Source organism: Sinohyriopsis cumingii, chromosome 19 (assembly GCF_028554795.1).
Source record: "Sinohyriopsis cumingii isolate HCF-2022 chromosome 19, ASM2855479v2, whole genome shotgun sequence".
NCBI classification, from domain to species: domain Eukaryota; kingdom Metazoa; phylum Mollusca; class Bivalvia; order Unionida; family Unionidae; genus Sinohyriopsis; species Sinohyriopsis cumingii.
In genome coordinates, this window is record NC_142979.1 from 71,647,838 (window position 1) to 71,789,749 (window position 141,912).

At 35.6% G+C, this 141,912-nt stretch overlaps 2 protein-coding genes and 1 long non-coding RNA gene across 3 annotated transcripts; 1 reads left to right on the top strand and 2 right to left on the bottom strand.

Annotated features, from left to right (window-relative positions):
• Positions 1–10,563: 10,563 nt before the first annotated feature.
• On the bottom strand, positions 10,564–104,909 carry LOC149775937 (unconventional myosin-XIX-like). The gene is made up of 24 exons (XM_089942985.1): positions 104,853–104,909; positions 103,171–103,319; positions 98,283–98,382; positions 95,528–95,670; positions 94,131–94,241; positions 86,988–87,049; positions 83,396–83,466; positions 80,080–80,149; positions 71,382–71,484; positions 68,220–68,310; positions 63,705–63,796; positions 59,213–59,294; positions 52,478–52,525; positions 49,034–49,220; positions 47,272–47,339; positions 45,488–45,609; positions 42,108–42,218; positions 35,276–35,593; positions 32,932–33,110; positions 31,438–31,646; positions 28,216–28,346; positions 23,893–24,082; positions 18,501–18,958; positions 10,564–18,091 (listed from the first exon to the last, which is right to left on the bottom strand). Exons 2-24 carry the CDS (start codon positions 103,282–103,284, stop codon positions 17,981–17,983), a joined length of 3,171 nt encoding a protein of 1,056 aa, XP_089799111.1. The 5' UTR covers positions 103,285–103,319; positions 104,853–104,909; the 3' UTR covers positions 10,564–17,980.
• A 155-nt stretch (positions 104,910–105,064) lies between these two features.
• LOC149775938 (glutathione S-transferase theta-1-like) lies at positions 105,065–119,910 on the top strand. Its single transcript, XM_089944328.1, has 4 exons — positions 105,065–105,220; positions 110,356–110,443; positions 111,822–111,975; positions 115,900–119,910. The coding sequence occupies exons 1-4, from the start codon at positions 105,109–105,111 to the stop codon at positions 116,245–116,247; spliced, it is 702 nt and encodes a 233-aa protein (XP_089800454.1). The 5' UTR covers positions 105,065–105,108; the 3' UTR covers positions 116,248–119,910.
• Positions 119,911–122,733: 2,823 nt separating this feature from the next.
• On the bottom strand, positions 122,734–127,381 carry LOC149775939 (uncharacterized). Its single transcript, XR_016416616.1, has 2 exons — positions 127,237–127,381; positions 122,734–125,653 (listed from the first exon to the last, which is right to left on the bottom strand). It is a non-coding gene; the product is annotated as an uncharacterized LOC149775939 (long non-coding RNA).
• Between the last annotated feature and the right edge of the window lie 14,531 nt (positions 127,382–141,912).

The following is a 141,912-nucleotide window of genomic DNA, read 5'->3' on the forward strand; positions in this document are numbered from 1 at the left end:
TCTATTTATTTACCACCAAACACTAACCTAATACCAAACGAACTCGACAATCTTGTTCAACAGCTTCCCGCACCCTTTGTTTTACTCGGGGATTTTAATGCCCATAACATTTTATGGGGATCAAATCATATAAGTGACAGAGGTCACAAAGTTGAAGACTTTATTTCTAGACACGATCTGTGTCTATATAATACCAAAACACCTACATATTTACACCCAGGCACGGGTACATACACAAGCATCGATTTGACAATTTGTTCTCCTTCTCTGCTTTTGGACTATGAATGGAAGGTCGCTGATGACCTTCACAGCAGCGATCACTTCCCAATCTTTCTTGTAAATCTTAACTCTACAGGCGATGAAGTAATTCCACATTGGAATTTAAAGAAGGCCGACTGGGCCAAGTTTGAAACACTCTGTAAAACTAGGCTGAATGAGGATACAGTTTTCAATGTTGACGACACCATTCAGCATTTTACATCTATTTTAATAGAGATTGCAGAAGAATCCGTTCCCAAGTCCTCGCCATATTGTAAAAGAACCCAAAAACCTTGGGTCACTAAGGAATGTAAGGAAGCCATTAAACTACGCCGAGAAGCATTAAGGAAATTTAATAATCAACCGACGCCCGAAAACTTAAATATATATCGCATTACCCGGGCCAAAGCTCGCCGCATAATCAAAGAAAGTAAAAGAGCATCATGGAAGAAGTATGTTTCTTCTTTAAACTCTCGTTCCTCTGTTAAAAAAGTTTGGGACACTATACGCAAAATAAACGGAAAGAGAAAGCAAAACCCTCTCCGACATCTGACACTGAACAATAAGAACTTTAGTTCGAAACGTGACATTGCAAATATTCTTGCTGACAGTTTCTCGAAAAATTCCTCATCATCTAATTATTCAGAAGCCTTCCAAAAACTTAAAACTCAAAAAGAAAAGTCACGTTTAAAATTCACATCCAACAACTCGGAAAGTTATAATCAATTGTTCTCACTATCGGAGCTTAGGGAGGCTTTAGATAAGGCCCATGATACATCCGCTGGGCCTGACGAGATACATTACCAGTTTCTGAAACACCTTCCAGAATCATCATTAACATCTCTTTTGAAACTCTTCAATGATTTATGGATTACTGGTAATGTACCAAAAATCTGGAAAGAAGCAACTGTAATACCAGTCCCCAAACCCGGTAAAGATAGCCAAGACCCCAACAGCTATCGACCAATTGCACTCACAAGCTGTGTGTGCAAAACAATGGAACGAATGATCAATTCTCGGCTTGTCTGGTATTTGGAAACTAACAATTTAATATCTCCTTTCCAAAGTGGCTTTCGATATGGCCGGAGCACCAATGATCATCTGGTTAGACTAGAAACATTCATTCGCGATGCATTTATTAAGAAAGAACATTTAGTAGCGGTTTTCTTTGATTTAGAAAAGGCCTATGACACGACATGGAAGTACGGGATACTAAATGACCTGAACGATCTAGGTCTAAAAGGCCGTCTGCCCTCTTTCATATCCAACTTTCTCTCCGACAGAGAATTCAAAGTACGAGTGGGCTCTACCCTCTCAGATCTGCACGAGCAAGAGATGGGTGTGCCCCAGGGCAGTATTTTATCTGTGACGCTCTTTAACATCAAAATTAATAGCATCACCAAGTGTTTGACTCCTGGTGTGGATTGTTCGTTATACGTTGATGATTTTCTAATATGTTATCGGTCAAAGCACATGCATACAATTGAAAGACAACTGCAGCAAAATATAAACAAAATTCAAAATTGGGCCAATGCAAACGGTTTCAAATTCTCGAAATCAAAAACGGTATGCATGCATTTCTGTCAGTTACGAAAACATCACGATGAACCGAACCTCACACTGGATGGAACACCTATTCCAGTTGTTGAGGAAACCAAATTTTTAGGTATAATCTTTGACAGAAAACTGACCTTTATTCCACACCTAAAGAACTTAAAAGCTAAATGCTTAAAAGCACTTAACCTACTTAAAGTAGTAGCGCACACTGACTGGGGTGCTGATAGAAAAGTCATCCTAAATTTATACAGAACGTTTATTCGCTCCAAACTAGACTATGGTTGCGTTGTGTATGGTTCTGCCAGAAAATCGTATCTTAAAATGCTTGATCCAATTCATCATCAGGGAATAAGACTGGCTCTGGGAGCATTTAAAACATCCCCCTGTGAAAGCCTTCTAACTGAGGCGAATGAACCACCGTTATTGCATCGTAGAGAAATGCTTTCCGCACAGTATGCTCTCAAATTAAAATCAAACCCTCTGAATCCTGCTTTTTCGGCTGTTTTTCAACCCAAATACAAAACTTTATACGAAAATAAACCAAACGCCATACCTTCCTTTGGCATTAGAATATCATCCAGCCTTGACACTGCAAATATAGATCTTTCAAAAATTCAGAAAACATCCATCTCCGAAACACCACCCTGGCTAATTAAACAACCAAGAGTACGTTTTACGCTACACGATGGAAAAAAATCCGAAACAAACCCTTCTATCTTCCACAACTCTTACCATGAACTCCTCACCGAATTTAAAAACTACACCAGAATTTACACTGATGGATCAAAGGATGAGGAAAAGGCTGCTGCAGCCTTTGTTTGTGGAAATCACACAACGCAAGTTCGCTTACCAAATGGAGCATCAATTTTTACAGCCGAAATCAGAGCAATAGACCTTGCTCTGCAACATATAGAAAAGAACCGTATTTTAAACTGTATCATCTTCTCCGACTCGCTATCAGTACTCCAGTCACTACACAATAGAAAACTGGGGAACCCATTATTGAAAAACATACTCGTAAAAAATACCGAGCTGAGTGTCTCCCACAATATAATATACTGTTGGTTACCTAGCCACATTGGTATTAAAGGTAACGAAAAAGCAGATCGCGCTGCTAAAATGGCCCTTTCTCAAGAACCAACTGATTTTAAAATACCATATACTGATTTTAAACCTTGTATCAGAAAGTTCTTACGTCAGAAGTGGCAGGCATCATGGAATGATGCTGTAAAGAACAAACTTCACGCAATCAAACCGACTCTAGGAGAATGGACTCCTTCCTACAGAACCATTCGTAGGGAGGAGGTAGTCATTGCAAGAATCCGAATTGGTCATACTTTTATCACCCACACCCATATACTAAAAGGTGACGACCCACCAGAGTGCGTTTCTTGCAATGAACCATTCACTGTCAAGCACTTTATGATAGAGTGCTTTGACCTACAACCAACGCGCGATCGTTACTACATTGTGCATGACATGAAAGAACTTTTTGATAATATAAACATCACTCGTATTATAGAGTTCTTGAAAGCCGTAAATATTTACTGTAAACTCTGACTTTTATGCTATCACCTTGTGCAGTTTTATGCAATATATATACCGCCCCATTTTAATACCTATTGATCATTTTTACATCTCCCGTTGAGCGGGAACCTTTATTTTGCACCGTTATCATCTTACCGTTTTTTAATTTCAACCATTTGTTCTTTTATATCGCTGGTCGATATAGGACCTTTTATAAGTTTTAAAAGATTATAGAAATAACACTTTGTTTGGCGCTAAATAGCCTAAAAGTGCTGATGCGCCGTTAAAAATCAATCAATCAATCAATCAACCAAACTTGCATTGTTAGGCTAGACCTTAAGTCTCAGACCAAACTGGTCACATGAATCTTGAATAAAAATGAACATTACTTTTCTTGTATTAACTTGATTAAAGCTCTTACTTCGGTCTCATATCAAATAGAATCTATATAGAATCAATCCTGATTGATCCCAGTTTGTCTTCAAATACAAGAAAATCACATTTGATTGAAATTTCAAGATGATTAAATTAATAGCATAAATTGATAATGGTTAAGAGAGTAAACGGGCCATCCTGAACATAACTAATTATACCATATGGTACCGAAACTTATTCAAGACTAATAGTAGATTAAAGTACATTACCATACTTATAAATTCATAGCAATATATTACACACATGAAACATGGATGTCGATTGTGTTGGGTCATTTACTTTTAAAGTATGTTGTTGTTCAATAAAAGTAGGTATATACGTAAATGGATGCACGTGTTAAACAATACTTTAGAGTGCAAGAGACTGACTTTTACACTTTAGTCTTTTATTAAAGGGTGACATGTGTAATTAATGTTGTATGATTTATATGTTATTTCAGACGAGTATTGTAGTTTTAAAATGGTATTCTTTATACAAGTATCAACTACACAGTAAATAGTAATACATGGTTCTGCTACGTTTTTGCAATTGTATTAATTCATATGACTTTACTAGGCTATCTCCAATGATAAACACAAGATGCCTCCACTTTCAGACTGTCTGTTTGGTCTTATCATTTAAGACCACGCAGGCATTCAACTCAAAAAAAAAAAAAAAAAAAAAAAGGACTGACGCCTTTGGTATAGAGCCGAATATAATTTAACCGGTGTAAATCATAACGTGATACAGACTTTTTTTTTGCAAATGGCTTATATCCGCACTTAAACATGACTGCATTTCCTAAAATAGCAAAAGGTTCAAAGTATGTCTCATCAAATACCGTTGTGCCGACTTTTAACAAATTTGACATCATAATGGCTTAGTCGACTTTAAAGCTTTTAGAAATATTGCCAATCTGGGGTCACTTATGGCCGCCGTTTCAAGGAGAAAAACTATTTAAACCGCTTGTTCTCAACAACTTCTCAAAACAAGGTTTTACTACTTTGAAAGAAAACATTATGACATTAGAGGCTTTAAAATGTGTAAAAGTGATGCCAAGGTGCTATCGAATAAATAAAACTAAACTTTAAATACTTCTTTTCAAAGCGAACAATGATCGAGACTTTATCCGAGGTACGTAGAATGTAATATATTATAAAGGGCTTTCGTGTTTTACAAACGATGCCTATCCGCCATCACTTACAATAATCGTTAGTGGAAATAAAATAAAACATCCAAAATGACTTCGTATCTGCTAAACCAAATATGAACAAAATCCGAAAGAAAACTCTTTACGCAAACCGTTTGCAGAATTCGACAAATGGTATAATTCTGCTTTCAAACATGGCTGGTGTTACTAAAAATATAAAACTCATTCGAATGGCAATTTCTCCATAGCTGTTCAAAATAATTTGATCAGTCTGAAAGGCAACATTTTAATAGTACGTTTTTGCGCTGTTAAATGTGGTTCACGTTGCAAACAAGGAAAGAAAGAAAGATTTGAACAACTTTTTCAAAACAGCTGATTAGAACTTGGCAAAAGTAGACAGAACATGTCGTAGCTTTGAGTGATTTAAAACTGATATAACATATAGATATATGTAATCATGTATGTCGGCAGTTTTGTTATCATTTTTTTTTTGTATTTATGTAAAACTAGAAAATCATTTTAAAAATAATTTTAAACTTCTTAAGAGAGAAAAAACAAAACGTCAAAAGTGAATTTAACCAAGTTTGCAGTACCATCATGGCGTAAAGTGCTTTTAAATTAGTACCAATGATCCTCGTCCGCTTTCAGAAAAATTCACTATTACCAATATTAAAAGTATTGATCAACTTCTATGAAAAACAATTTGTCTTAATAGGGCTGAAGATATAATGAAAAACAATTGGTCTTAATAGGGCTGAAGATATAATGACTTCAAGAACCTTAACTTTTGTACAAATAAAGTTAATTATCAATCAATCAAAAGTGTTGTTACAAAAGTAAATTGTGAGTGTGACTGGTTGATAACAGATCGCCAGGTTCAAGATTCGTATTTTGTGCAGCCAATTAAATACAGTTTGGTTCCCTTTACGATAAATACAGTTATACATATCACACAATATTTGACTTGAACAACAAAAGACGTGGAATTTAGAGCGCTTTTCAATTTATCTGTTTTTATTCGCAATTATTTATCTCCTGTTTGTCATTTAAAACATGTAATAATCCAAGGTTTCTATAGGCTTGTGTTTTTTCCTCGTGTAAGTTGTTTGTTTCTCTCATGAAGTGCCTGCGTGCATATAATATGGAGACCATGGAAAACTGTATTGTAACTAAACCGTTACACAGTTACCCGTTTGTTTAAAAATGCAATTTCATTATTCCTAACATTTTAATACGTCCGTTGATAGGAGCAGCCAAAATACGTGTTTCCTAAATAAATTTAATTCTCTCTCCTTCTACTGAACAACACAAATTATCAACCAAAGCTGTTGGAAACGTAAGAGATAACACCATGTGTACATTTGACTGTTTAGTGTTTTTTTTTATTTTTATTTTTTTTTTTTTAAAGTTTATATAATCAATGAATTTTGACTTGCTGCTTTTTGTTTCTGTTTTTATTTCTTTTCAGGATCAGCTAATATGTCAAAACGTTTTCAATAAATTCGTGTTAATCAGCTTGTGGATAGTCTTTTAAGCATTTCTATATTTGAACATAACATCAAATTTAAACTAACTTAGGATAAATGTTTGGCATTATTTGGTTGGAATGGCTCAATTCGGACACATGTCTGCAAAGACAAATTAAAGTTCTCTGTGAACGTTTTAGTACAAACTATAGTTATGATTCATGATTGACATTGAATCTAACACATATGCTGGTCAAATGAGCATAGAAGAAAACGAGAAAAACTTGAATTTACATTTCAGGGGTGTGAAGTATCGAAGTTTGAATTACAGAGAATTTTATAGTTGAATGCATTGAGCATTAAAATGTTATCGCATTTAAGCCTGAAAAGTCTTTGTGAAGGGTCACTTCGACCTTTCTTCGCTCATCCCCCCCCCCATGTCAGTGTAAACTTCAAAGGGACAACATTCCGACCCAGTGAAATTGACCGGGGTATCTTATCACGCACTGTCGTTCACAGATTCTGAGTGGTCTAAACCCGATGAAAGGAAATATTTCTTTAGGAAAAAATAGGGACCGCTGCCTACGATTGGGCAGAATACATTAGGGCGTACACTATAAAGCAATCAGACTTTAAAGTGAAGACCCAGTCTACATTCTTTAGTCTGAAAATATCCTAACAGAGGTAACTTAGTCTCGACTCCGTGGAAGCATACAGATATTGGTGCTTTCCTCGTGATACAAGAAATGGACCAGAGGGTCGTCTTGCAAAAGACATGTTTAGCGTTAGGACGCACAAGTTCTGAAAGAGAACAGCAATAAGGAAGTTCTGAAAGAGAACAGCCACAAGGTTCACAATTTTAGTTTCACGTAATATTCTATTATTCGATTGTTTGTTTATGCAAATGTGTTTACTATGAGTAGGTTTCCATAGTGTGTATCATTTATTCAATTTATGGAAATGTGTTGATGCTAGAGTTATTATGCAATTTATTTTGTTCAATTTCATGGAAAGTGTTGATGCTAGAACTGTTGTGCGATTTATCTTTTTAATTATAGTTATTAGTTCATTGGTAGAGTTGATCGCATGCAATCCAAATGTTCATATGTGTAGGATTTCATAGGATTATTTGAAATAACTTCCTTTGCTTGTAGGATGATACAGATATGTAGTAGCGTATGTAAAATAATATGGTAATTTAAGACTTGCCGCTGGAAATCAAGGTCAATGTCCTACCGTACCAAGTCAGAATTTACGCAATGTGTGGATAGCAACATGCTCTGAATAACGTAAGCGAATTGTATGTACCTCTAAAGAGTTGGGTATACATACTTATGGGGTATACATACTTATGGGGTGATTTTGTGCTTTAAGGAACAGCTTTCTGAGAGAAAGACGAGACAGTCTGGAGACAGGAGTCTGGGGAATGAAAGAAGGAAGAGGTGAGAATAAAAGGACCAGGAAGTCCATGAAGGGGCAAAACAGAGAGCTTAGGAAGGATGAATTAGGAGATGTTGATAAACGGTCCAGACAAGTAGGTGATGCAAATCGGTCGCGGACATTGCGCTCTTTTCACCTCTCGTTATGATGATGAAATAAATCCAATTAAGATACCTGTTAAATTATATTGGTATAATCTAACTTGAATTGGAATTGCCGTTATTAATTTGTTCTGATTAAATTTGTTATTTTCTTGCCAAAGGGGGCTCGTATTGTTTTATTTCTTCCCAGTATTCTCGCTCAGTTCTCTGTTGAAATTCCATTCTTTATTCACTCACGCCGGGCTCGAGGGAGGTCATCCTCAAGATAATCAAGGCCAAACCCAATTAACCACCCCTCTTACTAATAAGGCAATATTACCAGGGACTAAAATTATTTTCAAACTCTATAGTGCTGTACTATTTCATAGTTTTTTTTCTTCTTCTTTGAAATCATATTACTTTAGCACTGAATATGACACGATACCGTGAAGACAGGTTCAATCGCATCTATTTAAGCAGTAAATGAATATATCTGTAAAATACATATGATCTATGCGATGGATCATATAAAGTATATTTCACTAACATGTTACAAGAAAATGGTACATGAAAAGCTACAAACATCGAACGGAAGAATTAATCAAACACAGTATATACTGAATGTTTTCAAAATAAAGACATGTTCATGTTAGCCAAAACATAGAGATAATCGCAAGCACAAGTGCAGCGCAGAGAATATTAAAAATCGCCTGCTATTATCTTAGCGCACATAACAAACATCTGAAAAATCTGCAGTTCGATTCCTACATGGGGATACATCTTGCAATATATATTGAGCATTCTCTCTCTCTCTCTGGTCATGAATAGGTGTCATCAAAGTTCTGAATAATTAATCCTGTTTTTCTGAGAGTTTGTTGTCCGAACTGTATGCAATATAGGAGTAGTTATTTGTACAGAAGACGGTTATTCATTACTAGGCTAGTGACTTAAATTTGAAGCATTGTTATTCTTAGAGCTGTTTAGTTTTAGCACAAAATGTAATGAGCTCGCAAATAAAACTGAATAGACCATTCACCTTAATTTAATAATTGTGTGGTCCTGGTTAAAAACTAGTCCTATCAAATTGATGAAAACCTTAAAGTCTTTTAGTTCGAGGAGAGGTTGTAATCTCTCAATCATTAAGTCAGTCTTTCAACTGAACAGAAAACACTGAACGATATAATCATGTGTAAGTTTTTTTATCTGGTCCACGTGTAGTATGAATAGTCATGGATTTATATTTATAGTGGGAATGTATTATTTGGGATTTTCTTTCGTTGAAGGCGCAATGAGTATTGAAATGTAATCCAACAGTTCAAAAATATTTTATAGTTCACTCCAAATTTTTGGGATGAGTTACCATTAACATTCAGTATCATCTATTATTTATGGTCTTAACTTTATCAATGGCAAAATTAAATGCTTTGCAAATATACTTGCTTCTTGACTATTATTAGTTACGTTTTCTCATTCTTCAGATGTTGGCATAGTAGTTCCACCTGTTCCCGGAGGTGATCCACACTCTCCAAGAAACTTATGGATTCTCTCACAATTTCCAACTTTACAGTGGTCTGATATTCTTTACTTTTAACCCCAATCAGTGATGATTGGCAAGGATGGTGAACAAACCACAGTATAATCTAGGAAACACGGACGTGAAGGAAAACATATTTCACACAGAATACAAATGGATCAGATCTGTAAGAAACCCATTACTCTAATTTTCTTATATCGGTTTAGACAAGGGTAAAATAGTATTTACCGACACATTCTGAACCCACACAAACTATATATAACAACACAAATACACATACAAATACAAGCATAAAACAAAAAATTGGAAATGACATTTTGCTTTGAGACACTCATGCTTGTTTATAGCCCATTCAGGCAAATCTTTTCTTCTTGGCTGGTGATATATATCGACATGTGTTGTTACACCTCAAGTTTTATGAACCATCCATACTGTGCTTGTGTTGCTAAAATTTTATTCATCACATATCGAATAAACAGTGAATGATATTAATTTCATCTCTTCAAGGGCTTGTTATATGGCAAAATTCTCCGTACTCAATTTTCTATAAATGCTGGTCTTAGTTTAAATGTGATTTTGAAGTCTAAATTGTCAATTTTCCAACAAATAACTTTCTTCAAGTATATACTGTGTCATTGAAAAATATTTTAACTGTTGCAAGCATAAAATGTGTACTCCTCTACACTTGTCTTATGAAGATAATTAAATCATCTGGATTTGTTTACACTTTTCAGATTCATATGATTCATTTATATATATATATATATATATATATATATATATATATATATATATATATATATAATCTTGGGTTTGGAATGGAGAAATTCAAGGGCACTATGAAAGGAAGGTGCAAACCTGGATATAGAATGCACAGGAATCTATCTATTGTTATATAAACAAATTCTTTGTTCATATTGACAGACCATGTTAAAGGTGCATTATGATATAATACGTTTATGCTAAATCTAGTCAGGATAATGTATGCTGTGATATTCTAAACTAGTCATGCTACCAGAAAAACTACAATCGACCAGCCTCTGAAGGCAGGAACAGGAATGGCTACAACTGAGCAAACAATGGCTAAAATTTTTAATGTATCTAGAAACAGATTTGATGGAACTTCACAGAAAGCCAATTAACTTTGAAGCACTGATCATTCTGTATAAATTCTAAGAAAATTTAGCACAATTCAGTCTCAATATTCTGGAATTATTTGATGTCATCACAATAACAAAAAGGCATTTGCTTAGTCCTTCAAAATTGTCCTTTCGAAGTGACTTCAGTAAAACATGCGACCTTCATCAAAGCAAGCCAACTACAATCTTCAATAAAAACAAAGCACTTTTCATCTAGTTAGTCAGTATAAAACTTGTATAAAAGCAATGGAATTCGATGGATTGTTACAGTTTCCAAAATCACTAGAACACAATTATGTGCTGTGGAACCTTTCTGCAGCAAAAAGTTTATGCTTACAATCGCTACCAACAGTGGCATAAACGCAAATTAAATTTCCAATGTTTTGAAATGATAGATATTTGGCTGTCAAGTTAATTGAAGGTGGAGCATCTTGCAAAGATGTTTGTCAAACTTTAATTTGTTCACATTTTCATTTCACAATGAATAGCATTATTTCCTGATCAGCCTCTTCAAGATGACAGCTGTGTCCAGCTGAGTAAACTCAATGCCAACTTAAGTACATGTACATGTAGCATGTAAACGATAGCCAGGTGCGTAACTGATGACAATGAATATCATAGTGAATTGTTTATTGATAAGTGTTTGCTGACAAAGGGATATAGACCAAATGAGGACTACCATTTTTAAATGCATATGTTTATATGCATGTTATTTGTACTCGAAATAATGGATTTTCGTATAAAAGTACAGTACTTAATGCATCATGGCTTGTTCTACACAAATGCTAAGTTATCAATACATAAATGTATTTCAGTCTAGTCATGTTCTATGGACCCATCCTGTTACAGCAAGGTCACAATGTGTATGTGTGTGTGTGTGTGTGTATACATATATACTATAAACTTTAGCAAATGGCCAGCCTAGAACATCATCCTTGGCCCTGCTAAGTATTTTCTTTTCTCAGAAAATAATGGACAAGACAGAATAACTACCATCAGTTTCCCACTCAGTTACAAATGTGAAAGGTTTTGGGTCACCCACAACCTTTTCAGCTAAAATGTGACCATTTAAGCCATGCCTACAACGGACGCTATGCTAATCATCTTAACTGCTTGTGTATTCTTGGGAATTCAAGCCTTGCAAATAGACAAGTGGCTAACCCACCTGACCAACAGATGTTTCCGTGGCTGTTAATGCATACATCACTAATGTCTATATAAACCATTCACATACATTTAAAAATGTGTTTCACATTTGAACAATATTAATCACAAAAAATAAACTTGCTAAAATGGGTAAAAACATTGATCCATCTGGTCTTCCTAACTACATAATATCCTAAATTTAAATGTTGGCCTTCTTTGACATTACAACTTTATATTTCCCTATTAAGGGGTGATGTTTGACTGACAAATTTACTTCACAGATGAAATTATTTTGTGTAGTAACTCATTTTACATAGCATTTAATATATTTTTTTAATATACAAAGTATTAAAATGGGTCCTTTCCTCAAAAAGACCCAGTACGTTTTTACTAATAATATTGATTTAAAAAATATTTTACAAATTATTTTGTGTAATAACTCATTTTAGCATCTAATATATCTTTTTTTAGATAGTGTTAAAAACAGTTCCTTTTCGTGAAAAGGACCAAGTACATTTTTACTAACATTATCAATCAATATTTCTGTTTCATGAAAGAAATGAATTTCTGCAAGTAACTTAATCAGAATTGTATACAGATTTTATTTTAAATTCAATATTACAATGACCACAAAAATTGTAGGTCACGAAACTGACATGAACTCTGGGTTCAGCTGTTTGCAGATGTTATATTATAAATTATTTAGATAATACTAAAAACGAATATTCATCAGTCAAACCAAATATTCTGGTTGGAGATGGTGGTGGATATAAATTTACCACAATGGACTTTAATGTCTACTAAAAATCTCCTTTTTTCCGAATTTAAAATTCACCTGGTCATTTTTCAGGTTTACTGTAACCTATATCTAAATACTCTTTTTTGTCATATTAAAAAGTAACATTTTTCATTGGAAAGAAATTACCTTTATCATTAATTACCCCCATCAAAAATTCAGCTGCAGGCCCTGTATTCTAATTCTACACTGTATTATTATATTATTTATTTATTGCAATTAATATCATACAAATGTATTGTATTTATAAAACCTCAGGATAATATATCTGATATTCCAATGAACAGCAAGTATTAACATGTTAAGTATTTTTAGATAAGATATCTTCACTTGGGTATATTGATGTGTTTGGGGTTCTTTCCAGCTCGACCGCTCTGGTGGGCTAAATGGTTAAAGCATCTGCCTCGGATGCTGGAGGTCGAGGGTTTGAACCACGGCCGAGTCGTACCAAAAGACTTATAAAAGTGGTACTAACAGCTGCCTTGCTTGGCACTCAGCATTAAAAGGTTAGTGTTCAGACTGGTCTGTCTGGTATCAGGATAATGTGACTAGGTGGGACATGAAGCTTCATGTCTGCAGCAAGATGTCCCAGTGCTAGACACCACTATAACTGCCTCAATGTGTTTAATTATTATACTTTCTTTGATCAGTTGTTTGAGACTTCTGTCAACCTGTCGTTGTACTAGTTGATTATATAAATCATTAGCGTACCAGTCCCCAAGCATATATAAATTAAAGTTAAAGACTGTAAAGTTGGAGGACTTTGAGTTCAGTGTTCTCAATGTTTCAAGAAAACAATATTACGATATGCTAATTTTTTCCTCCGTTAACTTTACATTGTCAGAATCATTCAGTATTTTATGATACTGCACTCACATGTACTTCATATTGCACTCACATGTGGCCAGAAGTGTATTAGAAACTACTTTGTAAACAAACCATGTACACAAACATAGTAGATGTTTTACGTTTTGGTTGACTAAATTTGTTTCTGAATGAACTAAAACCAATGCTATTATATGCTCAGTTTTTTCTCTGTTAACTTTACATTGTTAGAATTATTCAGTATTTTATGATTTTGCACTCGCGCTGACTTCATACTGAACTCACGTCAATAAAGGAACTACTTTCTATTTGTAAACAAACAATGGATACAGACGCCAGCACTTCTGATTTATTTTATTTGTCTGTGGATGAAGTAAACCAACTATATTAACTAAAGCAGATGTTTCGTGGACTGTTACATATGAGCTGTTTTACCACACTTCACGTTAACCTTTTCGATACAATGTTTCGGATTTAGGCTAGCTATAGATGCCAAAGAGGGTCTTTACAAAAAACATGCAAATGACTATGCATAAACTGTCTTCTTTAGCTCATAATAAGAATGGCAAAAATATATACTTAAAGTTTTACATCCTGAATTTCCTCAAGATGCACTTTCTTAGTTCTGCAAATCCGAATTACATGAGCCACATTATGGGTTCTCAAACTTGATTACAAATTTCAAAACTGTACTGTAATTTCGACTACGTTCCAAGTGCAATTATATCCTCCTTACTGCAGTCAAAATAAGATGACCAATATATTCCATAGCGTCTCTTTGATAACTGCAATTGAAAGACTTCATATTTTCCCCACATTATGATTTCAAACACTGAATGACAGAATAGAAACACACTTGCAGATGTCAACATGCTGCTGAAATCAGATGTACTTCATGTAGAACTGGCACAGATAAATCAAGTCCTCCATAATCATGAAAGTTCGTAGAATCGACAAAAAATACCAAAATCTATTCATTCCAGATCAAATGGAAAAGTTGTTGCAATGTGCATTCATTCACAATATGACTCCAAATTTAAATGTTAAGTAGACAAAACATCATTTTATATCGAAAGTTATGACTAGTGCACGACTAAGTTCAAATTTATCTGGGCGGACTTACGAGCACATTAATAATGTTGTTGTTGTGCAATGGTGAATCTGCGCTTGTGTATTTAATTTGGAATATGGCATACATTCGATTACTTTGTTACTCGTAGTCTATCTGTTTATATAATTAAGCTTTAGGTAGAATAAGAAAATGAGCATATAATAAAAAAGTTACTGCATTTGTAAGAGGGAAATATGAACTCGTTTTGTCGGATGTATATACTGCACTCCCAAGGTCGTCCAGTATTTCCATTCGAAAAACTCTTTCATATTTTCACCTACAAAAGCAGTAACCTATAAATCTGTCTAATATCAAGTGCAGACTGTATCTGCAAAATGTTACTTATATCACACAACATTATGGCTATTAATGTTCTAGTCCAGAGCCCAAGAAAGGGTACACGAATCAGGATCATTGTGCAAGTCAGGAGTACTTGGAGAAGACAAAGACTTAAATGACCTTTGACACAAGATTTATCAGCCAACGAGCTTCCTAATCTATTTCCTAATTTAAAGGACAGGTGAGCACATGTGCGTGTGCATGTGTGTTGTGGAATTTGCAAATTGAAACATGATGGGTTTCCCTACCCAACCACCTGTCCCTTTCACTAATCTAAATGTGTCGTTAAAAAAAAAAAAAAAAAAAAAAAAATACAAGCTGAGAAATATGAATTTAAGAACTTACTGTCCTCTTTAGCATAGCAATATTCTGATAGTGGGTATCCTGGCGAGGGATGGAGACTTTTCATGTTACAAGTCACAAAAGAATAATAGCATAATTGATGCATTACATTACAGTAAGTTTAGGTGTTCAATGCTTAGCAATATCTTATAGAAAGTATGATAACATCTGTATGTGCATTTAAAGGATTGTACACTGTATGATAACATATGTATGTGCATTTAAAGTATTGTACACTGTAGCAATTGCTTCTGACAGAATCTAAAAATAAAATAACTTTATACATACTGATATAAAAATTACTGAACATGGTGGAAGAATGAAAGAAACAAATATTAATACATATGTATATTCTAATTATCATAATTATATATTATATATAAACAAGTAACAAAATTAATCACAAAAGTCAATACATTTTATTATATATTGTCAATCTTTAGAATTTATAAGTAGGTATTATATTTATGTTGCCATATATGAAAGTTACTTTAAAGATTGTTTAAGAACACAAATCTGCTGAAAATGGGCGAAGAGTGGAGTACCGAATTATGAAACTGCTTTTAACAATTTAGAAGAAAAAAATTGTCAATGAATATAACAGTTCTAACATTTAATGAAATTTATTAACAAATTCTATAGTTTTTATTAATTTTTAACTTTGAGCAAAACTTGAAAGTATTCAACCAGTTTAAGAAAGTAAAAGTAGTTCAGTCTGTCAAGTGGAATCCATTACCTCTTTAAGTATGATCAGGGACAATCTTAGAAACTTGGTGAAGTTAAGAGCAATTCAATCCGTCATGTGGAATCTGTTTTCCTACTTTGTATGATCAGGAACAATCTTAAAAACTTGTGAAGTTAGAAGCATCTCAAATTCTCACATGAAATCTGTTTCCCTTCTCTGATTAACAAAGACTGTGATCTCAAATTGTTAAACTTCAAACTTTCAGCTGAATGGCAACATGTCTTTGAGGTCTGATCAAGTTATATACAGGAGAATTAAATTCTCAAGCCGAAAACTGTTGTCCCTAAATCTGAATTTGTTATGCATTAACTGGCAACTTATCTATGAGGTTAGGTGATAGTAAAATTAGAAGAATGTTATCCAGAAACTGTTTTCTTTTTTTATAGGGCCACAGTGACCTTGACCTTCCATCTAAATACTCAAAAGTGGATAGATTTATATAAATCCTCTACTACCAACATATCTGTGAGGCTTATAGAGGTATATTTATAAGAACTCAAGAATAATAAAAATCATTTAGTTTTGGCAGGTCAGTGACCTTGACATTTGATCTTTACACCAGAACAAACCCAGCTTGGTAAAAACACAAAGTTACTCATTCTCACAAAGGCCATTCTAATGTATTTTGGAACACCATAAACCCTTTCAGTGTGAGGTCCATACATTCTTTTACTTTTGTCTGAGATAAGTCAGAACAATGGAAGCAAAGCAAAGGATCTTAGATATACCAGTGTCCAAATAGATTTCATCAGCAATCAGATCTTGCCAGTGTTCTCAAAAAGCATCAAATTTTACAATTAAAATTATATTACTTTTGTCCTCATAGCTTTATATGCAATCAATACACATTGTTTATGCTGTTTGCAGGAATATGTAAGCACTCATTTTAGCATGGGTGCACAAGACCAATAAGGGAAAATAATTTAAAGACATATCCGTGTTCTGGGCAGCTAAATATGTAAGTGTACTTAAGAACTAATTGAACAGTAAATTTATATATAAGAGATGTATTTATCCCAAGGATAACATCAACATAAACTTGAATTCAACCAGTTAAATGTCAAATATAGACAAAATCTTCAATTAGTGAACTTTTTTTCACTTTCAGTAAAATATATGAAAAATTGGCTGCTAAAGTGAAATTTGCTCCCAATGAATTCAAGAAATTATGTGCTAAAATTACTGACTGCATTACCTCCCCTGACTTAAGGCTTGGTTTGGTGTTATGTGTGACATTTTTCTAGAATGAAGAAAACAGGCATTGTGGCAGAAAGGTATTGATGGAAAAGGCATTTCAAGTGAAAACAAATGGTGTTTGTGATCACAACCTGTAACAAAAAACTGAAAAGAGGCAATTGCTTTCTTTTTGAAAAGTTTTATGGAAGAAAGGTATAAAATATATTAAATGGTTTAAAACCTGTGTCCAGCTTGGATGTATCATTAAGAACTGCTTGTTCTACATTTAATTCCAAGCATATTTAAAGCAATCAAGCCATCACTAATCCTTCTAAACATTTTATGAAACTGATTTTGGTGACAAATCTGATGCCAATGTTATTTCAAGATCAAATCAGGTAAAATCGAGAAAGAGAGATTGAGAAATAATCAGTCTCCTTTCAAAGGGTACAGGAATTAAAATTGAAAGCATTTTTATATTTTGCCCATGTTTTCTTTACTGATTAACTAGATAGAAATCAATGCAGCAATTATCAATGCAAGAAGGATTATGTTGTAAAAATCCCTAAATTATGCAAATAACATTAAAACTAATTAAATCATTAATATCTGAATATAAAAAGTCAAAGAAACTTCCTTTTCTTTTAATCATTTGCCTGATCGGGCAATTTTTGTACACTCCTAATCATGCTAAAAAGGCTGGCACTGGGAAAGTAAAAGTCCCACCCACACCCCCAGACCCCCTCCCTCCCAATTCATTCAAACAACATTAAAATCTAATATCACATCAGGTCACCTACACAGGAATGTGGTTATTTGTTTTCTGTCACTACATATGCAATCATCTTCATGTTATGATGTGCCACCTCATATTGGTGGCACCGAGTTGACAGTGGCTGTTGAATATCATGGAATGGTTTCTCTGCATCACGGAATCAAGGTGATGAGTCTGACAAACAGTCATTTAAACCACAGCGTGTCTCCTTTTGGTGAACAACATGGGCATTTTTCAGCACACTGCTTCTAGTATGGAAGCGCAGCGGCACCTGAAATAAAAATTCAGATTCATAACAAAAGGTTATTTTCAATTCAAAATATAAAGCATACAGACATCATGACTCATAAAGTTAAAAGCAAAATTGGTTCAGTGAATGTACCTATTATGCTACATAGAGCTCTTTAATATTTTCCTTCTCGTGTGTATTATCAGCAGGCTTTAGTGCTATCCCCAGGCTTTAGTGCTATCCCCCACCCCCACCCAACTTCTTTTACCATCTGTCCCTTGTGGGTAAGGATTTCCTGAATAAGGTTAACATTGTTAGGGTCAGGTCAGACTATTGGACATATGAAAGCTGTAGAGCACTTAGCCCACCCTATGTTTTCAGCTGTAACCATCCAAGTCATAATGACATCTTTAAAGTCACCCCCTTCACTTCTTCTTATCAGGTTCCTTACCTTGGGCAACCTTCTGTGGGTAAGGATACCCTCTGCAATATTAATATTGTTCAGGTGAGAATACTGGGAACATGCTAATCGTAGCCGCTTGAGTGAAGGTTCATTAGGATCTGTCTTCCAGTAACCTTTCCTTTTGTCTGACCTCTTGTCTCTAATTGTCTGTCTGCTCAACCTCTCTTGCAGGTGTTGGATTGCCCCTGTGTCATTTATTCTGCATTGAGGAAGATGATTTTCTTTCTTTTCAACAAGCTTGTCATCGTGACAGATCTGTTCCCTTACCATAACCTGGTCATCAGGGCCAGCAATGACTACCAAGTTGGTGATCTCACGGAAAGCTTCAGCAGGGGTAATCCATGCCATCTCATCTCGGTTCTTCTCTTTCAGTTCGGATGATTTATGCCTAGCAGTTTCCACTTGCTTCATCAAAAACATTCTCCTTGTTAAGAACATTCTCACAGCTGTAAATAATGTATTGTAGAAACTTTATTAGACATATAAGGAGTCCTAATGTCCATGGAACTACAATACTTTCTGGTTGGTTAAATATATATGGACAGTACAAACCAACTGATTTTCACACAACTTGCAAAAAATAAGAATTTTGTAATACACACTTTCATGCATTTTGAAGCATAGTATGAAATCTTTTGTATTGCCACATGTGTAATATATTCTGGATTGTAATGGTGAATGCACTGAAAATTTATCACGGCCAACCAAAAGTTTATCAATTATCTGATTGGAAGAGAGCCCATGTATTTGCAGTGAGATAATCAATCTACCAGCCATATACACTCAAATCATGCTCAAATTTCTATGCATCACCATAGATGCCAGAAGTTTGTTCATCAAGGATTACAAAATTCCCAATAGTGATCCGTTTTCTCACACCAACAATTTAATAACTTCAAAAGTTTGCTAATTTCTAAAAGAGGATCACTGAGACTTAAAGGGATTCATCTGAGTCTCAATTAAAATATCGTGTTCCAAATGCAAGAGCAAAAAGAGCAATTTAAAAAAGAACTTAAAGTGCTAGATAAGCCAAGGAAGCAAACTTCCAGACTGTCTTAGCCTGACCCTCAGCAAGATCATTGCTCCAACAATGACTGCATATGACTGCAGGTATTGATATTCTTTCCCACTGGGAGAAAATGGTTGTGAGTCAATTCCTTGGAGCTTTGATGGTGGGTCATATAAGAATATGATGTGTACTAATTATTGGATGATAAAAAAGAGAATGTACCAAACTCAAGCATGCAGTGAATAATATTAAAGAAGCAGAATTGCAACAGCTCTAAAATGTTGATACAGTACCCATCATCAACTGATCCTACAAAAGCATCCAATGCACACATATAAACAGTCAAATGTGTGTGTGTGTGTGTGTGTGTGTGTGAGAAATTTGGATTTTTAATGTAGCTTTAACAAGTTTTCAATCATACTGCAATGATATCTGCAGTGTGGCAGTTTATATTGATGTCTATCACTGGGGCATCATGCCGCATACATGTAGCATCATGTCCCTTCTAAACACATTATCCTGACACCAGGCATTTTTATAAGTTTTTGGTATGACCTCCCATATCTGAGGCGGACGCTCCAAACGCTAGGCCACCGGAGCAGTCTAGTAGACAGGTTGAACTGATGAATAAATTTTTGTCGTTATGTATTTAGCAGTAGGAAACAGTATCACAATTATACCACAGATGTTTGATCAAAATTGTCAGACATATTCAAGGAAGATGCCTCTCACTGCATCCTAATAAGATAGGAGGTTAAAGAAGTAAAGAAAGCAAAAAAGTCACAATTTGATCAACGAATGGCATGTACATTATAATGGCATTCAGATATTCAGTATGTCTGATGTTAGATGGGGGAAGGTTGAGTTTTTCATCATTTCAATTAATCAGCATCATTTCAGTTGTTGTAAACCTTGTACATGTTTATAAATGTTGGTAAATATTTCAGCTTCTGCAGACCTAGTAATTTGAGGAGACCAGCAGGAAGCAAGCAGAAATAAAAATTAGTACCATCAGATGCATGCCTATGTCGTTTGTCTTCTATACAGTAAGTGTAAGCTCTCAACAAACTTTGGTGAAGAAATATGCTTTAGAAATAAAATTATGCAAAGTCAGTTTTTCTTGACTTGTGATATTTTGACCCCAAACTCGATAGCTTCTTTCATATGAAACGCATAAATTATGAACTAACTTTGGTGAATTACATTGTTGATACTGACTTGTTTTTTGAAAAATAATATTTCTTTATTAGTCAGTGACCTTGCCTCTGATCTTTTGAACCCAAAACTATTTGACCTCCTTGTGACTCTAAGTGCATGCCATCCATATAGTTGGTCTGGAAGTGTCCTGTAAAACCAATGTTATTATATGCTCCTTTGTTTCTCTGCTAAATTTACATTCTTAGAATCATTCAGTATTTTATGACATTGCACTTGTGTGCACTTCATACTGAACTCACATGAATAAAGAACTACTTTATTTGTAAACAAACAATGGATGCAGATGCCAGCACTTTTGATTTTTTTTTTTAATCTGTGGATGAAGTAAACCAACTGAACGAACTAATGCAGATGTTTCGTGGACTGCTACGTATGAGCTGCTTTGCCACATTTTGCATTAACCTTTTTGATACAGTGTTTTGGATTTAGGCTAGCTATAGATGCCAAACAGGGTCCTTATAAATAACATGCAAGTGACAAGGCATAAACTGTCTTCTTTCGCTTGTAATAAGAATGGCAAAAAATATACTTAGTTTTACATCCTGAATTTCCTCACAATGCACTTTCTTAGTTCTGCAAATCCGAATTATATGAGCCATGTTATGGGTTCTCAAACTTGATTACACATTCAAAATTGTACTATAATTTCGACTACATTCCAAGTGCAATTACATCCTCCTTACTGCACTCAAAATGAAATAACCATTATATTCCATAGCATCTTTTTGATAACTGCAATTGAAAGACTTCATATTTTTTCCCACATTATGATTTCAAACATTTAATGACAGAACAGAAACACACTTGCAGATGCTGCTGAAATCTGACGTACTTCATGTAGAATTGGCACAGATAAATCCAGTTCATAATCATGAAATTTCATAGAATCGACAAAAATACCAAAATCTATTCATTCCAGATCAAATGGAAAAGTTGTTGCAATGTACATTCATTCACAATATGACTTCAAATTTCAATTTTAAGTAGACCAAAAATTCCATTTTCTTTAGAAAGTTATGTCTGGTGTGTGACTAAGTTCAAATTTATCTGGGTGGAGTTCTGTGCGCATTAGTAATGTTGTTGTTGTGTAATGACAAATCTGTGCTTGTGTATTTAGTTTGGAATACGGCATACATTCAGTTACCTTGTTTCTTGTAGTGTATTTTTGGTTGTATAATTAAGCATTAGGTAGAATAAGAAAATGAGCATGTAATAAAAAGGTTACTACAGTTGTATGGGAAAATATGAACTTGTTTTGTTGAATGAATATACTGCACTCCCATTGTTGTGCAGTATTTCCATCCGAAAAAATCACTCATATTTTCCCATACAAATGGAGTAACATATAATTACTGCATGGAAACCATTTGTACAGTGACCTTAAGGTTTTGACCATAAAAATTTATAGAAATCTTCATTACCCCAAGTTCAAATCATCCCCAAAAGTTAAACTCAAATTATTGTGCAGAAAAGTATTTGTTAGTAAATTTTATTTATCATTTAGTTTTGTTCAAATAAAAATTGGACAGGTATGACCACTGGTCATATTGCCATCAAACAAATGACAATTTTTATGTCAGCCTAAAAAAGAATGGCTCTTGAGTTTTCAAGTTTGAAAATTATCATTGTAAAAGAATCTCAAATGGATTATCATGTGAAAGGGTTTTCAGACACCTAAATTTAGCAGAAGCATGGAATCAGCCAATTTTCAAATTGTTCCATTTTGTATGAATATTATTCATTCTAAATTCTGTGTTTTGCATCTGCATTATGTTTTCTTCAACATGCATTAATCACTCAGTTTGAATTGATTCTGCATTGAATTTTCTGTGTTTCTTCTTATTTTGATTCTATTTATTATGCATTTTATATATATTCATTCAGCATTATTATGATTATGTTATTGTTTCCCCTGTAAAAGGAAAAACTTCTTGTTCAGAGTAAAAAAATGATCTGACTGAGAAAGAATGCTCTGTACATATTTTCTTCAGCTATATGTGCAGTTATGTGGACAGTCCCTTCATAATCTATAGGAGAAAAGTTTGTTTTGTTTGAGGCTGCCAAAAGAAGCTTATGCAAGCATGTACCCAAAAAGGGCCTGCAACACCGACTTGACTTCAACATGTTGCAAACATTTACTTTCTATTAATTATGAGAGATTGGTACATGATCATAACCAGTTTAATAATGTTGCAGACATTTACACTCTGTTAGGGCTGTTCCATTAAAAAATACACAGGACCCAGGGAAGGCACTTTTAAAGTGGGGTACCCACACATAGATGCAATTTAAAATTTCTTATCATTTTAATATGAACACTGTGAAATCGAAGTACCCTGGCATATATTTTTTAAAAACTGCTTTCCCTGCGTATGCTTACATGAAACAGCCCTTAGTTATAAGAGACAACTGAATGATCATAACCAGTTTAATCATGTTGCATACATTTACATTCTATTAGCTAATAGAAACTGGTGTGTGATCTTAACCAGCCATCCTATGATTTAATGAGCTCAGGTCCTTGAGGTATTTTAGTATTTCATTTTGTAAATACTACTTGTCTTGGAAGAATACGAAAGTATGGAGCATGTGGAAATGGGGATGAAACTGTCATGAGCAAAGGTTCTATGCTTGCATGACCGAATAATATGCCACTGAGATATTTGGAAATATCTATGCCAAATTTACATTGTTAAGTTACATAATATATGAAATAAATCAAGTTGTATCTTCAATAATAGAAACTAGCAGATACTATCTGAGGTACCATCATAAAAAGTGTTATGTGTGAATGAATGATTTAGATTTTTAACGTAGCTTTAAAAAATTCAGTCATATCAATACGATGTCTACCATGTGACAGTTTATAGAGATATCTAACAGTGGGGAATCATGTCGATCACATTATGTCCCACCCAGTCACATTATCCTGACACCAAGCCAACCAGTCCTAAAACTAACCTCTTAATGCTGAGAACCTATAAGAATGAAAAAAATATACGGTCTCCTTTGCTGAAGAAGACTCGCTCAAGCGTATTAGCTAAATATCACTTTTACACAATCTCAGTTTAATAGTAGTAATATATTTATGTCAGTCTTGACATACTGTAACCATGCAGTCATTCAAAATGATGAAATTACGGGTGAACTTACATTTCTGTATCAACACAACTGCAGCCTGTTTTCGTCCATTTGTCCATCTGCGCCAGAACACCTGGATCTTGCCTGCTGCCAAATCCCTTCGAAGCCTCTCCTTCCATTGCCTATATCGCCTCCATGCCCCCTGAATCTTGATGACTTGGTCGACCATGATCTTGGCTCTAGCTGAATCCAGGTTTTCAAGCTGCAATCAAAGGAATAAAGGACCATTAAGACTTAACATTCTCCACATGCAACACTACTACCTTGAGGATACTTGAGCATTTTACAAAATTTTCCTATTTTTGATATTTTGGCTGAACCAAACCAGGACTGCTCCAGCATTATATATGATCTAAACCGTACCATCAAATAGTTATCAACCAGCCAGACCCATTTTGTATCCATTCTCCAAATAATTGGTTCTAATTTCAAAAGGGATACATTACAACTGTTACAACTCCAGGCCTTAAATTAACAGAATTGAACAAACAAGTTAGGTAAAGTCAACAAACAATTTATTTCGCAAAGTTACAAAGTGAAAATTTAAGAGACACCTAAAGTATTGTGAATTAAATCCCATATAATCCTAATTTTTCTTTCACAAGACCACAAATATAAATTGTTCCAAATGAATTCTGATAGTCTTGAATGTCCTGATGTACCACAATGATGCAATCCAGAATGTCTTTGAATGAGTTTTTAATAATTCCAAAATAATTTGTTATTCCAATGTCAATGATCACTTAGTATTCCAATAAATAATTTAAACAAATAATTCCTCTCAAATTATATTTGTACACAACTGTAAACTCAGATAACAAATGGATTCCAGAGATTGATCTAAGATAGGCATAATTGTTTGCTTATCAAGTCCCTATTTTTTCACATTTTCAGATCTAGATGCTAGTCATTCCAATGGAAAATTCCAATAAAACTGTAAATAAGTATGTTTCTAGAACATTCTAAAGTCAAAAAACTTTCTGAATATTGTTTTACAACTTACAACCAAGGACAAATAGTAGCTACATAAACATGTTTACAAAAGAACATTATATTAAAGTACAATCTACAATCATGGACAAAAGTTAAGCACACAATACATAACAACAGCATACCTCGACTTCCAATTCAATAAATGGGTGATAATTAAAATTCAAATAAAATTTATCATTACTGTTGCAAATTTAATGTCACTGACCATGTGTTTCCATGTGTCTGGGCATTAGTTGGCCCCAATTCTAACTTGAATTACACATATTTGTATTGTGATAGGGTAATCATATTTGGTATGATGTTCTGATGATAAGAGGTTTTTGATTCTTGATGCAGTCCCATTTGGGGGTGGAGAGGAGTTTAAAAGTAACAGAATATCTGGAAAGTTTGAAAAACTGAAGGTAATCAGTAATTCTTAAATCTGGCAGAGACACTTATGTTGGTGCAAATTTCTGTATAATTTACTATAACAAGCTGGCCACTGGACCACCAATTTTTTTTTATCAATATACCATATATACCAATAGCAAAAAACATAAACCCTGATCTGCTCATGCATCATGTAATGGCAGATCTGGATCTATGTTGTTTATTGTCCTGATTACTCCAAGCAAACTGCACTGAACCAGATCTGTTTGGGCATTAAGAGCCAGCAGTTACGGGTCTATTTATTTTATATTTTGATTCAGCTTATATCTGAGTATATAGAGTACAATGAACACATGAAAGATAACAAGTTTCCCAATTAGGACATGTGTAACAAATAAGAGTCTCCCTTGGCAAATGGAATGCAAGTGCCAGATGATTTTATCAACATAGATGAATATAAATTTGATTAGTCCCAGCATTCTACCACCATGATCCTCAAAACTGTCTTTATTAAACGGGCTGATCCTAACAAGAGGATCTAGGTGACAGATGATGACATATGAAGTGTGTGTTTGTGGTGTCAGTGGCCAGGTCAGGAATGCATGTAAGTGTATTCCAGATACAAGATAATAACACACCAATAAACTTCCTGCATATTGGTATGTGTATTGTGTCATGTGAAATAAACCAAGTAATGCACAAATCAAGGTTGGATGACTAGGACATGATGGTTGCCATCATTAATAAGGCACATGTTCTGGTACAATCCAGAGGGACTTTACTACATCAGTTTGTTTTTACATGAAGCTACAGCTTGTAAATCCTGAATGCTAATAATGTCATTGATGTCTTTCTTAATTTTGGCTGAAAATAGTGAAACATTTTGTGTATAGACAAATGGGTATCCAATGCTATGATGTGACAAGACTTTCACTGAGTTGAAAATCATATCTTCTAAGATATTCAACCTGATCATTATAACTGTGAAGTCCTCATGGATATCTTGATATGAAGAAGATCACAAAAGTCTTTTCTTTCAAATCAGAGGTTAGCATCAACACCCAACCTGATCACTTTTCTGATCAAGTTTAGGTCGATACCAATGACTAGTCAAGCAGTGCTTAGTACCCAATAGTAGATCTAATAGTATTAGTAGTGTAGTAGATCCAATAGTATTAGTAGTGTAGAAGTAGCAACAGGAAGTAGGGCATCATCAGCATCATCAATGAAGTACCATTTATGAAAAGTGTCAAAAACCTGTTGCCTGAAACAACTACTCTGGATTATCATCACCAGTAGTGTTGGTTTCAACAGCGGTCTAATTGTTTGAAAAAATGCAATATTGTCCTTGTGATGGCTAAAAACCCAATATATTAAATCCATCTGGGAATGTTTGGTGGGATAAATATTATTATTATTATTATTATTGCAATAAAGTGTCAGATTGTTCAAATATGTTTGGTCAGTAAATCAGAATTTTGTGTTTGCATAACAATGTCATCCCTCCAACAAATCCAGCATAGGTCATGAAGCTGTGTTTTAATAAAGCTGTCAAATGATCCAGGAAGGTAACCTGTTGTACAACGCCTATAAGTCCTACCAGGTTGAGCTGAGATAAAAGCTGCAGAATGGATGAGTCAGTAAGGTAACAATTGGGCTCAAATTTAATGCTTGTGGTGACTACCCTAACTTCATGAGCTGAAATGCATAACAGATTCATTCAATCTGAGATTATTTCCTGATATACAGAAACAAAAACCATTTTACCAAGGACACAAATATCAGCACTGATATTTCTTCCCATTCCCTATTTAAGGGGTAAAAAAAGTTATGATCTCCCTGGACACACTGGCTCACTTGTTTTTAAGTACCACTTCAGAGTAGACAGGTGAACACTACAAAAGTCTGATTCCCCATGAACAGGAGCCTGTTCTTGGCAAAGAAAGCAGGGGCCACCATGAGTTACACTGTTCCATCCTGTTTGTAGTGCAAGTAGTTCAGATCAACTTATAAAGCATGCATCTCACTAATTCAGCTTGCCAACACCAGTGCAGTCATCATTAGCTGACACCACAGAGAACAGATTCAATGAAAAGTGCATGGATGGACTGATCATTTGGTATGAATCAGATGCCTCTTTTAGATAATGAGAAGGTCTGAGCATTAAGCCTGCCTGCAATATGTTGGATTTGTATGTTTATGTGGTACTGGGTACACCAACAATGGTATTCCCAAACCATCACACACAAAACTGTTGACTCTGTTCCCCTCCCCAGCCCTGGTGATTCACCATGATCAAGCTGTCCATACATTCAACGCATGAATGGGAGGTACTGACAATGGCCTTCCTCTCCAGAATGTTCATGTGAAGAGTCTTCTCTTGCCATGTCCACTTGCTACTGATGGTCACAATGTTTAGCAGCAAGTTTGTCCTCCAAGCTGACAAACTGTGATATCCAATTGTGGGAATTCAAAGGTATTCTTGTCACATGCCACTTCCTTCCTTGCTCTGAAGCAGGAATGTTTGATTTCCACTGCTACACTGATAAGGTTGTCAAGTTGCAGTAACTCCAACACATAAATTGATGTAAAGAAAATATCCAAGTGTGAATGATATTGTTGATGTATTTGGAAGGGAGACAAATGAGGAAGATGTAAAAGTACCATTTTTTAAAAGTCTTCGGTATGACTTGGCCAGGGTTCAATCCTGCAACCTCCCACATCTGAGGTGGATGCACTATCCACTAAGCCACTTGAGTAGTCTAAATAATATTTAATTTTTTAATTTTTATTTTTAATATTTTATTAATGTAGAGAAATTCTGAGCTGATATTGTATATGGCTGCCAATCTGTGTCGTTAATGTCCAACATGGTAACAATGCTAGCTATATCTTTGGATGAGTGAAGTGGATAAGCGCCATTATTACTTAGCAGTGTTACAGATGTATTTCTTTATTAAAAAAGACAGGTACCTGATATTGATGAAGAAAAAGTGTGGTTTTCCCAAACTGCTTCCTGACAGTGTCTGCCTCTATGACCTCATCTAGCACAATCCTCAATACTGCAGCACAGCATTTTCGTGTGTGATCTGCACTGGTTAAACCTAGGATGAGATATATAACAATAAGTACAGCTAATAGTAAATAATGCAGTGGATATCATACACAATCGCAGATTAGTCAAGTCCAACTGGAAATAATGTACACCTTGATCACATAATGTGCCAGCAGTTCAGGTCTATTTTTGTTTGTCCTAGTAATTACTTCTATCAAACTGTCGACACCCAGACCTGCATTATGCAATGGCAGATATAGATATGCATCTGTGTATATTGTAGCTGGGTTCAACTTTTAAGTGAGTATAATCAATAATAGCAAGGTCTGAACTTACTGAATAAATGTGGAACTAAACAGATTACATTAACATATATATCAAACAAAGTGAGGTAGTGGGGAAAAATATCTAGCAATAGACATGACAAATATGTATATTGCACTATAAATTGTGCTAATCTAAAGAAATGAAATAAGAAAGTGGGGAATCACCAAACCCATTTTAAAATTGTACATATATATTTAAAGGCATCAACTATTTAGGCAAAACAAAGAATTTACTTTTACATTCCTATCGTAGTTTTAAAAAAAGTATGCCACTTATTACTGCAACCATATTTTCTTTGTACTCTTTACGGGAATCTACATGCATGATTTATCGCTAGACCATGAAAAAATGAAGGGCATTTGAAACAAATCTAAGAGCACATAATAATGTTACCCCCATTCTTGCAATGCATTTAACAAACATGCACACAGAAATTTCATTATCAGGTTTGGCACTAGAGCAAGAAAGGTGGGAGAATGTGACCTACATTTTCCCAAGAGGAATATACCAATCAAGTTTTATTATAGGACCGAGAATAGTTTCCAAGAAACAGTTAGATTCAAAAACTTAATCACTGGAAAAGGAACAGTGAGTCACAATGACCTGGTTTTGCCAATCCTCTAAGACCAATATACCAATTAAGCTTCATGACATTACCTACAACAGCATCTGAGAAACTGAGCTAAATAAAAAACAATATAATCATTGCAGCAAGAAAAATTGGTAATTGTCAGAAACTGAACTGAACAAAACACTGTAAGAGAACCTGAGCTAAATTAAAAAACTTTTTTTTAAAAACTTATAAAAGACTGATGATACCTTTGCTAAATACTATAACTCCAGCTTATATGTGATCCATATCACCCTGCCATTGCTTTGCAAGTGAAACAAAAAAAAATACCTTTACATGTGAAGGGCAATTATGCATTCAAAGAAGTTTAGGTTCCAAAGTTACACAATGTATTATGATTCTATGTACATATAATGTCAATGTATAAGCCCAATATTCCCACCCAATTTACATCACCCAAAATTTTGGTTATCTAATGTTTGCCCTGACTCTACTGTCAGCTTTTCACAGGTATAATCTTTGAGCCTGTCGGGAGATCAACTTCCAAAATGTGAATATTCTTTTGTAGAAACAGAGGCAAAATTCAACCATCATCAACTATTCCAAAGTTTTGATTTTTAAAAGGATGAAATCAGAGATCATACATTCAACATTGTTACTGCTTCTGTACCCCAGGCCTCTACCCCAAACCAAGATAAATATTCATAAGATCCAGCATGCAAGTTATCAAGCATTTACCAATCTAAAAATGATGGAGAAAGATTACAATTGTACCTCTACTCTATCAACATTCAGTTACATATTGCCACTTCTCTCTCTCTCTCCAAAACAAACTGATTTGCAAGGGATACACAACATAAGAGACAACACTATTATCAGCAGCAACATTAGCAATACAACCCAATACAAAAAGAACTGGAAAAATCAGGCATGCACCTAGAATGATCATTAAAGAAAGTCTGAAACTGAAACCTAAGTTGGGATTTTATCCCCACCCACCCAATCAGGCATCTGATTGGGCAGTACTCTGGTCTTAAGAAAGCAAAAATCATTTTCTAGAAATAGAGACCATTTAAAATAGCTCTTGATAATTCTTCAGCTCTTCTTACTATTGATTTATTTTACCAATAGTTAATACCCTGTTCTCATTTTCTTAAATAACCGTTGATAAAAACGGGGGAAAAATTGGAAATAAGATATGGGCATAGTAACCACAACAGGATGAGACTGTTATTTAATTCCACCCTCAAAAAGAGAAAGAACTGAAATTCCTTCATAAAAATAATAGTAAACGCATGCATTATTCCTAAGTTTATAAATGGCAGATTATAATTTGCTTAACATGGGTTTAACTCTTGAATATTTATTTCCACACAGCCCTATTGCACTTCTTAAAACTGAATCACTGCACTTTTTAAAACTGAATCATAATTCATATCATTCTGAAAAGATACAGTATGTTTTTCCAGAAATGATGACTTCTCGGAAAACCTGTCTGATCATTTGGCCATCAGTATCCTGCCTCATCCATTCTCATTTTGATACATTTTTAAGACCCTGGTTGACATCATATTCTTTTTCCTTTTTAAGAATGCAGTTTATTGCTATACTGATGTTGTTTCTTGTGTAAAAAGGTGGAAGAAAAGAGACTAATTCCAACTACCCGCAAGTGCAGACTTGTTCCACATTATATTTGGTTTACATACTCAGTCTTTACAAGCTGCACTCTATTAGTGTCCCAACAGTACACAAAAACTGAAATAGGATATAGTATGCCCCAACCCAGCCATTTTATCATAAAAATCTAAAGACCCACTCTTGATCAGAAAAAAATCACAAATCTAAAAATAAAACAAAAAATGGAAATGTCCTTTCCCTGTAATATGAATAGTTTGGACTATAATATTACACACCCAGTCTGGTCTTGTCTTTGACAATATTCCCCCAAAATGAATGGATTGCGTTGTCTACTGATAATGATGATGTTTATTTTCTTCAGTACTCTTGATTAACTTGAAGAAAATGATTTTGAATGCTACAGATAAAGCGGTTAAAGCAGTTATAAAAAATTACACAAAGAGAATGGTCAAAAGGCTTAGCACTGAGACTGGTAAACAAAATATAAAAATGTTACTTGGTACCTTTCTGCACTAATGATATAATGTTAGACTGAACATTGGAGGAGACCCACAATGGGTTCATTTAGACTTAAGTTTCACACAACTTGTCTATAAAAGCATACCTGTACGTCGCCGTCTTCGTTTACGTGGTGTGGGTGTACGATGTGGTGCACTGGGCATGTCCAGTTGTTTCTTGTACAGCATGTCCAAGGGGTCAAACAACATTGCCTCATCTTGATCATATTCACCCTCATGTTTTTCAGCCAACTTGGGGTCCTGGTGATGACGGATAATCAAACCATACCTCTTTAGGAAATCTGTGTATAGCAGTCTAAAATGAGAGCGAAATTCAACCTGAATCTGCAAATGGGTTATAGGAAACTTTCTGCAAATCAGTTATTCTAGTTGACTGCCTAATCTGAAGAAAAATTCATATTTGTCTCTCAATCAATCTACTTCATGGCTGAAATCCTGAAAAGCATGGGTCAATTAAAAGTTAGTATTTTAACAAGATTTAGATAAAATATAATAATAAGAACTAATCTGAGTGTTCAATTCAGCATGTCAAATATGCTATATACAGGTGGTACACCTATTTCAATGGATGTCATGTACTTCAGAATCACTAACGTTAATATGATGCTTGCAGTATGTGCAAAGAATTAAATGCTGCCCCCTTGCTGCTGTACTTGACAAAGAAACACTTTGTCCACCTGGAATTTTGAACTTTATTTTTTGCTGGACTTTGCTTGCTTTGCTTCCTGAATCACAGTGTTCAAATTTTGAATCACACTTGAACACTATTTCGACAACTGAAGCAATCACATTTTGCATTTTATATATGGAGGAAAAATCTGACTTCAAAGAAACATTGCTGCCGATCAAAAACTTTATTAAAGTTAGCTTTAGCATCCTCATTTAATGCAGTGATGTGTAATAACATCTGTTCTTCAGCAGATCTCTTTGATGTACAAAATTTCAATCAAATTGGGCTGTTCAACTTTGTGAACTTTATCTAAAGCAAATTAGTTAAATGGTCTCTCCCAGAGCAGAATTTGACAAGACACATCACCCTAGCTATGCCCCCTGAGGGTAGGTTTTGCTGAGCTTTGAGCAGAACTGTTTACTGTTCATACATACTACAGATTAATGGAATATATCATGGTGGTAAAAAAATATATTTTGTTTTCTTGAAACAATTCAGGGTTAGGATTCCTGATGACTTTGTTTTTCAAAGAAACAATTGTGGCAGTGGGTTTGGGAGTCCAAAATCATGCATTTTGTGTGAAACAGCATGTTAGAGCACATGTAGATACTCTATTGTCATTATATCAAGTTTTCAAACATTATCCAAAAGAAATGTCAACTTACATTTTTAGGGTTGTTTTAGAAATAAAAATAAGCAGATACTGCAAAACTTTCCTTATCTGAACATTGATTATCCAGATGTTTAACTGACTGGCCCAGACAATGCCAATACTTAATGTACATAAATAAATACTCAATTATTAAATGTGTGTATTATTTGAACCATTCTACCATCCTTTACAAGATTATGTATTATTTGAACCATTCTACCATCCATTTACAAGATTATGTAAGGTTTTGCAACCAACCTGACTGGAAAACTATGTTTACTAATCTCCACAGCTTCTGTGATTCCATTGGCAACCAACTGTCTCATGACATATTGTCTGTCAAACACTGCTGCCTGTTTCAGTGGGTTGGGCTTGATACAGCGAATGTAGTGGACATCAGATGTGTTCAGTGATGCTAGTAGGTAGTCTAGAGAACTCTGAAATAAATCTTTGAATGTAAACTTAGTCTTACAGAACAGTTACATTCAAAACAATGTAATGGGAATACAAATTTGCATAATGTTGTACCTGTAACATCTGTCAACTCCATATAATGATCACCCACTCATAACAGTATAATTCAATCAATCCGTTCACTTTTTGTTACAAAAATGTCATGGCATATATAATGGGTCTCATATATTCAATGTCTCTACATTCCAGAGGTTAAAGTACAAGTATATATATTTGTTGGCAAAAATTCATGCATAAGTTTTAACTTTAAATGCTGACAGTTCAGAAGTTATTTTATAAAGGTAAAATAAGAAACAAACATATTGTTATGTTCAATTTTCTATACTCAGAATTCAAAATGCTGCTTCTGATTTTTCTTGTTTATCCATGCTTCCTTTCCTTCCATGTCTCATGTTGACCAATTTGAAGAAATTCTACATAAAGGCCATCTGTATAGAGGCAAATTTTGACAAGTCTTGAGGGTTACCATTATACAAATGATAGACTGTTTACACACATGTCTACTTGAGCAGTAAATTTATTATGACACACTGCACATTATTATCTGTAGACTGTGCAGACATAACAAGTAAACAACTAGGAAAATAATACTTAAAAGTCTGAATCTCTACTAACAAATTAACTAGTTAATTAATTAATTATCAGAATTTCTACCAACAGATTTATTAATTAATTATTTCATTAATTATTAATTTACAAAGGTCATATTGGGTTAGGTTTATAATCATGTTAACAAGCAAAATGCTAACCTTTACTCTAATAACCACTACAATAAGTTTGTAACATCCACACTGCAAATCGACAGACTCAGTTTTTCAACTTTACTTTGCTAACCACTAGGCCAAGTTGTTAACTTTCACTGTACTAACTATTAGGATGAGTTGTGAACTACAGGGTGCTAACCACTTAATGGATTTCTTAATTTTGACAGTGCTAACAACTAGGCTGAGTAGTTGACTTTCACTGTGCTAACAACTAGGCTGAGTTGTTAACTTTCACTGTGCTAACCACTAGGCCAAGTTGTTAACTTTCACTGTGCTAACTATTAGGATGAGTTGTGAACTACAGGGTGCTAACCACTTAATGGATTTCTTAATTTTGACAGTGCTAACAACTAGGCTGAGTAGTTAACTTTCACTGTGCTAACCATTAGCATGAGTTTTTAACTTTAACTCTAATAACTGCTACATAGTTTTCCTGGAATAGAAAGAAAACCTAACTGAAAAGTAAAGCAATTGTACCACCAGGAAAATTTTCTTGATAGTACTGCTCATAGTTTTTTTCAACAAATGCATATTTGTTTAAAAACAAAGAAGTCTATCACAATGACATAACTGTTTGCATAGAGTAGATGTCAACTTTGGAAACAGTCAGCACTTGAAGATGCTAACAATTTGTGAAGCTATTTGTACCTACACAGCATTGGTATAAACGTTTATTACTAATATTTGTATATAATTGGAAAGCCTCAAAATAAAAGAAAAGGTAACATCAAAATTTTGCTAACAATGACATCAATTCCAATAAAGAAACATAAACCAGAAACAACACAAATCTTTGATGTCTGATGGTGGCAACTAACCTTTGCAAATCATATTCTAACTTTTGTATTCATGAGAAATCTTTACCTTGCATTACAAATGTATTTTAATTGACTATTTAAAACACATATTCAAAATAGCTGGTGGAACTGATTGCTCAATAATAACACTAACATTAAGAAAAACTACAACTTCCCAAGTTTACACATGGCAATAACAATTCCCATGTTTACACACATGGCAATAACAAGTCCCATGTTTACACATATGGCAACAACAATTAACATATTTACACATATGGCAATAACAAATCCCATGTTTACATATATGGCAAAAACAATTCCCATGTTTACACATACTACAGTAATAATTCCCATGTTTACACATATGGCAATAACAATTCCCAAGTTTACACATATGGCAATAATAATTCCCAAGTTTACACATATTGCAATAATAATTCCCAAGCTTACACATATGGCAATAATAATTCCAAAGCTTACATATATGGCAATAATAATTCTGTTCAAATGACAATTTGATAATTATTATAACTATTAAACAGATGAAAAACTCAGAACTACCACCTTAAATTTAGAAAGCACAGTTTTCTTCTTCTTGGTCATGCCACTGTTATCCTCAGTCTGGTAGTCCTTGAATAAACCAGAGACAAATGGATTTGTGCTGTTCTGAAGCATAGCTACCAACTCTACTGGAATGTTGTCCTTGTTCTTTGTGACAAGCCCATCCACACTGTAAGTCACATCCCCTGCATAGTGTCGCACTGTGAAACTTGGCTCAGATATATTCTGTCGACACTTGGTTAGACATTTGTGAGTGGCAGCCAGGGAGAGAATTCTCTCTCCCAAACGTTCACTGTCAGACTTTCTGTTCAAGTAGACCTCCTGAAAGAAATATTTTATTTTACAAAGAATTAAGTTCACATGTTTTCATATTCTACGTGAAAGAAAAAGCTTTAGCTGTCAAACAACCTGATCAGAAATTTCACCACTGACATACTTGTTGCTCTATATATCGACTGATTAGAAAATAACTCTTGCGATGAGCTGCACATGCTGGCTCATGCAATGGCCTACAGATCCAACTACTCAACTGTCTCAGTATGAATAGCTCAGAAATGTGTATCACTATATTACAGACATACCATCACCGTGATAATGGGAATGTTCTTACAATAGAGTTCACACCTTTTGACTAAGTGAAATTCAAAGAATATTCTGGGAATTCTAGGGTCCAAAATAAAATTTCTCGGATCTCAAAATACAGACAGTAAAAATTAAAATTATATTCCGAAAGCAAATTTTTAGTAAATTGTGTTTCTCCGGGAATACTTACCCGATCACATTAACATTAGGGATATAAGCCTGCTACCTCTTGAATCCAGCCCTACTAAAAGACGAAAATTCGTCTTTTCAGTCTATCTCATATATACCAAAGGGCAATAACTCTTGCTCCTCACCTCCACTTGCCACCGCCAGGTGTCACTAGTTTTTTAAGCTGAGCGATATATGTTATACGAGGATGCTCGCATAGCGGGGTGGTTGGGAGGGTTTTTAAGTAATGTGATTGGGTAAGTATTCTCGGAGAAACACAATTTACTAAAAATTTGCTTTCTCCTTCAAATACGTTCCTCGATCACATTAACATTAGGAGAATAAGTAATAGGAGGAGGGAATGCTGAGCATCCTACCTCCACTCCGGGTACCTTCTATGGAATGATGGCTGGATTCCCCATTTGAACGATAACCCGTTCTCCTAATTTCATCAGCAACACAGCCTAGGGTCCCGTTATATGTGACCCCTATATAGGTTAAGAAGATAGTTATTGAAATCTTCTTACCTATGAAATTTCACTGGCGAATCCAGTGAAGCTGATAGGCTGTGCTGATTGTTTTAAATGGGTCTGGTGGTCATCTGGGCTGCCGACACCGGACCTACCAGATTCAAGGTTTGCCTCTGCGAAGCCAAATCTCTGAGACAAAAACTGAAGAAGGTTGACTCTGCATGCCAGCCAACAGCTTCTATTATATCTCGGATCGAAACATTGCGTTCGAATGCCAGGCTCGCCGAGATTGCTCTAATCTCATGAGCCGTAATCTTCATGAGGCGACTCTGATCTTGTGAGACCTCAGAGTACGCTGAGCATACAACCCACTTCAGCCATGAAGCAAGGGCTTGAGGGGTGATATCCCGTTTACTAGCTTTGACCGGAAGAAAGAGGCGCTTATGTGTGTCCTGACATGCCTCTGTGCATTTTAAATAGTGCTTGAATGCACGAACAGGATCTTGCATGGCTGCTGAATTTGTCTGAATTGAGCCATGTTAAAACCCAGGACAGATTCCATTTTGGAAACAGGGTGAGGGATTTTGGTCGATTGAAATCAAAATTGATTAAAAGATCTAATAGATCTTTGTTATGCCCAATATCGCATCTACCATGATGGCGGAATGTGTCTGATATCATGGAGTGGTAGCCTTTGATAGTAATTGGGGCCAACTGTTTCTCCTCGAAAAACCAGAGAAAAAAGTCGGCCAGTTGAGGGATTGAGACACTCAAAGGGACGACGTTATTGATATGACACCAGTCCCTGAAAACACGCTACTTTCCCTCGTAAGCCTTCAGAGTGGAGGGCCTTCTTGCTCTTGAGATTCTCTCCACAATCGAAGGTTTAAATTGTTTGTCTCGCAAGGCTGTCCAGACAAGAGCCAAGAATGAAGAAAAAGGTCTGGGCAGGGGTGGAACACCCGTGACCGCGGTTGTTTGAGAAGATTTGGGCTGGTTGGAATCTTCCTAGGTAGATTTATCGCTAGATCAAGTAGATTGGTGACCCAGGACTTGTTCCATCTGAGGGGTAATCAGAATCATCCAACAGTTCTGACCCCTTAACCTCTGGATTATTTTCGGTACCAAAACCATGGGAGGGTAGGCAAATGCCCACAACCCCTCCCAGCTGATTGACAGAGCGTCCACAGCCCAAGCCTCTGGGTCTGGAACCGGAGAGATGAAGGTGGGCAACTTGCGATTCCACCTTGTCGCAAAAAGATCGATCATCGGACCCCCCCAAAGTGTGCAAATCCGAAGAAAGACTGATTGATGGAGTGACCATTCCGTGTGAATGACTTGACCTTTCCTTGATAGAGTGTCGGCCAAGACATTCAGTCTGCTGGGAATGTGTCTGATTTGTACATTGAGGTGGAGGTTGTCACACCAACGTAGAAACTGCCAGATCAGAATGCACAGGTCTGGTGATTTGGTGCCCCCTTGTTTGAGGAGGTAAGTCACCACCACAGAGTTGTCTGACATAATGAAGACAGTTTTTCCTGAGAGTTGATCCTTCCAGAAATGAAAGGCATTGTTAACAGCCTTCATTTCTAAAAGGTTGATGTGGAGAGGCCTCTCCCCTTGCTCCCACATGCCGCTGACTGTAGTGAAGTCCGGCAACAAGTGGGCACCCCAACCGTAGGTACTGGCGTCGGTACCTGCTGTTATCTCCGCTTGGGGCATCTCCAGAGGAATCCCGGTGGACAGCCAACTGGGGTTGTGCCACTAACGCAGGAACGATCATATCTCGGGCGTGATCATTATTGTTTGATTGAGTAGACTTGAAAAGGGGCGCCATTGTGCCAGTAATGTCATTTGTAAGGGACACATAAAAAGACGGCCAAGCGGGATCAAGTCCGCCGCCACATTTAATAATCTGAGGAGTTGCAAGAATTCTCTCACTGAAATCCACGTCCTGTTGGAAACAGACTCGACGAGTTCGACGATCTGCATTACGTGAGCGCGAGGAAGCCATACCAGATTCAGATCGGTGAGAAACTCCATACCCAGATGGACAAAACGCTGGGATGGACGGAGATCGGACTTTTCCCAGTTCACGAGAAAGCCTAGATAATCTAAAAGTGCTAAAAGATCGTTTCTGCCTTTGAGCAGAATAGAACTTACCATATGTTTCTGGAGGATGTCGTCCAAGTACACTGCCATCCCTGTAGATGAAGTCGAGCGGAACAGGGTGACGACACAATCCATAACCTTGGTAAAAGCCCAAGGGCTGATGTTGAGGCCAAAGGGTAGGACCTGGAACTGATAAACCGCGTCGCGGTAAGCGAATTGGAGAAATTTCCGTGACGCAGGGTGGATATGGACATGAAAATATGCGTCGGTCATATCTAGACTGACGGCATACTCATCCCACCGGATGGAAAGACGGATTGATCTCGCTGTTTCCATCTTGAATTTCGGTGGTAAAATGTATTGGTTGAGGCAACTCAGGTCGATGATCGGCCTCAACTTGCCTTTTGTCTTCTGGATAAGAAACAGCCTGGAATAAAACCGCGCCGATTGCGCTTTTTTTTTCACAATCTCCACCGCCCGTTTTTCTATGATCGACCGTATCTCCTGTTGTAGAAAGGTATCCTTCTCCCGATCAGACAGTATGTCCGTGAAGAGGGGACAGGAGGACAGGGGAAGGGTTGGATAAATGAAATCCGAAGTCCCTCTGAAATGACCTGGAACACCCAATCGTTCTGAGGAAAAAAGGTGGTCCAATGGTCCTGAAATTGCAGGAGGCGGCCGCCCACAGGTAGGCTGTCCGCGGGTGGTGGAGAGGGTATGTCAATTTTTAGAGTTAGGAGGCTTGAAGACGGAGAAACTTTGTTTCTTACCGCCTCTGTATGGTTGCCTCCTAGCTTGATTAGACTGTTGTCTCCTGGCATTGGGTTGGGATCTATACTGCACATTTGATTGTAAGGATCCCTTGTCCCTGGTCCGTCAATCATCCTTCTGCTGTGGCAGGGGCTGATTTTTTCTAAAAGCCTGCGAGGGTTGGGCGGCGAGTTGGAGGGGCAGTTCCTGAGTTGCCTGCTTCCGAACTTCTTCAATTTTTCCTCCAAAGAGTAAAGGCGACCCAAACGGAGTCATCCGTAAAGCCAGAGTATGATGGAGCTTGAGCGACGTGGACCACAGACATGCGTCACATCGTATCAGGTCTAAGTTGGCAGAAGCAGTCAACGCATTAGCCATGGAATGGTGAGTTGTCCTGTTAATAACTCTAGCAATCTGGGCCATCGCTTCCCAAGCGTGGTCATTGTCGGATTTTGCTGCGAGTTGGAAAAATGGCTAATGAAGCCAAGTCTAACATTGAAGACGTATCGACTATGTTCCGGACTAGCTTTGACATGGCATGGAACACATTTTTGTCCACTTTGTAAAACAGTGGAGTGGACATGTGAACTGCTGCCATATTTTTGTCCAGGGCCGGAAGATCCGTACTGAAGGCGTCTGAATGAGTTTTGTACCAGCGACACGAAAACGTCGCTGGTACTTGGCTTTCTGAAAAGAACGCCTTAGCATTCCCCGGATCACCTATTCGTCATGATAGACGATCACTGATCTCCTTAATTTTTGCCAACTGGGGAAGGAGCCAGAAGGATGGCATCTCTTCCTCCCCATCAAGATCTACAGACATCTTAACTTTGTAGTCTTGAGTGGCGGTAGGAGGTGGAGAGCATTCTGAAGTTACCAACACCCTATAAATTTCTTCCACTGCTGCCTTGAACCCAAACTCAGTCCGTTCCATGGTTGGATCTGTGTACGACTGATTTACAGGAGTTTCGTCACCCTCACTGTGTGCAGAGTCATGTTCTGTAATAGCTTGCATTTCTGGATAGAGCATACCAGGTGGCATAGATGACGCGATTCCGTCATCCTTAACACTGTCACTAACTCTCCCTTGTGGATAAGCCGTGAACATATGGACAGCCGGCCCTGCTGGCTGGTTTGTCCGGCTTGTGGTCGGTCTGAATGTTGGCGACGGTCCTGCTATCACCGGTACTGGCTGCTCCAATGGCCTGGCTGGACGGACAGATTTCTCACTAAAATCTCTGCCATAGTACTAGTATGTTGCCGGCGGTACAGCTTGACTGACGGATTTATCACTAAAATCCCCGTAAGTCATGTTTGGTCGGACCGTTTTAGCAATAGGGTCCCCATGCTGGGACAGCCGGATGGCCGGTGACGTAGAGGTTGTATAAACAAATGGATCCGATGGATCTGGTAAGAACCCCATGCGTCCTGACTTACAGGCCCGAAGACCATGCCCGGACATGCGGGGGGACTTACGCCCACTGGGCAGCCTAAAATTGGGGGAACATTCCCCCAAAGAGTCAGAAAAAACTGTGGAAGCGAGTGAGGGAAATAAGGGTAATATCTGGCCTGATGTCAATAGCTTCGTCGTTTCCTGGACCAAACAACGCATCTGTTCAAAGTTGGACTGTTGTACCCTGTCAACATTATTTTCCTCCATTGCCGCTGATGTTACTGTGGCTGACGGTTGCAAACAACAAACTTTAGGTGGAGGGGGGGGACCCAATGTCCCCCACAAGGCTCGCAATGGAGGCTGTTTTCGGATGTATACCGAGGACATCAATGCTATCTTTCTTCGACTTATTCTGCCTATCCCTCCCTTTTGCTGCCTTCTGGACTACATCAGCCCACGTTTGCTCTGTCCAAGTATTACACACGTTGCATGGTATAGATGATGTACACTTGGTACATACAATACAAGAGTCATGGTTGTCTTCTTTTGCTTTGAACTATTTGCATTTCATGCATTTGGTTGACATTTCTACTGAAACGACACAAGAAAAGAAAACAAAGCACAAATTAGCAATTCAGCATGTTATTAATTCGCTAATACCACAACCGTTACTAACAGAGTAAGCGAAATTAGTCAGTGTCGCGTTAACTCTTAATTGACAACACGAGTTCCGCGATAGCGTGTGTAACATGGTCTTCAGTAAACGAAATCCGTAAGGGTGACAAAGTCACTCAATTTTGAAAAAAATTGTTAAAATAATGTATACAACCTGTAGAAGAATGATTGTCCAACACAATAAATCCAAATTTAACTTCGGATGGTCCAATTTAACGCTAAGATGGCTTGGATTGTTTGGAGGTATAATGTACGTGTTATCAGTACAAGCGCAGCTTACAAACTAGTGACACCTGGCAGTGGCAAGGGGAGGTAAGGGGCAAGAGTTATTGCCCTTTGGTCTATATGAGATAGACCGAAAAGACGCATTTTTGTCTTTTAGTAGGGCTGGATTCGAGAGGTAGCAGGCTTATATCCCTAACGCTAATGTGATCGGGGAACGTATTTGAGGGAGAAACTTAGACAACTTAAAAACAAGAAACACCAAAAATCAGCAACACAACCGAGGAAAACCCCTGATATCGTGCCAATATTCCAGGAATAGTATAACAAAAAAATGATCCAAAACAATTTCAGCAGGGAAAAAAAACAATGATTTTCAATGACTTTTCAAGACCATTAATTTAAAAAGTAAAAACTGAATCTTTCAAGAATTTCAAGAAAGCATAAAAACCCTGCAACATACCTCATTGAGCAGACCAAACACACTCGCCTGTCCCTCCAGAAGATCCAGACATGGCTGGTTGTCAGTATATTTTATGTGGCTCCATTCAACACACTCCTCTTCATACTCCCTCTGCAATACAATGTGACTTTATCATTTGAAACATTAAAATTTATTTACTGCATTTTCTGTATGTACTGACACAATTTGTTTTTGGACAGGAAAATTGTTCTGCCAAAAATGTTTTCTCATGCCTTGTAATATTTGGACATCATTAAAGCATTTTATTTATTCACAAATGTTTCTGAACATAAATGCAGTTATACAATAAGACAAGACTGAATCTTACTGAAAAGGAATGGCTTGCTTATTGTCTGAAATAGCCTAGACAAGTTATATGTATGAATCAAATTGTCAAAACTAAGTAGAACCATTTGTCACTATTGATTGGATTGTTGACACTTATATAAAGAATAACATTTGTTTAGAACCAATTGTTTCTAGTCAAATATGTTTCTTCAAAAATACTTAACTGCTCACAATACCTTAGCAGAACTATCTCTACCTTGCAAATCCAGCCTACCCAGCACAATACCTTAGCAGAACCACCTCTACCTTGCAAATCCAGCCTACCCAGACCGAGAGAGTGTATGTATATTATGACTGGATAAGTAATGTTGAAGAAACATATTTTACTAGAAAAAAATGGTTTCTTCTTAAAAATGTTAACTGATCATAATATCTTAGGAGAACAGTGAAAGGGTGGAGGGAGGTACATCCCTTTACCTGGGGAGACAATCTCCAGTCCCCTAAGGTCTGTGAGACAGCTTTCAGATAATCCAACTGGCAAACAGATTCCATAAGTTGGGGAGTGGTTTCAAAAGGGAAAATTTTCCTTCCTGCAAATCCAGCAGAAGTTCTTAAGTTTCATCCTTATGAAGCTGTAGTACAATCCAGGAAGGTAAACTCCTGTGCTATGGCTGTAAGTCCCACCAGAACATCACGAGACTTTTAGGATGATAGATCTCTGAGAAAAAAACTGGAGGACTTGGAACTCCATCCCAAGTCACAGATAATGACGGAAAGATAGTTTCAAATGCAATATTTGTGGCAGGTGTCCTTACTTCATGAGCTGAGATGCGAAGAAAAATTCATTTGGTCTGAGGTTATTTTCTGATAAGCAGAAAGAATAACAAACTTTTTCCGGGACAAAAGTATCTGTGCAGAATTGTCATCCTTTCCCTCTGTATAGAACAAGAAGAGCCTTGATCTGCCTCTATGCAATGGCTCAGTATTTTTTTGTACAACTTTGGAGTTTGTACCAGATCTTGTAGATGACCTTAAGAAGAAGTGTCTAAAGTAGACTGGAATTTAATTATAAAAGTCTGGTTCCCCAGGAATGGGAGCCTGTTCAATGAAAGCAAGGGCCACCATGAATGATAGTGATCCACTTTTCTGGAACTGCAAGTAGTTCGGGTCCACGTTCTGAACTTGTATTTCGCTGACTCTACCTGCTGTTTGTTAATGCAGTGAGGAAGAAGGTCTTATATGACAGGTGAACCAATGAGGCTCCTGAGAAAGGTTCAAATGGTGTATTGTTCAGCCAGATTGGTACCCGTGATAGGTTCCACTTGGGTTCAACATCTCTGGATGTTTGTAATCAAAATTGGACAGATCTGATAGGTCTCTGTATTGTCCAATATTCCATGATGACATTGGATGTCAGTGATTGTGGAACAGTAGCCTTTGATTGTGATTGGTACTAATTTTTGTCTCATCAAAGAACCATTGTAGTAAGTTAGCTATTTTGAGGTATTGATGCCTGCAATAGTACAATGTGTTCATGGGCACATGATGGTGTGAAGATTTTCCATTTGCTTTTGTACGCTTTCAAAGTGGAGGGCCATCTCGCTTGAGTGATTTCTCTGCCAGTAGTTGTGAGATTGTTTGTTCCTCAGAGCTTGTTTATTAAGACAGAAATGTACATGTTCAGTAACTCGGGGCTGGGATGAAATACTTTCCATAATGGTTGCTTGAGCTGTTATGCATATTTAAATTTATTGTTTGTCTGTTAGTTTTAAAATATTTGTTTTTATTCTATTACATGTTATTGTATTGTAATATTGTTTACTGGACTTCATTTTGTCCAGAATTGAGTTCAGTTCTGTTTGAATTGATGTAAATAATTAGTAATATAATCATTGTATCTCGTTTCTGACCTTAAAATCAGTGACAGTTTTGGTAAACAACTTTTGTTATTTTTTTTTATTCTTTCTCAGAGTAAGAGTAGAGTCAAGGTCTTACCTTGAGTTTGTGATTTGAATCACATGTCAACTCGTAAACAAAGTTCTATTTTTTCCTGAAGGACGAACTTTTAACACTCATCTGGGAATCTGTTTTGCATCTTAAGTAGTCATATAACTGATGTCATGATAAAAATTCTATCAGTTGTGATTTAACATCTGACACGTTAAGTTGCATTATGTTGTGACCAGTTTGGGCTGAATTTTTATTTTCTTTTAATGCTTGAACTCAAGTGATTATTTTCCCTGGAAATACAATAGTGCTCTCAGACTGATAAATTTCTTGGACAATGATATTTACTAGATTTTATACGGAATTCAACACTGGAATATTTTCTGTGATTCAACAAGAGACTGTTGAAACATCAGTACAACACTATTACAGACATCATCACCTTCCATCTTGAATTTCATTGGGATTTGAACTGAGATTCACTTAGAAATTTTCATTGATAGGACTTGTGTTTATTAATTCTTGGATTACTTTTGGATTTAATTCATATTACCGTAAATTCTTTTTCCTAATTTTTTTCACTTTGTATTCTAGGGAAATAAATTATTTGTTAAATTTTACAAAGCTTGTTGTCTTCACTATTTTCTATTGCTTATTTTAAGAGCATAGACTCGTTACAGAGCAAATGAGAGACAATCTTGATTTCTGAAGATTTTGCTGTAAGATTGACGATTTTTCCATTTGAGTGGAGCAACTGGATGAGGTGACACTCCAATTCTCTTGCTTTCTCTTTCACCTTCAGAATCTGAGGTACTGGAAGGTAAGAGTGTCCCTCTCTTCTACAGCAATGTTTCTTTTCTTTGCTTACAAGAAAATCTAATCAACATAATTAATATTATGAATTTACTTATTATTTTATTGAAAATAAAATTCTTACATTAAGACAAAAATCAATTTAATTCAATATTATTGACTAAAGCATTAACAATGTTTTTGTGGTCATACATTAATGCAGTTGTGAAATAACATTGATACCTTTACACTATAAAAACGAAGATCAGTAAAAACCTATTCCCAACAGGCATGAATAAGAAAAAAATACATAAATAATAAGCTTATCAATACAAGCAGGTATTCCCAGATACCTGTAGATCCTTAAGGAAATGGCGGACAAAGTGCTGCTGTAGCTTTTCATTGGCATAGTTGATACACAGTTGTTCTAAACTATTGATATGGAAAGACTCAAATCCATAAATATCTAGAAGACCTGAAAATACAGAGAAAACATCGTGGTTAAGAAAAATGTGAGATCTATCACACTACCCACAAGCCTCCAAAATTCAAGACTGATCCCCTAGTCGCCTGACCATGAAAAAGATTTCCTAGGTTAAATAGATTTATCCATGATACTGTTTTCCTCTTGTTTCCAGCAAATATTATTTCTTTTTATGAAATGTAGAAGAAAAAAAATTAAACAATTATTATATCACAAGTCTATGGTCTTCTATTGTTAGAGCCAGAAAGCCAGGGCCTACAAGACAAGCCCACATTGATGTAAAAGGCGTGACCCTGATCCCAAGATCAAAAGGTTGAGAAAGTGAGCAAGCAATGGCCGAGTGAAACGTCTTAGCTACAGAATAATGAATCCAAAGTATCAAGAAATTCATCATGGAAATTATTATATATAAGCAAATTTTAAAAAAATGTCAACATCAAACTTAACACAAATATTATGATTGTGACCCAGCATGCATATTCAAGAAAGAATTACCTTAACTTCACAATGATTCATCCCAATCATGAAAAAAATTCAGTGAGAAGTTTAGAAATATAAGAAACTGAAAATATGTTAACCAAAACTTCAATGGCTATTTTCTATGTTGTAACCTTGACCCAAAGATCAAGTGGGTGAGTAAGAAGTTGTAGAATGAACTGTCCTCAGCTTCATCAGGATTCAAGCCAAATATGATGCCAATCTATAAAGGAACTTAGAAAATATATGCAAATATAAAACTCTAAAACCAAGTCAAAGGATTTAGACAATATATGCTATGCCTAGTGTCTCTCTAAAGTGATTTTAACACTGAATTTATGAACATGATTGCATGGGGGGGGGGAATCTTTTTTTATACTTTCTTTAACGGTTCTTCCTGAGATGCTGTTAATGTAAGCAGTGTATTAAAAGGATAGCAACCAATAATGGTTCAGGATGTTGATAGCAAATCTCCTGTATTGGTCCACAAATATCCTGCAGCATTGAATACTTGATTATCACATTCATATTACACCCTTCACTGTAGAAAAGTGTCTTAGCCTACTTTTAGGATGAAGGCTGTAGGTAAATATTGTTATGGAGGGTGGGGGGTGGACTATAAATAAGAGTCCTTTAACCAAATATTTTTTTATAACCATAGGTCCAAAATAGAGAAATATCCTTTAACATGGAATGCCCATTACAACCGTATCCTTTATAACCAAGTGTTCCTTTTTAGTGTATCACCTGGGGGGTGCAAGACTGAGTTGAAAATCTCCTTGGTGTCAAAACTGTGGGTCACACTGAATAAAAAACAAACTTTGTTATCAAAACTGGGGGTCAAATTAAAAATGTGGGGGTCTCTGAAGTGCAAATGAGGGTAAAGGGAAACACTGTATCAACATGTCCTTTATAATCACATCTTCTTTATAGTGAATTGTACTTAATAATCAAGTGTCATTTATACTGAGGTATCCATTAATCAAGTTTTACAATATCTGCTGACATACATAATACAGTCAAACAGTTACTGAAATGTATTCCAATTACCCATGTGACAATAATCATGAGATTGTAAAGTTGTCCTCACAAATTCATAATATACTAAATCCGATTTCAAGAGAAAATGAACTGAATTATACTAAAGATAATAATAACTAAATGAACAATACATACCTATTGTGTGATCATATGAGTTGGCTTGTATCTGGGTGTTTATGAAGCTGACAAGCCAGTCAAATAGCCTGCAAAAGTAATTGTGCAGTCATTTGAAACAGAGTCCACACAATGTACAGATCAAAGTACTTACAATACTGCTTTGGTGAAGTAATTTAATAGTGTATTATCCAGGATCTGATGAAGATCATAACATGTAACATAATGGTAATCATGTTCTTCTGTGCCATGATTTTATTGCAAATTGATACTGCTGTGATTAATCTGAATTAAAAATGTTTGACACCTTTTCTTTTCTATTATATTAAAATATAAAATTTACAGTATTCATAGATATTTTTAGACAATATATTTGAGGAATGGAGATTCAAATATAAAAATAAATTGGAAGACAAACTGACACCATCATGGAATGAAATGGCTATGATGGACAGGCAATTTAAACCTTACAAACAATTTATTAATAACAAGAAAAATATTAAGAAAAACAAATCGGTGATATATGTGTCAGTAAGGAGTAGTAATGATGCCTTAGGCAGCCATATGCATGGCTTGTAATTGTGTAAGCTATGCTTTTTCTTTAAAAAGAATCATGTCTTGAGCAAGGCTTGTCAGTATCCATTAATTTTGCTTATTAGTTTGTGTTTTTAAAGAAATCTATAAAAGATACAATGCCACTTTGCTTAAAATGGGAACCAGAAATGTGTCCATATGACATGAATACCTCTGCCTATATGAGATATTTATAGGGCAAAGTTCAGCTTGAACAGGGGCCATAACTCAATATAACTGTAACTGAAGAAAGGCCAAATTCAAATCTAACCTACATCTACCTAGTAACTGAAATGCATTGTGCCAATTTTAATTAAATCAATGAAGTCCTACAAAGTCATTTTTGAGAGGAAACAAAATTGATTCCCTTTCTGATGTGCTGCATTTAAGGGGAGAAAAAAAAAAAACAACAACAAGGGCTAAAACTCTGTAAAATTTTCCAAGAAAAGGGTAACAGTCAGACCTGTCCTAGGTCTTCCTAAACTGAAATTTGTACCAAATTTTGATTTCAATCTATGAAGTTCTTCAAAAGCTATTGAGCAGAAATAAAATTGAAGGGCAAATTTCTAAATGAAACTGTGATCTTACTCCATATAATTTTGCTGAAAAACTCTAAGAAGTGAACCTAACTGACGTCTTCTCTATACAAAACCTCATAGTAGATTTTATTTCAATACATGAAGTCCTTTAAAAGTTCAGAATGGAAAAAAATTAATGGCAAAGATCTAAGTAAAACTGGCCACAAAGCTGTTCAGTTTTACCAGAAAGCAATGAAAATCAAACTTGACCTAGGTCTTCTAAGTATAAACTTATATCCAATCTGATTTCAGTGCATCAAGGAAAGAAACACCAATTGCAAAGTTTCGAATCAAACTGGGACCATAACTCCATTCAATCTTGCTGGAAAATGTGAAAATTGACAATTTAAATATCTAAGCAAATATATGATTTCAATCCAAGATGTCCTTCAGAAGTTACTGGGTGGAAATTCAACTAATGAACATTACATCATTGGATTGGATGGACAGATGGACAAGAGTGTGAAGAGTGTCTGCAGCCTCCACAGATATGATGGGGAAATTTTAAAAAGTTAATGCTCTAGTGCTCAACCCAGTGGTGCATTGCATTAATACCTTTCTATGCACTATGAATTGCACAGCATAACCAATAACATGTAAGAATTTGTCAATTGTCTGAAGAAATAAATTACCTGGTGTACAATAGAGTTGCCAGGCAATCTCGACGGCTTTGGGCCTCGGACTGTGGTACAGGTTTGACAAAGACACTGTGCCGTGCATGTCCCCCAGGCTGAATGCTACGGTACAGAAACATCTGCTCCAGGTTACAGGTCTCAATGCTCAGCAGGTCTGCTGCAACTCTCATAGCCATCTCTGTTACTAGTCACATATGCAAAACGAATAATAAACTTGCATTACTTCTTAACTTATTGTGCTAGTTTAATTTAAATTACATATCTTTCATGCATAAAAAATTTCCTTTGCCTACATCAAGTTGTTTATGTATATTTGTACTGAGAGAGTTTTCATCCAAAAGTCAAAGAAAGAAAACAATGAAAAAAGGAAGACATGTGAAATCTAACCAGTTTATCCATATGTGCATGCAAATATGTCCTTCTTTAACATGTACATTCAAACATGTCAAACAAATTTCTTTTGTTAATATCAAGTATTTTTGGCATAATCATGCCAACAAGGTTTTCACCAAAAAAATAAATTAAAATGCGTTTGATAAATTAACAAATTTGCAAAAATTGGAAAATTGCCTGAACAGCAAGAAAATTTAATAAGACCATCAGCAAATGCATGCAAAACATGCCTACAAAATTGTACCTGTTTTTGTCAAATGTTTATACCATAAATATGCTGATCATCTGGGCAGTATGGATGAAGAGAAATAAGATATTCTCCCTCTACAGGTATACAATGCAATAAATAAATGCAAAAAGTGTTTTGCTCCTAACTTTAAATGGATAGAATTGTAACCACTTAAAAAGATGTCAAACTTAAGTTTTTATTTCCTCATCCTATAAAATAGGTAAGAAACTTCTACAATAACTGAATCAAAACTAACAAGAACTGCATGGGCTTAACTATCTTCCTCTTAATTCACTGCCAGAGACAACAACCCACCATAATGTTTATCAGGAATCCAAGCATACATTTTCAGGAAACTAGTGTGAAGATCTGACAGAGTCACCATTATTTCAATAAAAAGAACTGCCACAATGAATTTACAGTCTGTGGGAAGTCAGTGAATGGCTGCTAAATAACCTCCACTTTGAAGGCCATAATATTGATAATAACTTTGAATTCTCCTAAATAGTATTCTGCAGTGTTTTCTCTTCTTTATTTCAAATGCCAGTTTTTCATCAGGTTCACTGAAGAGTGCATCTGCTTGTCATGTTGATATAATTAAATCTGTGTACCAGTCTATTATTTCGATAACATACTAAAGTTTGAATTATGCTGTGCTACTTTTATACTCTTGTACCTATGTCATTATAAAAGGACTCCTACTCAAAACTGTATCTTACAAAATGAAGATTTTGTGCAATTTAGTTAATTAAATTCAGATGCAAAATTTTCACTGAAATTAAAGGTTACATAAATACAACTGTGATTCTTTATTTGGCAGTTCTTTAAATCATGGTGTCCAATATAATGTTCTCTATACACACTTAGGAAAAAATTTGGAAGGTGGTCTCAAAAGGAATTTTGAGCAAACAGATGCTTTTTGACCCCATAACCATGAAGAATTTACATGTCCATTACCTGTTTAATGTATATGAACAACTATTAAAGCCTTTCAAATGAATAATTCACTGGTGTCCATGAAAGTAGTTATACCTGGCATGCTTGATTTCATTCATTGGTTTCCTGGTTGATTAGCAGTTCTGACAACTGATTTCACATAATATAACTGTGATAAAGCAAATAAACAAATATTCACTGATCAATGCCTACAAATGTGATCAAGAAAATGTAGTGAAGAAACCTGAACTTGAATTACAAGACACTATTAATGGCCACTTCCTTTATGACTGCCATTTCGACATTGGAAATTTCTTATTGTCTTTAATAGGGATCGTGGCATTTTTAATTTTTTTGTTGGCAGGATCCTTTACTCTAGGTCCATTGTAAAGACAGGGTGTCACATGTGGTGCAAGTTGTACAGAAGCATGCACACAGCATTCTCTTTAAGTAATATTTAGTGTTACCTGAAGTTACATCTATGCAATATTAGTGTTGTTTAATTACCATGGATATATGAACACACCCAAGGATTAATCTTGATTACCATTTCTGGCACATACCGATGGCATCTGAGTCCCGTGTGTATCACACTCCAATGAGATCTTGACCACTTTTCTCTCCTTATTGTCACTTATGAATTTCTGATGTGCATCTTATTTTAAATGCTAAATCTCATAACAGGTCTGTACAGTAATCACAGTTGTTATTTAGCAGCAGCTCAACCAGACCCCTCTCCATCAAGTTTGTGTCAATGTTTAATAAACCTTTGAGCACAGGTGACAATGAGCAAGTTCAGGTAATATGTTTCTTAGGGTTAGGGTTTAGGGTTTAGTGTTTAGGGTTAGGGTTTATTTATACAAGGGAGTAATTTTACATTACTCCAAGCATTCGCCTCAGGATAATTACTCTTAAGACAATATACTTATATATATATACATTATATAAGGATATTTATTTAAATCCCTATGGCTGACAAATCTAGGGACCTTGATTACTACAAATATTGACAAACTAGCAGTAAATAAGCAATTCAATAATTCACTCCATACTGGGTTTCTGCTTGGTATCAAACCTAAGACCTCTTTATGTGAAGTGTGACAACTATCGCCTGCCTGCATGTTTCAGTGCCATACTACCATAGCTACTGCCACATCACCAAGAATGATGTTTGGGCAGCCGTCCATATACGGTACTAGAACATACAGGGTTAGGGTTAAAAGGGTTAGGATTTAGGGTTAGGATAAGGGTTTAGGGTTAGGGTTTTGGTTTTATTTATATAGGGAGTAATGTAACATTACTTCAAGCACTGGCCTAAGAATAATTATATATATTGGGTTTAGGGTTAGAGTTAGGATTTGTGTTTAGGGTTAGTGTTAGTGTTAGTGCTAGGGTTAGGGTTTAGGAGAAAAATGTAAAAATAAAAAGTATTGGAATTAGAACACAGATGCATTTTTTAAACTGACCAATAATCTCTATACATCCCAGCACTGGGAATTCAGACTGGGACAACAGAGATGCTAACTTAGAAACTCTTTAATCCATGTCTGTTAACTCATTTACAAAATACAAAAAATACAATATTTTGTTCCTTCACAAATTCATTAATTAAGTAATATAATTATTTCATTTCTCCCCACATTTCAAGTAAATTTCAGTAGTCATGTTCCCCAAACATGAACTATTCAGAACTGGACAACAGGTTCAAAAGACCCTTCAAGCCCTAAATAATCAGCAAATATTTGTGCACAAGAACGGGAAATCTTAAACAACATATTTGTTCACAAAAAACATGAAAAACATGAACAACATATAATAAATAATATTAAAAAGCAATGAACATTTTGAACATAGAAAATAAATGCTTGATAAAGAAATACTACCCTCTAGTTCTACATAGGTGGTATCAAGGTACTTCATGGTATCATCCTCTGGAAAAGCATCGTATGTGAGCAATCAATGTAAAAAAAACAGTTAACCTGTTTCCATAAACAACAAATGAAGCTGACTTGGTCTCTTAGTTTTGCATACCTGTGGTTAAAATGGTGTTACCCTTGTGACAAAGTACTCATTCAAGTTACATATCCGATTAACCACCTATACTGTTAAAATTTGCATGCATCTAACCCAGTGGTCTAAGTAGCAACTAAAATAGTAACATTTGAGACTAACAAGCAAATTCGGTGATTGTTTTTATTTTTTGTCATCTGGCATCTGCCTACCATAGCGTGGTCACAAAAGTTTACAATATGAAATCTAAGTATGACATTTAAGAAGTTAGTGGACAGATAATGAAAGAAACCAAGTTGTACCGTCCAATCTAAACATTAGAGGACCATAAGCTTGAAGATAAAATCTGGACTGTGATACAGGAAATGCCATAAAATGGAAAAGCAAAAGCATACCATGGTTTATCTCTGCATGAAACAACTTCTATTATATCAACAGAAAGAAAGGTAAATTAAAATAATGAGTGGCGACCTTGACTGTGGTAACAAGATGTTAAAAATGCATTGCAACACATCCTCCACTGACAATATACAATATTCTAAGCTTCACCAATTTATCTTACGTGTCTGTTAAGTTTGAAAGTAGAAGGGCAAATATGAATGAAAAATGAAATATTAACCTGTGACCTTGACCTTAAAGACAGGACTCCCAATATGGCATGTTGTATATGATATGTCCTTTACTGATGATAGTTATACCAAGTATCATCCCATTATATCACACTGCTCTAAAACAATAGTGGAAGGAAACCATAATAGAATAATTCAAGATATAATGTCCCAATAACATTGATCTTGAAGATAAGTCCCAAAATGTGGTACACAAAATACCAGCTATTGATAATATACAAGTATATCAAGTTGCATCTCTTAGTCTCAAAAAGCTCTTATGTTATAGACGAAAAGAAAGTGCTATAGGCACAAAAAAAAATACTTTGCTGTGACTTGGCCTTTAAGAGAGGATCCCCAATATATAACACAACAAACCTTCTAATAACGATGTAGAAATACACCAAGTTTCATCCCTTAGAAACAAACAACTTTAAAGTTACAAAGAGCAGTGACCTTGACCTGAAGATAGCACCTCAAATGTGGTTTTCTACATATCTTCTAGTCATGATGTATAAGTATACACAGTTTAATTGCTTAGTCTCAAATGGATTCAAAATTATTGAGTGGAATGCAAATTTTGATGACAAAAGAAAATGTAGAGTCCCAAGCCATGGTCTTGACCTTGAAGATAAGACCACCAACATGTTAAGTGACACACCCATGTTTCCAAGGTAATAGAAAATGTAAGCATCAAAACATACATCTACAAAAGTTGCTTGTGCCACATTTGGTGGAGATACCTTTAATAATTTGAGAGTTATGCTTCTGAAATAAACAATTGTCAGTTTGATTTGTCTATTAACATGTGATTGTCACTCATAAATACATTTGAAGCCCTCAGAAGAACATAGTAAAATGTTGAATTTTGAAGGTAACATAGATTGTCATTAAACAAACGTTAACATACAGTATCTGCTTCAACACCTGTTTGCAACTAATAGCTGCATACCACATGGCGATGAAGACATAGCTAAGACTGCTATTTGGTTCAACTCAGTTTAGGACTCGAGAATACACAAAACTTATATATACCCAAGTGGAATTTATTACAAGTACAATCCAAACAAATCTCCTATCAGATGTAAAAATGATTCTCATTAACGTCCTGCAGTGTAATCATTTGTGACACAAATAAGTGATAGAAATAGTGATGAGTTTTGCATGAATATTAACCATAAAGGTCATTCAGAACTAGATTAAACATAGACTGACATATTTATTACAAAAAAACAAGTAACCCCATTTCTTAATGATCAGTTACGAAATATGGACCCAGCAACTGCAGATGTATGGAAACTGAGAAAACACCTAATTTTTTCAAAGGATATCTATATTTCCATCGAGGTAAATATTTAATAAGTTGAAAACTTGATTAATATGACGTGAAAAGCTTTCATATTAGTTTGATATATAATGCAGCTGGTAGTTCTGGAACTCAGTATGTTAACATAAAATCTTCTTCAGAGACCACCGCTTTAAGTTCTGCCAACAAAAAGCAGTCTCTTAAGACAGGTGATTTTGCAAAGAATTAATTTCCAATGTCACAATTCACAGTTTGAAAAGGACAAAATCATCCAAATCATTGTATATGTTCTGCATCTTTTATAGATATGTATTGTTAAAGTATCGCATGAATTTATCTGAAAATATTTATATATAGTAGTAAAGTAAAGATTTACATCATGAAACATTAATATTTATATCTGAAGATCACATGTAAATGTATCAGCATACAAACTGCAAAATTAATTGAGGTAATATTTACTTATCCTGTCTGTAAGTTAACTTTACTTCTTTCAATTACTTGAGATCTTTCTTCCAGTGTTAGATCTTTTGGTGGAGGTTCTGCCACTGTTGTCAAGGTATTAAATTTATCAGAGATCTACTGTCACAAAAACTGTAGTGGTTTTGATCAGGCCTTGGGTATGGGTGTGTGTATGAACCTTGTTATAATCAGCCAGGTCAGTTAGCTGAAGAAAATTATGCATGAACCCCAATACATCTGTGGGGTGGGTGGTGGTGGTGGTAGGTAATAAATGTGGGTGGTAAAATAAGTGTTTCATTGGCACAGTTACCATCTTAAATTAATGCATAATAAATTGGAAATACACCTGTAGTGAAAACAGAGATGGCATATATATTATTTTACTTTATGTAGAGAACCACGGATTGGTACACATATGTGTACACTGTTTATATTTATATGTCTTATGCACAGCATGAATAGAGTATCAACACCTGCAAATCTCATCACATACAATGAATCCACAATACAATTCCATCAAACAATGCAAACACACAGATTTAAAATATTCAATAATTTTGTAACAGGTCTGAATTCAGTGGATAAACATAGCACAATCACATAACAAATGATGAAGCACATTTACTTTTCAGTATGTCCCAAGTCAGTAAAAGTTAGTTTGTGTTTTAAGCCGCCATTAGTAGCATTAGTAAGCACAAACTTTCTCCCTGCAAAAAAGAAACTTTCACGGCACAGAAAATGTGTTCCAGTCATATTGGAAAATGAAAAAATCCATCAGATTCCATTGCTTCTATTTATGTTTGAAACTGACTTGTTATTGAAACATTGTAGTCGGCTTTCTTTGATTAAAGGTGCATGCATTATTGAAGTCACTAAAGGCCAGCTTTGGAGAACCAAACAAATACCTGTTTCTTATTGTGGCAGCAACATCAAATAACTGTATTGCATGATTGAGACTGATTTTTTTCCATTTGCTTAGTATGTTTTCATAACAGTCCATTCATCAAAGGTAATGTTTTCTTTGAAATTTCAGCAAACTATTTTATCTGGGTACACTTTTAAAAAAGGAATTAGCCGTCATTTGATTGATTGTAGTTACAGTTCCTCCCGGCCTACTGAATAGACCAACAAGTAAGATGGGGTTTTTTGTTGTTGTTTTTTTACATCTGTGGTAGCAGAATGGTGCTGCCTTTCACTCATGAGTCATAAATTTAACAAAGGGTCAAAGGACGATAGAGACACAGGTGTTCTGGTCTGATGACAGGGATTTCAACAGAAAATATGAGCATTCTCAAGGATTTAATTCTGTGTGAAAAGAAGAGGAATTTTACTTACCATCCACACACAAATGTCAGTCTATGTAAATATATTAATTAGCAAGCAGCTGAAAATCTGACCAGAGATAGATTACAAAATAATGCCTCATCCGATTGATCTTTGCTTCCAGAATGTCAACAACAAAAAAGCGGATATCTCACAACATAAAGTACTCATGCTCAATGTGAATATAAGTGGATTATGATACAACAATGCACTGTTAAGACGGTTTGTCATTATGGACAAAGAAACTAGTTTATGTAACAATAGATACATTTCAGTGCCTTTTATCTCAAGTTTGCAGCTTCCTTTCATGGGGCCTTTGAATTTCCCCACTCTAAACCAATGGTTGTATATACAAGTTTAAACAACCAACAATGTTGCCAATAAAAAAATTGCCACATGGTATATTTTGCCTCCAATAAGGATGACTTTGGCATTATGATGGCAGTAAGGATATGTAATTCAATATGATTTACAGTCTATATCAAATGACACCACTTGCATGACCTGTTGTTGTTGTTGTTGTGGGGTTTAACGCCATTTTTCAGCACGATAGGCTATACATGGCGGCCAGTATTAATGGTGGAGGAAGAACCCGGAAAACCCCGGAAAGAACCACCGACCCACGAGAAGCTACTGGCAAGCTTTCTCACATGCCCACATTGGTGCATGACCTGTAAAATCTGGGAAGATAGTAGCCAGCCTCATTTCTTTTTCTTGTTAAAACAATCTTTCTTGTGCTAGAATCATTTATAGCAGTTAAGAAAAGTCTACACTTAGCCTGTGGAACCTCCAAAGTGGTCATGTTTACAAAGGATTAAATCACAGTCAATGGTGTCAACATCTGTTTTTGTGACATAATTGTTCAAAGTAGTGTCAAAATGAATATTTTGCCTAAAAATCTTGGTTGCTTGCTACGTTCTGTGGGTGGTTAGTCACCAAAGCATGTTTATATAATAAAATCATTCTGTCAAAGGTATGATTGTGATCATATGTGACAGGAGGATGCTCATAGCAGAGGTTGCCCAAGAGAGGTTTTACTGTATAACAAACAACTAAAGTTGTCAAAAGTTTAGGAAAAGTCTATCGGGTACCCATCGATCCTAATGATCGGTTACCTGGGTACCCCATCTATGGGAAATTATATTAAATGTGAACCTGAACTGCTTTGTTGTAGGTTCATAAATGCCAACCCCCAGAGAGGCATAAGTATAATTCTTACTAATGTCAGTAGCAAAAAAGTGCAATATGAGCATAAAAACAGGAATCTATATATTAAATGCCACAATTATGGACAACTGTATGAAAAACGTACATTTATTTTTGCTACTTACCTGGACCTGCAGTTGCTTTCTTGTCACAAGTTAAATCGATGTGGATTAGTACAAGAATATTGAGAGAAAATAAAATGATAAATTATTAAATACATAACACTCACTTTAACTTGTGTACATGTCTAACTTTTGTTGAATGGTTGTATTACATTGCCGGGTTCCTCTTTCAAAATTTGTAAAGTGCTATTGATTTGTCCCTTTCCTGATGCATGTTTCTTCAGTTTAACAAAATCCCTCTCCTGTAACATTTTTCAGTCATATAACACCCATGAGTCACATCAATAAAGCCAGCTTCGCTTAATATTTGGCACCATTTTTATTAAATATATTCTGGTACCTAAGTGTGTATCAGAGTATAATGAATTCGTGTCATGTGGTTTCAAATTCAAGAAGCCCATCTGTTTTCGTGGAAATATGTCATGTACAGTTAATATAAATAGAAAATATGGAAACTATTCTATGTATATGGCCAAATGGTCGCACCCATTGAAAATATAAGATTAGTAGACAGAGGTCGATTATGGATAAATGCGCAGTCACATAACACAAGCCTTAAACTGTATTCATTATTCTGTGCCTTACTCACTCCTATGTTGTCAGGTATAATCTCTGATCTGAACTTTGAAACATTTTTCTTACAAACAGGTAGCCTATGATTCATTATATTACCTGTGTAATTTTGAATGGGTGGGTATCCAAATAACTGGGTACCCTTAGCAACCTTTTACAACAACACAGTGCTGTATCAAGCTTAAAAACAAAGGAAGGAAGAAAACCGTTTAATTTGTAACACTTATCCAAAAGAGTAACAGTGTTACTGGAATAAAAATAAGAAGGCCACAGTGACCTATACTTTGACAGAACAATAGTGTCCCTAATGACGTAGGTTTTATGATGGCACACAAACGTTTTTGAAGCAGAGACAGATATAAATAAGTACCGATATTACCCATAATTTTAACCATTCAAGATCTTGATCATATAAGATGGCCCCAAAAGTTTTACTGAAAACAATATAGAAATACTGTTGTTCCTTGGAAACAGGTTCCTCTGAAGATGATAAGCATATGATTTTCATGCCAAGCGTTTTGAGGCAAAGCATCATAATAGTTTAAATACATAAAATAATTATGAATATGTTTTACTGGCAAGTAAAGTGAACAAAGACATATGGACTACCTATTTCCCAAGCAATGATGTGGTATGGACTCTGTAACATGAAAATCGTCCTACCAATAGCAGCACCAGAACTTGGCCCTAAATTAACCGTACATTTAAGATTGAGACTAAAGATTTTCCCCATATCTTCATATTTAATAATGATGCTTGTATGATATTGTTAGCTCTGGTCAATTTGCTCTTCATGCACATAATAAAATTATTTTCTTGCTAGCAGGGAACTTTGATTCTAATGATTGATTTTTTTAATAAAAATAAGCGTGATATCTTTAATTTACAAACATTATAATTTCCAGACTTTGGAAAATAATACATACCAGATGTGGATATAATTAATATAAAAGATAGAGAGCCAAGAAGGCTCTCCTTTGATATAAATCAAATACTGTTGTTTCCTACCTTCATCTTCTAATAACTTGCAGATTTCATCTTCCAGAGGACAAAATTCTATGTTGCCAAGGAACAATATAGCAGACAGGACCTAAAGTTGCAGAGAAAATGTTATTATTATTATTATTTATTTATTTTGCGTCTTTAAAAATTGCAAAATGTTAGTAAGCATTTGGTATCCCAGGTACAAACTTAAAAAATAGCAATTCTTAAAAAGTATCCTCCTAATGCAATTTGAAATTTAATAAAGGAAGAGGCCCATGAATGCCAGATACCACTCACCTGGCTCACATAATGACCAATCATTAAACATGTTATGAAGCTCAATTCTAACTGACAACACAGAACTTTGGGCAAAAGGACGTGTGAAATACAACATTAATGGTGCAAGTGAAAAAGTATACTGGATGAGAGATCATATAATTTCATCAACATAATACAGTGTGACCCCACTATAACACGGTACTTGGTTGCCATAGAACCTGACCGCGTTATAGACTGAACCATGTAATAAGCAACCAGGTCAGTTAGCTGAAGAAAATGTACCCCCCAAAAATTGGGGGGTGGGGGATGTAGGTAATATATGCAGGCGGTAAAATACATACTTCATTAGCACAGTTACCATCTAAAATTGATGCATATTAAATGAGAAATACACCTGTAGTGAAAACAGAGAAGACATATATAATAGTTTACTTTATTTAGAGAACCACGAATTGGTACATATACGTGAATCCTGTTTGCATAAAATGTCTAATATATAGCATGAATAGAGTATCAACACCATGTACTCACCCACGAATCTCATCATATACATTGAATCCACAATACAAGTGCTTCCATCGAAAACATGCACACACACAGCTTTAAAATATTCAATAATTTTGTAACAGGTCATATTGGTCTAAATTCAGTGGAAAAACAGCACAATCATGTAACGAATGATGAAGCACATTTATTTTTCAGTACGTTCCAAGTTGGTAAAAATTAATTTGCGTTTTAAGCCACCCCTGATAGCATTCGTAAGCATACACTTTTTTCCTACAAAAAGGAAACTTTCACAGCACAGTTAACGTGTTTCAGTGACTTTGCAAAATGCAAAAATCTATCAGATTCCATCACTTTTATTCAAGTTTGGTACTAACTTCCTTTGCAAAAAAGATCTTTGTTATTACTGAAAGACTAGTCGGCTTTCTTTGATGAAGGGTGCATGTGCTATGGAAGTCACCACTAAAGGACAGCTTTGGAGAACCAAACAAATGCCAATTTCTTATTGTGGCGGCAACATCAAATAATTGTACTGCATGATTGAGACTGGTAGCCTATGTTTTCCATTTGCCAAGTACGTTTTCATAACAATCGGTACTTCAAAGGTAATCCGTTTCCTTTGAAATTTCTGCAAACTATTGTATTTGGGTACATTTTTAAAAAGGAACTGACCGTCACTTGGACTATTCTAGTTACTGTCCCTCCATGCCTATTGAATAAACGAATAAGTAAGATGTAATTTTTTTTTCTACATTTGTGTTAGCAGCGTGATGCTGCCTTCCATGCATGCATCTGAAAATTAACAAAGGGTCAACGGACCATAGAGACGCAGGTTTCTGATGACAGGGATTATTACAGAAAATGTAACTGTACATTTTACTTACCATCCACATACAAATGTCAATCTTTGTAAATATATTAACCCCTTACCCCATAGAGCAAAGCTACCCAGAGGTGTGCGCTATAAATAGAACAGCTGTTACTTATTCGACTCCATATGCACAGGTCTGCCTGTTAACTGTTAAGCAATGTAGTGTATGTTACATTTAACAGCAATTTTAACCATTTTACATTTTTGGTACACATTTATTATGTGTGGAAAAATTTAAGAGTAAAGTCCGATTGTTACAGCTGTGTAATTAAATTTCACTGAAGATTTTTTATGTGCTTTAAAATCTTGAGAAAACTCGTTCACCATCAAGTCAGTGAGGCTGCATGACCAACCGTAGCTGCCATTTCTTACTTGAAATTTACAAGTTTTTTTGGCAGCCTCTACATCACTAAATCATCTGAATTTGATTATTTATAAAAACTAATTGCTGCCTACATCAATACCAGAGTCTTTACTTAAGTTATTTAATCTTTCAGAAATGAATGTAGTATCTAATATGGGGTTCTCCCTGAAGATGGCGCTACGAAAACCCACTTAAAATGGCTGATGTTTACAGCAGGTGTCAAAAGGCGCTTCCATGCGAATGGAGTAGAGGCATCCAAAGGCGCCTGAATGGGGTAAAGGGTTAATTACTAGCGAGCGGCCAAAAATCCGATAAAAGATAGATTATGAGACAATGCCTCGTCCGGTTGATCTCCATTACCAGAAATGTCAACACCCAAAAAGCGGATATTTCACAACATACGGATCTCATGCTAGATGTCAAGATAGGCAGATTATGATACAACAATGCACTGTTAAGATGGTTTGTCAATATGGACAAAGAATTTGTTTATGTAACAATAGATAAATTTCAGTGCATTTTATATCCAGTTTGCGGCTTCCTTTCATGGGGTCTCTGAATTTCTGCACTCCAAACCGATGGTTATATATAAAAGTTAAAACAGCCAACAATGTCGCCAATAAAAAAAATCGCCACATGGTATGTTTTGCAGCCAATAAGGAAAAACAATCCAAGTCTGCAACACTGGCGAAGACCTATACGATCCCAGAATAAACTTTTTATGCGTTATTTTTTAAACTTTTAAGAAGAAAAAATACATATAAAATTTCAGGAGCCAAGCCACGATTGTCTTGTATTATTCATACGTGATCTCTTCCCCAAAATGATGAACTTTTACGATTTTTTCCGCACTTTTTAAGAAAGATTTTTTGGTGCACAAGAAAAATACATGTATATGAAATTTTGGAAGCCACACCACGATGTGTTATATCCGAATTTGTGTTATAATGGTGCGCGCTATAGCAGGGTCACACTGTACCACTTTCATATACATGTGAATGCATACTAGATACCCTCATTTCTGGGACTTAGTAATAGCATAGATATGTTAACTTAATCCTTTGTACATAATTGACCATATCATATCAAAATGACAATAAACATGAAATAGGCCTAAACTAGACAATTTCTGAAGGTAATGAATTCCCCTCTAAGTTAGGGCATTATTTTGTTACATATCAATGAAAAATGTTGGAAGTGACCTTGACCACGATGCTATTGATATGAGATATTGACCCTGATTTTGTTATTGATATGAGAGGTATCAACATAGATGTTTCTAATATGAGGTGTTGGCATAGATATTATTAACAGGAGTACTGAACTAGAAGTTATTAATATGAGAGGTATTGACCTAGAAGTTATTAATATGAGAGGTATTGACCTAGATGTTATTAATATGAGATGTATTGACCTAGAATTATTAATATGAGAGGTATTAGCATAGATATTATTGACACAAGTACTTACCTAGAAGGTATTAATATGCGAGGTATTGACCTAGATATTAATAATATGAGATGTATTGACCAAAATATTATTAATATGAGAGGTATTGGCATAGATATTATTGACATGAGTACTGACCTGGAAGTTATTAATATGAGATGTATTGACCTAGAAGTTATAAATATGAGATGTATTGACCTAGATGTTATTAATATGAGATGTATTGACCTAGATGTTATTAATATGAGGTATTAACCAATGTTAATGATATCAGAGTTACTGAGACTCATCCATCATGTTATATGTATGTGTGTGATATGGATTTTTAACTGAGCTTTAACAATTTTTCAGTTATAATGCTACGATGTCTGCTGTGTGGTAGTTTATAGTGATGTCTAGCACTGGAACATAACACCGCAAACATGTAGCATCATGTCCGACCCAGTCACATTATCCTGACACCAGACCGACCAGTCCTAACACTAACCTCTTAATGCTGAGTGCCTAGCGAGGCAGCTGTTAGTACAACTTTTTATAAGTCTTTGTTATGACTTGGCAGGGGTTCAAACCCGCGACCTCCCACATCCAAGGTGGACACTCTAATCACTAGGCCACCAGATACATCCTGTTATAATGAATCTGAAGTTATTGAGCAGAAATAGTATAAAGTATAGACAGACAGTATATGGACAAAATTAACACCCTTCCATATGAATGGATAAAAAGGTTACATCTTTGCAACATCATTGCAGGAATGTTTACTCTGAGTTAAATAATTAGGTGTGGTAGTATTTTGATCCAGATGTATTTACTGTCATTAATCATACAGCCAGAATCTATATTCATTTATTCCAAATGAAAATATAACACATATTAATGGACTGCCAAACTTTGTGTAGCACTGAACTTCATTCATGTACAATCCTTGTTACTGTAGAATGTTTTGCTTATTCCTGTAACTGAAACAACTATGGGTCCATCTTACTGACATTCCGGATTCTCTAATCCTACTTAAATCAAGATACCCACAGTTTACACTATGCACTTACCTGGAAAATGTTTTGCTGAAAGTCAATAGGCAGGCCAATTTCTGACATAGCCTTAAGGGTCTGGCTCAGACACCGATTTTCATTAACAGGTCCTGCACAAACAAGGAAATAGGCAGATATTTCACAAACTGATGGTTCTAATAAGAAATGCTCAAGAAAAACTTTACCACACTTATTCTATATATCTTCAAGCAAACAGAAAGCTTACATTTATATACTATTAATACAACTGCAAGTAAATGTACCCATTGCATTTGTAGTCACAAAATATTATTAGATATACAATTGCTTTTATAACAAATATAACAAAAGAACAAACATTTCTTATTAATGTTTAAAAAAAAATCTAATGTGATCCAGAATGTTTACTATTGTTAAAAAAGCAGTCTGGCAGTAAGCTATGTCAAATATTAAGTTCTGTCCTTGATCCGTTCAATGAATTCCAAAAAGAAACAAAGTAATAATTATAGCTTGATACTTTGTAAAATTTTCAGGTGTAAATAAATTTATCTATTTCTCCATTCTGTTTCATTTTCTAATCTATTACAGACATATAGAAGATCAAGACTGAAAATTAGTACTTTCTCTTCCAGATTGTTATAAATTACAACTGAAGATGATCTTGTTGTTGTTTTGGGTTTAATGCCATTTCTCACACATGACAGGCTATACATGGTGGCCAGTATAACTGGTGGAGGAGGAACCTGGAAAAAAACCTGTAAGAACCACCACCCACAGGAAGCTACTGGCAAGCTTTCTCACATACCCACACTGGACGAGCCCGAGACACCAATCCACATGGATAAAAGTGAGATGGCAGTGATCAATAAAGGCAAGCATTATAGTCCACTGGACCCCTGTAAAACCCCCGTGAAGATAAAAAAATAGATTTACCATTCATAGAAAAAAGAAAACCTAATGCAAAAATGTTGATTTCATTTACAATCCATCTTAATAAAGATCAAAAAAACATATTACGTCTTACAGCAATCCACTACAAACTGCAGGATTCACAGAATCCTGTCACATTCAATCCTGCTGTCAGTCAAAAAGGGCAATAACTCTTACAAATATCATGGTAGCACAAAGTTTTGCCAATACAGTATAAAGTAGATCTCTAGATGATGACCTTAATATGTGCAAAAGGGCAATCTCTATCAAACGTTGTCGGAGCAAAGCAATTTATTGAGATTCACATGTTCAGTTGATGAAGTTAATATTTACCAAGACTCATGCAATCCATAAATAAGAACCCCAAGAGGGTGTGAGACTGCTCACCTAACATAAGATCTGATCAATAGGATGCTTTCTGTCAGTATTTCTCCAGCGCTGTTGATTTAATGTGTGAAGAAAACATGTTTCAAGGTTTCTTTAGGTTTTAAATTTTCATCCATATTTGATATATCAGTGTTCTTTATCTAGTATTAAAACGGACATATGGAACGGTGTTTTATGGTCAAGTTAATCTAATTCTTTTCTGCATTTTTTGCACAAGAAGCTCAAGTCATCCTGATATCACTCACCTTGGTAGCTGACATATGTCAGCTCATGAATGTAAATTCACACAGGTACTGAAACTGTTGAGTACACAGCTGCTGATTTGTCTGTTAATGATGGTATGATTTACCTTATTTTCCTAGAATATATATAGAACACTTTCTGGGCATAAAAAGGGCAATTCAATTATACAACTAGCATTGTGCCCTTGATCTATCCAAGCCTTTGGAAACTTGGCTCTAATTCTTAACTGAGAAAATGTTAATAGCCCTACCTTTCAGGTAGATACATTTGTTTGGAATTACAAGGAGAGTTAATAGTCGGCATGGAATCCTGTATTCTTTCCTTATGGGTCGTAAGGGCAGAATACAGGATTCCATGCTGACTCCACCCTCAAACCCCCGTGTCCCGCTTGTCAAGTCATAGCTTGGAAGCATGGAAACTGGAGGCTCATTGGTTGAGACAAGGTTGGAGGTTCAAGAACCACCAACTGATCAGCCTGGATCAACCAACAAATTTCTTTGTATTTTTTTTTTTAAGTCATGGGTTTCTTTCATCTAAGTAATTAAATCTAGAAGGCAATAACAGCTACAATGAAATACCACACTGACTTCACACAATCTTACACACACACACATTCATTAATAACAAAAGTCTTTTGCAGTTCTTTCATTTTATGTTGTAACTGGATTTATGATGGATGACATTAATGTTGCTGTAAAAAACATTAATTCATCTATCTTAATTATGCATTGTCTAACTGGTGGAGTGGAGGAAGCATCTGTTTGCAATGCACAGAGGAAGTAATGGTCTGCAATACACAGAAGTTTCTTAGTTATTATTAATCACTACTTCTTATTCAAAAACTTGTTTCCAAAAGGAATATCAACTAAGTCAGCAAAATGAGATGAATATTCCAGTTTCTTGTTTACACTTCTACGGGTAGACTGGCAAGTACCATAACTCATGAAGATCATTTTCATGTCCAATCACATTAGTTTTCATACATGGTCAGTACACCAAAATAATGTTTTTTTTTACATATAATTACTTCTACTCTGAAAATATGAGTTTTAGTTCCCTTTTTGCTGGGCAATGAGATGTCTTGCCTAAGAACACAACATAGCAGCCAACCCAGTCTGGTACAGGAACCCAACTCATTACTCCTGCACAGGAGTACAGTATGCTAACCCTAGCATTTTATAAACCACTCTTACAAATATAACTATACAAACAAATATTCTGTAGTTTTCATTAGTTTCAATTATAACTTATTAAGTATAATCTGAACCATGGATTATTTTGTGATTTTTATTAACTTGTTCTACTGAAATTGTGTGCATCTTGTATTCTGATATTTTCCTTAAGTTTTTGTAGAAGTGGAAGAACTCTGCAAAGCCCCAAACCTGTGAATCTAGACAGTCCTCATTTTAGGTTACTTCCCTTTCTTTAATCTGTAAAGAAATCTGGGTCAGCAGGATATTTTATGACAAAATTTCTTCCAATGCTGTTGAATTATGCTATTAAAACAAATCTTTCAAAGTTTCTCTGATTTTTATTTATCTTAATCAATATTTGATGGCATCTCTGCATCATGTATCCACTACTCAGAGACCCTATGCAAGGATTGCTATATGCAAAGTTGGTAAAATTATATTCAGCAGTTTTTTTATAAGTTGTCAATTACTAATGGAAGTCATATTTTTGATGGTGTACACAATCGTTTGCATAAATCTGAAAGGCAATCAGGCAAGGACATGTTCTGTCAAATTTGATAAAAGTAGGCTAGGTGGTGTGTTAGAAGTTGCAAAAGATTTTTGTAGTTTTAATAACATAAGCCAGAGTTGATGGCAGATTGGTATAATTTGTATGAAGCCCTTCATAACAGAATGCTTTCTGCAGAATTTGGTCAAATCATGTTTAGCAGTTTCAGAAAATAAGTCATTTAAGGAAATTCAATTTTTAGTAATGATGGCCAAATCTGAAGGTGATTTGGCATCATCTGTAAAAATCTGAAAGCCGTTATTACCAGAATACTCACTCTCAATTTGTGTAAATTTCTGCTTAGCAGTTTCAGATGGATTGGCATCATCTGTATACATCTGGATGCCTTCAGTAAACTTTGGTCAAATTCTGTTGAGCAGGTTTTGAAAAGAAGTTGTTTAAAGGCTTATCTATTTTTAGTAACAGTGACCATATTTGTGACGGTGGATTGGTATTACATAATAAACTCTAAAGACCCTCATGCCAGGATTCTTTTCTTTAAATTTGGTCAAATTCTGTTAAGTAGTTTTGCAAAGAAACATTTAAAGGTTTGACTATATTTAGCAACAGTGGCCATATTTGATTTTTGGATCAGTATCATTGTAATAATTTTTAAGATCTTTATGCCAGAATGCATTGTGACAACAAAAAAATAAAGCTGTGGAAATTCTTTTTTTCAATAACGTTAGCCATATTGGATAGCAGAATGGCAACTTATTTATAAATAAGAAAGGTTTTCAAGCTAGGACACTTTCAGTCAAAATTTTATCAAATTCTGTTCAGTGGTTATTTATTTTAAGTTATTGACTTATTTCTATTTTTAGAAGCAGCAGCCTTATTTGTAGGCAGGCATTCATATAAATGTTTAAGAGTTTCATTCAGGTATGCTTTCTATCAAATTTGCTCAAATTCTATTATGTGGTTTGGGGGAAGATCTTTAAAGGTTTTCACTATTGTTAGTAATGGCAGCCATACTTGATGGCAAAACAGCATCACTTTCTAAGCTAGAAATGTCTTTCTACCAGAATGCTTACTGTAAAATGTGATGAAACTATTTTCAGCATTTCTTTTTAATTAGAAGACATTCAAAGCTTTTTCTACTTTTAGTAGCAGATGCCATATATAACAAAGGATTAGCATCATTTGAATAAAGTAACAGGTCTTCATGCTAGGAAGATTTCTGTGCATTTGTGTGTGTATACAATATCTATAATGTTAGATTGGTATAAACAAACAGTTGGCAGACTATGTTACCAGTTGCTGGGGGTGTGATCTTGAATTGTGCATTTTTCAGTTCCTTGCTGATGGCACTTGGAACAGGCCAGTCATCGATTCCTTGCAGAAGCTAAAAACAAAAGTAATCTTCACTGATATTATTGTCAAAGTAGTGTTGTTGAAACATTTGCTTCTCAGATTAAAAGACAGATAAACCCAAATATAGGATAAGGGCTATTCCATTTAAACATACATGATGCCAAGGGATGGAATTTTTATAAAAATATATGCTAGGGTACCCAGATTACCCAAAGAGTTCATATAAAAACAATGCAAATTCTAAATGTATCTATGGGTGACTATTCTATATTAAAAGTGCCTTCCCTGGGTCCCATGTATTTTTTTTACTGGAAAAAGGAACCCCAGTGTTATTTTGCTTAAATTAAAGAACAGATATGAAGAGTGAAGATCAAGTTGCTTATCTAAACATAATTTCTTTTTAAAGAGAGTTGAATATGGTATGTTGTATAAATATTTTGATGTGCTGTATTCCATATTTCAAATCCTACAACTTGCCTTTGTACTTGGTAAAAGATTGGATTAAAATCCCTATCTGACCTTCTGCCCAGAATAAAAGCACAAATAACAGGCACATACATGTTCTAACATGAACACTGAACCATATGGTCTGATCTGTGTAACTGACAATTGTTTCTGCTTGGTGAGTTTTACAGAGAAATTTTGATACATTCCACAAAAATAATAAGCAGATGTTTACAGGGTGTTTCGTCTCGCCTGCTGATGGCACTATGACAATGCAGTATGCAGAATGCTGTCTCATCTATCAATGGCACTCGGATGCCACCATTATGCCCAATGATGTCTCACATGTTAATATCACTTAGTCACTATGCAATGCGGTCTTAAGTGCCAATAGCATTAAGATGCTGCTATTATGTGGAATGCTATGTCTCATCTGTTGATGACTCTATGCCACTGGCACTATGAAGAATGCTGTCTCATCTGTTAATGGCACAATGACACTGCCAGTATACAAAATGCTATGTCTCATCTGCATATGGCACTAAGAAAATTACTATGCAGAACATTATGGCTCATCTGCATTATAACACTGGCCACTATGCAGAATGCTATCTCATCTAATGGCACAATGACACTACGATTTAACAGAATGTTATGGGAAACACAAAGTCTGATGGTCATACATTAGTACTGTACCATAACTTTGGATTAATACAACCATTAAGCGACATAATTTTAAACAGAATCACAATATTTCTATGAAATACAAACAAAACTGAGTGGTTTCTTTTCCTTCTTAAGCAAGTGGTGCCTCTTTTTACTTATGCAATGGAAATTAGTTTAGCAAACTATATTTCTTCAAATATTAAGAAATTTCTCTTTGCTAACAATGAATCCAGCTCTCTAGAGTTAAGACATTATATCTGAAGGCCACTTTTGTGGAAATTGCTCCTATTTCTGGAATTGAAATCTTTATTAATCTTATCTGATCCTGTGAGATTTCAGAGTAACCAAAAAGGTCAGCAATTGTAAAGTTATGTTTTGCTTTCCTGTCCTAACTTTTTTTCTGTGCCTCTGAGAGCATCTGAGCTGCATATTAGGTCCTGCAGCTATGTTTTGATGTGTCAATGAAGGAGAGAGGGAGAACAGTTATTTGTTGACTGCCCTTCGACAGTAACCTGTTCTTAGAAATTAAAGCAGGTTGTGTCATTAGTATGACTGAGCCGTCAACACAGTATTGCATGTAATCTGGATCCAAGGGTAATGCATTCAGATCACTCACCATGCACGCAGAAACTAGTGCTATCAGAAAGCAAGTCTTTTTCTATAACTGCTTTCGTGGGGTGAAGACAAGGCTTTAATTTAGATGAGTTATGTTAAGACCAAGAAATGTCACTGGAATAGCTCAGTCAAAATTTTTCTTTACTGAAGATTTACACAGTTCTTCTGATAAATAATTAATCTACTGAGATCCATCAGTTACATGTTTTATACTTTGCTGTACTACAAATACAAAATAGGAAATGTTTAAGGATGAAATTATGATATTGCTTTCTTTCTGACCTTGCATAATCAACAAGTGAATAAATCACATATGATTTTAATCACAATGTTAAAAATGAAATAGCATACCATTAAAGCCTGAACATTGGGCTTAGAGTTAAATAGCATATCATTAAAGCCTGAACACTGGGCTTAGAGTAAATAGCATATCATTAAAGCCTGAACATTGGGCTTAGAGTAAATAGCATATCATTAAAGCCTGAACATTGGGTTTAGAGTAAATAGGATATCATTAAAGCCTGAACACTGGGCTTAGAGTAAATAGCATATCATTAAAGCCTGAACATTGGGCTTAGAGTAAATAGCATATCATTAAAGCCTGAACATTGGGCTTAGAGTAAATAGCGCATATCATTAAAGCCTGAACATTGGGCTTAGAGTAAATAGCACATCATTAAAGCCTGAACATTGGGCTTAGAGTAAATAGCATATCATTAAAGCCTGAACACTGGGTTTAGAGTAAATAGCATATCATTAAAGCCTGAACATTGGGCTTAGAGTAAATAGCGCATATCATTAAAGCCTGAACATTGGGCTTAGAGTAAATAGCATATCATTAAAGCCTGAACATTGGGCTTAGAGTAAATAGCATATCATTAAAGCCTGAACATTGGGCTTAGAGTAAATAGCGCATATCATTAAAGCCTGAACATTGGGCTTAGAGTAAATAGCACATCATTAAAGCCTGAACATTGGGCTTAGAGTAAATAGCATATTATTAAAGCCTGAACACTGGGTTTAGAGTAAATAGCATACCATTAAAGCCTGAACATTGGGCTTAGAGTAAAATGAAATAGCATACCATTAAAGCCTGAACATTCGGCTTAGAGTAAAATGAAATAGCATACCATCAAAGCCTGAACATTGGGCTTAGAGTAAAATGAAATAGCATACCATTAAAGCCTGAACATTGGGCTTAAGAGTTAAAAGGAGTGCTACTAGGTTAACTAAAGTAAACTTACTTTTATCCCCACAGGAAATAGATCTATTGGGCCACACTAGATTTGGATGCCTAAAGCTTTTAAAAGAAATATAAAAAAAATGAGATTGAAATCCAACTGAATTTTTTAAATAAAGTTAAACTTGTTTCAATACCTGATAGAATATGTGGAAATTACATTCCCTGGGTCCCTGATGCACCACACGTGTCTTCTCCAGTAGGTAGGTCAGGATATTTGCACCGTGTAGCTGCCCCTGCCTGCAACAATAAAGATATTACTGTACAGTAAATAGCAGAGAAGGATAAACATAAGCATATAAATTAGAGTGTTTAATGTAGACCTAATCAATTTAGTGATCTAATAATATCAATAGTGTTTTAATTTAAAAGTCAAATCATTCATGCTCAAACATCATTGAAAAAACAATGTAGGAAAATATCAGACATTTCTAAAATAATGGAATCAAACTTAAAATGAATTAAAAATGTATTCCTGGTTCATGATGGCCCAACAACAAAGCCAGAGAAAGCAAATTTTTAAAGTAAATCAGGTTTCTCCAAGAATACTTACCCAATCACATTACGTCAGGAATATCAGCCTGCTACCTCGTGAATCCTGCCAAACTAAAACATGAAAATTGTCTTATTGTCTATTTTTAGATATACAAAGGACAGTAACTCTTGCCCATTACCTTTTCTTGATACCATCAGGCATCGCTATTTTTTTTTAGCTGAGCAAGACATTAATGCAGATGCTCACATGGCGGGGTGGTTGGGAAGGCTTTAAGTAATATGACTGGGTAAGTATTCTTGGTGAAATATAATTACTTTCAAAATTTTCTTTCTCCTTCCCCAATCACATTACATTATGAGAATAAGTAATAGAAGGAGAGTTTCAGAGCATCTGGCCTCTACCTAGGGTATCCTTTTGGAGATAAGTGGCTGGATTCCCCATATGAAAGATAACCCGTTATCATAGCAACACATCCCAAGATCCCTTGATCTGGGACTCGTGTATATATATCTAGCTGAGAAGATGAAGTTCTTCATCTGAGATCCAGCGAAGCTAACGGGCTGTGTTGATTGGTCTAGTTGGGCCTGGTGGTAGTCTGTGCTGCTGCCATCTGCCCTACCAGATCCAATGTTTGTCGCTGCAATGCTAAATCTCTGAGGTAAAAACTCAAGAAGGTTGACTTGTCTATGTGAGTCTCAAGTGGTGCTTGAGGGCGCAGACATGAGGCTAATCTGATCTGGTGAGATGTCAGAGTATACCAAGCATATGACCCCCTCAGCCAGGAATAAAGGGCATGAAGCATGATATCCTGTTTTCTGTCTCAGAGATTGATCAAAACTTCAGAGCAGTAAGCCACATGAGAAGAGGCATTGCTTATGCCTCAACTTGTCTCCGTGCATCTCAAGTAGTGCTTGAGGGTGCAGACAGGATCTTGCATGGCTGCCTCTCTAACTTGTCTATGGAAAAGAGTGGATGAATGATGACTCATCGGTTACCTACAGATGGCAACTGATTCTTGGCAACTAGGCCTGGTTGTATAAGGAGGACTATCGAATGATCCAAAATGAAGAGAAGATAGTTCGGGTTTACTGAAAGGGCATGTACGAAAGGTTCAAACTTGCTTGAGTTAAGCCAAGTTAGAACCCAAGACAAATTCCATTTTGGAAATGATTTTGGTAGCTGGAGATCAAATTGTCTAACAGATCTGAGAGATCTTTTTCATGCCCAATGTCACATCTGCCATGATGTCAGAATGTGTATAAGATCAGAGATCCCTGAGGGCACCAACAGAATCTTGTATGCTGCTGTTCTCAACCTGGCTATAGAAGAAAGTGAGAAGGGACACTGGTTGACTACCAACAGACGGTAATCTGTTCTGGGCTACGAATCCCGATGGTATCTTGAGAACCACTGAATCCTCCCATCTGAAATGAATAGAATTCCAGTGAACATATACGGGAATGTAGCCCTCTTACCCTGCACGCTGAAGCTAAAGCTATCAGTAAACATGGTCTGTATGAAAGTAACTTATGCGATGTGTAGGCTAGAAGTTCGAATCTAGCCATGTTAACAAACTCCGATTGGATCCCTTTGGAGACAAATAAGGGATATTGGTCAAGGAGACCAATATTGTCTGAAAGACCCAATAGGTCTCTATCCACCCAAACGTGTTGCCATGATGCTGGAATTTGTCCAATATCATAGGGCAGAAGCCTTTGATAGCGATTGGGATCCAAATGTTTCTCCTCTAAGAACAGAGCCAGAGAAAGAAAGTCAGTTGTGGAAAGAATCATCTTGCCATTCTGACCCCATAATCGTAGCACCATAAGAGGGGTGGCACAGGCCCAGATGGCTGACAGTGCATCTCATGGCCCAAGCTGCTGTGTTTGGAAATGGGGGATGCAGGTGGGTAGCTGTTTATCCCACCTCGTCTCCAAGCGGTCGATCGTTGGATGCCCTTGAAGGTGAAGGTCATGACTCCTGGATTGATTCTCGGCAAAGCCACTGATGCAGCCAGAATGTGTCTGACTTGTATGTTGATATGGAGATTGTTGCAACCATGTAAATGCCAAATCAGAACTCTGGACAAGTCGTCTGGTACCTCCCTAATTGTGGATATAGGTCACCAACAGTTTTGTCTGATCAAAAGAGAACCATTTCGTCCCCAGTATTGATCTTTACAGAAATGAAAGGTACTGATGACAGCCTTCCCTTCTAGGATATTGATGCGCAGAAGCCATTCCCCAGGTGTCGCTAATGATAGTGAAGGTCAGCAACAGGTGGGTACTCCCACCATGTGCACTGGCAGTGGTACTTTACATTATTTCCACCTGGGGTTCTTCAGCGTGATTCCAATGGTCAGCCAGCCTGGATTGCCCCATTGACATAGAAATGATCAAATTTCAGGTGTGATCATGACTGCTTTATTAAGAGGATGTAAAATGGGGTGCCAATGCACTGACAAGGCCCGTATAACGAGACAGCCAAGCAGGGTCATGTCCACTGCTGTAGTAGTTGAAAGAACTCCCCCAATGAAATCCAAGTCTTGATGGAAACAGACTCGATGAGATCGATGATTCTGGGAGTGTGAACACAAGTGGATGCACCAGATTCCAGTTGGTAAGGAAGTGAGAGCCCAAATGGATGAAATTCTGGGATGTAGGTCTGAATTTCCCAGTTCGCAAAAAGGCCTGGATGATCTAGCAGAGAAGGAAGATCGTTCAGCCTTGGAGTACATAGAACTTACCAAGTATTTCTATAATATGCTGCCCATGTATGCTGTTGTCGATGTAGATGACAACACCTGGAATGAGGAGACAGCCAAGTCCATAGTGTGACTGAAAGCCCAGCGGTTGATGATGGATAAAGGGAAGAACAATGAATTGATAACAGTGTGGCAGAAAATGTGGGGTGGATAGGAATGTGTAAGTATACATCAGTCAGATCGAGACTAATGGCATACTCGCCCCGTCTGACACAGAGGCAGAATGACATTGCCTTCCCAGTCTTGAATATAGGGAGAAGACTCCAGATGATGATGGGCATCCACCTATTTGCATGCCAAAAGCAAGTCTTGAGTAACTCATTGGGGAATTTGTTGCTAGCACAAGCTCCTGCATCATATATGAGCAAACAGATCCTCTGTTATCAAAAGGCATCCATCTCCCAATCTGACCATGTATCGTGTGGAGGGGCAAGGGGATTGTTGATAAACAGAACCCGAAGCCTCTCCAACTGACCTTGATCAGTAACCCCCTTCTGAGGTCCAGTGAGCTCAAATTGTTTCATACAGCCACTGTACTATTGCATGATAGGGGTCTCTGTGGGTGCACATGTGACTATCTATGATTCATCACCTTTACTGTGCATCAGGTTCTCATCTGGCTCGGCTTGAAGCTCAGCATAAGTCATGCCAGGTGGCCTTGATGACTCGACTCAATCGCATCTGTTCAAGACACAAGCTCTATCTTGAGTATAAGCTGTGAGTACTCTAATATCCAGCATTGCTGGTAAAGACAGCACTGCTGGCATCGTCACAATGCCTGCCTTTCCTGCACCATCGCTGCATAATGTCGGACTGGCACACACCTGTGCTGGCCGCTCCAAAGCTCTGGCTGAACAAGCAGATTTTTCATCGAAATCACCAGTGAAATGACATGTTGCCAACTGACCAGCTAAATGGATGGATCTATTACTAAAATCACTGTAAAAATTGTGCACTTGGCCCATTTCAGCCAGGAGGTCTCCATGCTGGGAAAACTGGGCCATGTTTGAGGTACGTGGAGGCTTACCCCATCTGAGTTGCCTAAAAATGGGGAATATTCCCATACATGCACATGCCAACCCTTGGCGAGGAAAAAGTGTAATGCAAGTGGACAAAAAGAGCAATCCTCATATAACATAATAAAAATTCAATAAGCATATGTACAAAATGATTTATTTATCCCTCTGGACTTTTAACATCAATTACTGCTTCGTACATTACACTTTCAGCTTTACAAAGCAAGACTCTCATACTGCATTTCAAAACACTTTGTACCAGCTGAGACTATGAATGTTTTGCACACCAGAAGAACACTAAGTGCTGGGCTACAGAGCCTGGAAATGAATTCAGTTTTACTTTTGTTAACAATACTGAACAATCTCTCAGTCAGCGTTAGAATGGTAAAGAACCAATAGTCCTTTCATAACCTGACAAAGAAGAGGAAATTTATATCTTCCAGTTATTGGGTCTTTCAGCTGCGAGATATAATGAAAAAAATCAACTCAGTCTGCATGAAGTACATTGTCAGGTAGAGTGCCAACTTGATACTTCAGGAGTTCTACTTCTAATTTATCAGCAGCCTTTCCAGTAGCATGGTACATCATATGACAGTGACAACCTGATATGAACAAAGATGGAGACATTTTTCAAAATATAGAATTCAACTCCTTTATGAATCCAGTCATCACTGATGCAGTATCAGCTGAAAACCCCATACAGTTCTGCCAACTTATATTTATTCAAAGCATTATCAAGCAAATAATTATCAAGCAAATAAAAATTGTTTTCTCCAGTGGAATCCACTGTTGATTCTGGTAATGAAAGAAGAGCCCTCTGACTTTGCCCTTTTCATTGTCAAAGTCTCTTACACAGACTGGGTACCACTTTCTGTCATCATAATCACTACTCCTGTTTCTTGCAATACGAAATGGCCCAATTTTCATGGCTTCTGCAATTTTAAATGAAGTAACGTCTGCTAAACACCTAACAATATTAGATGATTGTTCTTGCATATGCATATTTTCTGCAATTTTGGAATCAGGAAACATCCGTTTGAACAAAGGACCAATGTAGTCTTCTACCACTAGGGTAGTCTGTGTTCTATTAAGAACTTGGTACATAACGCCTCTGCATTTATAAAATTAATGCCCACAATTTAGTTCTGCTGTAAAAAAAAAAAGTTACCTTAGTACTGGAGTTAGTAAAACAAGCTAATTCAAGGTTTCTTTGTTTTACCACCATGACCAATATTAAAATCCTTTCCACACAGCCTACAATGGGTGTGAAGCTGCCCTAGAATGGAATGCTACATTGTGTAATTCATGTATTCATCTCTGAATTGATTTTTCATCTTTTCTTAATCCATCTGTGAAATTATCTGAAAAACATTCTTGCTCTAACATACTCATTGACTAGAATAAATCTGACTTGACGTTTAGCGCCAAATTCCTACAGATTGGTTCTGTAAAAGTTGTGACTTTGAACAAAGATTACCACTTAGAAAACCAGTCTGTTCTCTCCTAACTAAGTCATACAGCTGCAACAAATAGAAACCGAGGTCAAAAGTTTGAAAGTAGAACCAGTATGTTTCTTGGAAATAGGGCAGCTGCAATAAATTGAACATAATACTGTTAGGAAAGTGCATGCAAGTCTATGGACAAGCGTACTCTTATGTCATAGTTACACAGAAGCCATCTTTTCTAGAATATCATCTGTGGGATTGATGAGATGTTAATAAAAATGAGAAAACAAATTATTATTTTTTTTGGAGGGGGATATACCAAAAATATGTAATTCAAACATGATTACACGTAAGGCATAATTTAGCCAAAAAAAGTCTAATGATTAGCCAAAGTATAATGGTTGGCATGTATGTATTCCCCTGATGTTTTGCTCAGATTGAAGAGAGTGTGGCTTCGACTGCTGTACAAATTGACACATCTTATTCAGTGATGGATGGTCCCCTCCTTTGTCCTCTCCGTCCCCTGATGTAACGGTATGCGTTGGTTCCGTGTGATTAACTTTAGCTGGTGGAGAGTGGTGATTCCAGAGACACCCACAAGGCTTGCCACTGAGGCTGATTTGGGGTTGGAGACTAAGGATGTCAGAGTTATCCTGCCTTGACCTCGAACATCTCTCTTTACCCTCTGCCACTTTCATAAGTATAGCAGTGCATGTTTTTCCAACCAAGCACTGCATATTAGCTCCTTCCCTTCAATACCACACAGGGTGGTATTTGTGCATGTGTACATCATGCGTATAGTAAACATTCCTCCTGAAATGACACAAGATGAGAGAATTGTTGTTGTAATTGTAGGGTTTAATGCCATTTTTCAGCACACGATAGGCTATACATGGCAGCCAGTATTAATGGTGGAGGAAGAACCCGGGAAAACCCTGGAAAGAACCACTGACCCACGAGAAGCTACTGGCAAGCTTTCTCACATACCCACATTGGCTGAATCCAAGACTCGAACCCACACAGACAGAGGTGAGATGGCAATGATCCGCAATGGAAAGTGCTTTAGACCACTCAGCCATTTGGGGCCCCTCAAGATGAGAGAAAACAAAGCATAGATTAGCAAATTATTATGTGACTAACTAGCTAATAATATAAACCATCTAACCCAGCAGCCCATACTGCATATTATAGACGCTGTATATCAGAAACAATGTAAACATAACATAACAAAGCAGGAGTCATAGCGGCCTTCCATGCTTTGAAATTGTATACAGATTGATTAAATTAATATTCTGTGGAAACAACACAAAAGAAACGTACTAATTAAAGCAGAAACTAGTACATGTAATGTGTTGAAATTACTAGGTCACTAACACACTGCAGTAACTAACAGTTAATAAAGAAGGGACAATGTGTACATACTATAAATTGAACCAGTCATAGTAGGGTACCATGCTCTAATACAAGAAACACACCTAAGAGAAATTAAAAAGATGTTGAAATTACTAGGTCGCTGAAACAAAACATTGTTGTGACCACATGTTATTGATGCTGCATAACAGAAATCATGTATACATAACATAAACAAAACAGGAGTCATGGTAAACTTCCATGCTCTGAAGTGGCCTGTAGAAAGTTTAATTGATATATGCTAAAATGACACAAAACATAAAATAAAGCAGAAACTAGTAATGTATGAAATTATTAGGTCATTAAAAACACTATTGTAACTAAAAGATCAGTGAAGTGTCATATCAGAAACCCATGGCCCTGTTTAAAACTTGTTGTTGTTGTAGGGTTTAATGCCATTTTTCAGCACACGATAGGCTATACATGGCGGCCAGTATTAATGATGGAGGAAGAACCCAGGAAAACCCCGGAAAGAACCACCGAACCATGAGAAGCTACTGGCAAGCTTTCTCACATACACACATTGGCCGAATCGGAGACTCGAACCCACACAGACAGAGGTGAGATGGCAATGATCCGTAACAGAGAGCCCTTTAGACCACTCGGCCACTGTTTAAAATTTATGCTGCATGCTTGGTTAATAATAATTCTATCAAGACAGCATGAAATATGAATAAATTAGCATAAATATCAAGCAGCGCTTCAGAATTTCACTATTAAGAGCTCTGTAGCGGACAGAGTAAACAAATAAAGTCAAATGTATGCTAACCTGTAATGATCTTGTATAAGGTCGACGATAGTGTGGTGGGATGGTTTGTCCTACAAGATAAAGTCCCAACAAGTGACAAATCTCTCAAAATATTGGCAGAAATTGTAAAATAAAGGATACAACCTGCAGTAGATCAATAAATCCGCCTCATAAATGCATAATGAACGTCGGGTGGGTCCATAGGAACACAAAAAGTGGATGGATTGTCAGAGGCTATTGCATTATGTGTGTCTCAGCACACAGCAAAGCTAAAAACTGGCCACACCTGGTGGTATCATGTGGAAGTAATGGGCAAGAATTACTGCCCTTTGTCTTTTAGTAGGGCTGGATTAATGAGATAGCAGGCTAATATTCCTAATGTAATGTGATTATGCAGCGATGGGTCAGGAGAAACTGACTCAAAATATAGACATGTATACATATTGATAAACATATCGATAAACATCGATAAACATAGGAAAGGTCAAAGGTAACAGTATATGCCTTATATAGGTGAGGTATAACAATCATGAGATTTACCATACATGGTGGGGCATAGAATCATAAAACATTCACATTACCAATGTTTAATGTGGAAAGATCTGGCCAGAGAAAGAAACTAAATGTTACTACATGGATTTTGGGGTCAGCTCCAAAAATGTATGGTGCCAGCCAAGCAATACTTGCTTTAAACCAACGTCTTTAAACACTGAACTATAACTCTTATTTTTATGTTTGAATATGGTAACTAAAATAGGGATAACTCTGACAACAAGAATCACTAAAATTGCTATTTAGGACCTTTAAAAGTATGTGCAATATTATCTTGAATCATGTCATCTAACTAATGATGTCTCAAACCACTTCCTTTTGAGGTTCAAACTACTGAGGTTCTAATGTAATTTGTCAAAGAAATATATTTATTAACATCTCTCTCTATACATACAAACACCTACCTGCTAAGCTGCAGATGAATATATTTCCCGAATCTGGAGCTATTATCGTTTCTCTGGGTGACAGAATTACCTGAAAAAGACAACACCTACTGTATTTCAAAGAGTCTATAAGAAAGAAGCTAAACACTTTAAAATTTTACAAATTAGTTCAGTTAATCTTTTTATCTTTCAGATGTGTAATATTTACTGGGAAGATAACATTGACTGAATAATATGTAATCTTTGACAGAATTTCTGCTTCACTGTAAATGACAGATAATATAGCTTTTGATATGTTACAGGAGCAAAATGTCAATGGCACCAGAATCACTAAACAAAAAATCCATTAGGGCAGATGATGTCGAAATACTTACTGATTTGCAAGCTGCTTTCTGATCAATAGATTGCTGTGCAGGACTGAATTAAAAATTCCAACATGAAACATTTAGGGGATCATATAAAATGGATAGATAATAACTAGAGCTAGTAGTTAGACAAGTGCCATATGGGAATAGTCCAAGGTATGTGCAATATTTAAAAACTTAAAAATCCTAATTTCATTCATAAGTATTAAGCAACACTTTTCGTTCCATAACTATTCTTTCTGGATCAGCATCATCCCTCTTAATAGTGTTTTTAATAGTGCAGACAAGAACTGACTCATATGGCAAGATGAAATGCATACTTTGAATGTGAATTAAACAGACGACACATAGCATATTAGTGGGGAGAAATATTTTCCAATATTCACAATTTTTAAATTGCAAGTAGACACAACACAAAAATTAGTAATTTGTAGGTTTCTCCAAAATATTAGAAACATTAAATCCTAAAATCTGTGTACTGTAGCTATCTAAAGTCTCCTCGTCTTATAAATTTTTCTTCAATTTCCCAGTATATTCAACACTATTCTTGCACCTGAGACAATTTGTAGGTTTCTAAAAAGTTTAAAGTCTGGAGATAATGAGAACCATCGCTTAATTGTGATTCCATTTTGTGTGGTCCGGTACAAAAGCGTTTATAAGACTAGTAGGAAACTACATTACATTTTAAATACATAAAAATTCCTAATATATAAAACACAGAAGAAATGGATGTTTTCCTTTGCAATTTTTTTAGAATTATTTAAATTTTTTATTATTCTACACAGGCGGTATTAAACAAAACTCTTCAAGTTGAAGGTTCTCACTCTAATGCTTATCACCTTCATTAAAGGTGACATAGTCTTCAAATGATTTTACATTTGTGATTTCTCTTATCCACAGGTAGGTGATTTTGTTTCAACTAAATGTTATATCCATATCAGTGTATTAATGAATAGAGAAGCACGTTTCTCCTGATTTTCATCAATTTGGATCATAAAAATTCTGTATTTTATCATGTATATTTTCTATTACAAGCAAGCTATTCCCCAACAAACTGAAAGTGGAATTTGTCTACTTTGTCTTATCACTGCAGAGCTGCATTTGTATCTAAAACATGACATATAAATAATGTCTGAACATTAAAAGGTAAAAAAATATGATCTGGGTGAAAAAACATGGTGTCCATCAACAAAAAGTGTCAGAAAACAGAAAATATAATATGTCACAGTGACCTTTTTTGGTACGGGTTTAATACTAAGTGAGAAGCATCATCTGATTTATTGATTAAAGCATGAACAGTAAAAAGTCAAATTTAATCAAAGTCAGTGAAATGTGAAATTTGGCTCTGTGACCTTCTTTCAGGATGACAGTATAGTACTCAAATACTCTGTCCTCTCACCAAGTTTCATGATTCCAAGTATAATAGTATTACCAGACATGATTTTGGTCTTCCATAAAGCTGAAAAGAATTTAAGAGGGGTTTGGGGGTCCTCCCTCAACGGGGTCTTGAGGGAGAATGCCCCCGATCCAAGGGTCCAGGGGGCTGAAGGCATTTTACACTCATAAAAGCTACTCCTGGTGCAACTTATGATCATAAAAGAAACCAAAATAATCATTTGAAAAACTAATAAACTTACCAAAAATGTTCAACTTAACTTAATAATTTCACAATATTTATAGTCACATGAATTTGTTCTCCAATACTACTGATGCTGAAGTTATTTCATATGCATGTCAGTGTTTACATCATAATTAAGTCACAATAATTTGTCAGTTTTTGCAGCAAATATATTATATTACTCTCTTTTCATTACAAATCTGCAAAATAAACACCCAAGTATATCAACTATATATAAATAATCCCTACATTCACTTGTCTTTTTCTCCATTGGACACAACCTGTTGATATGCCAGTCGAGCTCTTTTTGCGGGTCCTTGCGGAATGGCAGCATACAGACCATTTTTTTAAAACCAGATCAGAGATGATATAAAAAATGGACTATATCAGGAAAAATCTGACTCAAGTCAGGAGAAAAGCGGAATTCTGCCTTAAAACAGAGAAAAATCTAGTCTGTATTATAGAATAGATAAAACAGAAATATGGTCATGAGCTAAATGGAAAAACTTAACACAAGCCAGCAAAATGTGAAATGTAATTCACAATAACTTAACCCAAGCCAGTGAAGTGTGCAATATGATTCACAGTGGCCCACTTTTGTGACAAGGATGTGCTCATTAAGATGCACCTCTTCACCAGGCTTTATTATTTCTGGTACAACAATATACACACAGTAGTAAAAAACCAAAGCCTGCAAAATATGAAATGCAGTTTGTTGTAAGGGTATGGTACAAACAGATATGAACATGATCAAGTTTTATGATTCTACCATGAACAGAGTTTGAGAAACATATTTTAAACAAAACTTAGATAATATTATATGTACCAGAAAAACATTAGGCAAGGTTATATGTACCTACAAAATATTAGGCAAGGTTATATTTATGTACCAAAACATTAGGAAATGTTACATGTATCTACCAAACATTAGGAAAGGTTACATGTACCTATCAAACATTAGGAAAGGTTATATGTACTTACCAACATTAGGCAAGGTTATATGTACTTAGGAAACATTAGGCAAGGTTACATGTACCTACCAAACATCAGGAAAGGTTACATGTACTTACCAAACATTAGGCAAGGTTACATGTACTTACCAAACTAAAGCAATATTATATAAACCAACAAAACCAAGAGAAGATTACATGTAGCTTCTATATTGTGGCAAAAGTTACATGCACCTACCAAACATAGGTAAGGTAATACTTACCTATCAAATCTAGGCATTATCAGTGTTTAATTTGGTAAGGTTATATGAAAATTATGCAAAATAATCTACATCCAGTAAGTTGATATTTACATCTAGTACATGAAGGTCATATGTATATATTATAAAATTTTAAGTTCGTACCAAATGCTTCAAGTATTAAATTAGACTGCAGAATTCTTCTCTCGATTTCTTCCCCTTTCCAGTCCTCACACCTACAATACAAAAAGAACAAGAAAACCATATAAAAACACATTTTTTAATACACTGTTTATTCTATAATTCTTAAGTGATCACATTACATTATAATAACTCTCCTTGCTACCGCCAAATCCACCCCTCCTGGAAAGATGGAAAATACATACATACAATGTGACCCCACCATAACATGATAGTCAGGAGCCAGAGAACCTGACCACGTTATAGACGGAACCATGATATAAGCAAACAGGTCAGATGTCTGAAGAAAATGTACCCCTCAAAAATGGGGACTGGGGGTGTAGGTAACAAATGCGGGCAGTAAAATACGTGCTTCATCAGCAGTTACCATCTTAAATTGATGCATATTAAATGAGAAATACACCTGTAGTGAAAACAGAGAAAACATATATAATAATTTACTTTATTTAGAGGACCACAAATTGGTACATATACGTGAATCCTGTTTATATATAAATGTCCAATGTATAGCATGAATAGAGTATCAACACCATGTACTCACCCATGAACATCATCATATACATTGAGTCCACAACACAAGTGCTTACATCGAAAATATGCACAAACACAGCTTTAAAATATTCAATAATTTTGTAACAGGTCATATTGGTCTGAATTCAGTGGAAAAACATAGCACAATCACATAACAAATGATGTAGCACATTTACTTTTCAGTACATTCCAAGTTGGTAAAAGTTAGTTTGAATTTCAAGCCGCCATTGGTAGCATTCATAAGCATACACTTTTTCCCTACAAAAAGGAAACATTCACAGCACAGTTAATGTGTTCCAGTCACATTGGAAAATGCAAAAATCTATCAGATTCCATCACTTTTATTTAAGTTTGGTACTAACTTCCTTTGAAAAAAGTTCTCTGTTGTTACTGAAAGAGTGTAGTTGGCTTTCTTTGATGAAAGGTGCATGCGCTATTGAAGTCACCACTAAAGGACAGCTTTTGAGAACCAAACAAATGCCCATTTCTTATTGTGGCGGCAACATCAAATAATTGTATTCCATGATTGAGACTGGTATGTTTTCTATTTGCCGAGTACGTTTCATAACAATCGGTGCTTCAAAGGTAATTAGTTTCCTTTGAAATTTCAGCAAACTATTGTATCTGGGTAATTTTATAAAAAGGAATTGGGCGTCGTTTGTACTATTCTAGTTACTGTCCCTCCATGCCTATTGAATAAACCAATAAGTAAGATGTATTTTTTGTTTATATAAAAAAAATTTTTGTTATATTTGTGGTAGCATTTTGCCTTCCACGCATTCATCTGAAAATTAACAAAGGGTCAATGGACGAGAGAGACACAGGTGTTCTGATGACAGGGATTATTACAGAAAATGTGAGTGTTCTGAAGGATATAATTCTGAGTGAAAAGAAGAGGAATTTTAATAACCATCCAGATACAAATGTCAGTCTTTGTAAAAAATATTACTTACAAAAAGCGGACGAAAATCTGACGAAAGATAAATTACGAGACAATGCTTCATCCGACTGATCTCCTTTACCAAAAATGTCAACAGCAAAAAAGCGGATATTTCACAACATATAGAACTCATGCTAGATGTCAAGATAGGCAGATTATGATATAACAATGCACTGTTTAGATGGTTTGTCAATATGGACAAAGAAATTGTTTATGTAACAATAGATAAATTTCAGTTCATTTTATATCCAGTTTGCGGCTTCCTTTCGTGGAACCTCTGAATTTCTGCACTCCAAACCAATGGTTATATATAAAAGTTTAAACAGCCAACAATGTCGCCAATAAAAAAATCACAACATGGTATGTTTTGCAGCCAATAAGGAAAAACAATCCAAGTTTACGGCATTGGAGAAGACCTAAGCGATCCCAGAATAAACTTTTTATGTGTTATTTTTTGTACTTTTAAGAAGAAGAAAAAATACTTTTTCAGGAGCCAAGCCACAATCGTCTTGTATTATTCATACGCGATCTCTTCCTCAAAATGATAATAAACATTTTACTTTTTTTTGTACTTGTTAAGAAAGTTTTTTTGTATACAAGAAAAATACATGTATATGAAATTTTGAGAGCCATACCACAACCATGTTATATCCGAATTGATGTTATAACAGAGCGTGCTATAGCAGTGTCACACTTTATATATATATATATATATATATATATATATATATATATATATATATATATATATATATATATATATAAATAAAGGGATAAATGAAGGGAAGCAACTGTTACAGGATAACTCCCCTTTCAATCTGCCAGGTGGATACTGTTATATCCTGTTTAAATGAGTCTTTTTCTTGAGCGACAACCTTAAATGATGCTCGCATTGTGGGGAAAGGAGGGAGAGATTATATCTAATGTGATAGGTAAGTATTATAGGAGAAACATAATTTGTTAAAGCATTGCTTTCTCCATCAAATACATTACCTGATCACATTATATTAGGAGAGTAGGTAAGAGGACGAGGAAATGCCGAGTATCCTACCTCTACCAGTGTCACCCAGTAGTATGCCTTCTTTATCTTCTATTGGCATCAAAGGAGAGAACTGAATCTCATCTGGTAAGTAGTAAATGCACAGTGCCACTCCTCATTCATGAAACCTTTGACCAAGAGATGAATTTGCCACTTTGCTTGATTCAGCTGGGATACTTTTGATGGTGAGACAATGATCCAGTGCAGGATCCCACAGGGATATCGCGCACACATGTATAAACCAATTGTCTCTTGTTGTGCTAAACAAACACTGTGAGATGCTCATCCTTTTAGTGGAGCAATCATGTCTATGCCCTCCATCCCACAGTTTGTATAATGCCTATTTTGGGAAAGTATAATTCATTTGGTTTTGGGTTTGTTGTCTGTGTGCAGAGTGAATAACCCAGGATGAAAACCGCTATTCATTACTTGGAATAAAGGGTCATTTACTTTGTATAACTAAGAGAAAAGTTTGAGTAATGAGATAAATTTTAAGTATTACATTTCACAGGGAAGGCATGACAAATTTTGACCAATGAAGAGCAAAAATATTTGTGTACAAATAAAGACTGAGCACAATTTAGACCGAAAATAGGTGGAAGGTACTTCAGTGAGCTAAGGAATCTCCAAGAATCTCTCAACTAAAGAATATGACCTGGATCCTGTCTATTCAAATGGATTTTAAATTATTTTAAATAATATTCATATGGCAAATTCAGTTCAATAACAGCAGTGTTCTCAAAGCAGCCAACAGCTGGCTTAGAAACTTGTCATAAATTGCAACACTTGAAACATACATTTATACAACATCACAAAGTTTTTCTTATATTGTTGCATTGACAAAGCCTTATACTTTTGAATAAGATCCAAAAGCTTCAATGGTTAATGAGAAGGCTGCAAAAGAAATAGTGATGGGACACAGAGGGGTAGGTGGCTAGCTGAGACACTAACTCTTCTTAAAAACATTTGCAATATGCACAGACAGATGGATAACTTATCATCACAAAATGTATCTTGAGTTGTGTGAGATATATTTGTCTACTTACCTGATAGTGCCAGGGCTGGACACTAGTGTTACATATTGAACCAAGTGGCGGGCAGAAACAGTCTGTGAGAGACAAAAAGACAATGCCATTCATACGGAGATATCCAGATTTAATTATACTGATGAATATGAAATCAGTACCATTTATATTGGTTCTTAATAATACTACATTTAAGTGCAACAAAAAGCAGGAAATTTTCACATTAATTCTTCTAGAGTTGCAAAAGGATATGAAATATGTTGAGAGTAAAAATGGTCATGCTGATATATGAAATCTTAAGTGCTACATGGCCAATCTGCATAGGTTCCTGTCTTTCTTTCAAGTTAAGTTCATACATTCTCCATAGACTTTCTCCATATCTGAAATATGTTTTGATCATACCCGATAACTGTACTCCATATTGGAGTATATAACATATAACCAGTTATTTTCACTTCTATGAATTTCAGTTGAACTGAAGTAAAAAAACAAACAACGTTAAGTACATTTTTTATGTATTAATATTTATGGGCATAAGGGATCAAGTAAACTGAATAATAATGCATAAAAACCTTTACAGAAAGACTAGATATGTCAGTGGTACAAAAATTTCTAAGTGCATACAAAATACTCTATACTGTATTTCTGGATGCACTTGAATAATGTCACTCATTCCAATGCTATGATGCTAAGCATGCAACTTTTGATAGGATAGACTTCATGAAAACATTTCTTTTTTTGCAAATGACATTAAGTATTTGAAAGATCTGGTTATAGCTGGGTTGGATATTTAATCACTTCTGAAATGAACTTTCGAACAGCCAAAGGAACAAATAATGCATTTCATACAACCAGTGACATATATGTGTACAGGCCAACTAGGCTCTGGCCTCAGGTAGCATAATTTAAAGGGTTGCAAAATTCTAGTGTCATGTTTTTTTCTTCAAACCCATCACCCAAAGAACAAGAACAAAGAAATCCTGAAGTGAATAAAAATACATAGTGAACAAAACACTAATAAGTAGTTATCAAAAATAAGATCGGTGATACTAATTTTCCATGGACCTAGAGGTGACAGACGTCTAAATGCATGTCACTGCTTATAATTAACATCCATTCTGATTTCAAATGAGATAGTTTTTTTTAATAATCTTTCATAATCAACTCTCACACTGGCGATAGTTTCATAAATTCATAATCTGTAACATATACAGAACCTTTTCCTGCAAACAATAATGACTTGCTAGACAGTTTGTAACTTACACTTAGGCTGTTGTTGTCATAGGGTTTAATGCCACTTTTCAGCACAAGATAGGCTATACATGGCAGCCAGTATAAATGGTGGAGGAAGAACCCAGGAGAACCCTACTACTAGAAGCTACTGGCAAGCTTTCTCATGCATACACACTGGCCGTGCCTGAGATTCGAACTCATGCAGACAGAGGTGAGATGGCAGTGATCAGTTGCAGTGAGTGCTTTAGACCATTTGGCCACTCAAGGCCCCGACACTTTGGTACACATACAGAAACAGACACATACACACATACTTATCATTTTGCTCTCTCCACCCTGCCAACTTACCATCAGAGTTGGTCATTAATAGCTGAGCAATTTTCACAAGGCAAGTAAAAATAAAATCTGGGAAATTTAAATCTAAAAGATCTTGTCCGACTCTAAGAGGTCAAGGTCACAGTCATGTACTAAAAGCAATACATTTGTTGGGTTTAATAAACCCCAGTCTAAAAGATCTTGTAGAATTGTAACTCAAATAAATTAAATTTTTATTCCAAACATATAGCCTTTGTACTCTTTGCATTAATAAGACTTTTGTTTCCTTACTCGAAATAAAGGCCTTCTCAAAAGTGAATCCATGTTACAGTCAGTCACGTAGTTTCATCTGTTCTTGACTGAGATATGCCTGCATATCAGATATCAGGGGTCTAGCCTGTCTTGAATTTCACGGAGAGTCAAATTTGCATGAAATTCTACATGGATGCACCATTTCTCACTGCAACATGTCTCCGAGACATGCCTCATTTTCAGACCTGCCAACCCTGACGAGTCCGTCTCAGTAAGGCAGTTGATTTATTTCCATATGTTTGACCAGTTTTCAGTAATGTGTAACAAAATACCATAAGCTGTTATTGTAAAGCTGGAAAAAATAATTAAATATTCGGTGTTCAGAACATGCAGCAACGATAAACATCATATTCAATTGAAACGTTTGTAAATTACATGTATACTTTATTTACCACTAGTACAGTTGCACAAATTTTAGTCCCAAACCCTATGGAACTCAATGGGTTGTTGCTATCTCTCAACCTGATGTAATTCTTGGAAGTTCTTTTTTCCATTTCACATGACGATGGCAATCATATTTCCCGCCATGAGTCATACTCAAATTGGCACGTGATGTCCAATAAACATAATTGTGTCCCTTCCAGCTTTTATTCACAAGAATCTGAATATTCCTTTTTATTTTTCTGTGTTAATTATTAATGCTTTTCAAGAGGCTTATTGCCCCTTTTGTCTTAAACATGCATCGCTTGCTGGATGCCATTTTAAAAAATTCTATGATCAACAGTTTTATCATGTAGATGCTTCGCATGAACAAATATGTGTAGTTTAAAAGTGACATGCTGCTGCAAAGTTAGTCTGCTTCCCTGACAAATTTCACTACTTCTAACATGAAATCCAGATCCAAATCAAACATAGATGGAAAAAAATTCAGGATTTTTCAGCAATGATAAATTTTCTGTAGTTTTTGCTTGTATACCTTGAGTTCATATTTTAAGGGTAAATTTCGTAAGACTTATGGCAAAATCATAAGAGCTGGCAGGTCTGCATTTTCACTGAGGATTATCCCCTTTCCATATTCTGGTCAGCTGTGGCCAATTTGCAGAATATCTAAAGGATTGACTTAAGTAAACAGACATGAAGTGCAATTAACAGTTAAACCTTATCAATGCATTTATATTGTGCAAAGGACTGCCCCTCCTAAAGCCTACTCTGACATACTTCAGAGAAACCATGTTCTACTGAGTGTGTATGTAAGCTCCTGCAATTGACTGGCAAATAAACAATGCCCTATTTTGTTGCAACAGTGTTGAAATTATATTGGTGATTAACTTGAATATAAATCATGAAAGAATCAAAGCTTTCTCAGTTTCATTTGGACAATATTGTTAAATCCTCAATATGCAATAATAATAAAAACTGCTTATTTCTATAGGGCACTAAACTGTCAGTAGAGACTTTTCAAAATAGTGCAGAAAAGTATGTTGACTCACAAAAATTTGACAGCAAGCTGTTTTCATTTCTTGTGAAACATACCTGTGATGAAAATGACATTAATGCCATCAAATGGAGAAAGAAAGAAAAAGGCTAAAGTTTCCTTTGATTAGTGATATCTGAGTGTCAGGAACTAAAGCTTGTGTGAATTCATCTTGAAAACAGTTCAAATCTGCAGTCTCAAGCTACATTTATTTGGTAACCATACATGTACCTAATTTAATTCATTTAATCTATAAAGCCTATATTATATCCTACCTGTATTCCTCAGGGCCAACTCTTTCATGCGTTTGAAACTATTTTCTAATTAGACCAAAAACAAAATATGTCTGTTTGTGGTTGGCCAACCATCCCCATTTTTTGTTGCTGACCCTAGCACTTTTTACCTCCCAGGGTTAAAAAATTTTGGGGTGTAAATTACCGATATAAATTTGTGCATCTAGTTTAGCCCAGTACTTGGTATGCTTAGTACACTGTATATACCTTCAGTATCATATCTATAATGTTTAAATTTTGTTTATAAATCTCTACCTACCTATCCTGATTTTAAAAACACTGCAATAGGAAAGACGGGTTTTTTTTGCCTTAACACAGGGATCGTCCTGGGCTTCGCCAATGTCGCAAATTGCGATTTTTTTTCCTTACTGGCGACAAAAATATCCCATCTGGTGATCTTTTTGGCGACAGACTTTTTGGTTATTTAATTTGTACATACAATCATAGATTTGGACTGGATACATTAAAAGGGAGAACGAAAGGAAGTGACAAACTTGACTAAGCAATGCATTGGAATCTATCTGTTAAACAAACGATCCTTTGTTCGTATTGACAACCCCATCTTTACAGTGCATTGTTACATCATAATCTGCTTATGCTGACATCTGGGCTGAGTACTGTATGCTGTGATACAGTCCATCATGCTACCAAACTATACCTACAACTGACTGACTTCTGAAGACGCGAATAGAACAGATACAATTAACTGAATGGCTAATCCTTCTGTTCTTTTTGGTTTTTTTCACATATACCAATACAATAGTTTTGCTGAACCGTCATAGAAAACTGATAACCTTTGAAGTACCAACTACTGTGTATAAATACAAAAATAATTATTTATTTCTCAAAATACAGGAGTGAAAGAATCCCTAAATTGGGTGTGAATTTATGCTTATATATACGGTCCAATATTGCCAAGTGTTGATTTGTGTAAGTTTCATTCATGGGAATGGAGATCCTATTTTGCTTGTCGAGAAAATTTATACAGCTTTCAGTGATCATTCTTGGGATTTAAAAAGCAATTACAAGCTTTGTGAAGCTAGCCATAAAAGGGCGGGGGCATTTAATTACGGAATGCATGCAATCGACGGTCGCATTATATGTCACTTATCTTACATTGCAATGTACGATCATAGGGTTTTATTATTATTAAAATGTCAACTAAAGTTGATAATGCATTGGTTAGTCAGGTGTTGGCTGGCTTTGTGGCTTATGCTAGGGTTCAAGTTCTCAGGAATGGTAAGGTGTATAGAGGTGTTAAGGACTTGATTCAGTTGGCAGTGAGATCCAGGGCAACGTACCCTTGGGCATCTGCAGCTGCTGAGAGACTACTGGTGTCACCTGTCAGCACTGTAGACTGTGAATGTGGATTCAGTAAGATGAACTTCATAAAATCTGACATCAGAAATAAACTCTGCATCTCATCTCTCGAGAATTTAATGAGAATCAGCATGTACAGATGTGAAAAATTAGACTGCATTCAACAAGTGGGCAGCCCTAAAATCGTGACGGACCTTCATGTAACACTTTGTAACATTTTGTTAATGCTTGTTGCAATTAAAGTATTAACTAACTCATCTTTTGTAATTTTCATTGCCTGTTACATTAATAGATTAAATGAACACTTGGAAAAATGTACACTACTTGTTCTGGCGACACTTTTTGAAAATTGGCGACAAAATATTGAGGTTGGCGATTTTTTTGGCGACAGCTTTTTAAAAGCCAGGACCATCCCTGCTTAACATATTTATTTTTAATTATTTTTTTTACATCTATGCTGCTAGGTAGACTTTTTTTCTTTGTTTCAATTAATGATGGTTTAATATTTAAGTTTATATATATATATATACTGTAAAGTGCAATGCCAGGTGTTTACTCTATGTTTCTTTCTGTGAATGCAGCTGCTATTTTACTTGCAGAGAAAACTACATATCATTCTAAAGTGATCATTCTTGAGTCTGAAGCTAACTGTTGACGAATGTCTTGCTGTGGTTTATTTTTTGTTTTTAGTGATGCTGTAGGAGCAAAATAAAATTGGTAAATGTACATGAACAACGTTTAAACTTAACATTCCATTTGCTGAAAACTATTTTCTATTGAGTGTGCTATTATAAGTGGCTAAAATTTAATCCTGATATTATTAAAATAATGAACATGTGCTTTTTCATTTCCCTTTTTATCTTTCTGAAAGTGAGAGACCCTAAAATAATTTATTTTTTTGATAAATCTTCTATCACATAATATTCAGATTTTGCTTTCATAGAATTGCATGTTTTCCTTAACTGATGTGCACAAAAGATTATGAAATGAAATAATCTAAAGATGTGGTCTTTCTCATTCACAGATATTTCTGTTGTTTCCCATAAAACATTCACTTACAGTTTGAAACTGATTTTATGAAGAAAAGTGGTCAAGCACTTAAAATCTTCAAAAAATACATTAATAAGCCATTTCACTGACTTAATTCTTAAAATACAAAATGTTGTTTACATACTGATGTTTTAAATGTTGAAATACAAGTTAGCATGTTATCATCATCCAATGATAACTTGTGGAAATCAGGAAGTGAAAACAAATAATAAGTTTGTCTTGCCTACGCAACTGATATCAATATATGCTAAGGCTGCCTGCAATAAATTATGCTTGGGGTAATGTACTACTTGGCTGGGCTGATGGAGCATTTCAAATAGGGGCAATGTACTACTTGGCTGGGCTGATGGAGCATTTCAAAAGCCATAAACTATTGTCACTCAGTTTACATCCAAAATCTCATCAGTCATATTCGCTTTCCTAATAGCTGCAGGCTATGCTTACATTTGTTTTGGTGACTCATTGGCCCAATGTACCTGGCAATGTGACCCTCTTAGAAATATGATAAAACAAGTACAAAATGTGTTTTATGGCATTAAGAGTGTTAATTGTAATAAATACTGGCTGTTCTATTGGATTCATTAACTGCTTTGTTCATGGTGTTACATTAAAATATTGTAATACTTTCTAATTTAATCCTTTAATACTATTTTACTATATTTTTGTTTGTGTCTATTTTTCACAAAATTATCAATTTCTTTTATTCTCACAATAATTTCTGATCAGAATTCACAATTTATTTCAATATTGAAATTTAGATTTATTAGACACAATTTTTATGACTTCATCTGTATTATTGCCATATTTTTGTTTTGATAAATTTCCATTAAATATGACTAATAATAATTAAATCATGTACAAGTAAGTTGTGCTAATGTTTCTTTCCTTTTTCTTTTGACATAAAACAGATTTGGGCAAATAATGAACATGACAGTGTAAAGAGGTTCTGTAAGAACTTGCCTGACTGTGTATGTCATCTAAAAAATTAACATTAAACCCTGCATTGATTCTTCAACTGTCTTTATGCAAGTTAACACACATATACACATACTAACTTGCTAGTGCCATTCCTATTACCATACAAACACAAGACCAGGCTGTGCCAGTGCCATAATTCCCAGCTGATAATGATCTGTATTTGATTTTTCTTTACAGACATGCCCACACCTACATATGAAACCCACAAACACTACACTACACAGACAGACATACAAACATACACACTACCTTGCCTGCACCGCTTTCCCCACTGACAATGATGCTCTGATTGACCTTTCCCAGCTGACCCACCAGGCACCTGTATGCCTCCTCCCCAACCTCATAAATATGAGGCTCAACCTGGTAAAAATAAAAACAATTAATCTGAAAACACAAAAGATATTTCAAAAAAAGGAAAAAACACAAAAATATTATATAGGTTTAGCAGGACTAGTACAACAAAATGGTATTGCCAATGTTTTCTGACTAAATCCCCTGTGGATTTTGATATGTCCAACATGACAAATATTTCCTAATCAGTACTTACTGTCACTGTCAATGAAAGGTACTGACCTAGTTAATGTCATCAGGATCTCAAAACAAGCACATTTAAGTCATGAGAAAAATGGTGCACGAACCATGGATAGGCACGAAGTTAGGATGGTCTAGCTTTAAATAGCAGCACTGATTCTTAAATAAGTCATACAAGAAAGAAGATAAGTGTCCTCCCTTGTATTATTTATACAGTACAAGTATGACAAGTAAATTGCAAGCAAGTATACGCCGCCCTGTAATGATGAATAAATGTGCACATGACAAGAGCCTCAAACTGTAATTGTATTTCTGTGTCTCAATCTGAACTTGGAATGCCTAGTTATTTTTAATGGGTATCCAGTTGTTCATTTTATTACCTGGGTTATTATCAATGGGCAGGTGCCCGAGTACCCGCTGGCATCTTTAGCAGTGATATATAGTGTTCTTGTGTGCACCACTAAGAATACATTCTATAGCCTTTGTATGCCTTTAAGGTGGATGTGCAATCTCACTTGAAATATTCTCCACCAATTGTTGTAAGAACTGTTTGTTTGAAAGTTCATAATTTAATAAAATTCAGGGGCTCATTTCACTAAAGAGCAAAAGCTGTAAGTAACATACATCTGGCATAAGTTACACAAACAACCTTGCATAAGTAGAATTTTCCCATTGCACTAACATTTTATAAAATATGCATTAACATAAATACTTGTATAACTTTACTTGACTTAATCAAAATCAAAGTTCACAATGTTAATGTGTGTTGTGGGACATAACATAGGTCCTCAATAATTTGCATTGGCCTAATTTTAAAATCAAGTTATTACTTTCCAAGAAACATTCTGACAGATTTGGTGAGAGATGATATACAGTGACCAATGCTGAGATCTCATCCACTACCTACATACATTCAGGTTTGCAATTTGCTCATCAGTTCAAATTTAGTGATGTTATTTGGAAATACCATGCTAAAAATAGCAACGACATGCCCAATGAGAATCTGCTAGCTGGCATAGGGTTGTTTTGTTTTTTAAAGAATACTCATGCAATTTTGTGTGTGTACATCCTTACAAAGAAACCATACTGTCCAACTAGGCTTTTCATAAACTCACTTCATTTTGTTGATGGTAGGACTCTACTTTGTCTAGAGTGTACAAGTGCTGGCAATCGCAAAATGGGTTGACAGCAAGTAAGCTATTTCCTGCTCTTGTGTAGCATTGGCCAGCAATGTAACGCTGCTCCAAACAGGACAACACTGCAACAACAAAAAAAATGAACACAAAGTTATAGCAAATAACAGTTAGTATGTCAAGCAATTTTTAACTAGAATGCTCACCTATTTTTTCTCACATAAGGCCCCATCTGAGCCCATAGGGAGATAAGGATAAGCCCAGGGGCCATAGTTGGCTATAAATATGAAATGTTTCCTTTCTTGCAAAGTTTATATATATATATATATATATATATATATATACACACACACACACACACACAAACAGTAGGTTTAGTTTAAAGATCTCAACTGCTATTTAGTTATGACCCAGGATCAGCATCCCCACCTCCTAGTTTTGCCCTCTGTGAAGTATCAAAATTCAAAAACCACTGTTCACATGTATAATCTGAAAATAATATCCCAAAGGTTTTATATTTGTCATTATTCCTGTAATTTTCAAAGAAAAGGCTGGGATTGTGTGATACCACCCATTTACACTTGCATTTGTGTATAATGTCATACAAATTGTGCTGCACTGTTCAACACAGAGACTTGTAGCCTTGGAATATAATTTGGAGTGATCTGTAGATGTTAAAAAATTGTATCCATTATTTGGGAGTGGAGCCATGGGTGGGTAGTGTGTATGTATGTGTGATTTGGATTTTCAATGTGACTTTTAAAAAATTTCAGTCATATCATTACGATCTCTGCAGTGTGGCAGTTTATAGTGATGTCTAGCACCGAGGCATTATGCCATGGACATGTAACATTATGTCCCACCGAGTCACTAACCTCTTATTGCTGAGCACCTAGCAAGGCAGCTATTAGTACCATTTTTATAAGTCTTTGGTATGACTTGCCTAGAGTTTGAACCCGCAACCTCCCGAATTCGAGATGGATGCTGTAACCACTAGGCCAGTGGAGCGGTCCCATGGGTGGGGAGAGTAACACTTTGGCATACACTGTCTGTAATGGTATGTAAACTGTGGAGCAATTTTTTTAAACGTTTAATGTCAAAAAACTTTTCTTAAACTGTTCAAGACACAGACTTGAAACCTTGGAATATGATGTGAGATGTTCTGAAGATAAGCACAAAAGTTTAAGAACCTTGTTCCATTCTCAGAGGTGGTGCAATTGGTACGGGAAGGAACACTTTGGCATATACAGTGTTTAATGGTATATAAAATGTATGTGATTCTTTCAACTGTGTCATGTCAAGCAAATTGTCCCATGTTGTTCAAGACACTCTTGGAATATGACTAGGGGTGGTAGTACAGTAGTTCAAGAATCTTGATCCATTCTCTTAGCCAATGAGGGGGTGGGGAGAGGGAGACATCTTGACAGATACAAAGTGCAAAGTTACATAAAATGTGTCATGGTTTTATGAGCAGTATAATGTAGTGAAACTAGTCATTAAACACTGTCTGCAGTATGGCAGTTTACTGCGATGTCTAGCACTAGGGCATCATGCCAGACAAGTATAATCATGTCCCACCCAGTCACATTATCCTGACACAAGGCTGACCAGTCCTAACACTAACCTCTTGATACTGAGCACCTAGCAAGGCAGCTGTTAGTATCATTTTTAGAAGTCTTTGGTATGACTCGGCTGGGTTTCGAACCCACAACCTCTTACATCTGAACCAGATGCTCTAACCACTAGGCCACCGGAGTGGTCACTGGGATGGTTGAGTTTGCTAGGTAGTGGACATACTTGTAATGCAGTATAATTGGGTAATCTAATTCAAGGAAAAAAAAGAACTGATAGTGTCAAGTAGTTTCATGATCTTAATATCTTTGGTAATGGATAATTCCCCACTCACCTGAATGCATGTGGCAGATCACATTCCCATAACCTTTTAGCACTACCATCATTTTTTATTGCCCTTTTTTTGAGAGAAAAATCCAAGGCATATTGCTGATAGTAGTGGTACTACTGCATATATGACCAACATAGTTGTCAACACATTGTTGAAGAGTCTTTGCTCATAACTCTTAAAATATTTTGCATAATGTTTTGGGAGTGAGTAATTTGTTTTTCTTCAAGTGAGTTCATTCCACCCAACATGGGGGGAGTAGCAGAGGTCAAAGGTTTCTCCCAAATTTCTACAGATTGTGACAAATATCAATGCACATTTGTTAAGAAGTATGTTTTTTCTCAGAATACTTCCATAGGTAGACAATTAGTTTTCATTTTAGACTAGTTCTGCCCATGGGTCATGCATCTGTCCTTGACCACTTAGTCACAACTTAGGAACTTTTGAGATCTCTGCTCTAAAACCATATATACACTTTCTCAGCGTAAAAGGCTAAGTCATCTATCTCTCTCTCCTTACTGGAGACTGGTCCTTTAATCATAACTTAGAAGCTGTGTGTAATCCCACCTGAAAAGAAAATAATCACACTGTACTTGGCATTATATGTGCAACATCAGTTCCAGGGTCTATCCTTCCACACACACAAAGACACTGATTCCTACAGTATAATCTCATAATTTTATATAGTTTATTCACATGAAATGACCAAGTTAATGCTACTGGTTACCCACTGGGCTAACATCTCATTTTCAGATTTGACAGACCATGGTCATAGTATTCCTTGAAATCATTATATTCAGATAGTGGGAAAGCATGACAATGTGAATAATGGTGTACCTGAGGCCTGATGGAGGGGAGTCAGCCGTGTTAGTTTGTTCACAGTGGTGAGATCGCACTCAGGTTGTAGAAAGACATTCTCAACAGGAACTTCACGACACTGAGAAAAAAAGATACTTCAGGAAACATTCAATAAAATCAACTAACTGCTACAGCAGCAGGGTTTTAAAAAAATTAGTTGGCAAGATGTCCTGCAGGGCAAGTGATCTTAAACTTGTACATGTCCTACAATTTTGCTCATCTTATACTGTACATAATACTGAAGCTGATTAAAATTACACTCATCCAATAGGACAAGTGACTTGTCCTTCCTCGGCCATCAGGTGTAAATACAAGCAGAGTTGAATTTTCTTGTATTGTGTAGGCATATTTATGTAATAAACACCTGCTCATGAATCACTTTTGCTAAACTTAATTTTAATTTTCAACCTCAATATAAAGACAGTTAAATATTAAGAAACTTTGTTTCCCTTGAGTCCATTATAGATAGTTTTGAATGTTCATCACATGTAAGACAGCAGACTGGCTTACATTGAAAAAGATTTAAAATCAGGAATTTGCCCCCAAATCACCATTAAAAATCAAGAGGTAGTGTAAAAATTTGGGAGGTACAAGAGTAAGGCATATATATCATGATAAAGATGTCTACTTTTGTTATTTCAGTCCATTGTATGTTGCAGATTTGCATTTCTGCAAAGTTCATCATTTATTTGTCCTTGGGTGCCAAATTTGCTAACCAGAATAGCTTCCAGGCTTAATGCTGACAGGCTGGCTCTTTGGCTGGTTCTGTTTTTTTCTGACCGTTGAGAATGCTTTCTCAGCATTGCTGTTACTGTGCAGTATTGAAAGTATTGATAGCATTACACTCCTAAAGGTTGGAAACAAGTTGGCCAGATCCATCCTTTTTTTTCCTGAGAGCAACCCACTAATGGATGACTTACTTATTCATGCAAGCATTGCAAATGTGTTTTAAAAAATCTGTAGTTTCGCTTAAGGACCTGGCCTTTTTCTCCAACCAAATGGAAGGTATCAGTACTGATGATCTGCATCAAGAGTTTCAGCTTTACCAAATCTACAATTTTGATGCAGAAATGAATGTGGAAAGAGCCAATCATCAGTGGCAGAATGCATATAGACCCCGTGAGTCAATGGACGAATGAAAGCAAACTGCTTCCCCCAAATCACTCCTATATTTTGTATCCCATTTTTTTCTTGGCTGGTGAAAAGTCATGAGTTACTTCCTTTTCTTCTTTTTCGCTTCTTACTGAGAAACCTATCCATTATGATGCTGAGATTTGCTGATGGGGTCGGATAAAGAGAACCACTCTGTGATACAATCTCTTTGTACTGGCAGATGGAAACCAAAAATCAAGTTTGATATGGTAAAGTACTAAGAAACATACCAGACAGAGAAAAACCAGGAACAGAAACAGGGAAACGGAAAATTATGTTTTTTATACCAAAAATATACATTTTATTGTCCTTCAGGGAGTTAAAAAAATTGGGATTTTTCCCCTTAAAAATCAGGTAATTGGGAGATAGGTCCATAAATCGGGATTCTTAAGATTTTGCAGTAGGAATGGCAGGTGCCTGTGAGAAGAGGTTCTGAAAGCTTTCAACCCTTGTGTGACCCGACAAAGCTATGAGGCTGACAGGTGTACAGTAGAACCCATAATTAAATTAATTTGAGAAGGGACATGAGAATGGACATGTAACATGAGTGTGATAAATCAAGTCAGCATTCAATTTGTATACTAAAAACTGATAGTTATCATTGGGGACTTGGTGCTCATGTTTGTTAAGATCAGAATATTGCAGCATTACACACATCATGGATTTCAGATTAAACATTAAATCATGCAGAAGTCGACATGCGGCAATGGATTAAGTAGAGTTGGGTGTCCACTAGATCTGGTGGGCATTCACTCTATAATGCTGGACTATGTCATGGATTTTAATGCTGACATAGTGGGTTTTATAACTCTGCCCAAGGATTTTATTGTACTCACAACTGTAGTCAACACACATAGCAAACGGATACGAGTCCCTCCAACATAGCCAACACATCCAAAAGTGTAAATTATATACCTGCATTTGTACCTGTACAAGGTATAGTTACACTACTTATGGTATTTATTAGTGGCCTCACTGAAGCACACATGCCAACAAAACATGGATATCCACAACCCGCTCTTCAAGACAGTGTGTACATGAGAAAAATGCTTAGCTACTAATGTTTATCAACTACATGCACCTGCCAGCGTGTATACACTGTACATTCTGTTGTGTCAAGCAGTGCTGTTTTGATCTTTCTGAATAAATTATATCTGATCAAAGTGTTTGTTGTACTGTTTCCTAATTTGTCAGTTTTCCTTTACTTTTTAAAACATTTTTGAGACATACTTTAAAAATATGAATGAAAGCCCTAAAAGTAAAACACTGCCATTTTATCACAAATGCATACAACATTCATTTATTACATTTGTCCTTAAGATGAAAGTTTTTGACAAGCTTTATCATACACTACAGTGTATTGGAATAATGTACCAAACAAAAAGATATGTGGCAAATAATAATTTCTGAGACTGAAGATAAATGTTAAGACTAATAACTACAAAACAAATACAGATTATAAACGAACTCCATCATATTTATAGCATGCACGAATGATCAAATAAATGACACATAAAGACATACAGATATGTAAAAATGATGAAAAGCTTTCACAAACATCTGAAAAATCTATTCATCAGGTTTAATTTGGTGCTTTATGACACAGCAACACAAGTACGTTATTTAGTGCCGAGGCAATCTGAGTAAAGTGTCTTGCCCAAGGACAAACCACATTAGTTGTCCCAGGCTGCACTGGCAGAAGGATTTAAACCCACACCCTTTCGAACATGAGTCAAGCACACTAACCACTGAGCCCCCGTGGATCTGGATCTATCATCAGGCACCAGCAGCGATGTGATATTCTTGCTCTAAAGTCATTCAATCAACAACAGTCAGCCAGGAATTATATGTAAACACAGATCCTAACATACACCAGAAAGCACCTCTGATGCCAAAATCTGCTCTTCTTTTTGGCACCAATGTCTTAAACTAAACATTAAATGCTGAATCAAAATGTTTTTTGTCTTCAGTCCCAAACACTATACAAACCAATAAGATATTAGAATGTGAAGTATATTTTTGTAGATTCATAGGAGAGTTATTTCTTAGTCATTTGGAACAGATTTATTTTACATCACATTACAAACTTTATCAACCTAAATGTCCCAATGCAGAAATTAATCAACATGAACACATGTAGCTCATAACCTGAAACAAATTCTGCTTGTGAATTTTAGACTGTTAATAGTTTTAAGTACATATTGTTATTTCTTGTCCAGTATTCCATGACGTCTTAATGAAATGTATCCTTTACTACCTCCTTGACGCAAAACTGAATTGATATATAACATTTAGTATATACTGCAGTATCTGGTCTAAGATGTGACTGACTTTTGTCAAACATGGTTTCCATGGTTTGTACATTCCAGGAGATATTTCTTTCCAAGCTTTCAACAACTTCCAATCATTTTCAAGGAATAATTTATCAAACAGAAATTGAAACTTCAGCATATTTTACTTTATTAACAATCAATGTGTCATGTGGTCAACCAAATTTTATTCCAAATAATTTATTTATTTACTACTTATAAACAATAAATGAATAATTTAAAGTGATTTATTTAATTTAAGCATTTTGTACTCATTAAGATAAGTTTTTATGTTTTTTGATAAAAATCAAGCTATTTTACAAATTTAAAGATTATCAAGGATAAAACCAGCTTTTCAAATTAAGTAGAAAACTCTTGAAATTGGAGAGACAAAATGACGACTGCACAAAGTGCAGATCCATACAATGAAACAGTTAATAAATTACTCAGAATAATGGGGGCGCATCCTGTACTTGATGACTATGATAACCAGATCTTATAAGGCTTCGAATAGAATCCATTTATGTAACAAAATAATGATTATGTACTTTTACAGGTTTGCTTCCATCACTTTAAAAGCATGTGATTCACTTGCAAGTTTATGCCAGGGACTCTCAGAAACAGGTTGAGAAATCCTAAGTTCTACGAGTCCAGGTCTCCTCATCCTAAAAACTGTGTAGAGTTTTGACACACTCACATATGTGTGTGCATGCATGGGTGTTTGAATGTATCATTCTAGTTTGTAGATAAGGCCTCAAGAAATGGGTCTTGTACTAAAAAATCATCAAAATTTATATGAAATTAATATTATTATTATTACTGGTCTATGATTAAAGGTTTTACTACTGAAGGTCAAGGACTCCAAATAAAATCCTAAATCTTCCATATCTGCACTGCTAAATAATAAAATATTGATATGCTAAAGAATGTGACCAACTAATGTGATTTAAAATTACTGATGCCATGGTAATATAAGACTGCTTCAAAATCATGTCTTGCTGAAAAATGGTGACGATATATGCCATTAAATATAAAGGCACTGTACATACTAGCATTTAAGTCAGATCAAACTGCAAACTGTGTAGACCCAGATCCGCTACCGCAAAACATCTGGGTCTATACAGTATGGGCTAATAGAGCAAACAACATGTGCACTGATCTGCTAGCGCATTATACTCCAGCAGATCAAGGTCTATGTTGTCTGCAGTGGGACACAACTACTTTGATTCAAGTACATACAGTTTACATCTAGTTGTTTACTTCACAATAAATTTTACAAACATAATTACATAGAAACTCTATGTAATTGTAAATGTAAAACATATATCCTGGATTATTTAATTAGACTTTAAATTATATGATTTGTTTTACTTGTTAATAGAACATTTAAAAAAAAAAATTTCAACCATTCCATCTTGAGATTTGACAATGCAGTGATGATTCTGTATGGACATGATGATGACATCCCTCCACATCAGATCCTGATCCAGAATCCAAACAGGGTCACCAGGTGTCAACATGTGGAGTTGTTTCCCTTGGTTCTGCTCATTACTCACTACAACACAGAAAATCTGCTTAATAATTCGGCTTTATTTATTTTTCATATCCCATAAAAAACACCCTTTCACCACTCCAAATGTTCATGTACATATTCTTCTAGTTTACCCTCAATGCTTAGGATTGACAAATAAATATCTGCTTATATAGATATTAGCAAAGCATAGTTAGGCCAGAAAGTTGCTTTAGTTGAACGTTTTTACAACTTTATAACTTTCACCAGTGATATTCTGCATATTACAAGCAAGTAAGCTGTCACCCTTCTGCCATATCCTGCATATTACAAGCAAGTTGTGTGTCACCTTTCTGCCATATCTTGCCATATTACAAGTCAGCTGTCAACATTCTGCCATATCCTGCATATTACAAGCAAGTCAGCTGTCACCTTTCTATGATATTTTGCATATTACAGGCATGTCAGCTGTCACCTTTCTGCCATATCCTACATATTATAAGCATGTCATCTGTCACCATGCTACCATATCTTGCATATTACAAGTCAGCTGTAACATTCTGCTGTACCTTGCATATTACAAGCAAGTCATCTGTCACCATTCTGCCATATCTTACATGTTACAAGCAAGTCAGCTGTCACCATTTTGCCATATATTGCTTATTAAAAGTCAGCTGTCACCATTCTGCCATATCCTGCATATTAAAAGCAAGGCCTTTTGTCAAAAATCATAAGTAATATTAACAAGTTCTGAAATTTGCAACATTTGGGAAATTAAAAATGGATTTTACAAACGTTTTTTTCTTTCAAATATTTAAAGCTACAGCATCAAGTACAAAAAGCCCTATCATCAAAATCAGTTTTAGGCAAGTATAAAAGCCACATTCTATACACATATTTTCTGTAACCATCCAGAAAATCTGAAAGCATATGTCAGAGCAAGTCTGCTGTGCATGACCTAGAGTGGGGGAGTATTTAAGAATACATTAATATTTGCATGGGATTCCAACCAAATTTATTAAACAATTTAACTTTTCTTGGTATAAAATCATGGAAAATCATAAAAGATGCCATATTTACAATTTCACCAGATGTCAACATTATGGCAATTAAATCACATGAGAACTCTGTGTGATTCTTATACGTTTTATTTTTCATATATGAACCAACATATGCAGTAATAGTGCTCATATGTACCCTGTGGAGAATATCCATATATATGTTCATGTCTAAATATCATCTTATTTCCAAATGTTCAAATTAGCATTCAATACTATTTCTTTCAAATTAACCTTGTTGCAGATCTCAAAATAAGCTGTTTCACAATGAGCAAAAACCATGAAAAGGAGTATACTTTATTTGCTAATTTTTTATTTCTGATACCTTGACCGTCTCAAAAATACCATATTTTTAGGATGAAATTTTAAATTTGGCCTGTTATCCCTACGATATAGTCTTCATGCCATAGGAAGAATCTATAATGAACCATGATAAAACAGTCATATGATGACTGCAGACTGTAAACGGTTTAGATATATACAAATACAAGAAAGTTAATATTGGTAGTAAGTTTGTTACCTTTCACAGAATATTTCCAAAATACCGAGCAAAACACTCTACCATCTTTAAAATATAGCGCCCCAATCCAAAATCATAAAGTTATCGTTGATTGGATAGTTTCTTAATCTTTATGTAAATCTAATTTTGATTGGTCAAAATATTTAATCCTTGATTTGATCGTTGAGACGGCAATTGCAGTTTGATGTGTGCAAGATTGAGTATCCTAATGACTTGGATTTATTAACGCCAATGTTAACCTTTGAACTGCATCGACATGGCCCTCCGTTATTATTTCGACTTGATGTCTCAGCCGTCAAGGGCGGTTTATATCTTCCTAAAGCTGAATAATATACCATTTGATCCGAAACCTGTTGCTTTAAGAAAAGGTTTCAGTTCAATACACACATAAGTTGTTGTCATTCCCACTGTAAGGTTGAATTTTTTTTTAAAGGATGTTTACTGTATACATGTATACTTATAACAGCTAAACTCCCACCACAATGTGTCCCAGTTAAGACAGGCATTGCAGTTAAAAATTGTCAGTATTAGGCATCCCAAGAAATACAGATGTATTAGATTTGTGATATATTCGTTGGTTTGGTGGTTAAATTTATGAAACTCGTTGAATAATGTCCAGCTCTTGCCAGCCTTGGCTAGCAAAAGCTGGACATTATTCAACGAGTTTCATAAATTTCATATTAAATCGTTACCTATTTGAGATTCTTTTTATCACATAGTTTATTTTTCAGTGGAAATTATTTAGATAGAAAGAAGAACGAATAATTTCGTTCATTCTGACAGAAGGTGCACCTTTCATCTGTTGTGCATAAAACGTGGTCCCAAACAAAGTTGAACTAGTAAAAGTAGATTGTACATTTTTTTAAAACTATAAAGCAAAGAAAAAGCTTCCTTCCGAATAAACAGAACATTTTATGACAAAATAATTTTTCAAAACAGAATGAATAATGTGATGTGATGCCACATTGATATGGTAAATAGTAGGCCTAGAGTACATGTTTACCCTAATATGTCACTTGCAGAACTAAACGTTACATTGTTGCAATTTGTATGTGAAATAGGATTACTGGATGCAGAAATTCCCACATTTACTGCAATGCATTTGTGCAGCATATTACATGTACAGTCAGTTATGAAGACTAGTGCATACTGAGCAACATTATATATGTAGTTATGAAGACTAGTACACACTAAGCAACACTATACATGTACAATTATGAAGACTAGTACACACTAAGCAGCATTATATATGTATAGTTATGACTATATTATACACTTAGCAACATTATACATGTACAGTTATGAAGACTAGTAGGTACTAAGCAACATTATTAGACAAAAGGATCAATATGGGTATATAAAAAATAGCAAACTAAAAAAATATTTTGATTAAAAGAGGATGACACATACAAATTCATACAACTTGTTTCCAATGGGGTCTTGAGGGATCAAGATTTTGAAGCAGGATACATACAGCCAATTAAAAGTGTATACAAAACTATCTGCAATTAAATTAATGAATTTAAACTTAAAATGGTCTATATCTGAGGAGTTCCAATATTTATGATGTTAAAAGAAAGTTGTAGAAACTATACCACATGGTGTAACAACTATACTACATGGTGTAACATCTATACCACATGGTGTAACAAAATAAACTTTACTTCAGCTTAGTGGTCTTCTAGTGTTCATCACTGAGTTTCTCATTACATACATGCATAAATGCACACACACACACACATATATATGTTCTCATTGGCTTCTATTCAGCTTGATTCCTTTTATGTGATGGTTGCATTCTACTACTATTTTGCTGGTGAGAGTGAAGTGTACATTTGTGTTGTACATATATTTGGCCTTTACTTTTGGCCAGATTTTCTTTGAGGGCTTTATATTAGGACTCGTGTTTGAATTAAAATTGTTTGGGGCTTAAATTAAGTATAAAAATGTACAGACCTGTTTCTTTATTTTGAGTATACCACTTAATTATAAGGAATAAGTAAATATTGTCTAATTGACATAATTCTTGTAACTAGTATCACAGCCTTAGTCTCATTTACTGTCGTAATATAATCTATCCATATCCAGACAAAACAAGGCTATTTAGCTTCTTTTGCCATATTGTTGTTTTATAAGGAATTCCATATACATTTATTTGGCACTATTTACTTCCCTTGGATACTTTTATAAAAGAGGATTTCTTCCATTTTTGAAAACAGCCTGCTGTCAAAATTGTTAGCTCAAACCTACAAAATAGTGGAATGTTTTTGTACTGCCACCTGTGTTCTCACTGGTGTCTGCACTTATAAAAGCATATGCATATTGGGGCGCTCACCAGTTATTATGTACTTTTGAGAGAGTGACGTATGTAAGGTGAAGTTGTTTGTATTTAAAACATGCACAATGGAGAGAATGTTGGCATGCCTCTATGCTACATTAATGTAATGTGGATGATATTTCTTTGGATATTGTACTTTTGGAAATTATACATGATCTAACCACACTGCTAACTAAAATGACTGCTCCCTTGTGCTAAAAAATCAGCCTGAATTAATCTAAAGTACACTATCCATAGCAGCTGTTAAAATAGGGAAAATTAATTTGCCAGATTAGACAATACCAGCTTCTGAAAGTGCAATGAATGACTTACCAAATATATAAAATGTAAAAAAAGCTCATTTTTATACAATTTACCTCTGAAATTCAGGAAATGAAAATGACCAAGTGGAGCTAGCACTTTTTTGAAAGGTGCACATCTGGAGTAAGGCCAAGCTGTATACTCTATAACCCACATTACACCCATCAATCATACACCGAAATAAAGGGAATTAAAAGTTGTTTGAATTATACCTAAGATATACAAGGTTATTTTTAAATAGCCAGTATAACCAGTGAGGAAGGCCAAGGAAATTATTTTTCATTAAAATTCTAACCTATGCAAAATAGGAAACTGTAGAACACCACCTTAGTAAGCCTCACTTTATCTCAACCATTCTTTCTTCATAGGTCCTTAACAACAGTTTGGAGTGGATTTCATACCGCCTATGCCTTATGGGGGCCTAATGGAAGCAACTTTGTACAAGTACTTAAGTTGTTCATTTTTGGTTAAGTTTTTACATTTGGCTTTTGTGCACTCTAAATAGATACTGTAATACCTGCATTCATGAAACTTGGTCAATGGATGCATCTTGATGAGTACATGTGCTTCTTCTTCATTGCAAAGTAGGTCAATGTGACCCACATGTTATATGCTTCGCAGATGAGTTAAATTTTGTGTTTTAGCTGTTCCAGCTAAAATCATTAAATTTTATGATTATAAACATATTTATTAGTAACATAACTGTGCAGAAAGGAAGGTCATCATGACGTGCATTTCAGATTTTACTGGCATAAGTCAAGTTTATATGTTGAGCTAGTGACCAAATATGTTTATTGCACCTTATAGATAAATTCTTTGTGCAGAGTTGCAACTTATGAATGCTTCACTCTCATCACAGAGGTTAGTCACTGTGATCCATATTTAAAACTTCACTGATCATTTTGGTATTTTATGCAAGCTGTATTTATGCAAGAATTATGAAACTAGGTGACTGTATGCATCTCATTACAGCCGTCATTTCACACTTTACTTGCTTAGGTCAAATTTGTGTGTATAGCTCATGATTGTATAGTATGCTTGCATCCTATGCCTCTAATCATGATAATTGTTGAGGGGTGAAATCTTGCTTTAAACTGTTCATGCCAGGATCATTAAAATATATAATATAATACATCTATATTAGGACCACAACTATAAACAAAATGGTCACTGTGACCTACATTGCACATTTTGCTGAATTAAATTAAGGTTTCTGCATTTAGCTCATGACCACATAGGGTTTTTGCAAGCAATGTAAATGTGTAGGCCTACCTAGAATCGGGAAAATTGGTGAGGAGATATATCTTGATGAGCACTACTTCTTCATTGTAGAAGTAGGTTACTGCCCATATATTGTTTCACCGTCTTGCGTTAAATTTTGTATTTGATGGTTATTTCTCTGGTATTACATGTGTCTGTTTAAGTGTTTTACAATAAAAGAAGCTCATCATGACCTATATTTCATATTTTGTTTGTTATTTTTACATCTAGCAGATGAGTTTTTGGCACATTGTATGGATACCATTCTTCATAGAAATATAATGAATTTTGGAGAAGTGGTGTGTCTTGATAAGAATTAACTCTTACTGCAAAAAAGATGTCTATGTAACCTATACTGCAAATAGAGGTCCAGGTAACCTATATTTTATAATTCAGTGACTTTGTTGAAACTTTGTGTTTGGAGGCCATTTATTGGGTGCTGTTTATGTTAAACTTGATAATTGGATGGATTTCTGTTAGTACTACATCAATATGACCAAGAAGGTAACTGTATCATGTAGTGTGTGTGTGTGTGTGTGATTTGGATTTTTAATGTAGCTTTATCAATTTTTCAGTCATATTGCTATGATTTCTGCAGTGTGGCAGTTTATAGTGATGTCTAGCATTGGGGCATCATGCCGCGGGGATGTAGCATGATGTCCCACCCAGTCACATTGTCCTGACACCAGGCTGACCAGTCCTAACACTAATCTCTTCATGTAGAGTGCCAAGCGAGGCAGCTGTTAGTACCATTTTTGTAAGTCTTTGGCATGACATTGCCGGGGATCGAACCCACGACTTCCTGCATCCGAGGCAGACGCTCTAACCACTTGGCCACTGGAGCGGTTCCTGTAGTGTAACTTTACTAAATATCTGTGTGTAGACCATGACCTCATAGATTTGGCCATTGTTATGACTATATGGGTTTAAACCATGTAACAGAAAATAGCAAAACCAACAAATTTAGTTAAGTCAACAAATAATTTATTTCCCTAAAATACAAAGTGAAAATACATAGACTCCTACATTATTGTTAATTAAATCCCAAATAATCATTAATGTCCTATCAAAAGTCCAAAATATAGAATGTTCCAAATGAATTCCAGTAGTCTTGAATGTCTTGATGTATCAGAGTGATAAAATCAGAATGTGTTTGAATGAGTCCCCAAACATCAGAAAGTAGTGTTGTAGTCCAAAAAAGTCAATGAGCACTTTGTGATGCCAGTGAATAGTTTTAAATAATTTCATCTAGAATTATATCTGAACACAAATGCAAACTCTGATCATAGATTTCCATAGACTGATAATTGTTTACCAAATCCTTGATATACAAATTCACTTGACCTAAGATGGCTGTTCCTAAATAAAGTAGCCCAAAAATTGGGCGTTGAACAAAGTTTTTGTCATTACTTCAGACATGTTGATTATTGCTTGAAATTCTGAATTGATTCATAGTCCTGTCAAAAGTTTTTAACCCAAAAGTCTTGTTCACATTTTAAAATATACATGTACAATTATTAATTCATAAAATTGTTTTAAAAAGTTTTGAAAATTTTTGTGAGAACAGTTCCCTTGTCCTTGTTAGTACTGTTTTGTTTCTTGCAGGTGAACATTTTACAGAGGAGTTTAAGAAGCTGAATCCATTCTCTAGAGTGCCGTTTATAGATGACAATGGTTTTATTTTGACTGAGAGGTAAAATAATCTTCAGTAGAAAAGTAGTGGGATATTAACGTCCCACATGTATTGCAGTGTTTCTTCCATAATAAATCCTAGGGCCTGCCATGTAAGGTTCTTAAGAAAGGGGCAAGGTGGATTTATCATTGAAAAGATCATACATAAATAATTTGCCAAGATTTTTTAAAAAGTGAGAACGAGTTTATTGGTATGGGTTTATTATGGGAGTATTATGATGTAAATGAAGCAATACTGCACTATACTTATTAAATTATACTAAATCAATTATTGTCAATAATTATACAAATCACTGGCTATCAACATACTACACTATTCCTCTAGTTTGTTTCTGGGCAATTTTTTACAGACCGTATCTCATCTTTTCACATGAGTTTCATTATGATAGACATGAAACTCAGTAGCCCAATAAAGCTTTATAATAAGGTATTCCATCTGGGTTTTTTTGCTTGTTACATAATTTTAACATCTTTCCCTTTTATCATATAGTACTTTATGTTTACTTTTTCTTTTGGAAGGCTATATATTTCTGCTTTTTGTATAAATGTATTTGCATTGTTAGAACCTTACTTGGAATTGGGATTATATAGCCAGCACTGTGCTGACATGCAGTCAAATCCTACTACAACACCTACTACTGCCATCGCACATGTCCTTTTGGGCGCACATGACGTAAATCCAAGTAATCAATCAATCAACCTACTGCTGTTTTCTTTTACTTTACATATTTACTATATAACAAAATTGCTTATGGCTGTTCCATTGAGACATCCATTGCACTTTTATTAAAAATATGTGGCAAAATGTTCTGATCAATCAAAGAGTTCATATTAAAAGGAAACAGAGTTATAATTTCATTTATGGGTGACTACTCCACATTTAAAGTGCTTTCCCTGGGTCCTAAATATATTTTACTGTAATAGCTTTTGTCAATAAATGTAATGATTGTTATGAATTAGGTCAGTTTATTGGGGTAGATATGGTAAATTAGAATATATTTTTTATTAACAATAATTTAAATTCTGGCAAAATGTAGTCTTTATAGCTGCTGTTTTATAGGTTTTGCAATGGAGACCATTGGATCTTTTCAACATTTGAGTAAATATCTCCATTAAAAACATAAGCAAGTTAGCAAAATATATTTCCTAATGTCTCTACAAGGAATTTACACATACCTTACTCAATTTTAACTCAATGTCAGACTCTTACTCATGGAAGCATTTATCTTTGATAAGACATTTGTGCATTTATGCTCTCTTATACAGCAGTTTTCGGCTCAGTGTTAATCATATTTTATGCTGGTTTTCAATATTTAAAGTACATGTAAATTGAGATCTAGAGATACAAACTACACCTGATCTTGTTTTTTGTGTTTCAGTGTGGCAATTCTCCGCTACCTGTCACAGAAGTACAATGTGCCAGAACATTGGTACCCACGTTCAGATGTTAAGAAACAGGCTCGAGTGGACCAATACCTGAATTGGCAGCATCTGAACCTACGACTTAATGCTGCCATGACTTTCCAACATCTGGTATGGCATTAACTCTGCTGTTGAGCAAAGCTTAACTTATTTGATGTCCGTTGCAGGATGAGTTGTTTCAACCTATAATGCAAAACGCTCTTAACATCTTGAAGGTGGAGGAAACTGGAGAACCTGGAAAATACCACAGACTGCTTAAAGGCAGCTATGTACTTAAATGCATTAACACTGCAACCAAATAAGTGCAAATAAGAGTCAGTGTGTTGTAAATATAATTTTATAATAATTAAAAATGATCAGTGTATTGTCAAATTAATGTTTCAATAATAATTAATTAGGGTCGGTGTATTGTCAGTTAAATGTTATAATAATAATTAATAAGGGTCAGAGTCTTGTCAGTTAAATGTTATATTAATTATTTAACTAAGGTCAATGTATTGTCAGTTAACTAATAAACAGCTGCCTCACTAGGCTCTCAGCATTAAGAGGTTAGTGTTAGAACTGGTTGGCCTGGTGTCAGGATAATGTGACTGGGTGGGACATCATGATACATGTCTTTGGCATGATGCCCTTGTGCTAGACATCTCTATACACTGCCACACTGCAGATATCATAGTGATATGATTTAAAAATTGTTAAAACTATGTTAAAAATCCAAATCACACACACACACAATTAATAAGGTTCAGTGTGTTGTCAGTTTAATGTTATAATAATAATTAATTAATTAGGATCAATATATTGTCCATTAATGATGGTCAGTGTATTGTCAGTTAATTAATATGGCCCAGTTTATTGTCAGTTAATTAATAAGGGTCAGTGTTGTTGTTGTTGCTATTGGGTTTAATGCCATTTTTCAGCACAAGATAGGCCATACATGGTGGCCAGTATAAATGGTGGAGGAAGAACCAGGGAAAACCCCCGGAAAGAACCACCGACCCACAAGAAGCTACTGGGCAAGCTCTCTCGCATACCCACATTGGCCGAGTCCGAGACTCGAACCCATGCAGACAAAGGTGAGATGGCAGTGATCCATAATGGTGAGCACTATAGGCCACTTGGCTACTCAGGGCCACAATAAGGGTCTGGATATTGTCAATTAAATGGAAATGGAAGAGTTGAGTATCTCATTGTTCACTGCAAAGTTTTATAAAACATAAAATCCACAAGCATCTTTCACAAGATCACTGGCTGGTTACCACTATTTATATTTGTTGTGATTATTAAGTTTCACTTTAACAGGTTCTTGCTAGTTGTCTGGTCCAAATTTCCCCTTGAATCACTTTGTATTTTGTAAAAAATGGAAAATGTCCTCTCCGTACCAGCATTAGAATGTGGTTTCCACATGTTTCTGTAATGTGAGGATGGAACACTTAAAAAGTATGTCTTGAAAGTTTTTATTTTAATCCTATATTTTTCAAGGGTGGTATGTACAGTAGATGGCCTTTAAAACATGTATATTTGTATAATGGCTCTTTATTATAGATGCCATAGGGCTTCCAATACACTTGACACAGTCACACCACATCACTTCATGTGTCTATAATACACTGAACAAAGTTACGCTATATGTCTACATGTGTCTATATTGCACTGAATTCAGTTATGATATATGTCTGCATGTGTCTATATTACACTGAACTCAGTCACGCTATATATCTGCAAGTGTCTATAATACTCTGAACTCAGTCATGATATATGTCTGCATGTGTCTGTATTACACTGAACTCAGTCATGCTTCATGTCTGCATGTGTCTGTATTACACTGAACTCAGTCATGCTTCATGTCTGCATGTGTCTATATTACACTGAACTCAATCACGCTACATGTCTGCATGTGTCTATAATACACTGAACTCAGTCACGCTACATGTCTCCATATATCTATAATACCCTGAACTCAGTCACACTACATGTCTGCATGTGTCTATATTACACTTAACTCAGTCATGATATATGTCTGCATGTGCCTGTAATACACTGAACTCAGTCATGTTACATGTCTGCATTTGTCTATAATACACTGAACTCAGTCACACTACATGTCTGCATGTGTCTAGGTTACACTGAACTCAATCATGCTACATGTCTGCATGTGTCTATAATACACTGAACTCAGTTACGCTGTAAGTCTGCATGTGTGTCTCTATTTCACTGAACTCAGTCACGCTATATGTCTGCATGTGTCTATAATACAGTGAACTCAGTCATGCTACATGTCTGCATAATGGCTCTTATTATACACCCACTTGGATTACTCATACACTACACAATCCATTTTCATACAATGGCTGTTATTATAGACTACCTGTGGGGCATCAAATACACTAGACTCTGCATATATGTATAGTGGTTCTGATCAGAGACCACCTGGTGCTACCAATATTCTAGACACTGCATGTGTGTAGAATGGCTCCTTTTATAGACCTCCTAAGGGCTACCAGTACATTAGACACTACATGTCTACACACGTGTATAATGTCTCTTGACATTAGCACCCTGGGACTACCAATACACTGAACACAGTCACAGTACATGTCTGCATGTGTGTACAATGTCTCTTGACATTAGCCCCCTGGGGCTACCGATACACTGAACACAATCACAGTACATGTCAGCATGTGTGTATAATGTCTCTTGACATTAGCCCCCTGGGGCTACCGATACACTGAACACAATCACAGTACATGTCAGCATGTGTGTATAATGTCTCTTATTATAAACGCCCTTGGGATATTAATACATTAGATATTCTGTGTATGTATAGTGCCTCTTATTATAGAACCCATGGGGCTACCAATACACTAGTTACTGCATGTATGTGGGATGGCTCTTTTTATTGAACCCATAAGGGCTGCCAATACACTAGACACTGCAGGTATATATAATAGCTCTTATTATGGACTCCCTGGAGTGTGTGTGTGTGTTTGTGTGTGATTTGAATTTTTAACATAGCTTTAAAAAATGTCAGTCATATCATCACTATGTCTGCAGTGTGGGAGTTTATGGTGATGTCTAACACTGGGACATCTTGCAGCAGACATGTAGCACCCTACCCACTAAAAGGTCAAGTTCACAGCAACAAATAATTGACCCAGTTAGTTGCTTCATTGCCTAGGTTGTAACTTTTGAAACATATACATTATTTTCATAATAGTTTACCCAGAATTTGAACATCATGGCAAGATGAGGTGTTTCATACTGGTCCAATATGCGCCAATCCCTAAGGTAGGCCACAGCATGGAATATGTAATTATGAGACTTGTTTCATGATCGTAGCAGTATCTTTAGAACTGTTTGATTTTTTTTAATGTAACTTAACCCAAATTGTAATTTTGACTAAATCGTGTATGATATCACAATCACTCCCGCTACCTCCATGGTCAAGGTATTCATAAGTGGAAGACTGAAGATAACTGAATGTACTGTCCATCAGAAGTGTTCTTTTCACACAGTTGCTTTTGAACAACTTCATCAGATATGATGTGCACCTTTATGTTATAAGGTTCATCAAATTGAATTTTTTATGTTGAACAAGCTTGGCAACCGACCCTCATATTAATCTTGCCCTCACATCACAAATTTCATTATTACTCAGTACTTGTTTAAGGACACAACGGATTGAAACCAAATGTAGCATAAACCTCATAAACTAAAATTCATGTAACATTACCTTTCCTTTCCATCAGCATTAGCTGACATTTATTCCAGTTGCACGACTTGGAGTTTGAAATCACATATTAAATCAGGGCTTCTTACATTTTATGTTTCCTCTTGGCATCCATGACCCCAACAAAATTTCCGAAATAATGTTTTCCAAAATCATTACCCACACATGCACACGCCATCCACACCTTAATTTTGTTAACCTGAGGACATCATGTACTGGTTTTGAATTAATGCCCTGTATATTTTTGGATGACAACAGTTTTTTTTTTTGCAATTCATGTACAGTTAATTTATTTATCATTTCAGCTACTCATCCCACGGATGCGAAACCAGCCTGTTGATCAGAAAAAAGTTGAAAGGTTCAAGTTAGGTCTGGCAGAGTCTCTTATGTACATGGAAACCTACTTCCTGAAAGACCAGATGTTCCTTTGTGGTGATGATATATCTGTGGCTGACATATTGGGGGCATGCGAGCTGATGCAACTTAATGCCGTCATGGAAGAAAAATTGTATGAATCCAGTCCCATACTGCATGCATGGATGAAACGAGTCAAAGCAAGGCTCCAGCCTAATTTTGATGAGGCACACGAAATAACCTATAGAACTCGTGAGATCTATAAGAACACTAAAGACAGTTTGAATGCAAAGCTATAGAATTTATGAAGACAAAACATTATCTCATCACTTCACCCTCTCACTGGCTTGGATGTTGCATTCACTCTTGTGACCATTACAAAGGCTGGCTGATAATCCTCAACATAACTGTCACTGAAATATTTGTCAATTTTTGAATGAAATTGGCTTTTGATTATATATTATTTCATTTGGGTCAGAGGCATCTGAATGGCCCGTTTTCTGTGCTGCATATCTTATAACTGGAAAATTGTGGTCTCAGAAGAAATTAACTCTCTGAGACTTTGAATTAAGTGTTGAATGTCTAAATTAATGCAAAAAGTGCTGGAGATTGGACTTATATTTTTAATAATTTTCAGTTATAACTTTTAATAATAATAATATATTACCTGCTATTTTTCCATCATTGTGTCTTTTCCTGGTGCTAGTCACCAGTTCAAGAAGATTATTCCCTCCTCCAATTAATCATTGGAGACCTAGAATAAAAGAACAATATGATCTGAATCTAATATTTTATATCAGTTTTTGATCATTGTTGCCAAATGCTCAGGTTCAGTCTAGAAGGCAGTAAACTTCAATGTTTACAATGCGATTCTATTATTGTTGAATTTAGAAATGTGTTTATCCTAATACCCCCTCCCCCTTTAAATGTAGTTATGGATTTTTTTTCTCAAGGAAACTGATTGATCCGTGTCTAGCATTAAATGGCTATTGAGCAGTCCTCTCCATTCCTTTTAAGTTCTCTAAGGGTTGTATTATTGGGTTGGACCGATATCTTTCAGAACTAATCAGGTGCTTTGAGCTACAGAGACCAATCTCAAGATATTAAACACCAAGGTGGAACCATTTTTATTCTTTGGACTTTATCTAAATCTTTAAGCTTTGAGTGAAGCTTAAGGAACCTTACCCATACAGTGGTCCTCCTTCTCTTGCTAGCACTGGTGAGAAGGTTGTTGTTTTTGTAGGGTTTAACACCATTTTTCAGCACAAGATAGGCTATACATGGCAGCCAGTATAAATAGTGGAGGAAAAACCCTGGAACCCGGCTCAAAAGAAGTTACTGGCAAGCTTTCTCACATACCCACATTATTTGAGCCCGAGACTCAAGCCCACCCAGACAGAGGTGAGATGGTAGTGATCCGGAATGGTGAGCACTTTAGACCACTCGGCCACTTGGGAAGAGAAGGGAGAAGGATTTGTCAGTGGAAATGTTTTTTTTATGGCTCAGTAGTAACTAATATTTATTCTCTCTTCATTGCCAATCTGGGTGTTTAGTCGGGAATCGGATGCCTTAAGCACCTCCTGCTTTTATTGAAATTCTGAGTGTCAGTCACATCTAGGGATGGTCAAGATGTACCCATTTGCCTAATTTAAGTTTATGTTTATAGCTAAATATAAAGAGAATATTAGAATATATGTTGGGGTTTGGACTGAGACAAGGAAATCCCAGTCAGGGGTTACATTATTTGTCTCCTCACAAGGCTCTGCTGAGGGGGGAGACAAAAGAATATAACTCCACAACTGGGATTTCCTTGTCTTGGTACAACACATTTATTATTTTCTCACCCAATTATTTCCATTGAAATTAAAATAATCGTGCACGTTTGTAATATAGTTAGATTCAAAACACAATATTCATCAAGTGCTATTACTGCCTCTCACTCTGTAATGGTCATCAGGTTTTGCACTCTTTTATGAAATTCTGGATGATTATCTTAGTAGAATCTAGCAGTATATAATGATGTTAGAAATGCAACAAATAATCAAGAAAGAAAAAACTTATAATTGTTACATGTTGCAAGTATTTCATCATGAGCATCTCAAGCCAAGTGCATTTATTATGTAAAAGTACATGAATATGATTATGTTAATGAGGGCAAAGGGGTGCCAAGTAGACTCTTAAGTACACAACTTCTAAGCATGAGAAATTAGAAACATAAAAGTATTTGATATTGTTACTGTATTATATTTAATTGATGTATCTCATGTGAAAATAACAAGAAAGAATTAAAATATTTTATATGGACAACTTTTGTCTTTTCAAATTTAGAAAAAGCTTTATGGTAGGCAAGGTACAGTAAAGTACACAGCTCAGTCTAATCAAGTGTGTAACGGCTGTGAAGCGATACAAAATGCGTGATATTCTTGGATATTTTCTGTCCTGAAAATATGACAAGTATTGCTCTTTTTATACAATGATATGTATGTGGAAATCTTGTGGAATAGCGTGTTGACTAATGAATGAACCACTCTGATTGGTAAGTGCAGGAACTTTCATTTGTTTACAATATTTGATTCAACTGGGGCTGGTTGGGAGTGTTTGATTCAACTGAGGCTGGTTGCGAGTGTTTGACAAAGTTTGAAGAATTAGATATTTATAGCTACATTTATGACACTGACCTGAACAGTTAATAAGTTACAGATATGAAAAAATTTGCCATAAGCTACTTTATGAATACATTTCTTTTTGTTATATGTATGTTGTTGCTGTTGCATTTATAAAAATTCCATCAGGCACAGCAGAAGGCAACAGGTTTTTTTTCTTCTTAAAAGTAGTTCCTAGCACATGGACACCATGACTGAGATAACCTGTCTGAGACAACCGGACTGAGGTAAGAAAAGTAAGGTTAGCAAAAGAGCTAGACTTGTCTGACACATGAAAAGATCATAACCATCTCTTCCACCCAAGCAAGTTGTCAGCAGCCACCATCCTGAGATGTATTGCATATACTATATATGGACCTTTTCAGTCACTCACCAAGAGAGGGTCTCTTTTTCGTGCAAATCATATCCCATTAAGTCAAGGCTATTGGTACATTTTTTGTGTGATGCTATAAATATTGTCTTTGGCAATGTCACTCCACTTTCTTGTCATTATTGCCAGCAATCAGTGTAATGCCAGAGTGAGGGCATTTATGCTTTGGGTCCATTTGTAACAGTCAAATAGATTGTCCTCATGACAGAGTACAGTAAGTTCACTTTGATGGCTTATCTTTTCCCAGCAGCCTCATATTTGGTTGGGGAGGTAAAACTAATTTTAATTATCCAGTACTTGCCACTTATTAATGCCCCATTCCCTCCTCTCTCACTGCTCTGAAGTTCTTTCGGTCTCTGTCCAAGTCAAGGACGATGATATTGTGATTGTAAAAAGTGGACTAAGGTATCAGACTGGGACCATGTTCTTTATTCCTTTACTCTAGCTACTATTTTGAGTGGTGATACTCTGCTTGGACTGGGGACTAACACTATGAAATATAAAGCAATGCAATAATGTCATGTAAGAATGGCATAATTAAAAGTTTTATCCTCAGTAACTACACCTTTATTTCACATTTGTCTTATTTAATTACTTTATTGTAAGGTTTGTATCTTACCTCATGTGCTACCTGAATGCTGTGTCTTTATTACCTGAATGCTTTCCCTATGTGCCCTGAATCCTGGATTTGGGATACCAGAATGCTGTCAAGGCTAACTGAATGATAGACATGGGTTATCTGTGTGCTGGGAATGGGTTACCTCAATGATGGGCATGAGTTTACTGAATGCTGCACTTGGGTTACTATACATCATGTTGAATACTAGTATACCACTGGGCTACTACTGTATTTTTCAAAAGATAATGGAAGAAATGTTTAACAATGTAGATTGTAGTTATCATTGATAAATAAAATGGACAAAATCTGGGCTGCCATGTTTTTTTCTCCCAATAAGCCCTCTGGGCTATAAGCTGATCATGAAATTTACTGGATTTGTTCTTAGCTTAACTGGTTATAGACTAGAGAGCTTATGTGATGGCCTGATTTCCATCATCAGTATGTCTGTTTCCACACGTTTATTGGTGCTACTTCTCCTGAATTACATGAAGCACGGCCATGAAACTTTATACTCTTATTTTTTCTTTAGGTGTAGTTGGTCCTGGATGAAATTGGTACCTTTGAAAGCTATACAGTGGCCATCTTGATCTGGTATTACTAATCCTCCTGAATGGCTGGTCATATCAACATGGGGGGGTTTCACCAGAAGACTGCTTACAATGCCTTTTTCATTCTGGATGTAAATGTGGCATATCTGACCTCCAACATGGTGGCCATCTTGATAAGTTTGTTGTTGATACTTCTTCACGATGGATGGTTATATTGACCTGATTTTTATCAAAGGACTTCTTATGATGTCTGGTCAATCCTAAATGCAAATGGTGCAAATTATCCATGCCAGTACCGAAGGTTGTTTTGAATATTTGCAGAACAAATTAATCACACAAAAAATGTGTGGACTGTGATTTACAAAAGGTGTTTTCATTAAATGTTCTCTCATACATGGTCTTTAGATTAAGAAAATTATATAACAGTGCTTTCTATTATTGACCATTCACATAATTCAGCACAGCAGTCAAGTCAAGCATTGTACATAGGTTGTGTTCTCTGTGTACATAGTTAGGGCAATTGCCTCAGCAATAAATAACCTACATGTGTTGATGTTGTTGTAAAATAACAAAACACAAACTTATTTACGGCCCATGGAAAGCCCTCATGGAATATTTACGGTTGTTTGTACTGTCATGGAAATATCTGGACCATCGTTAAAAGTCTGTATCAGTTTCAAATAGCAGTGTGCAGCATATGAAACCTTTAATGAGTTCATTATATGATTTGGACAAACAACCCTTTTTTACATGCTGTATTACTTTATATGTTCTTACAGTCTTTTAGGCACTGTATCTTTTTATCATCAGTGTTGTGATCATTTCACTTCTAATTTTTTTGTTCAGTTATATAGAAATAATTCAAGCATATTTTACAAACATATTATTTTTTGTCATGTACATTTTCACATGAAGATACTAATCTGGATAAAACTTTAGTTCCAATTCATGACAATTTCTGTCTTTGTTGTTACTGTTGTAGGGTTTAACACCATTTTTCAGCACAAGATAGGCTATACATGGTGGACAGAATAAATGATGGAGGAAAAACAATGAAAAACTCCTGGAAAGAACCACCAACCCACGAGAAGCTATTAGCAAGCTTTCTCACATACCCACATTGGCTGAATGAAGACTCGAACCCACGCAGGCAGAGGTAAGATAACAGGAAGCACTTTAGACCACTCGGCAACTTAGGGCCTCCCAATTTCCATCTTTGTATTCATTCATTCTATCAGAGCAGAATTAACATCTCAGTATGTATTCCTTTGCATCTTTCAAGAAGTATACACTGGTTTAAGTTAGTATCTTTCGATTTCCTCATTTATAAGGTGTCATTTCACAGACATTTATAGATACACTAACTTCCTCTTGAAATGTTCTTATATTCTCTAGTTTTGCTGTGTGTCTATCAGACCAATGGTCTATGTGCATCATTTGTTGGAATATTTAAAACTAATTCAGTTGCATGTAATGAACTTGTCCTTTTTATATTGCCTGGACATTTTGTATGAAATTTCAAACTATGTTTCTATGCCAAGCTGCAAGCACCTCTTTTCGTTGTGTTAGGAGGCCTGGTTCTTTAACATAAGTTTTTACATTCTGCTTGGCATTGTTTTGCAACAACAGTTCTTTCCATGAGTTCAGTTGTTAAGTCTAACTGAACTATTACAGATCCAAATTGTCTGTTTTTCTTTTTAAAGTAAGATTTGTATAAATCTTCAAGCTTTCTACTTACATATAATCTGTATGGGACTCTTAACATTTGACCTTTACTGAAAATATTAGCATATGCATACCTGCTCTTTTTAATCAATTGATCCCTGACCCTTGAAGCAGCCATCTCTGACCTTTTGAGTGCACTGGATGACAGCAAGCAGAGTGAGGATGTCACTGAATCACTTCAATAAATTGTTGAATTTAACAAAAGTGGAGACCTTCATTCACATCACTAAAGCCAGTGATTTCCTCCACAATGTTCTACGTGGTCCAAAGTAATTTAACCTTTAAATTTAACTAAACTGCATCACAGATTTAGGTGTACAGCAGTTTCTTATGCTTTGTAATTGGAAATAATTTCAACTTGTACTGTTTTCAGTGATTTAATGTCATTCTCACAATTAAATATGTCACAATAGATTTAGCAGGCACTGATAATGGTTTATGTTCTGCAGACCTTTGGAATTCCTTGTCCACATATTTTTAGTAATTTATCAGTTAAAGCATTGCCTTTCAAGTTTTTCACAGAGTTTATTGAAGTTTTCAACTATTATAAAATAGTTTTACCTTGACTGTTAGTTTATAAACACCAGGTGTTGATCTAAATCCTGACCTTGCTTCAGAATTTGTAACAACCTTCGTAAACAAGTTCTTTTTTATTTTAAAATGATTGGTTGTTTCCAAGGTCATGATGGGACTTTGTCTTTAAGATATAAACAATGTTTTATTTTGTTTTTTTTCTTAGAGTAAAAATGATTGGTTTTTGTCAGGGTCACACTGGGTAAATGTGATCTGTAACAAGTACTTGCTTCACTAAACTTCCAGAAGATGATCACGTGACCCTTGTTTACATTTTAGAAAGCCCATATAACCCATGTTTGGAGAATTAATCTCAGTAGAAGCTGGGCTGTTAATCTGTTACTTGTATGTTGTGCTGTTTGAAGTTATTTCAAATTACTTGGTTTGTAGTTATTTCAAATTACTTGGATTCAAAAGGATTAATTCCATTATTTTTTGGGAAAATGTGTGCTCATGTAATATTGTGGAACAAGGACAGTTTTTTATAAAAAGTTATTCAGCTATCAGAAACAGGAGTGATAATTTTTATTTCTACAAGGAACTGTAGACTTCAGCAATACAGATTGCAGCATATGTCATCGTCTTCCATCTTGGATTCTTCTTTGGGATTCGTACATGAAATTAGAAGAACATTTTGTTATTAGGACTACTAAAATTTATTCTCTGATTATTTTTGGACTATTTTTGGATTTGATTCTATAAAACCTTAAATTCATAATTTTTTCATTTTTACATAATTTTTCCAGGGAAATAAATTATTTGTCAAAGCTTGTTGTTTTCACTCTTTCTTGTGTTACTGTTTATTCGAGCCTAAACAAGTGACATAAGAAATTAAACAATGTTTGAACACATTTATGTGATGTAGGGTCTCAAATGAGCAGTAATAATAGAATGTTATGGTGTGAAATTGAAACTTCCTTCAATAATGGTGAATTCTCAAAATAGTGATCACAGTTCAAAATCTTCCAGGACACAGAAAGAAAGATATATTTAAGTGAAGCATGACATAACACTATTATGTATAACACAAATTGGATACTATCTTACAAAAATATTTATTTTTCAAAGAATACCCTTCATAATGCATTGGTTCTGTGGAGAAGGATTTTGATATGAAGGTGAGATTTATGTGAAATGCAGTAAATAACATCACTGATGCAAATATGTCTTTAATCAATCATGTGGTTGAATTTTTCAAAGTTTGTGTGTCCGTTGTGTTACCTAATTTGATAAAAAGGAATCTGTATGTCCCACAAGCTGTAAGGCTATTGTATCTCAGATTTAATTTTACATATAAAGAGAGAGTGACAGAGGGAGAGAAGGAAATACTATTATCGTTATTATATGGGTTAGGTACTTTTTAATTTATTTGCTGCTGAGAATTGAACCTGGCTCTGCTCTTTATGGCACTAATGAGCTTGCCTGCACGAACAAACCTGCTTACTCCCTAGACTAAGCCTCCAGTCCCCAAGTCATAGATATAGATGGTGACACAATAATTAACTCATCTCTAACACACAGTCATTCACGATTCTTCTAACATAATATATATATATATATATATATATATATATATATATATATATATATATATATATATATATACATTTACGAATTTGTTGGTACGCAGCATCAAAACCAAAATGAAGAATGTCACTCATAATAATTTAATGCTGTGATTCTTTAATTGTATTGTGTGTCTAGCCAAAGCTGTATTTTTTGTGCAGTTAAACTTTCTTGTTATGATAATCAGATCAGTTGTCACTATGGACATATTAGATTTGTCCTGCTCAGCTTTTTGTCCTGCTCAGCTTTTTAGATATGATGACCAGATCAGCTGTCACTATGGACGAGATAGGTTTGTCCTGCTCAGCTTTTTAGATATGATGACCAGATCAGCTGACGAGTTAGGAATTCCACCTGTTATATCTTTTCAAAACATTTAGTTGACTGGAGAATGCATCATAGCTGATTGACATAGTTTTATTTTGATTTGCTTTTTCCTTTCATTCTGCTTTGTAATGGCAAATGTAGATAATGTTGACTTTGCTAATGATTTAAATGCAAATTTTGCAGGAATTATAGCTAGCTGTATTTATAACAGAATGAAATTACTAAACACTCAAGACAACTTAAAATTTCTTTTTTATTAAGCATTAATTTTGCAGTATACGTTTTCTGTATATTATATTTTTAATGACTTTGTCAACGATACTTTGTGTTCATTGTAGTCACAATCTTGTATACAGATGCATTGATGAGGTAGCATTTAGTTATGCTTTAGGTATATTTTAACTGGAATGGAAACAAGTTCTGCATGTTGCCTTGGGGAATCCAATCTGCTTTGTCTAATTCGCTGTTAGACACACATGCCTCTTGACTAAAACATCCATGACTTGCAAGGTTAGTTAATAAGTGCCCATACATACCTCAACCAGTATACTCTCTCTCTCTCTCAATCTCTTTCTCTCTCTCTCTGTCTCTCTCTCTCTCTACACACACACATGCTTTGATACTCCTCTCCCAATGTTACACAGATTCACCTGACATTTTAGAGGTATTCAAATGCATTCCCTACAGCTACTGAGAGTCAGAAGAGCTATATAATGTAACTGAAGGAGAATACAAATTTTACACACTTAGCAGTTGGCAACTGAACTCAAATCGTATGTTTGCAAACTATGAGCGATTTTAATGTAGTCTTACATAGTGCAACCACTACAAATAATGCAAGGCAAGTTGTCAGATTCTTCAGTTATAATGGGACCGCAAATTGAATATAAACTGACTTGATTGTGCTTGCATATAGTGTATGATATCAATGCATGTATAATCCATGTTCATGCTTGTATAATGTGTATTATATTTATGATTACATAGTCAGTAGCAACACATACAAGTCATTATCTGAACTTTAAAAACAGATCTGAGGACTCTTGTTACATTAATTTTCATAAATGTCAGATTAGTTCAAAGATCAAAAGTAACTTTCGTGATTGAAAGAACCAATATTGATATCAATAAGATCAGTTAAATAGCTTTACTAATTATCAAGATGCTGTGCTGGCTTCTTTCCATAGAAGATGAAGATGAACAGAGAATGTCAAAGTCACTGCTAGGCTGTATTTTAATGAGAAAATTAACTTGTACACCACAAGCACCGCAATCCACGTTTCTGTATTGTTTCCAAGGTGATAGGTCAGCACACTGAAAATAAAAGGTTATTACATAAAGAAGATTCAGTTCTGTTGTAACTGTACATGTTCATAATTTTCTGGAAGATGCCCCCCCCCCCTTCCGAAAATACAACATCACTAAGTACACTCTACTTTGGTGTTTCAATGTTAAGGAAATGGTTCTACTAAAAGATGGGTTTCCTGATAATCCTATCTTTTACATTCATATTGATGGTGGATAAAATGATGGGTATGTCAATGGAAAAGTCCACTTCTTTGTCAAAGGGAAATTTAACATTAAAATCATCCATATTTTTTACATTGGAGGCTCATTTTTGTGGTAAAGGAGAATTTCACATTACATTTAGGTCACTCAGGGTACAAGTACCCATGCCAACAGACCAACAAAGTCATATTGGCCATCACCCACACATACAGACCAACACCTACTGCATATATGTTGTTGTTGTTGTTGTAGGGTTTAATGCCATTTTTCAGGACAAGATAGGCTATACATGGCGGCCAGTATTAATGGTGGAGGAAGAACCTGGAAAAACCCTGGAAAGAACCACCGACCCACGAGAAACTACTGGCAAGCTTTCTCACATAACCACATTAGCCAAATCCAAGACTTGAACCGACACAGACAGAGGTGAGATGGCAGTGATCCGTAACAGTGAGCGCTTTAGACCACTCGGCCACTCGGGGCCCCCTGCATATATGTAGACTCAACTATAAGTTGATATGCCCATTTTAGGACTACATGTTTTTACTGATATTCAAAACAATCCAACACAAAATGAATAAATAACAAAAATAAAACTTTAAAAAAGAAAAAGTTTAAAAAGTTTAATAATTAAATTTAAAGATAAGGTAAAGGTAAATAAAAATATGTTCAATTTTTAAATAAATTTATTTCTAAAATGCATGAATTTTAATAAAAACATTTTAATTTCTGAAAAATTTTCTACAGAAATGTAATATTTGCAAATTTAACAGTTTTTGAAAATTAAACGTTACAAAATTAAGCATTTAAATTTAAAGAAGCACAAAATTTCAATAGAAACGAAACAAAATTTGAGAAAATTCAAAATTCAAACAAATTTAAACTTGTATGTGAAGGATTGCATAATTCACCTTTACTCATCCCTTAGGTATAAGCATGCTTGTATTGGATGTTAGGATATTGTATGTTTAGGTGTTAGCAAGTGTAGTGATGGTCAATACAACTGTGTTAGCCAGAAGGTATGATTATTGGTCAGTAGGTGTTGATATCAGTAAGTTTGCCTTGGGTGTTGGTCAGTGTATATGGGTACTTATACCCAGAACGACCCAACCGTAAAATTCCGCCTATACACCATAGTGTTTCCCTAATGTTAAGCCTATGGACGTGTTTGTTATTAAATTCCTCTTTCCACCAAAGTTTCCCAGTTCAAGATGGCCTGAGGTCGGACTCTTCCATGGAACGCCATAGCGATCCCAAAAAAATACCATATTGTCACCCATTACTATGTACACTCCTCTCCGTTATCACGATAGAAACGATAAACATTATCTGTAAATATATAAATCTGTCTTTCTATATTTCAGTCTCAGTGCCAGAAAATTACTAACCTCAGTTATGTATGTGAATAAGCATCACTTCTAATTCCTGCGTATATTACGTTGTCGCCCTTTGCACCGTTGCTATTGGTGAGGGTTACGTCTTCTGCTAGTGTACCATCACGGAAGAAACCCGAAAACAATATTACAGCTAGAAGGGCCACTGAAACGTAAAAAGTCACGACCGCAGATAAGTATTAGGCAATGTGTTCTAATGAGATACTATTACGTGCTTTTTCCTTTGATTAAATAGTAATTTTTAATGTTTGTCATTCAATATTACTCAATGAATCTATTTTAAAAATGTATTAGAAATCCATGTTCTCTTTCATTGTTCACATAGAGTATGGCGCGGAAAATACGAACCATTTTCAATCCCTACCTCAGCATATTCGCAAAGTAGATCGAGTTCTAAAATTCTCTCTCTCTCTCTCTCTCTCTCTCTCTCTCTCTCTCTCTCATAAGTAGGCTATGCAGCAGTAAAGCCACTATTTACATTCTATCTCGATGAGATAGTTAAATCTGTTGTGCATACTGCTGTGTCAGATGTAAAAATAGACTATTTTGCACATACTGTTGCCAAATAAACAAAGCTGATCCATATCAGAAAACGAACTGCAAAAGTTTCTCTTAGCAGTATCGCGCGATATGCCGAGATCAAGGGCTTCAGTTACTAGTATGCCATAAGAGTCAATCATATGAGCTTAACATGTATACTGACATTTAGTGTTATCTTTGATCCGCTTAAAGCAAAAGAAGGTCAGTAGTAATATTTGCTCACCTTAGTATGATTAGCTGATTTTTCTCTGACATAAATTTTGGATCTTATGACCTTCATTTATTGTGACATGATTTCAGATAGATAGTTTGTCTGAGCCATTGAATATCTGATTTTCATCTCAGGTATTACTGCACCAGTAAATACTACCTTTTGCAAGATGATATCAACATACTCCTGCCATGCTGCTGAATACTTTTATTGTACTTTTATCATATACTCTTGCGAGTGAATTGGTATGTTGCTCAATTAATTGCCTTCGAATTCTGGCTGGTCATATAATTTTTAATATTTATATTTTGTGGTCCAGTTATCTTCACAATAGTTGATAATTGGTGATTACTGGAATGTGAAGGTTACTTTTTATTTATCTAAGTAAAAAGATCCTGTTATTTTAAATTGCACTGTCTTACAGTTTTGTATATACGTCAACTACTAAGATTTCATCAGTAATTATGAAATATTTGACGGCAACGAACATTTTAAAGACATCAAAAGTCTTGCATTTTCAAAGAGAAAGTTGTATGGACTTACTTAAGTCGAATGTTTGATGAGAGAGAAAAACCATTTCCTACCTACATACATACATGTATACATACTTAAAACTAAATAATTGAATCTTAACACATGTTTACTAACAACTTTCTGGACAGTTCTTGAGAAATGTAATATCATGCTTTGCTGTTTTTCAAGCAGACTTGCATTCTTTAATGTCGAAACAAAAGGGAAAAAAAACACGAAATAATCAGGAACACAATCTTGAAAGATTTCTATCCAGTTTACTTAAGGCGGGCCTGACGATTAATTAAAACAATAATTTTAACTACTTTGTTTATACCTCGAGCATCTATGCTTTGACCGGTAACGGCACTACATCATTTGCACAACTTGACAAGCCCCTATACACTATGCGTAAATGTCATTTCCAAAAATATTGAAAAGGGGAAAGCTTAACGGTTATTCAGACGGGCAGATAAACGTACTGAAATTGCACAGCACCTGAAGGAATTTATTGATTTACTTGTTGATATATTCCGTTACTTATCTATTTGGATACAGTTTTAAATTAAGTTTTCAGTAACGTGTTACATACAAGGTACCAAGGCAGTGATCCATGATCCACCAGATCCACTTGGTCCGTCCACTACATATCCATACAGTGGAAAGACTGAGCACAAAAGCACAAAGATCGCCACTATCACCGGACTCTTCATTGTCATCAAGCTCTGTAGAGAAACTAATAAAACAGTATCTAATTGATCACAAATATACCAAAATATTTTCAGATTTTAAAGCCTAATTATCAAATATGATCAGTGGGTTATATGTAAATTAAGTCTTCATTTTGATAGGTTTTTAAAAATCTTATTTTAAACATGTGTGTCACATCTTCATTAACTGCAGCATTAAAATGGATTTCAAGACAAAGATAGGTCGAAATACATATTGTTTATTTTCTAAATCAGATTTTGTACTTTGTTTAATTAAACTGTTACTAATTCACACAAATTAAGCAGGCAGGTAAAGTAGTAATAGAAATATTAGTTTCCGATTACGAAGCGATATTATTTATGAATATCTTTGAGTCATGCATAAACCAAAAATTCAAATAATTAGGCTGATCAGCAATGTATGTTTTTGAAAATATCAACTTATGTAAACGGTAACTCCTTCTAATGCTACTGTGAAAATTAATTTTTCTCAAAGGTTGTACAAAACGACCTTAATTCCAGCACAACAAAAAGAGAGGATATTAAGTAGAAGCGTATATGTGACAAAGAAAGTTTATCTTACCTGTAATATCTTGTCCTATGCTGATGGAAATGGGTGGGATAAATATTTATTACCTGAACCGTAGGTTTGCTGTTTCTCAAGTTTTACTGGCAATCAAGACACATTGTTCCAACCAATCAGATGATAGTTCCTTTACGCTGTGCAAAATAATTTTACTACTTTCCGGTATGGTATGAATCCACCAATTAAAAGAGTTTTTTTCTTCTTTAAACCCATCTTCCGTCTTCCTCATTATATTATTTTATCCTGAAGCAATGAACGATATTTTGATGCCATATTCATAACATTTCATTTCCTGCGAATCCAACCTATGGCTAAAGTGTTAAATATGGAACGTTATATGTACGTTTTTCAACTATTTCTGTTTAGGCGTTATATCAATTTATCCATCCAGTCATGAATCACCCACACATACAGACATACATGCATGCGTACAAACATACAGACATAGATACTGTTGAGATATCTAAGTTAAGAAGTGTCGCATAATTCTGTCACCCGCTTATTTGTCTACTTACATATATCTCATTATATCTGCATACACCCATTAATTAAAGGGCATATCCGGAATAGAGGAAATGATCTTGAGATATTCGATACACAGCTAATATGTATTTGGATTGAGATGACAATTCAGAGAGAGAGAGATATGAATCTGTATTATTATCGACCTCTATATACCTATCTATCTATCTATCTATCTATCTATCTATCTATCTATCTAATATCTGAAAGCATAACATAGCTTAGAAAGACAGATGAAGTAAACAATAGTAATCTTTTTGTTGGATATAACGAAAAGGACATTTAAGTAAGATTGTTGCCGTTACTTTCCATTGTATTATTATTATTATTATCGCGGCAGCTTTTGGTTTACTGGTATAGCTATTACCCTGTATTGTAAAACTAAATAGTGTTAGAAAGGAGTGACCAAAGGTAGCACAATGGAGTGAGCAATACTGCCAAAATTAATTATGAACTAAATTTGATAAAAACTAAATAAAATTTATGGAACATTGTATAATAAAAAAACGTGTTTTCGTCATAATCTTTTGTTCATCTTCTCTCACGGGACAAAACTATTACTCAACGATGAAAAGTTGACAGATTCTGAAGATAAATTAGATTCGTTATTAGAGTTATGGTTAATGTCTGCTAAGGTGCAAATAAATTGTCCATAATTTATGTATGTGGCAATGTAAATAAGGTAGTAAGCAAGCTTGCTTTTATTAGTAAGCATTTGGAAATGTCAGGATGGGTGATTATACAAAATTATAAGTCTGTAAGCAAAGATTTCGGAGAGAATACGCGTTTTGTGATTGCTTCGTTTTACAACAAAGAAAAAAAGAGCACTTCATTGAAGGGAACCATGCTCTTCTGGATGAAATAAAAGGAGAAAGTTTAGATACTCTTAAACTTTCATTTTAATGCTGTTATATTTTCCTTATCAGTGACACGGTTTTTACGTATTCGTAGTGTAATATATTTATGTTGTTAAAACAGAAAAAGTTGACGTTATAAGAACTCAATGTTAATTTATTCTTTTGATGCTTTACATTGCATAGTTCTATGATTTGAGTAAATTCTTGTCCCTGCCATTTTCTGTTTAATAAATATGTGCACATTTCGATATTTAAATTCCTCATTCATTTTTTCATTCCTTTTCAGACTTTTTTTTTGTAAAATTGTTTACAGTATAAGCAGAAGAACTTGTTGCAATGACCACATAACTATTTAATGTGAACACCATTTCAGATCACATAACTATTGAATGAGAACATCGTTTGAGATCACATAACTATTGAATGGGAACATCGCTGCATTCATCATTCAAATGTCTGTTTTCATTCGTGGGATGCTAGATATGTTATCTTTTTGATAATGATTAGTCCCAGAAAACTCGACGTTCTCCGGTTTGTCGCCGCACAAGTTATCTGGCTCAAAAGAAATCCTTAAAGAAACAGTATGAGCTATTGGTATTCTCATTCTACCACCATATCTGTTTCTCAGCTTGCTGTAGTAAAATTCATACATTAGTGGATAACTATATTTTTATTTCTTTAAACTGACCAATACCAAGACATCGTCAGTGGTTGGTCTCTTTGCAAATGATGATTTTCCTGAAATTGTGACATTTTTAGTTTCATCTGAACATATTTCTACTGCAATTTCATGACTGCAGTTTGGATAACTGTACTTTAAATCCAGTTGACTACGTGCCATATACATACATATTTTTGTTCCATTCCTGATAATTGGACAACTATTTTTGTCCGACGTTGTCTTTGTATGTATCTTACTCTTTCAAATGATTTATATAACACAATTTTAAATTAAATAGCCATATATCTCTACAAATGTGAAAAATAGGCAATATGTAAATCATTGATTATATGTCAAATCTCAATTAAAAGTAATTAGCTATTTGCTAGACTTCTGTATTTATCTATTAAGTGATGGTGGCCCTCGAACCTTGGCACCTTGTAGCTCCTTTTCGCACACATGTCTTATATTTGTTGGGTTTAAATCGTGTTCATCTATATCTGTTGTGAACTGTACGGATATAATTCTTCACACATTAGCTTCAGAGTTTGATCAAACCATCGTAAAATACTTCTATATAGTCTGTATCTCTGTAAACTATTAGTTTTAATCACGCGTGGACTGATCTGAGGTAAATACAAATCCCTGATGAAATTAGTTTAGCTGTTTTAAATATTCAGTACATTTTAAATTGCAAATTACATGTTTGTGCTTGTAGGACAATAATATTTTAAAAATTCAAAATATAATATAATAGGGAGTGAAAGTTTATAAATACTACAACTAAGCCTTCAAGCATGATATTTAGAAGAGTTGTCTAACTTTTATACATATCTTTGTTTTTTTATGATAATCTTTTCTCGTGTTTGAAAATTAAATTAGTTGCTATAGATATGCTTCTGACTGTGGTACATGTTTACCTGTTATGATACTATTAATCTTAATACATTTTTTTTTGTTACAACATAATGATACTTTCCATCTTAATTATAGTCATCAGTGCCGCCATGCGGAAATAGGATTATCATTTACATTCATCATTATACAGCCATTACATTTATTTTAACCGATTGTGTTTAACACGGTTCTACTAGTTCATAAAGCTTTATTATTATCTCAAATAAATTTTAATTATTTTCTAAAGGACTCTATTTGTGCTGAACAATGGTGAAACCAGTGACTGCATGTATCCATTTGCATTTTGTAGTATTGTTAGAATATAACTGAGAGTTTGACATTTTCCGTATTTATGTTAAAAGCAATTAGTGAAGATTTTCCTGTACATATGAGTTGGGTCCAATAGTGGATCTATTAATTGTAGCTGGGCATGCGAACCTAATTGCAGTAAGAAAAGTTTGAAATCGATGTATATTTGATAAATTAGTTGATTCTTGATGTGGGTTTGAAAATCATAGCTTCAAATATGCCTTATTTATATAATGAGAAAATTAATAAATAACGTATTGCAAATAGTGATTAAGGTCATTGCTTAAATTTAGAAGGAATAGAAGTAGTGAATAGGGATAGTATAGCGTCAATGGGACTTAGCATTAAAAACACCCCTGGGAACATATAGCGTCAAGGGAAATTTAACATGGAGAAAAATCGTGGGAACATATAGCGTCAAGGGAATTTAACATAGAGAAAAATCGTGGGACGATATAGCCTCAAGAGGAATTGAACATGGGAATTGGGACTGTATAGCGTCAAAGGAATTTAAACAGGGTGGGACTGTATAGCGTCAAGGGAAATTGAACATGGGATTTTTTTTTTAAAATTTTTTTTAAAAAAGGGGTAGGCAATAGAAAGGCTATCTCTTTTCGAGAAATATGGCTGGCCCTGAAAAGGGCCTTTGGTTTTTCTTCTTCTTCTTCTTCTTCTTCTTCTGCTTCTAATTTCTTCTTTTTCTCAACCAACTTCTTATTTTCTCTCCTACACTCTTTTTCTTCTTTTTTTTCTCCTCCTCTTCTTTCTTCTCTTCCTCCTCTCCTTTCTTCTCTTCCTCCTCCTCTTCTTTCTTCCTCTTCTCATTTTCTTCTTCTTTTTCAATTTTTTCGTTCCATTTTGTGACGATCGTGGATAAATACCTATGTATCTATAATCAGCTGAAATTTCTATGAAATCCCACTATCTATTTATAGCTCCAACTTGTGGGTTTTTCCTTTGGAAAATCCCACTATCTTTTTATAGCCTCAGCTTGAGTGACGTTCCTGTTTATGAATTCTAGTATATATGTATAGCTACAAAATGTGGAAATCCCCAAGTCGATATTTATAGTCTCGAAATTTCCAGCGTCAGTGACGTCACTGTACTGAACACTAGGGGATAAATGGCAACAGTGTTGCAAGTGGCTGACCTGAATACGCGCTACTGTAGGTAGGTAGGTAGAGTGTATCTGATAGGGATAAAGTGAGTTTTATACGGACAGAGACCAATAGACACACACACAACGTACGCGCGCAGACACACACACACACACAACACACACACACACACACACACACAACGTACGCGCGCCGACATACTCACACACACACACACACAGAAACACACAACGCACGCGCGCAGACATACTCACACACACACATAAACACACACACTATAAAATAGATAAAATTAGTAACTACTTACAATATCAACTTTGTGACGATCGTGGATAAATACCTATGTATCTATAATCAGCTGAAATTCCTATGAAATCCCACTATCTATTTATAGCTCCAACTTGTGGGTTTTTCCTTTGGAAAATCCCACTATCTTTTTATAGCCTCAGCTTGAGTGACGTTCCTGTTTATGAATTCTAGTATATATGTATAGCTACAAAATGTGGAAATCCCCAAGTCGATATTTATAGTCTCGAAATTTCCAGCGTCAGTGACGTCACTGTACTGAACACTAGGGGATAAATGGCAACAGTGTTGCAAGTGGCTGACCTGAATACGCGTTACTGTAGGTAGGTAGGTAGAGTGTATCTGATAGGGATAAAGTGAGTTTTATACGGACAAACAGAGACCAATAGACACACACACAACGTACGCGCGCAGACACACACACACACACACACACACACACAACGTACGCGCGCCGACATACACACACACACACATACTCACACACACACACACACACAGAAACACACAACGTACGCGCGCAGACATACTCACACACACACACATAAACACACACACTATAAAATAGATAAAATTAGTAACTACTTACAATATCAACTTTTGTGACGATCGTGGATAAATACCTATGTATCTATAATCAGCTGAAATTCCTATGAAATCCCACTATCTATTTATAGCTCCAACTTGTGGGTTTTTCCTTTGGAAAATCCCACTATCTTTTTATAGCCTCAGCTTGAGTGACGTTCCTGTTTATGAATTCTAGTATATATGTATAGCTACAAAATGTGGAAATCCCCAAGTCGATATTTATAGTCTCGAAATTTCCAGCGTCAGTGACGTCACTGTACTGAACACTAGGGGATAAATGGCAACAGTGTTGCAAGTGGCTGACCTGAATACGCGCTACTGTAGGTAGGTAGGTAGAGTGTATCTGATAGGGATAAAGTGAGTTTTATACGGACAGAGACCAATAGACACACACACAACGTACGCGCGCAGACACACACACACACACAAACACACAAACACACACACACACACACACAACGTACGCGCGCCGACATACTCACACACACACACACACACACACACAGAAACACACAACGCACGCGCGCAGATATACTCACACACACACATAAACACACACACTATAAAATAGATAAAATTAGTAACTACTTACAATATCAACTTTGTGACGATCGTGGATAAATACCTATGTATCTATAATCAGCTGAAATTCCTATGAAATCCCACTATCTATTTATAGCTCCAACTTGTGGGTTTTTCCTTTGGAAAATCCCACTATCTTTTTATAGCCTCAGCTTGAGTGACGTTCCTGTTTATGAATTCTAGTATATATGTATAGCTACAAAATGTGGAAATCCCCAAGTCGATATTTATAGTCTCGAAATTTCCAGCGTCAGTGACGTCACTGTACTGAACACTAGGGGATAAATGGCAACAGTGTTGCAAGTGGCTGACCTGAATACGCGTTACTGTAGGTAGGTAGGTAGAGTGTATCTGATAGGGATAAAGTGAGTTTTATACGGACAAACAGAGACCAATAGACACACACACAACGTACGCGCGCAGACACACACACACACACACACACACACACACACGTACGCGCGCCGACATACACACACACACACATACTCACACACACACACACACACAGAAACACACAACGTACGCGCGCAGACATACTCACACACACACACATAAACACACACACTATAAAATAGATAAAATTAGTAACTACTTACAATATCAACTTCTGTGACGATCGTGGATAAATACCTATGTATCTATAATCAGCTGAAATTCCTATGAAATCCCACTATCTATTTATAGCTCCAACTTGTGGGTTTTTCCTTTGGAAAATCCCACTATCTTTTTATAGCCTCAGCTTGAGTGACGTTCCTGTTTATGAATTCTAGTATATATGTATAGCTACAAAATGTGGAAATCCCCAAGTCGATATTTATAGTCTCGAAATTTCCAGCGTCAGTGACGTCACTGTACTGAACACTAGGGGATAAAGGGCAACAGTGTTGCAAGTGGCTGACCTGAATACGCGCTACTGCAGGTAGGTAGGTAGAGTGTATCTGATAGGGATAAAGTGAGTTTTATACGGACAAACAGAGACCAATACACACACCCACACAACGTACGCGCGCAGACATACGCACACACACACACACACATACACACATACACACACACACACACACATACAGAGGGAAGAGGAAAAAACAAACCCCAAATATACTATCAACACAGAAGGGAGATGATACAAACCCCAAATAAACTATCCACACAAACGTACGCGAACGCATACAAACCCCATATATACTATCAACACAGAAGGGAGATGATACAAACCCCAAATAAACTATCCACACAAACGTACGCGAACGCATACAAACCCCAAATATACTATCAACACAGAGTGAAGAAGTAAAAGTTTTTTGAAAGCACCTAAGCCCTCACCTGCAATGACCAACTCTGCCAAACACCTACACCCCACCCCACCCCCACTCCCAACACTACAAAACCCATTTAACCCGTTATTTTATGGCATCAGTGTGTGATTTAGGAAACATCAAGACACAAAATATTGGAGGAATAGACTGACTATTGTTTACCGACTTGCATGCCTAAAGAGCGTGCGTGAAGGAAAACATCCTTCCATTTCAATTCTAACTAAAACATGATCCAGAGGGATAGAGATAGGTGAAAGGGCACAATTTCATAAAGTGTGAGTAGAAAACAAAACACGCCATCCTTATTATACAATGTCAAGACCAAGAGACACTTACGTGTTCTTTCTGGTCTATTCTCTTTTAGAAGGTAGTATGAAATTTCACATCAGGGCCAACGCATCGGCTCACATTGTCAATTTTTCCATTTCCATGTCTTTACTGGCACAAGTTCTTCATCATCTTCAATTTCTTCTTCTTCTGAATCCCTCTTCTCTGTTTCGTCTTGTTTTTGTTTATTCTCTTTTCTCGTAGGGCACTCTGAATTCCAGTGTCCTTTCTCCTGACAACGATATTAGGTATCTTGACTTTTGTCTCTCTTTCTTAGACGAAGCAGGTATTCTGGAGACAAATACCCATTTACCTTTGCAGATATAGCAAACTTCATTAGCACTTACACACTTTCGTATGACTCTCATCAAATCAACGACCAAAAGAGTAAGTTTTGTTGCCACTTTCGCATGTGAATTATGCTTTCGTATGACTTTTAGCAAATATTTGACCAACAGGTCGATCTGTGCTGACTCTTCCATCTTTGATCGTTTGAGAGCGGAATGAATACTCTGACGCTAAGACACTCTCCTTATATACAGAGACCTGCTGCGTATGAAACCTAGTCAAATGTAATTTTGCAATAAGATGAAACGATTTCATTGAGGAAGTAAAAGGCAATGATGTACCGTATCGCCTCACACAAAACCTGAAGTGTTAGTTCAAATCCGTGTCAGCGATTTCGAAGACGACATAACTGGGCTTTAATCAATGCTCAGCATTTTTGCCACAAAACCACGAGTCCTGATTCACGCCAAAAGAAATTTCGTTCGGTCCATAAAAAATAGTATCACATCTGAGAAACGCAAAAACGAACTTCCAGAAAACTGAGAACGACGGCTTACACCTACAACGTAAATGTATGAGTTCAAGTAGTGCGTAAAACTTAGTCAAATTAAATTTTTATAGTCAAGACGAAACGATCTCTTTTCGAAGAAGAAAGCAGACACCAAACGACAATGGCGATCCGTGTCACACAACACTTTTCAAAATGTGTATGATCAGAGGTTTATTTAGCGATCTGCACGGTTAAATTAAATGTTGATGTATTTTGCAATAAGACGGACACAATTTCCATGGGATCGCCCATGGTACGATTGTTCGTGCATTAGTTTAATTTTTAAAAATATTTTTTTATATAAATCGCCTATAGGATAGACCCAGTAAAGCATGGCCATTCTCGTCACTGTCTGAATAGCTACTCAAGTCAATTCGAAGCGAACGCGGTAAGAAAATAAGTATAGCCAATGAAATGGCTTACAACGGGTGATGCATTGTTTTGTTCTAGGACTGTGTGGCATAATAATCCCTATGTTCTTGCGTTGTTACCATTACAGTGCAGACACTGAAATGTGAACTTACAAGCCCTCTTTGTGTGTGTGTGTGTGTTGTACCATTTCCTCTTACCACATCAAAATACTGAGCGTCACAGTATTGGTTCGCGTTTTCAAGCTGACCATTTTTTTATATCTCACTTAAACATTTCGACATAAACACTCACACTCACATCGGTAGAATCAGAACAGACGTGTTACAGTATTGAGGGGCATGTTATCTTTTTTTTTCAAACTAATAAATTTGGGGTTTGTATGAAGTAAAGAACCGAAAGTACAGTGAACCTCAAGGATGATGACCCAATCTGTCTGTCTATTGATGCATGTATTTACTTAAGAAGAAATATGACCTCTAAAACACAAAGAGATACGGCAAGCATGATTAGAATAAACACAACGATGTTTTTCCTTCACGCCTGTGTAATTTAGAGTTTCAATCGTCTTTGAACACAAACTTGGTCTCCTTTTGTAGGGCTTGAAATAATAAAAAAAGCTGAAAAATCTTAAGCACTTTGCTATAGATAATTTCATCAACAGACTAAACAACATAAATACCGTTACAACACTAGGAAGCCTTAAATCTTCTATCAAAAAGAAATGCATGAAAAAAATTAAAGATTAACGATAACTAACCAATGAAACCGAATTTAACAAAGGCAATGACATGTGAAGAAATGCCTCTCACTTTGGAAAGGTAGGCTAATGTACTCTGTCATGCACCATCAACTTGAAAAAAATTATAAACAGAGAGAAACCTGAATTCAAAATTCAGTTGTTTTTTTTTTTTCTTCAAAATTATTTCGTTTCTTTTTTCTTTTTTTTTGGAACAAATCTAAGCACTAATATAGAGTGGAAAAGGGAAAATGCACATACAAGCTTTGATATTTCTGAAAAAATGAGGGGATATTCCTAACGTTCATAACCACCTATATATGCTTGGACTTGTCTGTGACTTATCCACAAAACAAGATGTACATATTTCTGGTCAAGCTGCAAGTGTGTGCGTGTTTTTGAAAATGGTAAAAACTTGGATATACAATTTTCTCGTGACACTCATAAAGTGAAGAGTCTGTGCAAGTGTCAAAAGCCAAAGTCATATAAGTTTTGTATTTTGTACGGCTTGTAAAGATTTCCACTTTAGGAAATGTGAAGTATCACAAGTTATTATCACAAACAGAAGTGGAACATAGGGGCTTGCAAGAAAGAAAATAACCCAGACAGTTGGTGTCATCAAGAGTGCTAGAGACGGTACCCGAACTTGCTTGCTTGCTTACTTGAATTAAAGTGATTTTCGCTCTAATGGAGCATGTATCACTGGTTTAATAACGCACCGCGTGATTTTTAATTACTCCTACTCACCCCCCAGGCTTTTATGTACTCACAGACTATTTTTAAATTTAGCCACTCAGGTGTAGGACTAACTAGTCCTTAACAACCTGACTGAAAGGCTTTACACATGAGTGGGAATTGTCTCACCACACACTCATTTTTCTGTCCGAGCGTGGTAAAGGAGGAAAAAGGTGCTCAGCAAGACAGCCATGGATGTTAAGTACTCACCAAAACGCTAGCCCGTACTTATTTCAAATCAAGTCCCGTTTTTTGCTAATCGACAATAATAAGTACCAATAATGTGTTAACCACCTGTGCAATTAGTTCAAATCTAACGAGTCTGTTAAATTTCCTAACATATCTGTCTAATATTAGTACTTAGTGTACATAAAAATAGCCATACTGATCTTATTTAAATTATTATGTCTAAGCGACATATACCAGTTTGGTCACTGTTAGGTTTAAAAAGTTAAGTTTGTTGCAGTGTTCCAATGGGTCAAGTTTGTTTCGAGAATAGTTTAGTCAAGGAGGGATACCAAGCCAAATATAGTTCCCTATTTAATAAAAAGCAATCTTTTGGAGGCCTAACAAAAAGTCTGTTTTTTCTGTTAGAAGGTAACACGTCTCTCTTTTGCTTTCACGTTCTTTCCCGCACCCCTAGTCACATGATTCTTGATATCAGGAAATGCGTAGCCATGATGGGCGGTAATGTAAGCAGCGGCTTCTACCAGTTGACTGAGGGGGTATCCAGTGTAGGTTTGTCTGTAGAATTGGGGAAGAACTCTGACCCCTAATCCCCATTGAGAAGGTCTTGGTTTAAAGGTGTCTAGAGATCTGTAGGCAACGTATTGTATGGCTCTAATAAACTGCCCTGCTATGTTGACGTCATACAATGCTTGATCTAGCCCCATTTCGGTGTACTTTTCAACGAGGGTCAGCGTCCCCCTCCTCCTCCTCAACCGCCTCAATTTCCTTTTCTGGTTCTGATACTAATTCTTCAGTTGAGGTAGATAGTTTCAAATCCGCTGCTATGGTGTATGTCGCTGTTATTGTTGTTGTGGTTGTTATTTCAGCTGAGATTGCCTGTAGTATCGGAGTGAGAAAAGAACGTAGTGCCTCCGATAATTACATTTGAGTTTGCCATACCGTTTGTCTAACATAATTGGCCCTTTGTTTTGCCACCACTCTTTCCGGGACGTGTTGTTTGTTAGGTATAGTCAGCTGTTGACTAGATGTTATTTGTGTTCTCGAGGTGGGTGGAGTGCTAACTGGCAGAAACCGTAAAGTGGGCAAACGACGTGTCAAAGAAGTCAAAGTACGTTGGAATGGATATCCGACCAGTTATCATTCTTGGATCGACGTTTCGCACGTCATCGACTATAAAAAGAAGTGACCATCATTCCCTTTCACACAGATTCAGCTACTGCGATCACTCCTTCACCCAATTCTTCTCTGCAAGATTTACAAAAACAACCCTTGTGGGTGAGGTATAGAGAACGTGTGCCTAAAACACAAATCGTCTTTTTCTGCCAAATCTTCGTGGTGTATTGTGTCATCGGGGCAGCCATCGCCAATTTGAGTTTGCAACAAGGAGACAAACAATTATGGACCATTGTATTGAGCAGTTACATCGGTTACCTGCTTCCTAATCCCTCCCTGAAATTCTCCTCGAACGAGAACCACGGGAACCTTGTGTCCAGTGTCAGTGCCAGCCACCACTCCAACAACAAATCCATTTTGGGCTGAGACACTCATCTGACTTCCAGTATCGCCTCGGAGAGCCGCAAAACTCTGAAATTATGAGCAATAACAACCAATTTTACTTAACCTTACCCAGTGACAGTTCCATGGAGGTGTTTCCCAACAACACGTTGTGCTGTTACACGGTCAAATTACCTCAGACCATCCAGTTAGATCACGAAGCCCATTGGGAAGTGGCTTTAGTGGAAATCATTCACCCAACA

Coding starts and splice junctions, on each gene's coding strand:
- LOC149775937 (XM_089942985.1), bottom strand. CDS start 103,284: ATGTTGACACCTGGTGACCCTGTTTGGATTCTGGATCAGGATCTGATG. Junction 63,797..68,219: donor GATCACACCCCCAGCAACTG/GTAACATAGTCT, acceptor TTGTTTGTGCAG/GACCTGTTAATGAAAATCGG. Junction 35,594..42,107: donor TGTTTGGTCTGCTCAATGAG/GTATGTTGCAGG, acceptor TATTTCTTTCAG/GAGGTCTACTTGAACAGAAA.
- LOC149775938 (XM_089944328.1), top strand. CDS start 105,109: ATGGCCCTCCGTTATTATTTCGACTTGATGTCTCAGCCGTCAAGGGCG. Junction 110,444..111,821: donor GGTTTTATTTTGACTGAGAG/GTAAAATAATCT, acceptor TTTGTGTTTCAG/TGTGGCAATTCTCCGCTACC. Junction 111,976..115,899: donor CCATGACTTTCCAACATCTG/GTATGGCATTAA, acceptor TTATCATTTCAG/CTACTCATCCCACGGATGCG.